Source organism: Pleurodeles waltl, chromosome 4_2, assembly GCF_031143425.1.
Source record: "Pleurodeles waltl isolate 20211129_DDA chromosome 4_2, aPleWal1.hap1.20221129, whole genome shotgun sequence".
In the NCBI taxonomy this organism is placed as follows: domain Eukaryota; kingdom Metazoa; phylum Chordata; class Amphibia; order Caudata; family Salamandridae; genus Pleurodeles; species Pleurodeles waltl.
The window spans coordinates 610,285,365-610,429,543 of record NC_090443.1 but is presented as its reverse complement, the minus strand read 5'-3'; the positions used below and the strand labels follow the sequence as shown (position 1 = coordinate 610,429,543).

General features: G+C 46.8%; 1 long non-coding RNA gene across 1 annotated transcript; it reads right to left on the bottom strand.

Moving 5' to 3' along the window:
• Positions 1-77,798: 77,798 nt before the first annotated feature.
• Positions 77,799-143,595, bottom strand: LOC138294194 (uncharacterized). Its single transcript, XR_011203258.1, has 5 exons — positions 143,482-143,595; positions 122,130-122,167; positions 119,551-119,644; positions 118,638-118,696; positions 77,799-78,067 (listed from the first exon to the last, which is right to left on the bottom strand). It is a non-coding gene; the product is annotated as an uncharacterized lncRNA (long non-coding RNA).
• Between the last annotated feature and the right edge of the window lie 584 nt (positions 143,596-144,179).

Sequence of the window (144,179 nt, the reverse complement as noted above, 5' to 3'; positions counted from 1 at the left end):
GATACTAGCCTGTTGCTGCCCCATTCCTTCCAGCAGATATCAGCCTTGTGTGATCCTTTCAAACAGTAGCATTTTGCTTCTCTCTGTTTTTTCTCTTTCTCACTCTCTCTGTTCCTCTCTCTCTCTCTCTTTCTTTCTCTCTCTCTCTCGCTCTATCCCACCCTCTCTCCAGCCAGGAAAGGGCATGGAAGCAGCTGCTGTCATCAATCTTGTAGGCAGTCAGTAGTTTTGGCTTTCCCTACCCCGCCAAGCTGCATAGTGAGATGAAGTAGAGAGAGTTTACATTAAATTCTAAGAGTGTTCCACTGGTAGTTTGAAGGCCCAAAAATCCTGGCTATACCAGAGGCCATTTTAAATATATGGTGCTTTTTCCCTGTTTGCACTGGGTGCACCTTTCAAAAGGTGCGCATGGCGCAAACAAGGAGCATGTACCATATTAAAATGAATGTGCTGCCCAAAGGCAGCTGCAAACTCGCGCTGCCCTGGAGGCAGCGCATTCGAGTTTAATCCGAGAGGCTTTGAAGCAGCTCTGTGTTTCACTATGCAGGCAGCAACCCCCCTACACTTTTAAGAGAGATGAGCATCCGCTTGCAGGCGGGTGCATTGAATGACTACACCCGCCTGCAACCAGATGTCTGGGAGGTCCATAGGACCCCGTTCACTCTCTCCAGAGGCTGCCATCAAGGGGGACAGCGGCATTGCACCACCTTTTTGTGGCGTACTGTCAGTGTGCCACCTGAGAGCTTCTTTGCCTTTGTGCCTGTGTCTATAATAAGAGATTCCCTCATTTGCATGTGGGCCATGCCCCCTTGCAGATGAGGGAACTTCCTCTGATGCCAGCACTCGCTCTATATGTGCGCCAGCGATATTCATAATACAGAATGGGCCTCACAAGTGTCTTCTGCCCCTTCTTTAAGACCAAAATGCCCCGGGGGCATGCAAAGCAGGCGCATGCCCGTTCGTGCCACCAGAGCACTTTGTGTAATACTACCCGGGATGTGGATATTTTGAAGGAACAGATGATACCCTAGCTGGAGGACACTCCCTTCATCACAAAAGGCACTCTGAGACCTCCTTTAGATCTCAGGGCAAATTTGAAAGCTGCCAGTAATATTCAATTGTTGCCTATATTTCTTTGAGAGTGTCACTTGGAACACCATTTCTTCAGTGGGTGGTTTAAATACAAACAACCTTTACTCATCGATTTCACTGGTGTCCAAATACAGTTAACAATGTGCTGGGAAATATATCCAAGAACCGGGCCTTTGGCACCACAGTCATGAGGGTGACCTTTGACTACTATTCGTTTTTCAGCTACAGTACTAAGCATGTGGTACAAAGGTCTACACCTAAAATGTGAAAAGTAAAGCTACAAATGACAGTACAGCCCTCCAGTCGTGTAGTTCCATCTTGTGCGAGATTTCCCCTTCTAGAAACCTAATCACCCTGAGGCCACCCTTGGTTTAAGTGACTGCGAGAGAAGTTGGCACTCACTTGAGGCAACATAGATGCTGCATGCTACCCCGTCCTAACCTATTTTCATTTATAAAGCTCCTGGAATAGGGTCTCCAGTGGCCAATCACGGGAAGTTTCTTCAACTGAAACATACGTTTTAGAGGTTTTTTATTTTTTTTAAACCCTGGTAACACTTAAACATCAAACTCATCAGAAAGTTTGCATCTCCACTCTACAGGTTTCTAGTGGCACCGAGGGCGTGTAGAAATAGGTTGTATTGAATTTTACGCTTTTTAATACTCTGGAGCCAATTTATTTAGGCCTTTATTGTTAGACTGTCTAGTTTAAATATATTTATTTCCTGAAGTACCACAGTATACACCTGTATCCCCTGTTTTACCTGTCTGCTCAATTCTTCCAGGATTCGCCAAATCAATCCCCACTCTGAGATAAGAAATATCACACTACAAAATGCATATATATGAACAAAATTCAAGAACTCTTGGCTTAGCAGAGTAAAATGATAATTTTCATTCATAGATACATTTGTCCATACAATGTCATGATGATCTCAAAGGCATCAAACATTGTATTCTGAATACATACAGTTAATGCTATGATAAACATGCATTAGCGTCCTTGTTGATGTTGCAGTACGGTTGTTGTTGGCAGATGCTGGTGAGATTGTAATTAATAGACAATGTAACAACAGGGTGAATGGCACATGGCAGCTGTCTGTGCTCTTAGCAGGGTGTACCTGCAGCAGTGAAACAGTTGTAAGGGGTCAGGCTTCAGAACCAGGCAGGGGTGGTGGTTAGTAAACTTCTTGGGGTTTATCTTTCAGTGAGAGGTGAAGGGGGATGAGATGTGTCCTGCTAGCCTTGTGAAGAGTGAGGAAGGAAAGGTTAGAGGAACTAATCTCTTGTAGGAAAGTGCCCCTTTATGTATGGTCACCCCCACACACTTTTTGCCTCCAATGGTGATGTGTATGACTCTGTTAGTGCACTGGAAGTCTGCTAGCCAGGATTCAGTGCCTGTACTCTCTCCCTAAACTGATTTGTCAACATGGTGATTCCGTGATAGGCAATACTTTACCCCCCTTGTAACCTCTAGTAAATGGTACCCAGTTCATAGGTGGTAAAGGGGTCCCCAGGGCTACCGCAGGAGTTTGTGCCACCCTTAGCGACCCACTCAAATTGCTGATGGCAGGCCTGCCACTGCAGATTGCTAGAATGGTGCAAACTGCTTGATTTCGACTGTGCCTTAGCCATGAGTGGCACAGTCCCATGCACTGCCTTACTTATATGTCAGACACCCCTAAGGTATATTTAACTTGCAGGCATATAAGCCAGAACTTAAATGTCTGTTTAGCGTCCTTTCGATTAATGTACACTTTAAGTGGAGGCAGATCCAAAAGATAACATGGGACCTAAACCCGGGCAGACCCAGGATGCTAGCTCTATTATGGTACTGCCTAGATATGTCGAGTTTAGTGTCAAACAACTTGCTTCCTTTTCCCCAACACAAATCTGGTGTTGAGGGGTGGCTGGCATGAAGTAAGGTGGCACACTAGAGGTTGCCCACCTGTTTGTCACCCTTCCTTGTGCTATGGCTGGCCAGCCTGTGCTTTTTAGTGTGCTTGTTGCTGCCAAGACGGGTTTCTGACCTGCTGCTAAGCAGCACGGGCACTCCCAGTAATCAGAAACAAAGGCTGAGGCAGGAAGGAGGTCACACCTCTGGCCTCTCGGTCAGGCTACTGAATAGAACCATCAGGTTGTGTGCTTCAAAGACCTCACTGCCCCTGATAGACATCTGTGCTGTCCCCCAGTGGAGGAAACAGCCCTCTACCTGCACCAGGTGCATTTGCTTGTGAACAGGTTGGAAATTAGGTATGCAGGACCTTGCACACCACCAGCAGACTGACCACACCTCTAGGGTGAGCAGCCCTGTTTGTGCACTAAAATGTGATTTCTGCCATATCAGGAGTGACAGAATAGAGGTTTCTGGGTGGCTAAAGGTGACATTTCCCACCATATGTGGTGACCTCAGGGGCAGATTAGCTGTAGGAGCTAGCTGCCCATTGGCCACCAGTCTCCGCACTTCTAACTCCCCTAGTTCCAGGATGTAAGGAGCACCCCTGACACCAGAACTTCAGATCTGATCAACCAACTTCAAAGAAGGACCAAGGGTAGCTCTGCATCACTGACAACCAGACTCTGCCCACTGTTCCAAAGCAAAAGAGGGATATTCTGTCCCTGAGGTAACAGACTAGGAACTGTATGTTCGAGAGGGACACATGTGGAAGCCAGAAGCACCTTCACTCTCCTTTTGATTGGTGGCACAAGTGTCCTTCAATCTGCAAGTAAAAACACTTGCAGGATCTGAAATTTCATCAGCCATCGGGCCCGCCATGGGATCATCGAAAGCCAAGTTATCCAGTGTCTTCTGGGAGTGGTAGTCCCACCTGCCTCCATGTTTCAGGCAATTATACCTCTCCCTTGGACCTCAGGAAGTTCTTAAAGGATTCTGCACCTTTACTGCTGCCAAGGCATGTTGGCTGCCAGTCCAGTAACTAACCCCCTCCACTTGGTGCTGCAGGTGTTGGGCACAACATGCAACTTGCATCAGACATCTGCAACCCAGCCCCAGGACTCGCACAAACGTAACCCTGCAAGGGTTCCCCGCAGCTCAGTCTCCAAGTAATCATATGTCACTAGTGGCTTCCCACCATCACGTTCAACGCAAGTCCCTTTCAGCACCAGGGACAGCCAGGACAGCACTGCCCCAGGTTCCATGCAACTCGCTTTCTAAGTGCATTTTTGCAACCAGTGATATTTCTCCCATAGACTTGAATGCAACATATGAATCCCAGTTCTGCTGTGATTTAATATTGCTTCTAAAATCTGTAACTCCAATTTACTTATTCAATTCTGATCATTTTGGTGTCTAAGTTAAGATAAAAATAAGCTCTATTTTTATAAAATGGTGTTAGATTTCTTTTCCTTTGTGTCAATTATTTATCGTCCATGTTGGTGCTCTGAAATGCTTAACACATGTTCCTCTAAGTAAAGCCTGACAGCTCTTTTCCACGATACCGAGACTAAGCTAAGGATTTACTAATATGAATACAAGGACCATCTTTGGGGTATTGTGAGAGTATAACACAGTGAGGACTAACCCCCCCCACACCATATAATAGTCCACTTTCCTACATTTCTCCACTATAGAACTATGAAATTTACTGCATAGTTAATACAATGAATTCTAGGAACTTGCCTCTGACCATAGTCATACTTAAAAGATGAGCAGGATACACATCAGTGGGCCACATGGTTTGATAACATCACTGAATGTGAGGGTGCTCAACTAGTAATAATTGAACCACATATACCACCAAATTAAGTGTCTCAACTTAGATATGGTTTTTATTCCGAAGACGTATCACACAAAGAACAAGACATTTTGACTGAGGCACCCAGATAATGCCAAATAGTTCACAGCAGCTGCATTATCCAAAGAGGCCAGAGTGAGTATCCTAATTCATAAAGCACCTAAAGACTTACTCGGAAGAGGGCAAATGGGGAATCTGATGGTGGAAACATTATGACTAATGTAGATAGGCAAGTACTAGCTTAACCTTTGCTATTGGATACACGCCTAATTGAGAACACAGCTAATTCCTGGTAGATTTTCTAGAAACATGGACTGCATTTGCAGAAGGTGATGTCTGGCTGTGTGGGGATTCCACATGATATTGGAAGGAACCCACGATGAATCCTAGAGTGATCCTTTTAATTCTTGGTTAGCTTCGATTCTGTATGAGGGGTTTAGGTCTGGTGGTTCTATGAAGAGTTCCATGAAAATGAAAAGGATTAAACATTCTTTTCACCTGGTTGCAAGAATACATGATGTATGTGTTTGGATGCCAGAAAAGTTGAGCTTAAGTAGGAGAATTTAAGACTAAAAGGAGTGAAATAATCAGGGGTGGTGGAGGGAAACAGAACCTTTCTTGAGAATTCTTTCAATGACTATGTAGTAAAGTCCGAAAACTACAGAAGGAAGTTCACAATTTCTGCAGGGAATTCCACTGCCAATATTGTCAACAGAGCAAAGTGAAAAGCCAAATCGTCCCATAGACCTAAAAGTGAAAGCGGCAATAAATGGAATGGAAGCCAAAAAAACTGTGGACCAAGACAAGTACAATAATAACTTTCATAGTAGATCTTTAGATGTACACGCCCCTCCTTTACTGAAGGTCTTCAAAGCATTCCTGACAAAAGAGGTTTGCACTCACTAACAGAGATACATCAAGGCCCTTATTATGAGTCTGGAGGTCTTGAGACCGCCAGACTCATGGTGGCAATCTCACCGCCGACGGGCCAGCTGTGTGGATCGCCAAATCACGAGTGTGGCGGTTCGGCCTGTGCCAAACTACCACTTTCCTGTGCTTACTACCAGACCAGTCAGACCGGCAGACCAGAGATAAGCATCTCTGACCCGGTGATCTACCCAATACCGCCAGCAGTATCACGAGTCCTCTTTCTGCCAGGGATTTTGTGTCGGTAGCCCCACCTCTCAGAACCCCCAGTAACTCCCCAGCCCCCTGCTCCCAGTAGTCACCCCCTGCCCCGGCACACACGTGCTTACTCCCCACCCCTGACCCTGTACTTACCTCCACCCACCGCATACATGCACGCACCCACAGACACACACACCCTGACACTCACTCACACTCACAACACCCTTACACTCACGTGCCCACGCAACCCCCAAATCCATATACACATACATGCACAACACCCCCACTTACACACACACTCACTACATTCACCCCCATCGACACACATACACACTCCATCCCCCACCCCTCCTTTCCTCAATATGCATACACACACAACCCCCACCCCTGTCTACATACATGCACACACGCACCCCAACCGAGCATTCACATTCACCCACACACATATTGCCATCACCACATTTACACATAGACACACACACACAAACACTCCCCCTCCCTCCCCCCATTCATGACACGCATACACACTCACACAAATCACCCCCTCCCCTTGCTGGGGACACTTACCTTTTCTGATGAGGTGATCCTTCCTGAGGGGGCGGGACCCGGCGCTCCCACCGCCAGCAGCACCCCGCCATCAGGACACCACCAGGCCGTATTACAGGTCATAATACGGTTGGGGGAGTCCTTTTGGTGGGGCCAGTGGTGGGATCGCCTCTGCGCGTCTCTGACCACCAGCAAGACTACTGGAGGATTTCTGCCCAAATTGTGGCAGAAAACCTTCAGTACTTGTAATATGGCGGTCGGAAGACCACCAGCACTGGCGGTCTTCTGGCGCCCGTGGCTTCAGCAGTCTTTGCCGAAGTCATAATGAGAGCACAAGTGTCTAAAACTGACAAGGACCCTACTGCACGTTCACTTTATAGCCGGATTGCACTTACAAAGTTGTATGATGAGATTTTTACAAAAATCGATGCAAACAAACTAGATATAGTGCTCACCTTTTTGACAGAGTCAAACGTATCAGGATTTTCCCCAAGCAGACAGACATACAATAGGAAGACAGCCTACCTATTAGAAAAGTGAACAACAAATACATTCCTGAAATCCTATTGGCTTTAAATGCAGAGAAAGCATTTGATTGGGTCAGCAGGTAGTTTTTGAAAAACTTTCTCAAAAGAATAGGGGTTGTTTTGAGATTTGGAGGCAGGATAGAAGAGTATGAGAAACACCCAAGTATTAGAACCCAAGGCTATGTGTGTAAACTAGCCCATATTTTCAGAAATATTATAGCCATCTATGCATTGGAAGTAAGCAGCACAGCTCGAAATAGCTCCCAAAACCAGCTCACTGTGAAATTGCATATACTCGAAAACGCATGATCCAGACAGACACATTAGATGACATGTTCAAGATACTGTGGTCTCCAACCACTGCCCATGTAAAAGTCCTGATTTTGTGGTAGGGTGGCTGAAGGGAAACTTGTATACATATGTGCAAATAATTCCCTTTTACTGATCAAATGGTCCTCAACACTACAAAGCACGTGCAGGAAACTAAAGGCATAGTAAGTCTAAAAGTTTGCCATAAAATCTGTGTTATTTCCAGCCATGGAGAGAGAAGGGCACTTTAAAGTTCACTAACTGTATTATACGGCCTCTAGTAACAGGTGACACTAAAGGGGCAGATCATGCAGTAGTGAGGACTATATTCTCCGGCAAGTAAAGGAAATCTATATACTCTGGCGGGATCTATAATGATTGTCTAATACTAGGAACTACTGATACATAAATGGAGTAGTGTCTCAATGAACAAAAGCATGTACATGCAGGAGCTATTATTAACATCTTGTGCACTGACAGTCGAAAGTTATGTATGGTATTGATTGGCAGAAATGCCATTTAATTGATAATGTACTCTCTTTTTCCAGGGTAAAATAAATTACATAAAACCTACAGAATTTTGGACCAATTAAAACACAATTCTGAGTTAGTCTGTGAACCAATGTAGCATTGGCAAAAATGTTCACACCGGGCCTGTATGTTCCTTGCTGCCTGCTTTTCTTTCTTCTCTCTCTTTCCTCTTTCGCTTTCTCTCTCTCTCCTCCTTCGCTTTCTCTCTCTCTTTACTCTTTCACTCTCCTTATGGTGCTTCTGTTTGAAGTCCCCAGGCTTTCAGAAACCGGCCTCTGATGGCTCCAGCACCCGGGGACATGCATAATGGAATAAATGGCTAATCGGGTCATTAACCTACTTGGTTAAAATGTTGTGATAAAAGACGCACCTCTCTATTTCAGCACATCGGCTATGATTTAAAAACTGTCTAACAGCACTCAGTTTGGGAGTATTCTGCTTTCACATCCTGTGGCTTATGGAAGTACAATTTCTAACAGAAAAGGGTCTTGCAAGAGCCTATGCATCTTTTCTATTTTATACTATTATCTCACTAGGAATGGTGCAAGCGCACCTGGTCCTTAGTAAACTTACAAGGGGACGCATATAGGTCGATGAACCTTTTGAATCGCATGGAGTATCCTAATCATGCAGTGACTATTGAATCAACAACTAACATCAGTAATCAAGGAAAACAGTCTATGAAACCACAATACTTAACCATATTAATCAAAAATAACCACTACTCAAGAAAAGGGTTAACAAGTTTTATTCCCTAGTGCTTCCAATTCTAAGTCATATGTTAGTTCAATCTTTATTCAAATCAATTCTTTATTAATTCATCAGTTAAAAGACATTGGCCCTCATTTCAACATTGGTAGTAAATCCCACTTACCGCCGTGCAGAAGACCGCCAACACACTGCCGCGGAAATCTGCTACAGCTATTACGACCCACAGCTCAGAATCTGCCAAAATCTAGACACCCACACAAGTCTGCCACACCAAAGGTCAGTGATAAACTGGCGAAAACCAAACCTCCACCGTACACGCCAACAGGAATACGCCCACACTATCACGACCCATGAATCCACGCGGCGGTCTTTCAACTGCGGTATTCTATTGGCGGTACACACCGCCGCGCTCAAAATACACACATTTACAAAACACTACCACATTGGACAATTCCAAATACTCACACCTGATAAACATACACACACCACTCCCACACACCCAATACAATATAAAATGCACACCCACATTACCCACAAATCTTTACAACCAAAAATTTGGAAGAAGCAGAGAGACAGCAAAGCAAAGACCACACCAGCATACAGAGGCACACAACACCATCACTCACACAACATCCATGCACAAAACACTACACACCCCTAAACATCACCCCACACGTCACAACACACACCACCCCACACATCACCCACACCACCCCTTGACACCGCAAAGACACCTCAGGTTTTCTGAGGAGGAGCTCAGGGTCATGGTGGAGGAAATCATCCGGGCAGAGCCACAGCTATTCGGATCACAGGTGCACCACACCACCATAGCTAGGTAGATGGAGCTATGGTGCAGAATCATGGACAGGGTCAATGCAGTGGGACAGCACCCAAGAACACGGGATGACATCAGGAAGAGGTTGAACGACCTACGGGGGAAGGTGCGTTCCGTGGTCTCAAGACACCACATTGCGGTTCAGAGGACTGGCGGAGGACCCCCATCTCCTCCCCCACAACTAACAACATGGGAGGAGCAGGTCTTGGCTATACTGCATCCTGAGGGCCTCGCAGGAGTAGCTGGAGGAATGGACTCTGGTAAGTCAAATCTTTCACTACATCATCCCCCACCCTAACTGCATGCTATCACATACCCCCACCCTCGCCCTCACCCCCCATCACTCCAACTCCTCACATATGTCCCACTATCACAAACCACACATCACAACACCAAGCTCTGCATGCAACAACAAAGCATGGACACCCATCACCAATGCATGTCCACTACACATACCCATACAGACCCCTAAACAATTATCACAAAAGGTCCTACACAAGAATGTAAGCACTGGGGTACAGGGTCACCCACCCATTGCACACCATGGCACACACAGATGCAATAATCATGCCTTTACACCCCTGCAGGACCCCTACCCAACGTCACCGGACAGGAGGTTCCAGACATGTCCACTCCCCCCACAGAAGAGTCCCACAGTGATGACAGCAGCTCTGTCCAACTGAATCTAGATGACCAGCCCGGCCCATCTGGGACCTCGGGACAGTCGGTTCCCCTCACACAGTCACAGGCCACCACAGAGCCTCCCCCCTCAGGAAACACCAGCACAGCACCCACCCAGCAGGCCCATACCTCTGTCCCCAGGACACGTTAAGCAGCAGTGTGTCCACCACTACAGGGAACCCAGGCTAACCCACCACCCCAAGAACAACAGGGACCTGGGGGCAGTGGCAGTGGGCACACGGTTCAGTGGAGAGAGGCCCAGGAAAACCGGGGAACTGGGAGGTCTGCTGTGTGACAGGGGGAGGACAGGCCCAGGGAACCCACTCTCCACGAGGCCCTCTACAACATCATGGGAGCGTACCATCATTCCCAGGAGACAATGGCAATGGCACTGGCCAAGTTTCAGGAGACACAGCGGCTGCAGGAGGAACTGTATTTGGGGTTCAGGGAGGAACTCAAATCCATCAATACCACCCTGGACACCATTGTAGGGGTGCTGAAGGACCTCGAGAACACCAGGATGGACACTGTGGCACAACATGTAGCCGCTGACACTAGCCTGGACGATGAACTGCCCACCACCTTCGCCAGTGCTAGTGGACAGGAGGCATGGCCACAGGACCACGACACCAGCACCCCACCCCCTGCAGATGGAGAACCACCCCGCAAGCGGTCCCTGAGATCCAGGACAAAGACAGAGAACAATGCCAAGACCCCCGCCAAGAAATGAGACCACCCTGAATGTCATCCTTCTGTCCCACTTTGTCACCCTGTCCATCCATAAACTGCCCTAGCTCTAATTCCTATGCCCCTTTGGACAATGCACCTGTGAGACCAATAGACCGGACTCTGCCATGGACATTCCTCCACCATCACCCCTGACCATTTTACAACCCCGGCCACTATTTAGCACTTAAATAAACACCCTTTAACCACAAAACAATCTGGAGTCAGTCTGTGCTTTCACAAATGTGTATTTGCAATAACTGCAGGAAACAGCAATGTCCATTCTATTGTCAACATACCTATGTCACACAGCTCTAGTCCATGAGGTAACATAGCAGAGGTCACACAGTGGGACCCACATCTGTGAAATTGAAAGGGAAAGTGACAAAGTAGGCTCCATACACTGGGTGAAAGTGACAGACAGATGAGAGGTCGAACAATTTTATCAGATGTAGGAGGCAGTGATGTCTTCTTACCTGTGTCTCACTGGAAGTATTGTTGGATCACTGTGTTTCTGTTCTCTATGTCCTCTTCTTCTGCCTCCTCTTCTTAACTGTCCACAGGCTCCACAGCTGCCACAACACCTCCTTCAGGACCATCCTTCTGCAGAAAAGGCACCTGTCGTTGCAAAGCCAAGTTGTGCAGCATACAGCAGGCCACGATGATCTGGTACACCTTCTTTGGTGAGTAGTAAAGAGAACCACCTGTCATGTGGAGGCACCGGAACCTGGCCTTCAGGAGGCCAAAGGTCCTTTCTATAACCCTCCTAGTTTGCCCATGTGCCTCATTGTAGCGTTCCTCTGCCCTTATCCTGGGATTCCTCACTGGGGTCAGTAGCCATGACACGTTGGGGTAGCCAGAGTCACCTGCATATGTTGAGGGACAACTGTTAGACACACACTAACCCTTAGGGACAACCTCAGACCCAGACAACTATTCACACTGTATAGGGTCCTTGTCCTCATCTAATAGCCACACGGTGCCTCTGGAGTTGCCCCATCACATAAGGGATGCTGCTATTCCTCAGAATGTAAGCGTCATGCACTGAGCCAGGAAACTTGGCGTTCATATGGGAGATGTACTGGTCAGCCAAATACACCATCTGGACATTCCGGTTTCTGTACACCTGTTCACTCCAGCAGGGGGGGGTACCAAGGCCACATGTGTCCCATCAATGGCACCTATGATGTTGGGGATATGTCCCAGGGCATAGAAGTCACCTTTCACTGTAGGCAAATCCTCCACCTGAGGGAAAACGATGTAGCTGCACATGTGTTTCAGCAGGGCAGACAACACTCTGGACAACACTTTTGAGAACATAGGCTGGGACATCCCTGATGCTATGGCCACTGTTGTTTGAAAAGACCCACTTGCCAGGAAATAGAGTACTGACAGGACCTGCACTAGAGGGGGGATTCCTGTGGGATGACTGATAGCTGACATCAGGTCTGGGTCCTACTGGGCACACAGTTCCTGGATTGTGGCACGATCAAGTCTATAGGTGACTATTACATGTTGCTCTTCCATTGTCGACAGGTCCACCAGCGGTCTGTACACCGAAGAATGCTGCCATCTCCTCACCTGCCCCAGCGGACGTGCTCTTTGGATGATAACAGCGATCAGAGGTTCAGCCAACACTGAGGTACAAAAAAAACAACTTTATTGCACACAATTGTCAATCCGATATGTGTATGTCTTAGTGTGTATGCAAGGCCTAGATATGTGTGACACATTTAAAATTAATGCCATGTGGCCCCCTGAAATGGCGGCTGCCTGACCTGTAAGGTGGGCAAGGGGATATGAGGTAACTGCGCTGGCGTTGTACACCGTTGCGGTAGGCGGTTGAAGACCGCGGCGCAATCCTGCATTGGTTAACATTGGACCATATGGGTCCCAGGAGCCAATGACGATGTACGCCGGCGGTGACGGTACGCACCGCCGCGGATGTGACCGCCATTTTCTCTCTGTTCACTCACTTGATACACAACAGGAGAGGACTTACACTGCAAGTGCTGCTGTGACCTCAGTCTGGAAGCGACAATGGCTCAAGTGTCTGGGGAAAGGGCCCCTGCCTTCATATCGGAGGAGTTAGAGAAACTAGTGAATGGGGTCCTTCCCCAGTACACGCTACTCTACGGTCCTCCAGACAAACAGGTGAGTACACTGTGAGCCTGCTGTATGGGCAATGCCTGTTTGGAGTGGTGTGGATGGGAGATGGGGGGGGGGGTGAGGCGTCCATGATACGACCGTGAGTGTATGTGCGTCAGGGCAAGGGTGGGAACGTGGGACAATGACTGTGACGGTCCGGACGGTTAAAGTTTTTCCTTTTCCCCTGTACTATCCCTGTAGGTCAGTGCCCACCAGAAGAAGGATATTTGGTGTGCCATCGCCAAGGACGTCCGGACCCTGGGGGTCCACCATAGACGGAGCACCCACTGCCGGACAAGATGGGAGGACATTCGCCGCTGGAGCAAGAAGATGGCGGAGGCCCAGCTGGTGATGGCTTCCCAACGTGGGAGGGGTGCCCGTCGCACCATGACCCTCCTGATGTTACGGATCCTGGCTTATCCGGAGTTGGATGGGCGCTTGAGGGCATCACAGCAGCCACAAGGGGGTGAGCACCATCACATCCATCTAACTCTGCGTGCATTGGAGCTGTCTGGGTGGGGGAGGTGGGCAGTAGGTTCCCCTAGGCTAGGGCGAGCTTTGTAGGCAAGGACCCTTTGTGAGGCAGGCTAAGTGGCACCCCAACCCCACCAGTAGTAAGAGCCATCTACACCTAGTCAGGCTCCTGTGACTTCCATGTGTGCAGCAATCGGGCATAGGCCATGTACCCCATGTCCCTGTGATAAATTAGGGAACTCAAAGTGCATGGCGTATTGCAGAGGGCTGCTGTGTCTGTAGTGTCCGCCAACGGTAGCGGTGTTGCATGCACTGAACATGTATTTCTACTTTCTTTCCCCCACCCTTTTTGTGGTCTCCCTATTCTTGTGTGCATTAGCATAATCAGGCAGAGGAGCTGTGCCACCGGAGCAGGAGGGAGCTGCATCCCACATGGCCCTGGAGGGCGAGACAACGGAGTCAGAATTCACCAGTGGGACGGAGGGCGAGGGGAGCTCCATGGTGGGGACTGGAACAGAGACCAGCAACACCAACTCCTCCTCTGATGGGAGCTCCCTTGTGGTGGCGGGCCCCTCTGTGCCCCCGCATCTACAGGTACAGCCGCCACCCCCCCCTACCAGCACCGCCCTCCCAGCAGCCCCTCAGCGTGTGCCCCGTGGCCGCTCACCGAGGAGGGTGGGCATCTCCTTCGCCCCAGGCACCTCAGGCCCTGCCCCAGTCAGCCCTGCTGCCCCCAGTGAGGAGGCCATTGACCTCCTCAGATCCCTCACTCTTGGGCAGTCTACCATTCTGAATGCCATCCAGGGTGTAGAGAGGCAGTTGCAACAGACAAATGCATACCTGGAGGGCATTCATTCTGGCCAGGCAGCCCAACAGCGAGCATTTCAGACTCTGGCCTCAGCACTGATAGCAGCCATTGTCCCTGTGTCCAGCCTCTCCCCTCCAACTTCCTCCACCCAGACCCAATCCCCAGTACCTCAGCCTATCCCAAGCACACCATCAGACCAGCTTGCACACACCTGTACACACAAGGGTAGCTCTGGCAAACATAAGCACCACACATCCCACAGGCACTTACACAAGCATCATACCCATGCACACATACCAACATCCACTGCCTCCACTGTGTCCCCCTCCTCCACGTCTCCCTCTTCCCTCCCTGTCACGTCTCCACTCACACCTGCATGCACTACATCTTCAGCCAGTACCTCCAACACCAGCACGCCCATCACCACACACCGCTCACGTGCAGTCACCACCCCCACTACCATTCACACATCCCCTGTGTCCTCTCCCAGTGTGTCTGTGAGCCCTCCTCCCAAAGTACAAAAACGCAGTCACACACCCACCCAACAGCCATCCACCTCACGACAGCCTCCAGCCCATGCATCTTCACCCAAAGTCAGCAAATGGACACTCTAACAATCACTACCTCTTCCTCCACTCCCAAACCCCCTCCATCTACCCGTCCCAGTATGTCTAAAAAACTTTTCCTGCCAAACCTTGACCTCTTCCCCTCACCTCCCCCACCCCTTCTGTCCCCTAGGGCCCGCCTTTCCAGGTCCCAACCCAGCACCTCAGCCACCACATCACCGGGCACAGTGGTGCCAGCAGTAACCGGCTTCTCAAGTGCGCCAAGCAGCAGGGCTGCCAGTGTCCCAAGGAGCGAGTCCAAGGACATTCCCCCACCTCCAAAACAGAAGAAGTTGCCCACATCCCGGAGGGAGAAGGCCAAAACACCTGCCACCAAGGGCTCAGCCAAGACAACAGTTGGGAGTGGCAAGACAGCTGCGCCACCATCCAAGGTGGGGAAGGGCCTGAAAAAGAAAGGCAAGTTGCTGCCAACCTGTACGGCGGACAAGACCGCCACCTGCACCGCCACATGAACCGCCACCACGGCCACCGCCGCCAGCACCCAAGATACTGAGCCCTTCACCAGGACCACCTACACTGAGCCCTTCAGCAGCACTGAGGTCAGTGAGCCCGCCACCAGCACCGCCACTCATGACACCGCCGGCAGCACCGAGGTCAGTGAGCCCCCCACCAGCACCGCTGCTCATGACACCGCCGCCAGCACCGAGATCAGTGAGCCCCCCACCAGCACTGCTGCCCAATGACTGCCGCAAACACCGCCACTACTGAGCCCGCCACCAGCACCGCCAGCGGCCACGCCACATCCTGAGCCAGTGGCACCACCGCAGATATGGCTGCCATCCCCAGTGGTTATTCGTACGAGGCTGGTGGTCAGTTCCAGGGGCCTGGGCAGCTTCCATGTTGCACCACCGTCAGTGGAGTATCACATCCACCATCTCAGTCCTTGGCAGGATGAAGCACTCTAGGCAGAAAGCCCCCTCCAGAACCAGTGGAGAAAGGCATCCACTACCTCAGTCCTTGGCAGGATGAAGCACTCTGGGCACAAAGCCCCCTCCAGAACCAGTGGAGTATCACATCCACTACCTCTGTCCTTGGCAGGATGAAGCACTCTGAGCACAAAGCCCCCTCCAGAACCAGTGGAGAAAGGCATCCACTACCTCTGTCCTTGGCAGGATGAAGCACTCTGGGCACAAAGCCCCCTCCAGAACCAGTGGAGACTGTTATCCACTTGAGAGACTGTGGCTTTGCACTCCCCAGGATGCAGCAGTGGGCAAACCACCCACTTGAGAGACTTGAGAGACTCTGGCTTTGCACTCCCCAGGATAAAGCAGTGGGCAAACCATCCACTTGAGAGACTTGAGAGACTGTGGCTTTGCACTCACCAGGATAAAGCAGTGGGCAAACCACCCACTGAAAAGACTTGAGAGACTGTGGCTTTGCACTCCCCAGGATACATCAATGGGCATGGAGCCCCCTTGTGGAGCTGGCGTCGTGCACTCATCCGGATGATGTGCCCCCCCCTTCCCCCTGAGGTGCCTGTTTTATTTCGATCTGATGTCCCTGCAGTGTTCTCTCTGTTTGGATCGGGTATCTTGTGTGGGCCTCGCCCATGCATTTTGGGCCCAGTGGTTCACGGACTTTATAGGTGCAGTACCTGGACTTGAATTCTTGGTGTACATATTTGTTAATAGTGTATATACATTTTTGAGTAATGGATTTTTCTTGATTACATTCGTTCAAATCATTTCCTTTTGTCCTTGCGTTCTTCCATGGGAGTTTGGGGGGAGAAATGTAACGTTTCAGCATGTATTTGTGTGTGTGTTGTTGTGGGTGAGGGTGGGGGTGTTGCGTGTGTGTGTCACTCTCTTTTCCTTCCCCCCTCCCCTGTGTCGTAGGTGCAGTACTCACCATGGTCATTGCCGCCGTCGGGCGTGCTCCTGGTAGAGGAGCAGGAAGACAATCGCAGGGAGGATTTGAAGTTCTGGCTCCATGGCATCCTGGTTCCTCGTGGAGTGTGTAGAGCTGAGAGTTTTCCCTTCCAAGTCCTGTTTCCGCCGTGTTTTTGTTCACATTGAATCCGCCCCGGAAAAGGTGGCGGATTGGCCTGTCATAATAGTGTGGGCGGTACATTGTCTTCCACCTGTCTGTTGGCGGTGACCGCCAAGCTGTTTGTTTGTACCACTGTGGCGGTTGGAGTGTTAAAGTGGCTGTCTGTGTTGGCGATTTCTGCCACGTCGTGATTCCATTTTTTTTCCGCCAGCCTGTTGGCGGTCTTAGCGCCGCTTTACCATCGACCACCAGGGTTGTAATGAAGGCCATTATCTCTTAAAGAAAACATATGCGGCAAAGCAACACCATAAGCTATGAATATCAGCATTAATAATGTAATTCAGCAAATCGGTTCATAAATCATTTGTCACCGTCAACGTCACTCCTAACAGCCTACCTAACCAAGATTAGCATTAGCATGTGGGTCTTTTTTAGAGAAAACATTAATTTGGAAAAAATGTACATAAGTGTAAATCTCTATAAACAGCGCAGTTGGTACCTAGAAGAAAAGGCACAAAATCGTCAGTCACATTTTCATAGCTACCTATCCAGGGTGGATCAGCAACAAGTCAGTCTTCGTCTTCAGGTCATCAAACGGTCAGCTATGGATCAGGCTCACAGAGTATGAGCCCAATTTACTTAATCTGCTACTTTTAATAACTTCAAATTACACAAAACAAATTGGTTCTTCTTGCGATGAGGACATCATCCAGCTCTTCAGGTATCAAAATTGTTGCATACGGTTCTCCATTAAGTGCCTCTATTGTTCAAGTCCTGGGAAAGTACATTTAGTCTACACTGCACATAATTGTATCAAATGGTCTTCATCATCTCCTGTCCGTTGGTACATTGCAGAATGTTCTAGCTAAGCAACGTGAACTCTGAGCGGTTCAAGGTCTCTGTCCCCGGTTTCCAGTCCTTTGCAAGGCGATCGACTTCTCTATGTTCAGAGTGAGCAAGGTCCAATGAAACTAGGCCTCTGGTGCAGCTAACTTAATAATACAAAAGAAAGGTTATGCATTTCATTATGATATATTACTACATTTTTCTCATATTTTTCATTATTTTCATATAGCTTTAGTCATTTTAGTACACATGGTTATCACTCCCCGAGGGCACATTTTCAAACGCGTACATTATTTTCTACAATTAAATTCTTTATGCATTTTCACATAAGTAACAATATATAAATCATTAATAATTTTCTTAATTAGCATATCTGCTTCCACAGTCCCTCCTCTGATGCCTAAATGTGTCATTACACCTTTCTTTACCATCAATTTACATTTGTGTTTCTGATGTCTCTTTACTTCTCCTAAAGTTTTCTCTATATATTCTTCTCTTAGATGGTTCTTCCCTCCTCTGATCATTCTTAGATTGCCTTACTTTTATCTTTTGCCATAATTTGCATGTGCCCCATAACCCTAATATGGAAACAATTACAATCAATATTCCCTGGACGCTTTTCCACAATACCCCATTCCAAATTTGACTAAACCAATTACCCACAGAAGCAAATCCATTTCCAACCTTTTCCCAAACTCCTGCTTCCTTCAATTCTTTCAAATCCTTACTCAAATTAGTTAAGTTAATAAGCAAGGGCCTGATTACAACTTTGGAGGAGGTGTTAATCCGTCCCAAAAGTGACGGCAAAGTGACGGATATACCACCAGCCGAGTTACGAGTTCCATAGGATATAATGGACTCGTAATACGGCTGATGGTATATCCGTCACTTTACCGTCACTTTTGGGACGGATTAACACCTCCTCCAAAGTTGTAATCAGGCCCTAAGTCTCTTATCTCCTTATCATTATTAGGAACGTAGGAACAACAATGCCTAGAATTAATAATTTTACAGACTCCGCCGTCTTTCGCTAAAATTATGTCTAAAGCAAGCCTATTTTGAAGCGTCATAGCTCTATCTGCAGCCAATTCAATATTTAACAGGTGTATTGCCCCTGTAAAGTTCATCTGCATGTTATCCACAATAGTAGACAACTTTCGTATCTTGATTGCATTCAGAATAACTCCTACAGAAGAAATTACTGCACCAAAAATATCTCCCACAATTGCAGAAGAGGTTTCCCTCCTCTGTCGCTCATGATGTAATTCAGTCACTTTCAGAAATTTCTTTATATCATCTATCTGATCAATTTTAGGGAAAACTATCCCCAAATAGCATGTCCCATACCATCCTCGAGGAAGACGGTAATAAGTATTAAGTCCACAAATATAGTAGATTCCAGGAATCGCAGGGTCCTGACCATTCAGCAAACAAAACAAAAACACATGCCTACATTCACTCGTTCCCACAAATAAAGTGTCAGTACGTGATTTCGGCCTATATATACAAAGCTTTCCTACATGTAATGCATCTAAAGCTAATTTCCCTTGCGTTTTAATAGCAGTGTAAATATAATCATTCTTATAAGTCCTTTTCTCCAATCCTTTCTCTAACTTTTCCTTCAATGCCTTCCTTCTATCATCAGTATGCCCTATAAAGCTCTTTTCTAACGGTGTTAGTAAGCAAGTTAAATTATTTTGGTGTACATAAGCAGTACCAAATGTTAGTGTTGGCTCAAAATATCCCCTAGCTAAGACTATATCATGCTCCGTAGCTATTTTACTCAAATATCTAATAATAGGAACAAAGGAAAACACAACATCATGGTTAGAATAGAAATACTGGATATACTCATGGTTACAGAATCTGGTCAGTAGCAAACTACAAGTTATGCCATATGTTAAAGGCAAGCTATGGTACATAACCCCTTTTTCCACAGAGGAAGGAATTTGCGTACACACAAGACAATTCCTTTCATCCATTGTCTCAACATACTCACTCAACAACCGATAGAACACATTAGAAGAAAGCTCTCCTTGTGCATTAGTATAGTCACGCAAATATTTTTCATCTAACTTAAACCTCTCTAAAGCTGTTAGTGTAGTAGTCCCAGGAACAGAAGCAATAGTAGTCTCCTTCATTTCATGTATTGACATACCCACAATTATTATTATAAACATTATTCTACACATAATTGCCAGTCCCACATTCAAATACCTACAATATCTAAGATTTCTAACGCGATTATTTAATTCAGCCATGATCTGTAAAGAATCAGAAAGTAGAATCAACTCTGAGATAAAGTGCAACAGAAAAAATCTAAACTGAAGAAAAAAAATATTTCTTTCTCACAGTTCAGTTTCTCACATAGGAACCCTTTTTCTCCCTTGTCAAAATCAGTTAGCAGCTTGACACATCTGAGTTTTCAAAATGTCATAACAGGTTATCAATGTCTTTTCCGAGTTTATTTTCAACAGTCTCTTTTTATTTTCTTCAAATTTAGCTCAACAATTCAGTCTATTGATCTCTCTCAGGTTGCATCAAAGTACTGATTTGGAACTTCTCTGTCAAAGCAAAAGGACATGAACCCGTTTTGCCATTCACTTGTTGCAGCATATGCCCACTCAAGACCTGTGTATCTCTGACTTGCTACTGTCTTTCTTTTCAACCTTTGTTCTCCACTTGATTCTCCTTCACTCAGTTCTTCTCTTCTCGTAGTATCCACTTCTTCCTCTATTGGTTCATTTATGACCAATTCCTTCTTCTTCCCAATTTTTGACTCAGGCCAGTTGTCTCCTTTACTCGATCCTTCAGTCAATATTCGCCTCAGAATTAGACTCTTCTCTTTTTCTTTTTCTATGGTGTTTTCTCTTGATGGACCTGCAACGGGTTCAGGAGGAGTCAGACCACTTTGATCCATCTCAACTCTTTCACCCTCCTGTTCTGGCACTTGCTTTGCTTGTTTTTCAGCGCTGTCTGCTTCTGGGAGAACCCCTGCTGTGCTCGGTTCTCCTGCTGTATCCGTTGGGTTATTAGACTCTTGCTCACCCTCCTGTAATTCTTCACTTTCATCTCTTACAGGGGTGATTGATCCATCTTCCACAAGCTCAGGATCAATCTGAGGTTAAATTTTCTCTTTTTTTGGCTCAGGTACAGCCACCTCTTTCGCTGCTGTTGGTGCTCTCAACAACACTTCTTCATGTTCTTGTGGACTCGCCACTCTCTTCGTATGGCTGGTGTGTATCCAATTCGACAGTCCTGCATACTTCACAGCTGTCGTAGTTGTCAGCACCACCTGGTATGGGGCCTTCCAACGCAGCGCTAAACAAGTCTTTCGAACATGCATTTTGATGATGACCCAATCTCCAGCTCTCAGATTGTGACCTGGGTCGTGGATGGGTGGCAGGGTAACAGCCTGCACCTGCTGAGAGAAAGATCGAACCACATCAGCCAGACCCTTGCAGTGGTCCAATACCATATCATCTGTAATATTCACAAGTTCATTGGCTGTAATTGCTGGCAATCTCATTGCTCTGCCCATGAGGATCTCATGGGGTGACAGTCCTGTCTTCCTGTCAGGGATATTTCGCATTGACATCAATACCAAAGGTAAAGCATCTGGCTGTTTCAGGTTAGTCGCGGCACTCATCTTGGCAATTCTTGATTTTAATGTACCATTCATTTGCTCCACTAATCCTGATGCTTCAGGGCGGCAACTGCAATGTAACTTCTGCTCAATGTTTAGTGCTGCACATAAGAGTTTGATCACTTCGTTACTGAAGTGAGTTCCCCTATCTGATTCTAAAGAGATCAGAAATCCGAACCGTGGTATTAACTCTCTAAGCATCAGCTTTGCTACTGTGAGACTGTCATTCCTTCGTGTGGGATATGCTTCAATCCAATGACTAAAGACGCACACAATCACCAACACGTACTTCAATTCACCACATGCAGGCATCTCAATAAAATCCAACTGCATTCTGCTGAATGGTCCTCCTGCTCTTCCAATGTGACTCAAATTCACCACTGTCCCTTTTCTCACATTTAGTTACTGACAGATTACACATCGATGACATACTGCCTCTGTTGCTTGTCTAAACTTTGGATTGAACCTTAAACAATCTAACCATGGCATATCTTCCAATATATACTTGGCCATGGTAATACCTTGCCAACTGACTCAACAAACCGTTTGGCAAATACCATCTGACCCTCCTCAGAGACCCAAATCTCATCAGGTCTTTGGACACATTTTAACTTCATCCAAAGCCTCTTTTCTTCCTTGTCTGTATTTTCCTGTAATGTTTTTAGTTCCTCCAGTGTATCAATTAATTTTAAAGCAAAACTTGCACAATTATTTTCTTCTTCAGACATTAGTTCCCACTTGTCTTTAAACGATATACAGTTCAATGCGCAAAACTTTGCGACTTGATCTGCATATCCATTTCCCAATGAAATGTAATCCTGTGTCTTTTGATAAGCACTGCATTTTACCACAGCAATCTCTTCAGGTAACTGTTTTGCATACAACAACTCTTTTATTCATCGTCATTTCTCTCTGGTGTTCCAGTAGAGGTCATAAAACCTCGTTGCAAACATAACTGGCCAAAATCATGAACAATTCCAAATCCATATTGACTGTCAGTATAGATTGTGATTCTTAATCTTGCAGAAACATAGCATGCTCTAGTAAGAGCTACCAGTTCTGCCACTTGTGCAAAGTATACACCTAGAAGCCATGAAGCTTCTAATGTGCCTGTAATTGTGCACACAGCATGTCCTGCTGTCACTGTGCCTGCTCCATCTCTGAGACACGAACCATCAGCAAAGACAATTTGGTCATTTCCTTCTAACTGCGTGTCTCTAATATCAGGCCTTGGTTTTGTACACAGCTCAGTCACCTCAAGTCTTCCTCTTTATCAATTTTGGCAATATCACTTGGAAGCAAAGTCGCTGGATTCAATACTGTACATCTTTTCAATGTTACATTTGGAGCAAACAGCATGCTCGTCTCATACCTTGTCAGTCTTGCATCTGTCAAATGTTGGGTTTTCGTCCTTGTCAGTAAAATCTCAACAGAGTGTGGTACCATTACTGTCAGAGGGTATCCCATGACTACCCCCTCGCATTGGGAAAGACTTTGACCAACTGCAGCTACTGCATGCAGACAACGTGGTAAAGCTGATGTGACCGGGTCCAAGGTAGCTGAAAAATAAGCTACTGGGCGATAAGCACCTCCATGGACCTGTGTCAAAACAGACAAAGAACAAGCATCATTGTAAACGGGTCGCTACCAACCCAGTTACTCGCGCTGACGATAGACCGGCTGAGGGGAAGACGGGAACACATACACCAGTCCCAGCCGAGAGTGGAGGGCGAGAGGAAAAACTCTTGCCCTGAAACGTTCCTTTTTTTGTTTTGTTTTTGGAGCCTTGCCTTTGGTTTCTGTTTTTTTTTCCTGGCTCATAATACTAAAACACCAGGACAACTGTGAAGCCAACAGTCCTCCTATCTGTGCCTGATTATTGTTTTTTTTGTTAGTGAACAAAAGGGGAGCACAACACTACTGGGTGAAAGCTTGTATTGTGGTAGTGGTTACCCCGACACCCCTCCCCCCACATCGCACCTCCCCCTTTCTAACCTTACGCAAAGAACCCCAATATATCCAACTTACCTTTCCTTTCTTTTTCTGTTCCCTTCCTTATCCACCTCCAACACCGTTGACATATACTTCTTCTGAGATGATGGAGACCTCATCACGGCAAAGCCACCTGAAAAGAGAACAGAAGAACGTGTGAATGATTAGAAAGAGGGAGTCTCAGGAATCACCTAATCAAGCTTGGAAAGAGACTGAGAGTTGAGCAAAATAGACTGAATGAGAAAGACATAAATAAGAGAAATAAAAGCACCAACTTTGAAAAACCCGGTATCTCGACTAGTTTAAGCTCTGTTCGCCTAGCACTATACCCACACCTCCTACAATCACGTTCATGGCAAAACAATGTAAAAGGCTTTGTGTAATCAGGCATTCCCAACGCTGGAGCTCTGCACAAACTCTCTTTCAATTCAGTGAATACTTTCATTTGATCTTCATTTAGGGTAATGGGAGCTGTAACTTCCTTATGTGCCAACTGCTGCAAAGGTTTAGCAATTTCAGCAAAATTCGGAATCCACTGTCTGCAGTACCCCACCATTCCCAGAAACATCCTGACATCTCTCTGAGAAGTCTGGAGACTTCTCTGCAGAATAATGGTAATTCTCTCACTAGAGATTCTCCTCAATCCCTTTTTAATCAGGTGTCCCAGATATTTGACTGATTTCTGACAATACTGTAGTTTCACAGGTGAAACTGTATGTCCAAATTCTCCCAAATGATTCAACAGGGCAATAGAGTCATGTTTACAATCGGCCCTTGTTCTGGATGCGATCAACAAATCATCAATGTATTGCACTAGATTCGATTGGTATGGCAATTCTAATGACTCTAGGTTATTTTTCAAGATCTGATTAAACAGTGATGGTGACTCTGTATACCCTTGTGGAAGCCTGCTCCAGCTGTAGACTCTGTCTAGGAATTTGAAACTAAAAAGAAACTGACTATCCTCATGAAGGGCACTGAAAAGAAAGCTTGTGACAAATCTACCACTGTGAACCACTCTGCATCGCAAGGATTCTGAAACAGTATCACTACTGGATTGGGCACTCCCGGAAAACATTTAACCACCATGTCATTTATTTTTCGTAAGTCCTGCACAATGCTTACTTTCCCACATTACTTTTTCAAGCCCATTATTGGTGAATTACATGGGCTGCTTAATACTTCCTTCAGAACTCCTTGTTTTAAGAAATCTCCTATTATTTGTGCCACTTTCATCAAGACATCTTGTGGCATGTTGTACTGCGGAAGCTGCGGGAACACTGCATTGGGCTTCAGAGTGATTTTAATCAGCTCTACCCCCTTAATCAGACATACTTCTTTTCCTGTCAAGTCCCAGACTTCTTCCTTCACCGTTCCCTGCAAGTCTGCATGCAATTCTTTCAAAGTAAACATTGGGAAAAATTCAATCAATGGGTATTCTCCAAAGGCATTTTTAACCATCATTTCACTTGCGTGTTCTTCCTCGTCATCACTATTTATCTGGACTTCTATCCCAGTGTCCAAACAATTAATGAAACATTTTGCCTTACACAGCAAGTCTCTTCTCAATAGGGATACAGGCCTTGAATCGCACACCTCAAATCTATGCATTCCCTGGTAATTTCCAATTTCGACCTGCATTGGTTCTGTGATTGGATTTGTCAACTGTCTGTTCTCCGCTCCCACAACTTGAACTGTTCTGCCTGAAAGAGGTAAATTCAGGACCTCTATACTTCTCACTGTAGGAAGTGAAGTTCCTGTATTCACTAAGAATGAGACCTTGTTGCCCATCACTTTTCCCTTCCCAAAAGGTCCTCTCTGATCTACTTCTAGAGAAGCAGCAAGCATACAAGCTCCTTCATCCGAACTGTCACTCATCCATTTTTTGTTTATTTCATCCTCACTGTAAAATGGAAACTGATGCACTGTGTTATTACTATTGTCTTGTCTCTGACCTGTGACCTACTGAGTAAGCATCACCTGTTGCTGTTCCATCTGGGTTTGAGGTATCTGCATTTGCTGTCTAGGTACCATGGGGACCTGCTCCTGTACTGGTTGCAACTGTGTTAATTGTGTGCGTGGCACCTGCATTTGCTGCACCGGTAAGAAATTCTGTCCTCTAGTCTGAACGTTAGGAACAAATCCTTTCATTCTTGGGACCTTCACGATTTGAAATGTACTGACATCACCTTTCTGAACAACACCATCCTGCGCTATCAATGAACACTCCCGCTTCCAGTGTCCCACGTTTCCGCACAAATGACACAGCAACGTCTTTTTCATTCCCTGCATGTCATTCTAAACAACCACAGTCCCTAAATCTAGACCACGCATCATGTCAATTCCACGTCCTCTACCTCTCATTTGAGGCTGAAACAAAACAGCTCTCTGTTCCAGTGGCATAGGTGGTACTACAGCTCCTTGCACTCCTGTTTGTGCTGCCTTTATTTGCATCACCATCGCTTTCTCCTTCAACTTTTTCTGCTTTAATTCAATCTCGTCACTGCAATATTTTGCATTCTGCAATACCTCATCAATCGGTTTTGCCTGCCAGCAAATTAAATTACTCTTAATCATCTACCCTACTTCTGGTCTCAAACCTTCTACAAATCTGAACACAAAATGCAACATATCTTTTGGCTTCCTTGCCACTGTACTTCTTGAATGCTTTTAACAATCTTTCATAATAAGTTTGTCTTGACTCTTTAGACTCTTGAACCGTTCTGTCAATCCTTTGCCAATCAATATTTTTAGGAGAGATTCTTGTCTTCAGGTATTCGATCAATTTATAATAATTTTTCATTACCTCAGGTGAAGGTGCACCTGTTATTCTGTCCCTTTCTGGTTCACTCATTGGCCAATCTACTGCTCTCTTGCACTCAACCCACAAGTCAGCTGGTACCACTATTTCCAATAGCGTGTTCAAGTCTTCCTACAGACATTTAGAAAGTTTCACAAATCTCTTGGTTTGCTGATACCACTCAACCGGCTTCTCTCTCAATTTTGGGTAATCATTTGTAAACAACAGTATATCACTCCTGTGCCATGGGACATGAATGAACTGCCCTCCTGGAATCTCTCTCCTTGGAAGCATCTTTACTGATTCCCTTTCCCTCTGAGCCGCATCAGACTCTCCTTGCGAATCCCGTTTTCGTTTATCTTTTTTCTTTGTCCATCTACCTTCCTACTTCTCTAGTGCTCCCAAAATCTGAGCACTCTGCATTAATTCTCTCAAATGTTCCTTCATTCCTGCTGATCTCATGTGCTCAAAATCGTTTACATCGAAATCTAATCTGTAACTATGTTTCAAATGCTTCGTTTTCTCAATCTCGATTTCATGCTTCTCTGCTAATTCTGCTAATTTCTAATGTATTTAACTCACTTCTCTTGTAATCTTTGGGCATAAGTACCTCAACTCTTCTTCGGTGTAAGACTCTAATCTGTTTATGCCCATTGTTCCCTCAACTAGTTTCATTGCTTCTATATTCAGCCTCACACGATTTATCTGATCTTCACCCTTGGATGCATTTTGAGGAGTAACCATTCACTCAGCTGCTGAGCTGACAATCCCTGTAGTGAAATGTTAATCGCATTTGGTACTGGTAACTGTTGCATCACTGCACCTGAAGCTTGTGGTGTCAAAAGTTTCAAACTCTGACTCACATTCAGGCCATTCACTGCATCTGGGAGCGCTACAAGTGGACTAAGGTCCGTTAAAGGTCTAGATCCATTGAAAGTCTGTCCTGCAGACGACATCATCTGCACAGGATCATTAACTCCCCTCCTCATTCTGTTCTCCCACATCTGATTTCTTCTGCGCAAATAAGGGTCCCGCCGGACCAACAGTAATTGGTAGCGATATTGCATCTGGGGCTGCACTAACACTTGCAGCTTTCGGGAACATTACCCCCATTGCCTGTTTCATGACTGGTGTAATATCTGACTGGGTCCCTGTCATTGGTGTAAACTTCGGCAAACCCTGAGCCTGTGCTGCAGGCAATAAAATTGGAGTTGGTTCTGTCTGAACTAACATCAGCTTTGGAAGCACTTGCTCCCTCGGCACCATTATGTTCGAGACTGTCTCAAGAATTGGTATATCTGGATAAATTCTCTGTACCGTAGGTGGATGTATCTGCACTTGAACCACAGTAGTAGTTCCGGCACTAGGTGTACTCTGTACTACCCCTGGTATTTGTCTACCTTCTGCCTGTACAGCTCCCCCGGGCCCCCTGGGCTTGTACCAAAGCAGCTGTAGTGGCAGTGGTACTAGTGCCTGGACCCCCTGAATAGGTAATTAAAGGTGGAGGTCGATGTCTTAACAACTGCGTAATGAGATCCTCAACATCAGAATCTTCATCATCAACATAAGACGTTTTCTTTTTCTTTCTCCCTGCACTTTCATCCTCTTTAGCACTATCTTCCTTCTCTGCCTCATCTTCCTCTGTAATTGCAGGAAATAATTTAACATCCTGTAGTGTCACTGCTCTCCATTTCTTCCTCTCCCAATCCATCTAGCTTCAGCAAAAGATTTCTCTACTCGTTTCATCCTCCTTTTGAACTTCATCTCTTGTTGCTGTCTGGCCACTAGCTCCTAAACTGCTAAAGCCTCAAACTGTGCTGGTCTCGGTAATGGCTTCATATCATACAATGACATTCATAATTGATCCAAAATTCTCAAATTAAACGTTCCATGCTCTGGAAACGCTAAAGACCCTTGATTTTTAGTTAGCTTACACCATTGCTTCAACTACGAACACAGTGCTACACCTCGCTCCTCCATCACAATGTAAGCTGGAGAATTCTCTTGTGGGGTCGGCTCTCCCACTGACTCCTTAATATAAGTATCACCCTTCATCGCACTTCTGAATGGCTTGAAAAACTTTATTTCACCTGTTTTGTTTACCTCGATTCAATAAAGAATTGACCTTTACTCCCAAGATTCCCTTCACCCGCTTACTCAACCAATTGCCTCTTACAGACGGCTGCCAATCCGCTTGCGGCTCTTCTCACTAACTGACCTATCTCAGCACGGCTCACTCTGACGTCACACTCACACACAGCAGCTGACAAAGTCTTGCGGCTTGTGCTCCTCAACTTGATTCACACAACTAATGCAAATTATTGCGAGCTCTTACCAAAAACCAATAAATAAAACAAACCTGCTGGTTTACTACAGGAAGGGACACAATCGCTTCAGAGACCTGACGGATTTTCACTAATGGCCCTTTCGCTCATATAGCTATTCCTCTTTCTCAGTCTCCCGCATTCGCAAGCAAAATTCGACCCGCAAATTTTTACTCTCAACTGATCAATGGGTCTGTCCTGGTGCACATAGTACTCGCCAAATCTCAGTCGAAACTTCTCTTACACAATTGACTCACACACCGACTTGTTGACCACGCCAGATCAACCTACTAAACTAGACAGATTACAACATATAACCAAGTGTCTCCTACACTTGTCAATATACTCCGGAGTCTTAGACCACGCAGGGTCTGTACATCACCAACAACCACATGGATAATGTTTTAGCACAAAGCGCCACACACATGTGAAGTTCGACGACTTCCCTACTCTCATACTACGGAGTATGCACACTCCTACTAACCTCAACTGAAGTACGCAGACTCCCTACTTACCTCACATTCATCACAATTCACCTGCGATTTGTTTAAGCTTGTGCAAGCACAACCTACCACTTTCTCACTATTACAAAAATGCAGAGAACATACCCATCTCTACTAGCGGGATCCAGGATCTGGGAAAGTCATTTCTGGGCTTAAGGGGACATCATCTTTGCTACAATTGCCATTTTAGAAAAAGAAAATTCTAACCTCATAAAATATAAACAACTTAATCCTAACTTAAACTACTACCATAACCAATTATCACCACATAACTAGTTCCCCAAGGAAACTAACCATCAAGCTGCTACCAAAAACTGCTAGCGCGCCTGGTTTTTAGTAAGTAAACTTACAAGGGGACACGTATAGGTCGATGAACCTTTTGAATCGCAGGGAGTATCCTAGTCATGCAGTGACTACTGAATAAACAACTAACATCAATAATCAAGGAAAACACTCTATAAAACCACAATACTAAACCATATTAATCAGAAATAACCACTACTCAAAAAAGGGTTAACAAGTTTTATTCCCTATTGCTTACAATTCTAAGACATATGTTAGTTCAACCATTATTCAAATCAATTCTTTATTAACTCATCAGTTAAAAGACATTGGCCCTCTTTACAGAGTTTCTGCCCGCCGGCCTAGCGGGGACGTCGGGCGTAACATTAGAGCCGGCTCTTAATGGAGCCGGCGGTGTTGCGGCCGTGCGATGGGTGCAGCTGCACCTGTCGCGCTTTTCACTGTCTGCTGTGCATACAGTGAAAAGCAGGGTGGAGCTGTGCCTGTGGGCCCCTGCACTGCCCATGCCAGGTGCATGGGCAGTGCAGGGGCCCCATGACTCCCCTTCCCGCCAACCTTTCCTTGGCGGTCTCTACCGCCATGGACTGGCTGGCAGGAAGGGGAGTCATAATCCCCAGGGCAGCGCTGCCCTGGCGGATTATAACCACCGGGACAACGATGGCGGGAAACCGCCGGTCCCAGCGGTGCGACCGCAGCACTCCCGCCGCGGTCATAATATGGCAAATTGTACCGCCAGCCTGTTGGCGGTACAATCGCCAAAATAACCCTGGCGGTCTTTGACCGCCAGGGTTGTAATGAGGCCCTTTATCTCTTAAAGACAACATATGTGGCAAAGCAACACCATAAGCTATGAATATCAGCATTAATAATGTAATTCAGCAATTAGGATCATCAGTCATTTGTCACCGTCAATGTCACCCCTAACAGCCTGCCTAACCAAGATTAGCATTAGCATGTGGGTCTTCATACGAAAACAATTTAGAGAAAACATTAATTTGGAAAAAATCTACTTAAGTGTAAATCTCTATGAACAGCGCAGTTGGTACCTAGAAGAAAAGGCACAAAATCGTCAGTCACATTTTCATAGCTACCTATCCAGGATGGATCAGCAACAAGTCAGTCTTCGTCTTCAGGTCATCAAATGGTCAGCTACGGATCAGGCTCACAGAGTATGAGCCCAATATCAGCACCTCGGACAGCGTCTCCTGACGTCATCAATTTTCTACTCGCAGTTCTGATTCCTCACCCCTTGTCATGACTTTTTATTATTGTCTCCCAGTCCATCCCCCTAATTGCTAATTGGTCCGTTGGTCAACAGATATGACTTTAACCTATAGTTTTTGTTTACTGAATCTGCTAATTTTAATAACTTCAAATTACACGAAACGGATTGGTTCTTCTTGCGATGAGGACATCATCCAGCTCTTCAGGTATCAAAATTGTTGCATACGGTTCTCCAGGCAATGCCTGTATTGTTCAAGTCCTGGAAAAGTAAATTTAGCCTACACTACACATAACTGTATCAAATTGTCTTCATCATCTCCTGTCCGTTGGTACACTGCACAATGTTCTAGCTAAGCAACATGAACTCTGAGCGGTTCAAGGTCTCTGTCCCTGGTTTCCAGTCCTTTGCAAGGTGTTCGACTTCTCCATGTTCAGAGTGAGCAAGGCCCAATGAAACTAGGCCTCTGGTGCAGCTAGCTTAATAATACAAAAGAAAGGTTATGCATTTCATTATGATATACTACTACATTTTTCTCACATTTTTCATTATCTTCATATAGCTTTAGTCATTTTAGTACACATGGTGATCACTCCCCGAGGGCACATTTTCAAACGCGTACATTATTTTTGACAATTAATTTCTTTATGCATTTTCACATTAGTAACAATATATAAATCATTAATATTTTTCTTAATTAGCATATCTGCTTCAAGAATGGCTTTAAGATACAGACATCAAACCACAAAAACAGAGATGAAAAATGTTTGTATATTCTAAAATATGAGCGCCTTGTTTAATGAACTGTTGGTGAGAGACCATTACTATGTAAATATTAATTTAAATTGTGGTAAATTTTACATTTACATTGTAGTAGTCAAAACACAAAGCAGTTCCCTAATATTTCAGCAGCATATTAAGAACATTATTAACGTTAGCTGGAGTTGGTTTTGCCTCTTTCTGTATGCATCAATCAACATGTGAAGATGATCAGATATGCAAGATGTCATTAGTTGCATTGGGGCCAATTCACAAACTGCATTTTGCAGTCTGTTCAGTAGTATCACAGTACTACTATTCTCCTACTGCAAATTTCTATTTACAAACCTATTTGCGAAGACCTCGGCCTCTACAATCTATTATATGTCAAGATCTCCGCACATGCAAGCCTACGTTTTAGTGGTAAATGTGGGTAGAACAGAGCTGGAAATGGGGAATACTTACTACTAAATGAAAGGCATTTAAGAAGTGCTAAGGAGTTTAAGGTGTGACAGACACCCACCCACAAAAGAGTAAGTCTATTGTTATTCACGAACTAAACTTCGAAAACTATCACAGACAAAAAGATCCCTATATATTACAAATGTACTCCTGCCCTTAGGAACTTATGTTGAAATAAATTAACTTATTTATAATTAAAAATATATATATATCTACGAGTCATGCATTGTTAAAAAATCTATTGTTTCAAAATGAATATGATATTATTATAGTTTTAAATACATGGTTCTAAAATTGAAAAATACATGTAACTTTTATTTTTTGTTAAAAAAAAAGTGAAATTAATTAACATTAATTCTATACATAACTTTTAGGAAATGTGATATAGAAATCAAAATAAAAAAATCTATAATTGTGATAATGTTATGTATCTTTCAATAAATAATTCCATGCTGATTAAATAGTCGGTTCATTCATGTTTTATTTGTTCTCGGTTTAAAACCTCTCTATACCATGTGGAGGTCTCCACCACAGTGGTGGAGGGAGCTGTGCTGCGTTATTCTAGGTGGAGAAAGCAGTGTAGAGTTACTTTTACTAAATATGGCCTGCTCCTGCTCTCAACTCTTGCACTGGCAGACAGACAGACTACATAGACTTTTCCCTGAGCTTCAGGTACAGGCTTTGTTTTGGAAGGGTACCCTTCCAGCACAAAACCCTATACCTAGACAAACTTCAAAACATATCACACTTTGGGTGTGTGCTGTATACTACAGCAATGTGTGAAATGTTAGGAGAAATAAAAAGATTTTTCCAACCTTACAGCTGCGCCAAGGAGGTACTTCATGGAAAACCCAGTCTAACAATTTTGGTGAAAGGGTTGTATGTGAAAAAAGCATGGGTGGTTGTACTGGATGTGTTAATATGCTCCACCAAGCAATTGCCAGTGGTTAGACTATTTGCAAGCACTCCTCCCATCATCTTTTGTGTGCTTGGTGTTGTAGAAAATCTGCCTTTTTGGCATAATCAGCCCAGATAGTTCTCCTTTTCTGTACTCTCTTGTTGTTAGTTTGTTAGTTTTCTTAACTCTCCGCACTGTTACCCCTGATAAACAGGAGTAAGGTGTCTGTGCTCTCCCTTTAAACATGGCTAGATGGGCCTACCTTTGATTTACATTTTAAAATAGCCTAGAAGTTCCTAGTATATGCCTAGGATACACCCGGGACTTGAAAGTTAAATGCCACCTGTGGACTGCAGCATCTATTGTGTTATTCACAGAGTGGGCCTGTAAAACATGGCTTCAGGCCTCTGCAGTGTAGCCTGACTGCAGCAGCCTAAAACCCTGCTGTCAAACCTGTCAAAATAACCCTTTTTGATAGGTGGGAAACCCTGCTGTTAAATATGAATGTCACGCATAAGTACAACATGTCAGAAACCAAGTAGGGTTCATGATATTTAAAAGTGGAACTGTTAGAAATGAGGTCTTTGGTTGACAGTCAGGTTACCCCCTGTTCAAGCAAGGACCCTCACTCTAGTCAGGGTAAAAGAGAATCACCCTCAGCTAACCCCTGTTTACCCCCTTGGTAGCTTGGCAGAGCAGTAGGCTTAACTTCAGAGTGCTAGGTGTAAAGTATTTGTGCCAACACACACAGTAACTTAATGAACACACTACAAAATAACACAACACAGGTTTAGAAAAATAGGAAATACTTATCTAAAAAAAACAAGACCAAAACAACAAAAATCCACAATACACAAGTCAAGTTAGCAATCAAATGCAAAAAGAGTCTTTAAGTAGTTTTAAACACACACTAACACTGTTAGCATGAAAAAGTACCTCGGTGTGTCAAAAATAACCCTGCATGACGAGTGTGCATCAAAAAGGGCTTGCAATGCGTCAGTTCCACTCACGAGCGGTTCCTTGCGTTGTTTCTCCTTTCGCCAGGTCAGGGCGCGTCATTTCTTCTCTCTGCAGGAGATCGGTGCGTCGATCCGGTCAGCACTCTCGGGTCCCGGCAGGCCTTGCGTTGTTTTTACACACCCAGCGGTACTTGAGTCGGAAATCCAGCCGTACAATGATCCGAAAACCACGCAGTGCGGGTCGCGATCTCCCAGCCTCTGTCAGCGATGCTGCGCCTCATTTCTCCTGCTCCGTGTGTCGATTCTTCGGTCGCGTTTCCGGCGAGTGTCTATTTTCAGCTGCGGAGCCGGCGGTGCATCGTTTCTTTAGCCGCAGATCGGAGTTGCGTCGATCTTTTCCCCGCACGCGCTTTGTGCGTGGATTTCCTTTTCTTTAGGCTGCCAGCTTCTCCTTTCAGGGTCCCACAAACTGGATGGGCAACACAGGGCAGAGTAGGAGTCTCTCCAGAGACTCCAGGTGCTGGCAGGGAGAAGTCTTTGCTGTCCCTGAGACCTCAAACAACAGGAGGCAAGCTCTAAATCAAGCCCTTGGAGAGTTCTTCTCAAGATGGAAGGCACACAAAGTCCAGTCTTTGCCCTATTACTCTGGCAGAAGCAGTAACTGCAGGATAGCTCCACAAAGCACAGTCACAGGTAGGGCAGCTCTTCTTCCTCAGCTCTTCCGCTCTTCTCCAGGCAGAGGTTCCTCTTGTTTCCAGAAGTATTTCTAAAGTCTGTGGTTTTGGGTGCCCTTCTTATACCCAATTTCTCCTTTGAAGTAGGCCTACTTCAAAGTAAAGTCTCTTTTGAATGTGAAGTCCTGCCTTGCCCAGGCCAGGTCCCAGACACTCACAGGGGATTGAAGACTGCATTGTGTGAGGGCAGGCACAGCCCTTTCAGGTGTGAGTGACCACTCCTCCCCTCTCTCCTAGCACAGATGGCTCATCAGGATATGCAGGCTACACCCCAGCTCCCTTTGTGTCACTGTCTAGTGTGAGGTGCAACCAGCCCAACTGTCAAACTGACCCAGACAGGGAATCCACAAACAGGCAGAGTCAGGGAAATGGTATAAGCAAGAAAATGCTCACTTTCTAAAAGTGGCATTTTCAAACACACAATCTCAAAATTAACTTTACTAAAAGATGTATTTTTAAATTGTGAGCTCAGAGACCCCAGACTCCACATGTCCATCCGCTCCCAAAGGGAATCTACACTTTAATCAGATTTAAAGGTAGCCCCCATATTAACCTATGAGAGGGACAGGCCTTGCAACAGTGAAAAACGAATTTAGCAATATTTCACTGTCAGGACATATAAAACACATTACTATATGTCCTACCTTAACCATACACTGCACCCTGCCATTGGGGCTACCTAGGGCCTACCTTAGGGGTGTCTGACATGTAAGAAAAGGGAAGGTTTAGTCCTGGCAAGTGGGTACACTTGCCAAGTCGAATTTACAGTTAAAACTGCACACACCGACACTGCAGTGCCAGGTCTGAGACATGATTACAGAGCTACTGTGGGTGGCACAACCAGTGCTGCAGGCCCACTAGTAGCATTTGATTTACCAGCCCTGGCGTCTCCAGTGCACTTTACTAGGGACTTACTAGTAAATCAAATATTCCAATCATGGATAAGCCAATTACATGCACATTTTGTAAAGGAGCACTTGTACTTTAGCACTGGTTAGCAGTGGTAAAGTGCCCAGAGTAACAAAAACAGTAAAATCAGAGTCCAACACACATCAACAACCTGGGGAACAGAGGCAAAAAGTTAATGGAGACCACAGCAAGGATGAAAAGTCTAACAGGAACATATGCAAAATTAAAGTTGCCATGTTATTCCAGTGACCACCCCACAAAAGCTATTTTTCACTGGCTGGGCTGTGTCTGGATCCTTGAAAATGTCAAAGTACAGACTAAGAGCTTTAATCTACAACCCATGACAGAAAATGGCTAAATAGTCATTAAAGGACTATTTTTCACATTTATTAAAAGTCCAATTCACTGTTGGGTTGCATGTGTGATAAAAATATAGAAACAAGTTATGTTTTCCTTTCCTGACACATCTGAGGCTAATTTGCATGAGCACTGCAGCAGCTGATTGACTATAATGAAGTGTGAGACCTGTTCCCAGAGAAGAACAAGGTCTTAGGTCCGGTGACAGGATGGACTGGATGCAAGGCATTTGAGCCCCCATTGGCTGAAGAAGAGCAGTTGAGGTGGACCCAGGAACTTCCTTAATTTGAAAGGGACTGAGATGAGACTTGTCCATGCACAGTTTAACCCCTTTGCTACCAGGCCTTTCCCCCCTCCTGTGCCAAGCCTTTTTTTTGGCTATTTGGGGTAGTGCACGCTTAGGCCCTCATAACGTTTTGTACATATAAGCTATCCATGCCACTTTTGCATCCTTTTTTCCAAATTTGAGGGAATCCTAAAGGTATCCAGAGTTTGTGTGTTCCCCTGGAGAAGAAATTAGCCAAAATACAGCTAAAATTTGTTTTTTGGAGGGAAAAACGTGCTGCAGAAGGAGGCATGTGTTTTTTCCTGCAAATGGCCTCAATAAAGGACTTGCAGCGCTAAAATCACCATCTTCCCAGCTTTCAGGAACAGGCAGACTTGAATCAGAAAACCAAATATTTCAACACAGTTTAGGCATTTTACTGGGACATATCCCATTTTTATTATTTTTTGTGCTTTCAGCCTCCTTCCGGTTAATGACAGACATGGGTGTGAAACCAATGGTGGATCATGAACAGCCAAACATTTCTGAAAAGTAGACAACATTCTGAATTCAGCAAGGAGTCATTTGTGTAGATCCTTCAAGATTTTCCTATAGAAAGTAACAGTTGAAATACAAAACTATTGAAATTGAGTTGAAAAGAACAGCCATTTATGTATACGTTTTCATCTGTAACTTTTCCAAGTATGGCAGATTTTTTAAAGCAATATACTGTTACATCCGCTTGACCTTTCTTGTTTGCAGGGATATATAGGGCTTGTAGGTTCATCAAGAACCAAAGATAACCAAAGCCAATGAATGAGCAGAACCTTGCAATGGGATTTCATTGTATACCGGGCATAAAGCAGTTCATTTGGTAAAATATAAAGAGTGAAAAATAGGTATCAAGGAAACCTATGTATTTCTGAAATGGGCACAAGTTATGGAGTTTAGAAGCAGTGATTATTGCACATCTCTGAATTTGGGGGTCCCATAATAGCATGTAAATTACAGGGCATTTCTCAAAATGACTTCTTTCTTACACACTGTCACCTATTCTGTGTTTCCCCAAGTCTCCCGATAAAAATGGCACCACACTTGTGTGGGTAGGCCTAGTGCCCGTGACAAGAAACACCCCAAAACGCAACATGGACACATCAGATTTTTCCACTGAAAACCAACGTGTTTTTTGCAAAGTGCCTAGCTGTGGATTTTGGGTTGTAGCTCTTCGGGCACTTAGGTAAACCTACCTGACCTGTACATTTTTAAAAACTAGACACCTAGGGGAATCCAGGATGGGCGAATTGTGGGGACCTCACTGGGTTCTGTCATCCAGAATCATTTGGAAACCTCGAAATTGAGCTAAAAACACTTTCCTCACATTTTGATGCAGCAAAGTTCTGGAATCTGAGCGTAACCACAAACTTCCACCCACCCAGTATTCCCCCAAGTCTCACGATAAAAATGGTACTTCATTTGTGTGGGTAGGCCTAGTGCCCGTGACAGGAAATGCCCCAAAACACAATGTGAACATCACATTTTTCCAATGAAAAGGGACGCATTTTTTACAAAGTGCCTAGCTGTGGACTTTGGCCTCTAGCTCAGCTGGTACCTAGGGAAACCTAGCAAACCTATACATTTTTAGAAACTAAACACCCAGGGGAATCCATGATGGGGTGACTTGTGGGGCTCTTACTGGGTTCTGCCACCCAGAATCCTTTGTAAACCATAATTGAAATAGGCCGATCTGCCCCCAAGTTGGGGCAGAAATGGCTTAAAATATAATGCCCCCTTAGGCTCCCCTTATGTAAAAAAATAATAATAATAATCCCTGGTGTCTAGTGGGCATTCCTGCAGCACGATCGCTATGTGATCGTGCTGCAGTAATGCTCAGAGACAGGAAAGGAAAAGCCTTTCCTTTCCTTTCATGCCTCTCGGACCTCCCCCTTCCCGAGGAGAAACGTGTAAGGGCAACCTCTGATGACCTTCCTGAGGAGAAACTGATCAATTTCTCCTCTGGAAGCGCTGGAAGCTATGCTTCCAGCAGGTTGGGGCGACCTATGATGACCTCAGCACGCGGTGCGCGCTGAGGTTATCAGATGTTATTAGAGAGGTTGGAGGTGCTGCCATTCCTGATGGAGTGGTGTGGGTGGGTGGCCCATGGAGAGACCGCTAGCGCTCCCCCGTGAGTCTGGGCCAGGATGTAACGGTTACATCCTTGGCACAGCATCACTGCAGCACAGGATATAACCATCACGCCCATGGCAGCCAAGGGGTTAGTATAAGGAGCGACCTGAATAAAGGAAAGCTTTTGCCTCCAAGGCCTACATGAGCCAGGATGTCTCCGAACCCAGTGGTAGGGAAGCTACCTCCAGAAATGGTTTAAGGTGGACAGAGGGGAGGGGACTACTCATTTACCTGGCCACACAAGAGCACTGCACAAGATAGACAGGGGTTCCCCATCTTGGATTTTCAGAATGGGGGCTCACTGTGGGTTTGTTTGCAGTAGGTCACACAGGGACTGCTGCAGTAGTGGGTAAGGCTGCCCCTGGGAACTTTTACCCCCATTGGAGCCAGGAGACACCCTCAGCCACAGGATATTGTCTGCATAAATATGGCATCCGTAGGCACCATCCTGAGAACACTTTCTGGACTAGCAGAAGATCAGAAGAGGACTGGACCTGCTCTCTGTGACCTGAGAGGAGCCCTGAAGGGCTACCCCTGCTCCCTCTTGTACCCAGGTAAAAGAAGTGAACTCTACGGGTCAGTGGGATGACCTCCTGTGCATCCAGGGACATAGCAGGCTGCAATAGCACTTTTTCCTGTTGTGACCAGCTAACCAATACAAACTGAACTTTAACTGGACCTTGATGGTGGCCTCTAGCGGAGGAAGCCCAGTCCCCAGAAGCCTTAGAAGTGACCCAGAGGAGCTGTTCCAGAAACCCTGAAAATTGAGACTTAGAACATTTTTGGACTTCTAGCCCTCCAGTGGACCAGGAACAGCCACCAATCAATCAATCAATCAATCAATCAAAGAATTTGTAGAGCGCGCTACTCACCCGTGAGGGTCTCAAGGCGCTGGGGGGGGGGGAGGAACCAGGATGGGGGCAGGCCAGGGAGAGTCACTGGTCGAACAGCCAAGTCTTGAGGTTCTTTCTGAAGACCAGTAGGTCTTTGGTTTTGCGAAGGGCGGTGGGGAGGGAGTTCTAGCTTTTGGGGGCGAGGTAGGAGAAAGACCTGCCTCCTGTGGTAGAGTGCTGGATGCAGGGGACTGTGGCTAGGGTGAGGTCGGCTGATCTGAGGTTGCGTGTGGGAGTGTGGAAGTTTACTCTTTCATTGAGGTAGGTTGGACCGGTGTTGTGGAGGGATTTGTGTGCGTGGATGAGGATCTTGAATGTGATTCTCTTGTCTATGGGGAGCCAGTGTAGGGATTTGAGGTGTGGTGAGATTCGTTCATGTCGGGGGAGGCCAAGGACGAGGCACACGGCTGTGTTCTGGATTCGTTGGAGTTTGCGTTTGACTGTGGTGCCGGCGTAGAGGGCGTTGCCGTAGTCCAGTCTGCTGCTGATGAGTGCGTGGGTGACTTTCTGGTCTCTGGGGGGATCCATTTGAAGGATTTTTTTAGGGTGCGGAGTGTGTGGAAGCAGGAGGAGGTTAGAGCATTGATTTGCTGTGTCATGGAGAGGGCGGGGTCGAGGATGATGCCGAGGTTGCATGCGTGGGTTGCGGGGGTGGGTGCGGGGCCTAGGGCGCTGGGCCACCAGGAGGCATGCCATGTGGTTTTGTTGGGGCCGAAGATGATGACTTCGGTTTTGTTTGAGTTGAGCTTAAGATGGTTAGTGGTCATCCAGTTGGCGGTGTCTAGGAGAGCGGCGTGTAGGTTGGTTTTGGAGGTGGTGGGGTTGCGGGTGAGGGAGAGGATGAGTTGGGTGTCATCTGCATATGAGAGGATGGTGATTCCGTGTGCTCGGAGAATGTTGGCTAGGGGGATCATGTAGATGTTGAAGAGTGTGGGCCTGAGAGAGGACCATTGGGGGACTCCGCATGTAATCTTGGTAGTGTTGGAGTGGAAGGGCGGGAGGCAGACTCTCTGGGTCCGGTCGGTGAGGAAGGAAGAGAGCCAGTCTAAGGCTTTGTGATGGATTCCTATGTTGTGGAGGCGTGTGCAGAGTGTGTGGTGCCAGACGGTGTCAAAAGCTGCAGAGAGGTCTAGGAGGATGAGTGTGACGGTCTCGCCTTTGTCGACTTTGGTCCTGATGTCGTCAGTGCATGCGATGAGGGCGGTTTCTGTGCTGTGGTTCTTGCGGAACCCAGATTGTGAGGGGTCGAGGGTGTGGGTTTCTTCGAGGAAGTGGGATAGGCGAGTGTTGACTAATTTCTCTGCAACCTTGGCGGGGAACGGGAGGAGGGAGATGGGGCAGTAGTTGGAGAGGATCTCCGGGTCAGCTTGTTTTTTTTTTAGGAGAGAGGTAGTTTCCGCATGCTTCCAGGGGTCTGGGTAGGTGGCGGAGTCAAAGGAGGAGTTGATTATGTTGTAGAGTATGGGGGCAATGGTAGGGCTAGCTTTGTTGTAGATGCGGTGTGGACAGGGGTCAGAGGGGGAACCGGAGTGGATGGAGTTCATGTTTTTTTCGGTTTCTTCGTGTGTGGTAGGGGTCCATGTGGATAGTGTAGTGGGGGGTCTTGAGTGGGGGTTGAGTTGGGTGGGAGAGTGGTATGTGTGGTGGGTGTGTGTGATGTGAAGCTGTTGTGGATGTCCAGGATTTTGTGGAGGAAGTGGTTGGAAAGGGCATCACATAGGGGCTGTGTGTGTGTGGGGTCTATGTTGCTGGCTTTGGGTTTGGCAAGTTCGTTGATGATGGTGAAGAGTTCTTTGCTGTTTTTGGAGTTGTTGTCAAGGCGTGTCTTGTAGTGAACTCTTTTAGCGGTGCGTATGAGTTGGTGATGGGTGCGAATGTTGGTTTTGAGTGTGGAGAAGTTGGTTGAGGAGGGTTCTAGTCTCCATATTTTCTCAGCTTGGCGGCATTTGCGCTTGGAGTCTTGGAGTTCAGGGGTGAACCATGGGGCGTTCTTAATGTTGCGGGTGAGGGTGCTAGTGTGTCTGCGCAGGTAGTGATCCATTTGGAGAGGTTGTGTGCTCCTGCGTTGGGTCGTTGGTGTGGGGGGGGTTATGGGCCAGTTGGGAGATTAGTCGTTCTGTGGGGATCTTGTCCCACATGCGGTAGGGTGTGGTGTGTTGATGGTAGTGTGTGGGGGGTTTGGTGAAGGAGAAGTAGACGCAACGGTGGTCTGTCCAGAGGAGTTCGGTGGTGTGGGTGTAGGCTATGTGTTGGTTTGAGGTGAAGATTGCATCCAGCGTGTGTCCTGCTGAGTGGGTGGGTGCGGTGACTAGTTGTTTGAGTCCAAGGTTGTTGAGGTTGTCTATGAGGTAGTTAATGTTGTGGTCTTGTGGGTTTTCTAAGTGAAAGTTGAAATCACAGAGGATGATGTAGTCTGTGGAGGTGAGGGCGTATGGGCTGATGCTGTCTGCGATGGTGTCGCAGAAGGTGGGGCGTGGTCCGGGTGGTCTGTAGATTAGTGTACCTCTGAGGGTGGAGTTGTTGTTGATGTGGGCGAGGAAGTGCATGTGTTCAGTGTTGCCGATAGTGTCTTGGGAGCTGGTGGTGACTTTGATGGTGTCTCTGTGTAGGATGGCAATGCCTCCGCCTGGCTTGTTTAGGCGGTCTTTGCGTTTCAGTTTGTACCCTTGGTGGTGGCTATGGCTATGTCAGGTTCTGAGGAGAGGTTGGTCCAGGTTTCCGTGAGGAAGGCGATGTCAGGTGAGTGTGTAGTGATGAGGTCCCAGAGTTCTATGGCATGTTTGTGAAGGGAGCGTATGTTGAGTAGCAGGCAGTTCAGGTGGTTGTGGTGGGTGGCGTTGGTGTGGTGCGTGAGGGTGTTGTTGAGGGGTGTGTTCTGGTTGTGGGCTGGTGTGCTGCAGGGTTGGTTGGTGGGGGCAGGGTGGGTGAGTTTTGTGTTGGTGTGTTGTGTTTGTTGAGGGTGGGGTCGCTATGGTTGGTGTGTGGTGTGAGGGATGATGAGCAGGAGAAGTGGCAGGTGTAGCAGGTGAAGAGGCCATGAGTGTGTGTGGGGCTAGATGTGGTGCATGTGGGGTGGGGGCCTGGGTTGAGGGAGTGGAGGGTGAGAGGGGAGTAGGTGTGTCTGGGAGGGCCAGGGGTTGCCATAAGAGGAGGGGAGGGTGGGAGTGGCAGCTGGGAAGCGGGAGGGCCTGTCCTATGAGAGGCCTGGGGGGTGGGGCCGCAGGGGACGCAGTGGCGGAGATTGGGAAGAAAAGATCGGTGAGAGAAGGAGGGGGGAGGCGGGAGGGGCCGCAGGGGACACAGCGGCGGGGATTGGAAAGAAAAGAAACAGTGAGAGAAGGAGGGGGGAGGTGGGAGGGGCCGCAGGGGACGCAGCGGCGGGGATTGGAAAGAAAAGAAACGGTGAGAGAAGGAGGGGGAGGTGGGAGGGGCTGCAGGGGACGCAGCGGCGGGGATTGGAAAGAAAAGAACAGTGAGAGAAGGAGGGGGGAGGCGGAAGGGGCCGCAGCGGTGGGGATTGGAAAGAAAAGAAATGGTGAGAGGAGGGGGGAGGCGGGTGGGGCCGCAGGGGAGGCAGCGGCGGGGATTGGGAAGAAAAGAATGGTGAGAGAAGGAGGGGGGAGGGGCTGCAGGGGACGCAGCGGCGGGGAATGAGGCAGAGAGAGGACGGGAGAAGGAGGTGGCGCGGATGGCAAAGCGGGGAGCGACCTGCAAGCAGGGTCAAAGGTTGCCCACCATAGTCAGTCAGTCAAACGTCTACATAAGACAAGAATAAAAATGTTTCATCACATATATACATTCATTCAACAGTAAATAATAATGCACAGTTGCAAGTTAGGAACGCTGTGTAGCGGGCACAGCACAGCCCGAGCCACTCCCTGAACATTAACCTAATAACAAAAAGCCTCAAAAAACGGTCTTCAGTGTTATAAGGAAAGGGTGGGGGCTCCATTATTTAAAAGTGAGATATAACAAATGCATTAAAATCAAGTAAATACAAAGCGTACTTCATCTTGATCTTCATAGCCCAATGAATATAACTAATCACTGAATAGCAGGTAGATTTTGTGTCCAAATGCTGTAAAAATTGAAGGCCTTTTTAATAAGATAAGATATCTTTTGATTGCAACAGAGGGCACAAGAAGCGTAGTCTCGGAATACTATACAATTTGCAAAAAAAGATGAAATGAGTGGTTGATTGTGGTGAAAAAGAGTCTCATGGGCAACAAGGTGGAGAGAAAGACCAAATAACGGGAAGGCAACTAGAAAGTGCACAGTGCATAAGCTCAGGCATGTGAGGTAGAATCTGTAGTCAGGGTGTGAGATCCATAATAATAAATATGATTCCACCAAGTCAGTGGTTGCGATCGGTAGATACCGGAGGATAGTGTCCATGGCTCATGATCTATCTATTCTGGATTTGGTTCAGGACTTGTAAAATAAAGACTTTACTACCCCCTTGGTGTTAGCATCTATATTGAGGGGTGAATTAAAGTGGTCAGGCCTATTGATGTGTAGAAAAGCTTGCTTAACATATGTAAGCCAAGGAATGGAGGCCATGTTATGTAGCCTGGTAAACTCCTCCAGGACCAGATAAGAGAAACCAGTCTCAGCAGAATACCATATTTTGGTCCACAAACGCACAACTGCAATTCTCATGTGATCCTTCAGATGGTGAAAGTCCAGTTTGGTGTGCACAATATATCTTGTAGTAGTAAATTGTATTTTCTAGGGATTGCAGACTTCTTGGATTAACAGTCCCAGACTCCTGCCCCAGGTGTCCCCATTGGAAGGCATTTGCTTTTATACAGTGAAGTCAACTCTTTAATGGGCTTGTGGACCAGCTTCCCTGCAAATCCAAAGACTGGTCCACAGGTTTCTGAAAACATCTCTGCCCTTTGGGTAAGTGAATTATCCCATTTTAGATTGGCATAAAATAATATATTTAAATAATTAAAATTGAAAACCTTGGCTATTGGAATTCTTTCTATAAGGAATTTTTAAATACTGGTGTTCTTAGGGCTGCAAGTCATTATGTAAAATTTTTGGTTATTCACCTTTAAGTCAGGGTTGCACATGAAGTTGTTAAAGGTATTGAGGGGGATCTTAAGGCCATTTGCTGTTTGTGCAATTTAAACCACGTCAACGAGGACTGAACAGGACCTGACCTAAGGTAAATCTTTACCTGCTTTTACAAGCACTGAATCAAAGGCATTGTTGTAAAATAAAAACAGAAAGGGAGCTAACATGCATCCATGCCTTACACCTCGGTTAATCCGGATAGATTGGGTGCAGTCACCAAACTGATCATAGCACACTCTGATAGTATTATTCCAATGCAACCGATTGTGCAGATCTAACATGGATGCTTCAATTCCTGCCTTCTCCATCGGATCCCAAAGATTCCTCCTGTTCACTAAGTCAAAGGCACAGGAGCGGTCCATACATGCCATATGTAAAGAACGTCTCCTGGCTCTGACATATTTACCCATTATCAAGAGTAGATTTAAAGATTGCTGCACCGTGCCCATGGCTGGTCAGAAACCGCATTGCACACCTGAGAGAAAGTTGTTAGCCTCGGCCCAATCTTCCAGGTTCTCAAGAATTACTCACCACAAAAACTTAAGAGAATATAATAATGAAATAGGGTGATCACAAGCTTGGAGGTTTCTGACCTCTTTATTGAAAATAGGCACTCTTATTGGCTCCCTCCAAGGTTTTATTGGGGCGCCCTTGATTCCATTGCGGAATATGTTTTCTTATAGAGATGCCAAGAAAGTAGGGTTCTACCTAAATAGGTCGATAGGAACTCCATCGTGGCCCGGTGCTTTCCCTGCTGAGGATCTTAAAACCGCCCTGGCGCCATAAGAAATCTCAATGGAGGTGCTTAGTTGGATCGATTTGAGTGGATTGGGGTGTGGAGGTTCTGAGGTTTTTGGGCTGACACTTGAGTGGTTATTTAGGTAAAAAATGTTTGTAAAATGAGATGCCCAGTCTTTCGTCCGAATGTGGCAAACCGGTCTCGGCTGGCAGCTTTCAGAAGAAAATCGTCGATTAACAATTTCCCAGAATAATCTGTTGTCTCTACATTGCGAGGCCAATTCCAAATCAGCCCAGGCCTTGGATCAACTTTTTTTCCTTCTTCCATCTAAGACTGTTTTACTTTCCTGTCTAACTGCTCTGATTGCTACTGCTTTGAAGGTTTTAAAGTTGGGGTACAGGCAGAATCGTGCAATTTCTGGGCAGTTGGATCCTGCCCATGAATTGGTGGTTCCTTAAAGGTCAGAATATATGATATCTTGTTACAAACCACTGTGACATCCTCTGTTACCTTATCGCGCTCTGCCTCTCTAGAAAGGCAACTCATAATATCCTCAATATTAGCCACAATTAGGTCTTTAGAGAACTGGTTTGGGCTGATACTATCCCACCCCATACTGGCTCCCTTATTAGGGTAGAAATGTAAGGCGGGCCTGCTTAGAGCTTGATTATCCATGGGAAGGAGAGTAGAAGGCCAACTGCAAAGGGGTTGTGGTCGCTCAGGTTAGTAGGACTAACTTTAGGATTTACATTTTTAGCTGCTAGATTTGGAGATAATGAGAGAAAAACAATGGTACTTTCTCTACTCCCAGTGTAAATTGGTGGACACAACAACTTCTCTGGGTGCAAAATTTGACTTTTCTTGCTCTGAGATTTCCTGCCAAAACAAACAGCTTAAGAGGGACCTCGCTCAATGTTGATGCGACTGTAGTGAATCCTAGTTCATCTTAATGGCATAACAGGAGTTAGCTCAGCCTCTGGCTTGCAGACTCATGCCCCCGTCACCTAGTGACCTTTAACCTACTTAGCTTGCTCTGTCTTAGACCACTTAATTATTTAATTCTTCTAAGATGGCTGCCTTTTTTTATAGATAGGCCACTTGTTATGATTTACATTATCAGTGTTAAGGCGTCAAGATCAAGCAACAAAGACAAACAAACAGAAGGTGTTCACACTTAGGGATTTTCCCTCTCTATACATTCGAGGGATTGTTTATATTAATTGCTGTCCCAAGCATGTCTGTTATCTATTGTTTGGGAACACACCTATGTCAGGGGTCCTTGTAGATCTTTATAAATACATCGTACTTTAGACAGATAATCAGAGGGATTCCGACGAGAGGGCATCGCTACCATCGCTGATATCGATGCTGCACGTCGTCTTGGCGCTGACCCAGTCTTCGTGCCCCTGCGGAGTCTGAGATAGAGACCTGATTCCAAGGTAACAAGGGTTGGGGGCTCCTCTCATGGACATGGCATTGTCAGATTAGGTTTAGCAAATCCAGCTCTCCTTTAGGTAGGAGGTTATGCCTCTCACATTAGGGTATTAGGGCATATTACATCTCGTATGTCTTTCCTATGCATTGCAAGATGGAGGGGGTCTTTGTAATAATGACTCTTGTCTTCACAATTCTGTTTCTTGCATTATTCATTATCCTAATCATTGCAGCCCATGAAACTTATCGCAAATTGCAAGTATGCTAAATAAAAACTATTGAAACTTTACTGCATCTTTGTCATTGTCTGTGTTTGTAAGAGACATGATATATCTGTGAGAAAGGGGTAATCTCAGTTTAACCACGACATTCCCTGAGATGTCTTATTCTCGAGTCCATGCGTAAAGGCTGCCACAAATCACCTTTTACTATTGTGTTTCAGGTGAGGTGCTGCTAGTGATCGGGTAAGGTTGGGACAACAGTTGTGATTTGTTGTGGGATAGGCATAGTCGTCTACAGACAAAAGTACTGTCATCCTTTAACCAGCAGTCTTGCCCAGAGCAAGAGTCTAAACTACAACATGGCGCCACCAACGATGGTGTTTAGGCACTAATTTACAGATACCCCGAATATTACTGTCTCAAAGACAACAGGTACCCTAACTACCATTATAAGGAGACGTCCGTGGTCTTTGGGAAAATCCTCCTCAGCTGAAAAGGTAACACCTGATTAAGCTGTAGGTTGTTCGAGCTCGAGTTTATAAAAGGACTTATACTCCCCATTTTGGTGTTCCGTTTATCTAAACAAAAATGGCTGATGCCATAGACATTCCTGAAAATGCTAGACATGCACTAACACAACATTTATTATCGCATGGCCTTACAGATGAGGGCGGGGATGTTACTCTTATAATAGAAGGTAATGAAGCATACCAAACAGAAACATTTTACTGGGTCACCTTTCCTGAGGTAGACTAAAGAACACATAAATTGCACACATATGAAACTGCAAACGTACTCTTACGGTACCGAGCATACCAGTATCATGAAATATCACATACCAAGAGCATCAAAACTAGTTTGAAGGCCCCCTACCCCATGTACTACAAAGAGTGAGGTCAGGTCCCTTAAGTAATGACGGACCTACATGGCCTATGTTTGCCACATACACACCTCACACAGGCATACAGAATATGCCAATAGCAGATCTGCGAGATTTATATAATGAGTTGGTGACATTATATAGACGATTAGTTCAGTTCGTAATGCGAGCATTGAACACAACACCAGCGCATCCAGCACCTGGTGGTTATCAATTGGCTACTGGGATTAATCCACAAACATTGTATACTATTATGGGTAAAGTGACTGCGGAACGGGAAAAAATACCGTTCTGGATTGCCCAGAAAACAAATCAGCTGGAAGCTGTGTTTCCCCATACGGGACCACAGGAAAAACATAGACTGCTCACTGTGTGCTTGCCTTTTGGAATGGTTCCCTCGGTGGATGACTGTGCCACATGGGGTACAGTCTTCCCTGCCATATATACTACCACCCACAGTACCCCGACACTAGCCAATTTACCTGAAGTGTTAAAACAAATATAAAATGAGCATGGGGCTGCACCAGCCTTGGATTTGGGGATGAAATTAATGCGTAACTTTGACGCGGTTTCCTCAATAATACTCAGTAACATTAAAGGGGAAGCGGTAGCTCCCCTTTATACTCCATACTCCAACGTCTCCCGGGAAACTCCACACCAGGAACAAGAGAGACAGCTACCGAAAATTATATCCGATACCTATACTAGTATAGGGTGGGATAGTTTGGGAGCCAACCCAAAGAAATTGGATTTACAAGGTACCACACATAAGGAAGGTACAAAGCAGGCACAGGAGGGCCCTAAGAAGCGCTGGGACAAACAAAAAGATTTCAAAGAAAGGAGAAATAAGAGAGCTGATTCTCCACACCCGGAGAACTCCGAAAGGACATACAATCTCAGAAATAGGGAGAACATTAAAACTCCAGACAGATATACTGATTCACGTCCCTCTCGTTCCTTTCAGGATGCACCGGGTAGACGTAGCAAGAGAGGGGGCCGTCCAGATCGACGTCCTGAATACGTGAAAGAAAAGAAAGACTCGCAGCAGTCTACCAGTGAAAAAGAAGAAAAGACTCCTCAGCAAAAGCCACAGTTTAAAAAGAAGAAGGTGGCAGCACTGATAGCTAAAAATGCCAGTAAACTTGAGAACACTGTTGAGGAACAAGACGTGGGCAGTGACTTTGTTAGACAGCACAGCAGAGGTCACGATATGTCACCAGAGTCTGAAAGATCATCTGGATGCAACAGCAACTAGCAATTTCATCAGAGTTGACACAGCGGATGGCCGTGTTCTCCCCCGATAGGGGTTATGATTTAAAAATTCAGATAGAGGGAGACGTGGAGCGCACTATTAGTGTGATATTTTGGGATGAACTTACTAGTTATATCCTATTGGCCGAAAGAGACTGGCCACCTGAATACGTTTGCAAGCTCCCACATGGGGAAGATGTAATTTTGTCTTCTTTCTCCGATCTTGTTCCGGAAGCAGAAAAAGAAGCCTATACTGCTGAATGGGCTCTAGCACAGGCACCTGCGTTATATCGCAATCATGTAGGTTGGGACAAGGAGTCTCCTTGTCATGTTATTCCCGTTAGGTCTACATCCCAACCGCAGCCACAATATCCTGTCAAACATGAAGCAAAAGCTCCGGTGAGGGAGATCCTTGCCCAGCTTGAGACCCAGGGAGTGATTGAGCCCTTTACATCTGCAATGAATAATCCGTTATTCCCCGTTAAAAAGCCAGACCATTCATATAGAATAGTCATTGATTATAGACATTCAAATAGTCATACACGCACATATGCTATACAAAATTCACACAGCACAGCACTAATAAACAATGTAGTGCGCAAAAAATGTAAAACAACATTAGACATATCTAACGGCTTTTTCTGCCAGAATTTAGCACATGAAAGTCGGGACCTGAGTGCATTCTCATTTGGCTCTCAGAACGCTTTTGCCGTTTACCTCAAGGCTATAAAAATAGCCCAGGGCTATTTTCAGCCCGTGTAACATCAATATTACATGATATTGACTCCGAGGCATTATCCTACGTGGATGACATATATCTCACAGACGATGTCCTTGACATTCATCTTGCAAGGGTCGATCGGATCATTTTGGGATTTGCAGACCTCGGTTACAAATTCAACTTTAAGAAAAGCAAGATCGCCTTTCTCAGTGTATTATTCCTGGGATATGAGCTATCAAATGAGGGAAAGAGCCTGGCCCCGCACTTTCTGGAGAAATTTGCTCAACTGCACCCTCCTAACACACTTAAGAAACTACAGTCATTACTAGGTTTCTTTAACTTTGGCAGAACATACATTCCAGATTATGCACAACATATCAAGCCACTTTATGACTTGGTTCAGCCCAATTTTTCTAGCAGACACTGGACGGTTGAACACACCCGCATCCTTAGGGAAATGCAACAGGACCTGCTTGAAGCTAAACACTTGCACACACGTGACAATAAAACAAATTTGGTTATCGGAATAATTGCTGATGCCATTGGATTTACTTATGTCACCTTCAATGAGGGTGACATGGTACCCATAGCGTATAAATCACATTTATACTCTAATGCAGAACAGCGTTTTGCACCTACAGAAAAGATTCTGACAGCAGTTCAGATGGCCGTCATAAAAGAGAGGCCACTTGCCCAGGGGAAACGTATTATTGTTGTCTCCCCGGTGCCGGCCTTAGAGGCTGTCACCAAAGCTAGCGTTCCCAACGCTAAAGCATTACATCCGCTTTGTATTCAATGGGCAACGTCTCTGATCGCCACTGATGTTGATTATATATTCGATCCAAAACTTCAGACACAAGTGTTTCTCCAGTACGAACAAGAGTACCCCACTCTTCTAAATAGCTTGCCCCTGGACAGATACCATACTGTCATATATACTGATGGTTCAGCACAACCCGCTGTAGGTACTAAACATCAATCCTCGCAGCTTGCGCAGCCGTGAGTGGAGTGATGGAAGATGGAGCCTTCCACCAACACAATACCTACACGCAGACCCTAGGGGACTGCACTGCCCAGTTGGCTGAACTTAAGGCTCTTATTCTAGTGCTCGAACATACTGAGCCAGGATGCCGGACTTTAATAGTCTGTGACTCATATTACTGCTTTCAGTCCTACAATGACTATCTCAATCATTGGAAACTGAATCGGTTTAGAGATTCTAAAGGGAACACCATTAAACAGAAAATATTGTGGGGGAGGGTGGCTGATCTTAAGGATAAGCTGCCGTGTGTCCATGTAGTTCATACATTGGGACACTAACGAGTAGGAGTACATGTTACCGGTAATACATTGGCTGATGAAGCGGCCAAAGCAGCAGTAGCTACGGCTTCTGTGGCTGCAGCGACTCGTTCACAGACGAGATTGAATAATGAAATATTGACTGCCGTTAAAGCTTGGGCTGCAGGGAAGCCCCTTCCGAAAGGAAACCCTACAATCTATACTTACCATATCAGTGTGCAGAATGTTGCTTACACAACAATTCCTGGGGTTGGAGATCGAGTGATCCCCAATGAAGACCAGAGATTAGACCTAATTAAAGCAGCGCATGAGGGTGTCGCTTCTGCACATGCTGGTATATCGGCCACGATAACACTCCTACAGAAACGCTTCTGGTGGCCTGGTCTATGCAGACGAACCATAAAATATGCCCTTTGCTGTGACATTTGCCAGCAGATAAAGGGCTCCAATTTCAAACGCCCACCGCAGACATCCCTCTTAGTGTCCAACAGGCCACTACAGTGTGTACCTGGACCATTGTGGTCCCCTACAGCCTGATGGTGCTTTCAAATACATTCTAGTCGCTGTAGATTCTTGTTCTAGATTCCTGTGGGTATGGCCACAGCGGTCGGATGACGCTCGGACTGTTATAAAAGACTTGCTGATCTTTATCGGTACATATGCGGTTGCAACATTCCATTCGGACCAGGGCCCTGCATTTGTCTCTAAGGCATTCAGGGACACCATGGGTACGATGGGTGTTGAACTCCATTACTCCTCACCATACCATCCCAAGGAAAATTCGGTCATGGAGAGGCAGAATCATGATCTAAAGCAGTCCTTAACAGCTCGAGTATTAGGTTCAGGCCGCAGCTGGTTACATCACCTATATGGGGTCCAGAGAGCACTGAATAATCTGCCGAGGCGGTCCTTGGGGGGACACACTCCATATGAGGTTCTCTTTGGGATACCTATGCATGTCCCAGATCTAGATGCCCCTGGTATGGTGGCAGCAGAAACACCATTTGACCTAAATGAACGTCTCACTGTTTTACAGGCGCTTCAGCAATTTTGTGATGATAAATCATCTGCAAGTGCTGCCACCCTAGGAATAAGGGATTTAGCGAAAACATCGACTGGCTGGATTCCTAAAGTTGGGGATCTGGTTTGTGAGAAGATTGTAGTGAAGAAGGAGTTTGGTCCATCATACAGAGCACCTGTACCGGTCTTGGGAATTCAAGGCACCAGGACTGTCATCTTACCACCGCTGTCTGGCTCTAGAACAAACAGATTCATCTCCATCGATGACATCAAATTACACCATGTGGCCGATCCTTCACAGTAGACCAAGAGATCCCTTGGGTGGTTCCCGATCCCCTCTCACTACCCAACAGGACATACATCTACAAAGTAGGATGAACAACCGTACTACAGACTATGCAACAATGTCTAATGCTGTTCCAGACACCTCCTCGACCATGGGAAGGGCACAAAATGAACTGTTGCTAGTTCCTGTCACTACTTCAGTGACCTCCCCGGTCCAAGATTTAGCTGTTTTTTCCACAAACACATCACAGACTAATGACACTATCTATCAAGAGCCTCCACGTGAAGTGGACCGAAGTACAGATGGTGCACCGGCTCCTGTGTTTGCAGAGACTGCCTCTGGCTATTTCAATGACATTGATGATTTTTCTTCAGACTCATCCACTACTGTGATTGACAATGTTTAAAAAAGAAGTAAGCTGTATCAATGGCTTAAAAAGAACTATTTGAAATACCCATGGAATTATTTATGGTTCTGTTTGACATTGTTTGCATTATTTTTATGGATTGGTTTTGTAACTGTTTTCTTTTTGCTTATAAATGGTCACTATATTCCTGATCGCTCCTCTGTGGAGCCTGTTGATGAAGTTTTAACTCCATATCATTCTTCACATAAGGTCCGAAGAGAGTTGTCCCCTGTAAATGTTACAGCGATACCGATTTCTGATGGGATTGTGTGGGGGACAAAGTTCCATTTGATATATACGGGCCTACAGAAATTATTCAAATACCATACGTGTTCAAAATTTCTATGACAGATGTAATTACACCTGATGTTGTCTCTGATGATTGGGATGTCCAAACAGGTGATTCCATGCTAACTGAAATGAAGGACTATTCCGCTTTTGAAAGTGATGATGTTTATGAACATATAATGAATTATGGGGAAATGTTCTGCTATAACAATTGGGGACATTACTACCTACGCCGTGCCACTAGATACAGGCCAGTATTAAACTACACACAGTGGGAACACTGTTCTACACCACCTGTGGGGATGCTATAGTGATAAATTTACATACTTTTCTGGGCATGACACAAAAAAGCAGAGTCGTATTATTTTCAAATACCTCCGGCACAAATTAGGAAAAAAATTCTAACTGATACAAAACTGATTTAATCAGATCCCTTTGTTTCCTGGCTCGCAGTTGAAGGTTACGAATACTGGAAGAGCATTATTGATTTGAAAAGTGTATGGGGAACACAAGATTGGCAGATACAGGATAGGGAGGCTTTATTTCAAGCATGCCTGATTCCTGTGCAAATGATTTTCTTAAATGACACAATTCAGCAGGCATCCTGTCAGGGGTTACCAAAAATTAAAGACTTGAACACGCCCAATATCCCTATTCCGGCAAGGTTTAAAGATTGGCAATACTTCCTTAAAATCACTGAGGATAGGCTAGACGCAATGGTTAAGGCTGGTACCTATAATTCTTCACTTTCCAGTCCCGGTGGGTGGTTAATATGGCCCACTGACACAAATGAGTGTCAAGTGCGTTTTTTTAACTCTTCAGGGGGTTTTTCAATTAACAGGCCAGACCCTCGCTTTATCTCAGGTCAACATACAGGTATAGTTACAACATACAGTGTGGGTCAGCTGTGCCAGCAATGGGTACAGACCAACACATTAGCCGCAGTTAAGCAACACCTGAACACCCTTTCCGAAGATATAGATTTGCAGGATTTTCTGCTGGGTCCTAGAAAAAAGCGTTCAAAAAGGTTTTAATATGCTATGTACAATGAAATTTGGAAACTTTCACAGATTGAGGATGCTGCGCATTTAAGGCAAATTGATAAAGAAAATTTAGAAAAGGCATTAGCAGTTGTCAACAACGGCATGAATACACTGTCCAACAGGATTTATTCACTATCAAATATAGGGGGTCATTACAACATTGGCGGTAAAAGCCGCTTACCGCCGTGCAGAAGACCGCCAATACACCGCCGCGGACGCGGAATTCCGCCACAGCTATTAGGACCCACATCTCGGAAACCGCCGAAATTCAGACACCCACACAAGTCCGCCACACCAAAGGTCAGTGATAAACTGGCGAAAACAAATCCTCCACCGTCACGCCAACAGAAACACGCCCATGCTATCACGACCCACTAATCCACGCGGTGGTCTTTCAATCGCGGTATTCCATTGGAGGTACACACCGCCGCGCTCAAAATACACACACATCTCCAAAACGCCGCCACATTGGACAATTCCAAACACACGCACCTGATACACATACACACACCACTCCCACACACCCAACACAATATAAAACACACACCCACATCACCCACAAACCCCTACGACCAGAAATTTTGAGGAAGCCGAGAGACAGAGAGCACAGCAATTGAGAACCCCACCACACAGAGGCACACAACACCATCACCCATACAACAGTCCACGCACAAAACACCACACACCACTACACAGCACCACACACATCAACGCATACACCACCCCACACATCACCCACATCACCCCATGTCACGCCAAAGACACCCCAGGTTTTCCGAGGAGGAGCTCAGGGTCATGGTGGAGGAAATCCTCCTTGTAGAGCCACAGCTATTTGGCTCACAGGTGCAGCACACCTCCATAGCCAGGAAGATGGAGCCATGGCACAGAATCGTGGACAGGGTCAACGCTGTGGGACAGCATCCAAGAAATCGGGAGGACATCAGGAAGAGGTGTAACGACTTACGGGGGAAGGTGCGTTCTGTGGTCTCCAGGCATAACATCGCGGTACAGCGGACTGGCGGCGGACCCCCACCTCCTCCCCCACAACTAACAACATGGGAGGAGCAAGTCTTGACCATCATGCATCCAGAGGGCCTCGGAGGAGTCGGTGGAGGAATGGACACTGGTAAGTCAAATCTTAACTATCATATCCCCCACCCTACCTGCATGCTATCACACACCCCCACCCTCACCCCCTCCCCTATCACTTCAGCTCCTCACTAGTGTACTAATAACACAAACCACCCATCCCAACACCAAGCCCTGCATGACACAACTAAGCATGGTCACCCAGCGCTAAAGCATGCTCACTGCACATACCTATAACAACCCCCTAACCATCATCACACAAACCCCCACACAGGAATGCTTGCACTGGGGTACACGCACACCCACCCATTGCACACCATGACACACACACATGCAATAATCATGCTCTTATACCCCTGCAGGACCACTATGGAACGTCACCACACAGGAGGGTCCAGACATCTCCACTCCACCCACAGAAGAGGCCCACAGTGACGACAGCAGCTCTGGCCAACTAGATCGAGATGACCAGCCCGGACCATCGTGGGGCTCTGGACAGTCGGTTCCCCTCGCACAGGCACAGCCCAACACTGACCTTCCACCCTCTGGTAACACCAGCACAGCACCCACCCAGCGGGCCCATACCTCCGTACCCAGGACACAGCAATCAGCTGTGTGTCCACCACTACAGGGAACCCAGGATAACCCACTACCCCAACAACAACAAGGACCTGGGGGCAGTGGTAGTGGGCACACGGTCCAGGGGACGGAGGCACAGGAACACAGGGGAACTGGGAGGGCTGCTGTGCGACAGGGGGCGGACAGGCCAAGGGAACCCACTCTCCACGAGGCCCTCTCCTCCATCATGGGAGCATACCACCACTCCCAGGAGACGATGGCTACAGTCCTGGCCAAGTTTCAGGAGACCCAGCTCATGCAGGAGGAGCAGTATTTGGGGTTCAGGGAGGAGCTCAGAACCATCAGCTCCACCCTGGGCACCATCGTAGGGGTGCTGAAGGACATACAAAAGACCATGAGGGACACCATGGCACTCCAAGGGGCCCCTGACACTAGCATGGACGATGAACTGCCCACCACCTCCGCCGGCGCTAGTGGACAGGACGCCCGCCACAGGACCACCACACCAGCACCCCACCCCCTGCAGATTGACAACCACCCCGCAAGCGGTCCCTGAGATCCAGGAACAGGACAGAGCAAGATGGCAAGACCCCCGCCAGGAAATGAGACCACCCTGATTGTCCTCACACTGTCCCACTTTGTTACCCTGTCCAGATTGGAACTGCCCCAGCTCCACTTCCTATGCCCAGATGGGCAATGCACGTGTGAGACGAATAGACTGGACTCTGCCATGGACATTCCTCCACCATCCCACATCACCATTTTACCACCCCCCTCCACTTATGAGCACTTAAATAAACACCCTTACTCCACGACAACTCACATACTAATATATATTGTGCCACTATCGACTGGACATATGTCCTTGGGGTATGAACTTTTCAGACCTCTCTTTGCACTATCTTATAATTATTTTCTCAAACTGTGGGTAACTTCATTTTTTGATCACACATCTTCTTATGATATGGACATTTGCTAATTTGTTATATATATATCTACAGAATCACTTCCCCCTTCTTTGCCTTTTCTGCATTGGTATACATTGCACATTATGATAATGCATGATCTTGCACCTGTCGTGCACGGGCTGGCTAACTTCAAACTTTTATTGGTGTACACTATTTAACCATTAGCTTGATGGATTTTTTTGCAAATCTATCTCCATCTCGGCTTCTCTCCACTGGTTGTGGTACTTTTACTTTCTTACTTCTATTCACTTATTTTGTATTGAACCATGGAATATATATGTCTTCTTTGGTTATGTTTACAGCCCTGAAGAAGCCCGATGTTGGGCGAAACGCGTTGGCTATTCATCTTGAATTTATTACTCGCTTACGCACTGGCTGTGACTGCAAGGATATAAGAACTGTTTGCTTTCTTTGTATATTGTTTTCTTTGTATATCTTTTTGTGGTTACCATCCATGTTCTCCAGTTGGGTGGTAACACCTTATCATTTTGAACTATTTACGAAACATTAAACCAAAAATACTTCTTTCTTATACATTGATACACTGGCTTTGTCCATTTTTGTATACTGTTTTCTGTGTCCCCCTCCTCGTCGTCTCCCTCCTCCCTTCTAGTGTCGTCTACACTCTCACCTGCATGCACTACATCTACAGGCACTAGGGCTCGCACCAGAACACCCAGCACCACACCCGCTCACCTGCACTCACCACCCCCACTACCATTTACACGTCCCCTGTGTCCACTCCCAGTGTGTCTGTGACACCCCCTCCCAAAGTACACAAACGCGGGCACCCACACACCCAACATCCATCCACCTCACGACAGCCTCCAGTACCTGCACCTGCACCCAAATCACCTAAAGTTACACCTCCTACAACCACCTCCTCTTCCTCCACTCCCAGACCCCCTCCAGCTACCCATCCCAGTCTTCATCAGCAACTCTTCCTCAGCAACGTTGACCTCTTTGCCACCACCCCCACCCCTCCAATTCATAGGTCCCGTAGTAGCACCCCAGCCAAAAAAAGTCCAGTACCAGTGGTGCATGTTCAAGGTGTGTGGAGTGCATTGGCCACCAGGGCAGCCAGTGTGACACAGTGTCAAAGCACTGCCAGTCCACCCCCTGTAAAGCACCTAAAGTTGGAAAGTGGCCGACGGGACAGGGTGAAGACTCCTGGTGGCAAAACTGCTCACAAGGGTCCCAGGGGGAGTGCCAAGTCAGCTGTGATTCCTCCAAAGGTGGTGAAGGGCCAGAAGAAGCCTGCACAGTCTGGGAAGAGCAGCACGGCAGACAAGGGCGCCATCCTCCCCGGCGGCCGGGATGCCACCGCCAGCACTGTCGTCACTGGTCTGGAGACCACCACAAGAGTCATTGCCCAGGAGGGCAGCACTGTTATCACTGGTCTGGAGACCACCGCCAGAGTCAGTGCCCAGGAGGGCAGCACAATCGTCACTGGTCCGGAGACCACCGCCAGAGTCAGTGCCCAGGAGGGCAGCACAGTCGTCACTGGTCCGGAGACCACCGCCAGAGGCAGTGCCCAGGAGGGCAGCACTGTCGTCACTGGTCCGGAGACCACCGCCAGAGTCATTGCCCAGGAGGGCAGCACTGTCGTCACTGGTCCGGAGACCACCGCCAGAGTCAGTGCCCAGGAGTGCCCCAGCAGCCACAGCCCTGCTGGGCAATGAGGGACCGTCATGCCACACACCAATGCACAGGTCAGAAACTGCAAAGTCAAGCACCACTGAACAGGGAAAAGACCGCCATGGTAAAGACTGCTGAACAGGGCAAAGCACCGCTGAACAGGTCAGAAACTGCAAAGTCAAGCACCTCTGAACAGGGCACAGACCGCCATGGTGAAGACTGCTGAACAGGGCAAAGCACCGCTGAACAGGTCAGAAACTGCAAAGTCAAGCACCACTGAACAGGGCACAGACCGCCATGGCAAAGCACAGCTGAACAGGGCACAGACCGCCATGGTGAAGACCGCTGAAACGGGCAAAGCACCGCTGAACAGGTCAGAAACTGCAAAGTCAAGCACCGCTGAACAGGGCACAGACCGCCATGGCAAAGCACCGCTGAACAGGGAAAAGACCGCCATGGTGAAGACCGCTGAACAGGGCAAAGCACCGCTGAACAGGTCAGAAACTGCAAAGTCAAGCACCACTGAACAGGGAAAAGACCGCCATGGTGAAGACCGCTGAACAGGGCAAAGCACTGCTGAACAGGTCAGAAACTACAAAGTCATGCACTGCTGAACAGGGCACAGACCGCCATGGAAAAGCACAGCTGAACAGGGAAAAGACCGCCAAATCAAGCATCGTTAGCCCATGTGCAGCTGGGACAGTGACGGAACAGGAACTGTCACGGGGAGCTTCATGCAGTCTGGGCACCAGTCCCCCTCCAGAACCAGTGGAGACCGTTATCCACTTGAGAGACTGTGGCTTTGCACTCCCCAGGATGGTACAGTGTGCAAACCACCCACTGTAGAGACTTGAGAGACTGTGGCTTTGCACTCCCCAGGATGGTACAGTGGGCAAACCACCCACTGGAGAGACTTGAAAGACTGTGGCTTTGCACTCCCCAGGATGGTACAGTGGGCAAACCACCCACTGTAGAGACTTGAGAGACTGTGGCTTTGCACTCCCCAGGATGTAACAGTGGGCAAACCACCCACTGGAGAGACTTGAGAGACTGTGGCTTTGCACTCCCCAGGATGGTACAGTGGGCAAACCACCCACTGTAGAGACTTGTGAGACTGTGGCTTTGCACTCCCCAGGATACATCAATGGGCATGGAGCTCCGTCGTGGATCTGGCGTGGTGCTGTAATCCGGCTGAGGTGCCTGTTGTATTTCTATCTGATGCCCCTGCAGTGTTCTCTCCGTTTGTGGACAGGTATCTATTGTGGGCCTCGCCCATGCATTTTGGGCCCAGTGGTGCACGGACATTGATATGTGCATACCTGCACTACTAATGGTAATGTATCAATTCTGGAATGTGTATATATATCTGTATATATTAGTTTACTGTATTTTGATACATTACAATGTTTGAACTGATTTCCTTTTGTCTTTCCATTCTTCCGGGGGGTTTTGGGGTTGTTACTGTGCAGTTTGGAAATGCATTGGTGTGTGTGTTGTAGTGTGTGAGGGTTGGGTTGGGGGTGGGGGTGTTGCGTGTGTGTCCCCCTGACTTTTGCCTCCCCCCCTCCCCTATGTCCTAGGTGCAGTACTCACCGTTGTCTTCGGCGCCTATGTAGATGGTGATCGTAGAGGAGCAGAAAGACAAGCGCAGGGAGTATTTGTAATTTGGGCTCCATGGTGGCCTCCTTCCTCGTGGAGTGTGTTCAGGTGAGCGTTTTCCCATTGCAAAAGCTGTTTCCGCCGTGTTATTATCCACAGTGAATCCACCCCGGAAAAGGTGGCGGATTGGTAGGTTGTGATACTGTGGGTGGTACTTTGTCTTCCGCCTGTCTGTTGGCGGTGACCGCCGCGCTGTTTGTCTGTACCGCCGTGGCGGTCGGAGTGTTAAAGTGGCTGTCTATGTTGGCGGTTTCCGCCACGGTCATAATTCCCTTTTTTTATCCGCCAGCCTGTTTGCGGTATTACCGCAGCTTTAACACCGTCCGCCAGGGTTGTAATGACCCCCATAGTGTTGTCGGCTATTGATATCACTCAGACAGACTTGTCCCGGTTACATCATGGGCAAACACAGCTGCGTTCCATCATGCAGCTGGGTTGGACTTTACAGACACTGAAAAATGGCCGCATTCCATGGAAGTATATTAATGGGAGTGAATTCTTCACTGATTTTAATTTTTCCAGAGAACAACAGACAATGGCTAAAAGGGAGACTAGTTTCACCATGCTTCGTGTAGAAAAGTTAAATAAGTTGCCCTTCACGGTAGCAGAGAGTCCTTCAACTATCTGGCTCTTACATGGCATAATTAATTTACCCATTTCGACCTTTAGCCCTCTGATTACAAATGTCTGAACGGCAAAACAGAGGTCTTTCTTAGTGGAAGCGACTGTGAGACTGCTGTTAGTCATTCTATGATATGCAAGCAGGTGTCCCTTCACGGTCTTTGCAATGCGGGGGTCGCGAATTTGGCCTGTTTGCTGAAGGGTACTCCCGTCTCTTAGATTCGCCCGGTATTTTATGTACTTTCCAATGGAAGTTATGTGGTACTGAATGATCAAAGCTGTTGTGGCATGCAACCATGAATTGCCTACGCAATCTCGGTCTCGAAGGTCGTTACGTGTTGTGGACATGTGTTGTTTCCCCCCAACACGAGAGATAAAAGTATCTGACATGTGGCCGCACATAGATACTATTAATGTGAACTATGACAAGCTGAGCAGGCTAAAGGTGCTATTGTTTCAAAAACAGGTTGCCTTGACATCCGCAAAAGAGACGTATGCTCTCCAGATTGTGAGATCATCAGCCGAGATACAATCCCTATTAAATACCAGCTTCCCCAAGCACTTTGGAGAACTGGTATCCAGAATATTCAATGCTTCGAGCACCACTGGGATTGTTCATTTCTTTAAGGCTTTCGGGTCTGGTTTCGTGTCCATCTTCCAGACTGTCTTCGGAGTCATCCCGTCAGCCATCCATTCGCTCTTTTCAAGTGTTTTTGGTGGCTTTCCAGTTATTTTGGCTTTGATTGGTGGACTACTACTGCTACTTCTTCTGATTCGCAGTGGTTGTTTCTACGCAGAGCAATGGAGCCGCTCCCACCAACTCCACTGTGCCGTGAACGCATGGTTCGGATCTTTGGTGCACCCTTGCTGGTGGAATTGGAGCATGACTGGTCGTTGTCATTTCGGCCTCTTCTCTGGTGTATACAACCAGTCTTCCGCTGCATATGGTGCCTCATTGAACATCTGCCTATGGTCTGTCTTGCTGTTGCACCAACATCTCCTGTGGACCACGAACTGCTGATGTTCCCGATGAGGGTTCATATATGGTCATGCCCCTTGAGACTGAGGTTGCTCCGCGAGGTCACCTATGAGCCTTCCCGTTTTGAAATCTACCATGGATGAGTGCACTGCAACGAATGACGTCACACCTGAAAGTACTGCTCACTACTGCTCTGTGGATCCGTTTGTCCGCCCTGCACTCGATTTAACACCAGATGATGTTGACTCATTTTTTAGGTCATTGGTTGGTGACTTCGATGACACTCTTCAAGATCATGCATACAGCAAATAACTTGATGAATTGACTTGCCATTCCCGGTTCAAAATTATGCATTTAAATTAACTTGCTTTGGCACGCTGTGCTTGTCATGGTTGACATTAACATCTCTGATTGTGTTTTAGCGGAACTGTTTTTATTATTTTTTTAACACATTTAAAAAAAAAATTTAGCTGGTTTTTATGCTTTTAGCTTTTTTAGTTCAGAGCAATTTTAGCATTTGGGTTCCTGTACCTTCGTCATACCTGTTACGGCAATGAGGGGTGTAGTGAATCCTAGTTCGTTTTAATGGGATAACAGGAGTTAGCTCAGCCTCTGGCTTGCAGACTCATGCCCCCATCACCTAGTGACTTTTAACCTACTTAGCTTGCTCTGTCTTAGCCCATTTAATTATTTAATTATTCTAAGATCGCTGCCTTGTTTATAGTTAGGCCACTTGTTATGATTTACATTATCAGTGTCACCGCGCTAAGGCGTCAAGATCAAGCAACAAAGACAAACAGTAGGTGTTCACACTTAGGGATTTTCCCTCTCTATACTTTCGAGGGATTGTTTATATTAATTGCCGTCCCAAGCATGTCTGTTATCTATTGTTTAGGAACACACCTACGTCAGGGGTCCTTGTAGATCTGTGTGAATACATCGTACTTTAGACAGATAATCAGAGGGATTCCGACGAGAGGGCATCACCACCATCGCTGATATCGATGCTGCACATCGTCTTGACGCTGACCCAGTCTTTGTGTCCCTGCGGAGTCTGAGATAGAGACCTCATTCCAAGGTAACGAGGGTTGGGGGCTCCTCTCATGGACATGGCATTGGCAGATTAGGTTTAGCAAATCCAGCTCTCCTTTAGGTAGTGGGTTAGGCCTCTCACATTAGAGTATTAGGGCATTTTACATCTTGTATGTCTTTCTTATGAATTGCAAGATGGAGGGGGTCTTCGTAATAATGACTCTCATCTTCACAATTCTGTTTATTGCATTATTCATTATCCTAATCATTGCAGCCCATGCAACTTATCGCAAATTGCAGTTATGTTAAATAAAAAACGATTGAAACTTTACTGCATCTTTGTCATTGCCTGTGTTTGTATGAGACATGATATATCTGTGAGAAAGGGGTAATCTCCGTTTAACCACGACATTCCCTGATATGACTTATTCTTGAGTCCATGTGTAAAGGCTGCCACAAATCACCTTTTACTATTGTGTTTCTGGTGAGGTGCTGCTAGTGAGCCGGTAAGGTTGGGACAACAGTTGCGATTTGTTGTAGGATAGGCATAGTCGTCTACAGACAAAAGTACTGTCATCCTTTAACCAGCAGTCTTGCCCAGAGCAAGAGTCTAAACTACGACACAACCTCGGTGAGAACCTCTCCGATGGAGTCTGCTGCCTTGCCCCGCTGACCATTTTGACCTCCCTTTAACCCCTTTGCTGCCAGGCCTTTTCCCCCTCTGGTTCCAGGCCTTTTTTTTGGCTATTAGGAGCAGTTCACGCTTAGGCCCTCATAACTTTTTGTCCACATAGGCTACCCACGCCCAATTTGTGTCCTTTTTTCCAACATGCTAGGGATTCTAGAGGTACCCAGACTTTGTGGGTTCCCCTGGAGGAGATCAAGGAATTAGCCAAAATACAGCAAATAATTCGTTTTTTTCACAAAACTGGGAAAAAAGAGCTTCAGAAGTCGGCTTGTGTTTTTTTCCCTGAAAATGCCATCAACAAAGTGTTTGTGGTGCTAAAATCACCATCTCCCCACCTTTCAGGAACAGGCAAACTTGAATCAGAAAACCACATTTTAAAATACAATTTTGGCAGTTTACTGGGACATACTCCATTTTTACTAAATTTTGTGCTCTTAGCCTCCTTCCAGTTAGTGACAGAAATGGGTGTGAAACCAATGCTGGAACCCAGAAAGCAAAACATTTTGAAGAAGTAGATAAAATTCTGAATTCAGCAAGGGGTCATTTTTATCGATCCTACAAGGTTTTCCTGCAGAAAATAACAGCTGAAATAAAAAAAAAATTGAAATTTATGTAAAAAAACTGCAATTTTTTCTCATGCTTTACTCTGTAACTTTTTCCTGCGATCTCAGATTTTTAAAATCAATATACCGTTATGTCTGCTGAACTCTTCTGGTTGCGGGAATATATAGGGCTTGTAGGTTCATCAAGAACCCTAGGTACCCAGAGCCAATAAATAAGCTGCACCATGCAATGGGTTTTCATTGCATACCGTGTATACAGCAACTCATTTCCTGAAATATAAAGAGTGAAAAATAGGTATCAAGGAAACCTTTGTATTTCCAAAATGGGCACAAGATAAGGTGTTGAGAAGCAGTGGTTATTTGCACATCTCTGAATTCCAGGGTGCCCATACTAGCATGTGAATTACAGGGCATTTCTCAAATAGATGTATTTTTTTACACACTGTCTTACGTTTGAAAGGAAAAAATGTAGAGAAAGACAAGGGGCAATAAAACTTGTTTTGCTATTCTGTGTTTCCCCAAGTCTCCCGATAAAAATGGTACCTCACTTGCGTGGGTAGGCCTAATGTCCGTGACAGGAAACGCAACATGAACACATCACATTTTTAAATTGAAAACTGACGTATTTTTTGGAAAGTGCCTAGCTGTGGATTTTGATCTCTAGCTCATCCGGTACCTAGGAAAGCCTACCAAACCTGTGCATTTTTCAAAACTAGACACCAAAGGGAAACCAGGATGGGGGGACTTGTGGGGTTCTCACCAGGTTTTGTAATCTAGAATCCTTTTCAAACCTCAAAATTTGGCCAAAAAATGTTTTTTCCTCACATTTCGGTGACAGAAAGTTCTGGAATCTGAGAGGAGCCACCCAGCGTTCCCCCGAGTCCCCCGACAAAAATGGTACCTCACTTGTGTGGGTAAGTCTAGGGCCCGCAAAAGGAAATGCCCCAAAACACTATCTGGAAACATCAAAATGATCAAATACAAAACAACCTGTTTTTGTGGGGGGGGTCATCTGGGTTTTTGGTCCTGGGCTCAGCAGCCATATAGGGAAACCTACCAAACCCAAACATTTCTGAAAACTAGACAACCAAGGGAGTCCAGGGAGGTGTGACTTGCATGGATCCCCCAGTGTTTTCTTACCCAGTATCCTCAGCAAACCTCAAATTTAGGTAAAAAATCCAATTTTTCCCACATTTCTGTGTGGGATCACCGCACCAGGACAAATTTCATACCACCCAACGTTTCCTCAGTCTCCCGGTAAAAATGATACCTCACTTGTGTGGGTGGGCCGAGTGCCTGTGGCAGGGAAGAGCCAAAAACATGTCGAAATTGAGGGGGAACCAAAGCGGATTCAAAAGGGCAGTTTGAAAAAAAACATTTTTAGGCTGAGAAGTGGGCAGAAGTTTTCTCGGTATAGATCCAACAATGCTGAGTGGTAGGAATTTTGTTGATTCCTGCAGATTCCAGAAGGTTCCAATCACACAAATGTGGGGGATTTCCAGCAAAATTGGAGGTTTGCAGGGTATTCTGGGTAACAAAATGGTGCGGGTGCATGTGAAGCACACCACCCTGGACTCACCCAGATTTTTAGTTTTCAGATGTATCTATGTCTTGTGGATTGTTCTACATGGCAGCATCCCAAAGTTGAAAAAGTGCAGCCCTCACCATTCCAAGTGGGTCAATTTTGAGGGTTAGACAAGCTCTCATGGCCCAAATGTAAAACCAAAACCCGAAAAATTCAAATGTCATCTTGCTTGCTGTGGGATAGCATGTTTAGTGTGCAGGGGAAAGCTGAAAGACTCTTACTCCCTTCAGTTGGGGTGGGGGCATACCCATGCCCACACTGGTTGGTAGCCACCAGCCAACTATTTTTTTTAAAATTCCCTGGCATGTAGTAGGCTTTCTGCCCCCCAGGGAGTGGTTCGTGGATTATTGCCCCATCTGCCCACCGGTGCGCAGAACTACTTTGTCCCCATTTATTTGGTGTGGGGGTATGGCCATACCCCCACACTCTTTTTTGAAAAAAAATCTTCTCTGGTGTCTGGTGGGTGTTTCTGCCCCCATCGGGGGAGATGAGCCTTATAAAAATAGGCCGATATGGCCTAAAATGAATTTACCCCCCAGGGGAGTGACCCTTGCCCAAGGGGTTGATCCCCTTGCATGAAATCGGCAAAAAAAAACTTCCTGGTGTCTAGTGGCTTCTGCCTCCCTTGGGGGCAGACTGGCCTAAGAAAAATAGGTTGATCTGCCCCCAAGGTGGGCAGAAATGGCCTAAAATAAATTTGCCCCCCCGGGGGAACGACCCTTGCCAAAGGGGTCGCTCCCCATCTGTAAAACAAAAAAACAAAAAATCCCTGGTGCCTAGTAGTTTCTGCCCCCCTCGGGGGAAGATCGGGGTAATTGAAAAATAGGCAGAAATGGCCTAGAATAAATTTGCCCCCCAGGGGAGTGACCTTTTCCCTCGGGGGGGGCAGAAAAGGACTAATAAAAAAACTGCCCCCCTGGGGAGTGACCATTGCCAAAGGGGTCACTCCCCTTCTGCCAATTTCATTAAAAAAAAAATCCCTGGTGTCTAGTGGCTTCTGCCCCCCCCCTTGGGGCAGATCGGCCTAATCAGTATAGGCTGATCTGTCCCCAGGGGGAGCAGAAAAGGTCCAATAAAATTATTGCTCCCTGGGGAGCGACCCTTGCCTAACGGGTCGCTCCCCTATAAAACAAAACAAAACAAAAAAACAATCCCTGGTGTCTAGTGACTTCTGCCCCTCCCCCCCCTCGGGGGCAGATCGGGGGCCTAATCAATATAGGCCGACCTGCCCCAGGGGGGGCAGAAAAAGCCTGATAATTAAATGCCCCCCAGGGGAGTGACGTTGCCCAAGGAGTTGCTCCCCTTCATTATAAACAAAAAAACTCCCTGGTGTCTAGTGGGCATTTCTGCAGCCCGATCGCTTTACGATCGGGGTGCAGAAATGCTCAGAATGACATAAGAAGAAAGGAAAAGCCTTTCTTTCTTTTGATGTCTCTGCCTTCCCCGTACTCCCGAGCAGAAGAGAAATGCTTAGCGATTGCGTGCTGACATCATTAGATGTAACTAGGGGATTCGGGGGCGGCCTAGAAGAGGAAGCGATTCCCCTTCCATCCCTGACCTGGCGCGGCCCTCAGAGGGAGCGCTAGCGCTTCCCCCGAGGGCCAGTACAAGGATGTAATGGTTACGTCCGTGGCACCTCAGCGCTGTGACATCGGACATAACCATTACGTCCTTGGCACCCAAGCGGTTAACAGACTAGGTCATATGGTAGAATCCTTGATCAGGCCATTCTGTTGGTATAGCCAAGGTCAGGATCCATCACTGCCGGCCTTAATGTGTGCCTAAGTCCCATTGTAACGTAACTGTAGACTATCATCGGCACTTAGCACTTTTTGGCGCTATTTTAAAACATTACAAACTCATATCTCCAGGTCCCCTCATTGGATTTTCGATGTTTTGGTGCCATTTCATTTATTATATTTTCTCTAGTTTTCTAAATATATTTTTTTATTTGATGTTTTCACTGTATTACTGTTTTGCTACCGCATAAATACTTTATACATTGCCCTACGTTAAGACTGTCTGCTCTGTGCTATAGCCATATTGCATAGGGGTTGAGCTCAGGTAAATTTGTTGACTTTGGCATTCACCCTGACGGATTAGTGTTATTATTCCTTGCGGTGGATGGCTGCCCATCCCACATAATACTCCACTTTCTTACAGATGTTAGTCCTCAAGCGGCCAAAAGGTATGCTCAGACATGGGTCCATTGCTTGTTGTTTCACGGTATCCAAGCTATACCTCCATGATGAGACCTAAAAAGGATTTAAATGGTCTGGGGGTTTGCCTGTTGTGAGAAAGTAGCCTCTTTCTAGCCTTGTTACCCCCACTTTTGGCCTGTTTGTGAGTGTATGTCAGGATGTTTGTCACTGTTTTCACTGTCTCACTGGGATCCTGATGGCTAGGCCCCAGTGCTCATAGTGAAAACACTATGTTTTCAGTATGTTTGTTATGTGTCACTGGGACCCTGCTAGTCAGGGCCCCAGTGCTCATAAGGTTGTGGCCTATATGTATGTGTCACTGGGACCCTGTCACACAGGGCCCCAGTGCTCATAGGTGTGCATGTATATGTTCCCTGTGTGGTGCCTAACTGTCTCACTGAGGCTCTGCTAACCAGAACCTCAGTGGTTATGCTCTCTCATTACTTTCAAATTGTCACTAACAGGCTAGTGACCAATTTTACCAATTTACATTGGCTTACTGGAACACCCTTATAATTCCCTAGTATATGGTACTGAGGTACCCAGGGTATTGGGGTTTCAGGAGATCCCTATGGGCTGCAGCATTTCTTTTGCCACCCATAGGGAGCTCTGACAATTCTTACACAGGCCTGCCACTGCAGCCTGAGTGAAATAACGTCCACGTTATTTCACAGCCATTTTACACTGCACTTAAGTAACTTATAAGTCACCTATATGTCTAACCTTTACCTGGTAAAGGTTAGGTGCAAAGTTACTTAGTGTGTGGGCACCCTGGCACTAGCCAAGGTGCCCCCACATTGTTCAGAGCCAATTCACTGAACTTTGTGAGTGCGGGGACACCATTACACGCGTGCACTACATATAGGTCACTACCTATATGTAGCTTCACCATGGTAACTCCGAATATGGCCATGTAACATGTCTATGATCATGGAATTGCCCCCTCTATGCCATCCTGGCATAGTTGGCACAATCCCATGATCCCAGTGGTCTGTAGCACAGACCCTGGTACTGCCAAACTGCCCTTCCTGGGGTTTCACTGCAGCTGCTGCTGCTGCCAACCCCTCAGACAGGCATCTGCCCTCCTGGGGTCCAGCCAGGCCTGGCCCAGGATGGCAGAACAAAGAACTTCCTCTGAGAGAGGGTGTGACACCCTCTCCCTTTGGAAAATGGTGTGAAGGTAGCCTCCCCCAGCCTCTGGAAATGCTTTCTTGGGCACAGATGTGCCCAATTCTGCATAAGCCAGTCTACACCGGTTCAGGGACCCCTTAGCCCCTGCTCTGGCGCGAAACTGGACAAAGGAAAGGGGAGTGACCACTCCCCTGACCTGCACCTCCCCTGGGAGGTGTCCAGAGCTCCTCCAGTGTGCTCCAGACCTCTGCCATCTTGGAAACAGAGGTGCTGCTGGCACACTGGACTGCTCTGAGTGGCCAGTGCCACCAGGTGACGTCAGAGACTCCTGCTGATAGGCTCCTTCAGGTGTTAGTAGCCTATCCTCTCTCCTAGGTAGCCAAACCCTCTTTTCTGGCTATTTAGGGTCTCTGTCTCTGGGGAAACTTCAGATAACGAATGCATGAGCTCAGCCGAGTTCCTCTGCATCTCCCTCTTCACCTTCTGATAAGGAATCGACTGCTGACCGCGCTGGAAGCCTGCAAACCTGCAACATAGTAGCAAAGACGACTACTGCAACTCTGTAACGCTGATCCTGCCGCCTTCTCGACTGTTTTCCTGCTTGTGCATGCTGTGGGGGTAGCCTGCCTCCTCTCTGCACCAGAAGCTCCGAAGAAATCTCCCGTGGGTCGACGGAATCTTCCCCCTGCAACCGCAGGCACCAAAAAACTGCATTACCGGTCCCTTGGGTCTCCTCTCAGCACGACGAGCGAGGTCCCTCGAATCCAGTGACTCTGTCCAAGTGACCCCCACAGTCCAGTGACTCTTCAGCCCAAGTTTGGTGGAGGTAAGTCCTTGCCTCACCTCGCTGGGCTGCATTGCTGGGAACCGCGACTTTGCAGCTACTCCGGCCCCCGTGCACTTCCGGCGGAAATCCTTTGTGCACAGCCAAGCCTGGGTCCACGGCACTCTAACCTGCATTGCACGACTTTCTAAGTTGGTCTCCGGCGACGTGGGACTCCTTTGTGCAACTTCGGCGAGCACCGTTTCACGCATCCTCGTAGTGCCTGTTTCTGGCACTTCTCCGGGTGCTACCTGCTTCAGTGAGGGCTCTTTGTCTTGCTCGACGTCCCCTCTCTCTTCAGGTCCAATTTGCGACCTCCTGGTCCCTCCTGGGCCCCAGCAGCGTCCAAAAACGCCAAACGCATGATTTGCAAGTAGCAAGGCTTGTTGGCGTCCTTCCGGCGGGAAAACACTTCTGCACGACTCTTCAAGGCGAGAGGGATCCGTCCACCAAAGGGGAAGTCTCTAGCCTTTTTCGTTCCTGCAGAAACCTCAGCTTCTTCTGTCCAGTCGAAGCTTCTTTGCACCCGCAGCTGGCATTTCCTGGGCATCTGCCCATCTCCGACTTGCTTGTGACTTTTGGACTTGGTCCCCTTGTTCCACAGGTACCCTAGATTGGAAATCCACAGTTGTTGCATTGCTGGTTTGTGTCTTTCCTGCATTATTCCTCTAACACGACTACTTTGTCCTTAGGGGAACTTTAGTGCACTTTGCACTCACTTTTCAGGGTCTTGGGGAGGGTTATTTTTCTAACTCTCACTATTTTCTAATAGTCCCAGCGACCCTCTACAAGGTCACATAGGTTTGGGGTCCATTCGTGGTTCGCATTCCACTTCTGGAGTATATGGTTTGTGTTGCCCCTATCCCTATTTTTCCCCATTGCATCCTATTGTAACTATACATTGTTTGCACTGTTTTCTAAGACTATACTGCATATTTTTGCTATTGTGTATATATATCTTGTGTATATTTCCTATCCTCTCACTGAGGGTACACTCTAAGATACTTTGGCATATTGTCATAAAAATAAAGTACCTTTATTTTTAGTATAACTGTGTATTGTGTTTTCTTATGATATTGTGCATATGACACTAAGTGGTACTGTAGTAGCTTCACACGTCTCCTAGTTCAGCCTAAGCTGCTCTGCTAAGCTACCATTATCTATCAGCCTAAGCTGCTAGACACCCTATACACTAATAAGGGATAACTGGGCCTGGTGCAAGGTGCAAGTACCCCTTGGTACTCACTACAAGCCAGTCCAGCCTCCTACATTGGTTGTGCAGTGGTGGGATAAGTGCTTGAGACTACTTACCACTCTTGTCATTGTACTTTTCATAAGAGAAAAATATACAAAACAAGGTCAGTGTATATACACATAGCCAAAAAGTTTTGCATTTCCTCTTTTCACTCTTTTCTAAGTGCTGAAAAGTACTCCTAAACTTTCAAAAAGTTTAAAAGGTTTTTTTCTGTCTTTCCAAAAAGTTCTGAAAACTTTTTTCTCTTTTTCTATCACTTTAACTCTCTCTAAAAAATGTCTGGCACAGGCCAAAGTGTTGATCTGTCCAAACTTGCATATGACAACCTTAGCTGGAAAAGAGCAAGGAGTCTCTGTATAGAGAGAGGTTTGAGTGTAGGGAAGAATCCTTCCTTGGAACTGTTACTAAACATGCTTAGAGAACAGGATAAGGCCATAGGTGCCCCATCTGTTGAAAAAGTACCTAATAGTTCCCAATCTGATTCAGGGACTCCCCCAGGAAAAGATTCAGGAACGAAACTTCCTAGCCTGCCCATTACTAGACAATCTAGCATAGATGGTAATGATGATGAGCCACACCAAATAAATAGTGTTGTCTCACATCATAGCAAAAGCATTTATTCTCACCATACTGGTAGTAATGTTTCTGTAAACCAAGCTGTTAAGTTGGCTTCTGTAAGGGACAGGTCTCCTTCTGTTCATTCCCATCATAGCTCTGTTTCTAGAAATGTCCCTCCCACCAACCCTGATGACAGAATGTTAGAGAGGGAACTCAATAAGTTGAGGGTGGAACAAACCAGACTGAAGCTTAAAAAGCAACAGCTGGATTTGGATAGACAGTCTTTTGAATTAGAGAAGGAAAGACAGAAGTTGGGTTTAGATACCCATGGTGGCAGCAGCAGTATTCCCCATAGTCATCCTGCAAAAGAGCATGATTCCAGGAATCTGCACAAGATAGTTCCCCCTTATAAGGAGGGGGATGACATTAACAAGTGGTTTGCTGCACTTGAGAGGGCCTGTGTTGTACAGGATGTCCCTCAAAGGCAGTGGGCTGCTATCCTATGGCTATCATTTAGTGGAAAAGGTAGGGATAGGCTCCTTACTGTGAAAGAAAATGATGCCAATAATTTCCAAGTTCTTAAGAATGCACTCCTGGATGGTTATGGCTTAACCACTGAACAGTACAGGATAAAGTTCAGAGAGACCAAAAAGGAGTCTTCACAAGACTGGGTTGATTTCATTGACCATTCAGTGAAGGCCTTGGAGGGGTGGTTACATGGCAGTAAAGTTACTGATTATGACAGCCTGTATAACTTGATCCTGAGAGAGCATATTCTGAATAATTGTGTGTCTGATTTGTTGCACCAGTACTTGGTGGACTCTGATCTGACCTCTCCCCAAAAATTGGGAAAGAAGGCAGACAAATGGGTCAGAACAAGGGTGAACAGAAAAGTTCATACAGGGGGTGACAAAGATGGCAATAAGAAGAAAGATGGTGAAAAATCTCAAGATAAGCATGGGGATAAGGGTAAAACCAAAGATCCCACTTCAAATCTTAAACACTCTTCAGAGGGTGGGGATAAAACAAATTCTTCCTCTTCTTCCCAACCTGCACACATTAAAAAGCCTTGGTGCTTTGTGTGTAAAAATAGAGGCCATAGGCCAGGGGATAAGTCCTGTCCAGGTAAACCCCCTGAGCCTACCACCACTAATACATCAAGCTCTAGTGCCCCTAGCAGTAGTGGTACTAGTGGTGGGACTGCTGGCAACAGTCAAGCAAAGGGTGTAGTTGGGTTCACTTATGGGTCCATAGTGGAAACTGATGTAATCAGTCCCAAGACAGTTTCTGTCACACCTAGTGGCACTGGCCTTGCCACACTGGCTGCTTGTCCCCTTACAATGGATAAGTACAGGCAGACAGTTTCAATAAATGGTGTTGAGGCCTTGGCCTACAGGGACACAGGTGCCAGTTTCACTTTGGTGACTGAAAACCTAGTGCCTCCTGAACAACACATCATTGGACAACAGTATAAGATTATTGATGTCCATAACTCCACTAAGTTTCTTCCCTTAGCTATAATTCAGTTTAGTTGGGGTGGAGTTACTGGCCCTAAGCAGGTGGTGGTATCACCTAGCTTACCTGTAGACTGTCTCTTAGGTAATGACCTAGAGGCCTCAGGTTGGGCTGATGTAGAGTTTTATGCCCATGCAGCCATGCTGGGCATCCCTGAGGAATTGTTCCCTCTCATTTCAAGTGAAATGAAAAAGCAAATGAGAGAAGGCCTGAAAACTCAGGATCCCTCTCCATCAACAGGTAAAAAGGGTATCACAGTATCCCCTAACCACCCTACCATTCAGGATACTATTCCTGTGGTGGGAGAAACCTCTCCTGGGGTGGCACCTGTTACAAGGGAATCATCAGCTGGCAAAGCTGGACTCCCTGAGGTGGAAGTACCTCTCTGTGGGATAACTAACATTGGTGAGAAAAAGAGCACCATTTTAGTTAACATGGAGCATCCCTCCAACCCTCCCAGAGAAACTTTAGTGCAGAAACCCTGCACTACCTCACAACACTTAGGACAGCATCCCTGCCCTAGTGTGGAGCTCATAGGACAGCATCCCTGCCCTGCTCCAACTCAAGAGAAACAGCATCCCTGTTCTCTCTTCCAGCCAGATGGACAAAGTTTTTGCCCAGCTATGGCTTTTCTGAGACAGCATCCCTGTCTGGCATTTCCATCACTACAAATAGGTTCAGTGGACAATTCCCACTGCTCTAAACTAAAACTTACTGATAGAAACTCTGAAAATACATCTTCACATTGTTGCTTAGCTAAAAAACTTCAAACAGGGTGGTTTACATCCCCACAGGGAAGTAACCATATAGTGGATGATAAAGGGAGTAACCAGTCTATTGCAGAGCTACTCTCTACTTATCACCACTTAGACAATAAAGTCTCAACTGGCCAAGGTTAGCCTTATTGTCCTTCGTTTGGGGGGGGGTTGTGTGAGAAAGTAGCCTCTTTCTAGCCTTGTTACCCCCACTTTTGGCCTGTTTGTGAGTGTATGTCAGGATGTTTGTCACTGTTTTCACTGTCTCACTGGGATCCTGATGGCTAGGCCCCAGTGCTCATAGTGAAAACACTATGTTTTCAGTATGTTTGTTATGTGTCACTGGGACCCTGCTAGTCAGGGCCCCAGTGCTCATAAGGTTGTGGCCTATATGTATGTGTCACTGGGACCCTGTCACACAGGGCCCCAGTGCTCATAGGTGTGCATGTATATGTTCCCTGTGTGGTGCCTAACTGTCTCACTGAGGCTCTGCTAACCAGAACCTCAGTGGTTATGCTCTCTCATTACTTTCAAATTGTCACTAACAGGCTAGTGACCAATTTTACCAATTTACATTGGCTTACTGGAACACCCTTATAATTCCCTAGTATATGGTACTGAGGTACCCAGGGTATTGGGGTTCCAGGAGATCCCTATGGGCTGCAGCATTTCTTTTGCCACCCATAGGGAGCTCTGACAATTCTTACACAGGCCTGCCACTGCAGCCTGAGTGAAATAACGTCCACGTTATTTCACAGCCATTTTACACTGCACTTAAGTAACTTATAAGTCACCTATATGTCTAACCTTTACCTGGTAAAGGTTAGGTGCAAAGTTACTTAGTGTGTGGGCACCCTGGCACTAGCCAAGGTGCCCCCACATTGTTCAGAGCCAATTCACTGAACTTTGTGAGTGCGGGGACACCATTACACACGTGCACTACATATAGGTCACTACCTATATGTAGCTTCACCACGGTAACTCCGAATATGGCCATGTAACATGTCTATGATCATGGAATTGCCCCCTCTATGCCATCCTGGCATAGTTGGCACAATCCCATGATCCCAGTGGTCTGTAGCACAGACCCTGGTACTGCCAAACTGCCCTTCCTGGGGTTTCACTGCAGCTGCTGCTGCTGCCAACCCCTCAGACAGGCATCTGCCCTCCTGGGGTCCAGCCAGGCCTGGCCCAGGATGGCAGAACAAAGAACTTCCTCTGAGAGAGGGTGTGACACCCTCTCCCTTTGGAAAATGGTGTGAAGGCAGGGGAGGAGTAGCCTCCCCCAGCCTCTAGAAATGCTTTCTTGGGCACAGATGTGCCCAATTCTGCATAAGCCAGTCTACACCGGTTCAGGGACCCCTTAGCCCCTGCTCTGGCGCGAAACTGGACAAAGGAAAGGGGAGTGACCACTCCCCTGACCTGCACCTCCCCTGGGAGGTGTCCAGAGCTCCTCCAGTGTGCTCCAGACCTCTGCCATCTTGGAAACAGAGGTGCTGCTGGCACACTGGACTGCTCTGAGTGGCCAGTGCCACCAGGTGACGTCAGAGACTCCTGCTGATAGGCTCCTTCAGGTGTTAGTAGCCTATCCTCTCTCCTAGGTAGCCAAACCCTCTTTTCTGGCTATTTAGGGTCTCTGTCTCTGGGGAAACATCAGATAACGAATGCATGAGCTCAGCCGAGTTCCTCTGCATCTCCCTCTTCACCTTCTGATAAGGAATCGACTGCTGACCGCGCTGGAAGCCTGCAAACCTGCAACATAGTAGCAAAGACGACTACTGCAACTCTGTAACGCTGATCCTGCCGCCTTCTCGACTGTTTTCCTGCTTGTGCATGCTGTGGGGGTAGCCTGCCTCCTCTCTGCACCAGAAGCTCCGAAGAAATCTCCCGTGGGTCGAGGGAATCTTCCCCCTGCAACCGCAGGCACCAAAAAACTGCATTACCGGTCCCTTGGGTCTCCTCTCAGCACGACGAGCGAGGTCCCTCGAATCCAGCGACTCTGTCCAAGTGACCCCCACAGTCCAGTGACTCTTCAGCCCAAGTTTGGTGGAGGTAAGTCCTTGCCTCACCTCGCTGGGCTGCATTGCTGGGAACCGCGACTTTGCAGCTACTCCGGCCCCTGTGCACTTCCGGCGGAAATCCTTTGTGCACAGCCAAGCCTGGGTCCACGGCACTCTAACCTGCATTGCACGACTTTCTAAGTTGGTCTCCGGCGACGTGGGACTCCTTTGTGCAACTTCGGCGAGCACCGTTTCACGCATCCTCGTAGTGCCTGTTTCTGGCACTTCTCCGGGTGCTACCTGCTTCAGTGAGGGCTCTTTGTCTTGCTCGACGTCCCCTCTCTCTTCAGGTCCAATTTGCAACCTCCTGGTCCCTCCTGGGCCCCGGCAGCGTCCACAAACGCCAAACGCACGATTTGCGACTAGCAAGGCTTGTTGGCGTCCTTCCGGCGGGAAAATACTTCTGCACAACTCTCCAAGGCGAGAGGGATCCGTCCACCAAAGGGGAAGTCTCTAGCCCTTTTCTTTCCTGCAGAAACCTCAGCTTCTTCTGTCCAGTCGAAGCTTCTTTGCACCCGCAGCTGGCATTTCCTGGGCATCTGCCCATCTCCGACTTGCTTGTGACTTTTGGACTTGGTCCCCTTGTTCCACAGGTACCCTAGATTGGAAATCCACAGTTGTTGCATTGCTGGTTTGTGTCTTTCCTGCATTATTCCTCTAACACGACTACTTTGTCCTTAGGGGAACTTTAGTGCACTTTGCACTCACTTTTCAGGGTCTTGGGGAGGGTTATTTTTCTAACTCTCACTATTTTCTAATAGTCCCAGCGACCCTCTACAAGGTCACATAGGTTTGGGGTCCATTCGTGGTTCGCATTCCACTTCTGGAGTATATGGTTTGTGTTGCCCCTATCCCTATGTTTCCCCATTGCATCCTATTGTAACTATACATTGTTTGCACTGTTTTCTAAGACTATACTGCATATTTTTGCTATTGTGTATATATATCTTGTGTATATTTCCTATCCTCTCACTGAGGGTACACTCTAAGATACTTTGGCATATTGTCATAAAAATAAAGTACCTTTATTTTTAGTATAACTGTGTATTGTGTTTTCTTATGATATTGTGCATATGACACTAAGTGGTACTGTAGTAGCTTCACACGTCTCCTAGTTCAGCCTAAGCTGCTCTGCTAAGCTACCATTATCTATCAGCCTAAGCTGCTAGACACCCTATACACTAATAAGGGATAACTGGGCCTGGTGCAAGGTGCAAGTACCCCTTGGTACTCACTACAAGCCAGTCCAGCCTCCTACACCTGTGGTCCCTCCTGTGGTCCAGACTGACAATTCGTGGTGGCCTATTCTCATAAGGAGCAGGGTCAGTAATGATTTCCATAAGGTGAGCCTCTGTCTAGAGTGACATACTGGGTGAAAAAGATGGGATGGAATGATCCCTCAAGCAATTGGCAGAGGTTAGATTGTTTACAAGTATTCCTCTCATCACCTTTCATGTGTTATTATGCCTTAAGTCGCGAGGGTCATGATCAGATTTTGGGGTTCATTCTTCTGATCACCTTTTGTGTGTTTTTATGCCCTCAGTGGCCAGGGGTATGACCAGATTTTGGGGTTCACTCTGAAAAGTTAGGGTTCTTATTCCTTAAGGTGGGCGACTTCCCATTGCAAATAATAATCCACTTTCTTACAGATGTTATGCCCTAAGTGGCAAAGGGTATGTCTAGGCCTGGATCCCTTGCTCTCTACCCAAAATTGAAGCTACACCTCACTGGCAAAGTTTAATGAGGCTGAAAACAGGCTTGGGCTGCCTATGATCCCTTCTGGATGGGACCTAGTCTCGCAAATTGGGATGAGAAACAAGGTTCCCATGAGAAACAAGGTGAGTACTGATTTGCATAAGGTGGGCCTCAGTTTAAAGTGGCACAGTGGGCACAAAATGATGGTACAGAATACTCCCCAGAGTGATTGCCAGTGGTTAGACTATTTGCAGGCATTCCTTCCGTCACTGTTTGTGTATTTAATACCAATGTACGACCCATGGGGTGCACCCTTGATGCAAAGTAATGCAAAGCACTGTTTGTACTAAAAAGGGGCACTTCTGTAGCACAAAAAACGTTTGCACTTGAGAATAAATACCCAATTAAGTCTTTATGACTCTTTGCAGCAGCACAAAGTTTTGATCAATCTTCCCTCTGGTGCCTGAGGAAGAAGTGACCTTAAATAAAGCGTTAAATCCATGTCCTAGTTCAAGGGAAGTGTGAAGACGCAAACCTATCATATCCAGTTTCTTGGATAGATAGATATTTTCTTGCTATACAAGTATTAGGGTATTTGCTCTTAGTGATAAATTGTTTGCTTAAATTCTACTGGTAAACTGGACTGGAATGCTGGATGATCAATAGGCATCGTACCAATAAGCTAACATAACTCAATTAAGATTTATTTAAAAAAAATGCAAACCATGCAGATCGGATGACACACAGAATTTGAATGCATCAATTTTTATTTCTAGTGTATAATTTCCTTAAATTGTACCCACTGTTAATATCTGGTTAACTTAAATAAAAATCTAAAAATATAACATTAAAAAATATACTTTTTTCCAAAGTCTGAAACAAATGTTGCTCCCACATTCGAGTATTTCTCCTCTCATTCCGAAGTATGGGTTTCACGCTTGAAAAATGTTTCTTTTCAGTACCACTCTAATGTCTGCTTCCAGGCAGTACAGGAGCTCCTTTGCCCTTTACAGCATGTCTCATTGCGGCCCGGAAAGTGGAATAACATTCATAATGAAGGGCCTAAGGGACAAAGAGATATACATTTACCACTGATGGTTTATTTACACTTTTGGAGTACATTCTGGTTATTTCGATATTCATAAAGGATTCATATAACAGTTGAAGTTTCATTCAAAGACGCTTTTGTATATCTAAGTGTCACAGGAGGCACGTGTAATCACCCCACAAATACTGTAATTGCATTTATTAGAGTATTTTTCTCCAGAGCGAAAATTTCTCCACCAATTTTGAGGGTGTACCACACCAGAGAGGCAAATGTGCTCATGCCCTTGACTGGAGAAAATCTCCTACTGTACCCTTGGGGGACATGTGCCTTGCAAATATTTGTCAATACTCACAAAATCACAAGTTTGTTTGTTTTCAGCTACTTTCCAGGATATACCTATCCTTGAAAGCACAATCCCTGGCCCTACGCACAGGGATGTAATATTATATGTGAACAAACGGCTTTGCAATTGTAAATTTACATTTATAAACTAAGCTGTCCGACCTAGCTACTCAAAGTGTTTTGCTAAATGGCCACTAGTATGTAGGTTTTATATGCAGTCTACACGCATCTTCATAAAGTGCCTAGAACCAGAGCCTGGTCGGCATGAAGCTTGATTTCTAAGCTCCATTTGTTCTTAAAGGCTGTGACCTTTCTGCTGGAGAACTTCCCTACAACAAAGGCTGCAGAAGTCCCCTTCAGCTTTATCTAGTATCTAAACAGGATCAGCATATTGCTCTTGGCAGAGTTTCTGCTCTAATCTCTAGAAATTCCAAATTTTAGTTAGAGAAATAGGAAGCTTGACTTAGGTCAAAGTTTCGATTTATAAAATTGATGTTGCTTGTGGTGGATATCCTGTTTTTTAATCTCATCTGCCAGTTGCCAACTCAAATTTGCAACTAAAATGCAATGTTTTTGGAAAATGTAAAATAAATGCCTGATATCTTCAGCAGAAAACTCAGAAAGGTGATTTTATGCTCAACAGCATTTGTGCTACAAAACGTGTGCCGTATTCATCAATGTATTTTTTAGTCTGTGAAGTAGTTCTCCTGTAGTAATACTTCAAGTACACATAGATATGATTCACAAAGGTACTGAAAGATATCACAGTCTACGCAGTGCTTAATTTGTAAATAACAACGTGCCGGTGCCCAAGGCTCTCCTCTTAAAGACTGGCGGCTGTAATTAACTGTGGTAACATGGAATACTGAGGCGGCGTAATCCTGAAGCCTCTTCAATCCATTTAAAGCTACTACTTTCGCTTTCAGCTCACTCTTGCAGCTTTCTACTTTCTCCCTTTATGACGCTTTTTCGTTTTTCCCTTCCTCCGTATTTCCCATATGTGTTTTTGCTCGCAGCAAATTCTTGAGGCAAAAATAAGTGCCGGTGCTCAGCACCGGAAACAACAAGAACAAATTAAGCACTGAGTATACGGTTCTCCTACCATTTATGGGCAGAGCTTTCTGCCAGGAATGTGAACGTATAGTTATAATTGTTTTTTTGTGCTAACTGTGGGAATGTCAATGGGGAGAGGCAGAAATATGGGAAGATCTATTACAGATTACAGATAAAGGGAAGATGAAGGACGGGCACAGGGAGTTACAACTAAATATAAAACTCACATAAAAATATTGTATTTTGCTATTCAGTAAAGTGACAAATACCATCTACGCCAGTAGAACTGCAGCCCAATTTACCTAAAATCTAATCTAGCCAAGCTATGCAGAAAGTCACATAGCCACTCGCACTTACTGCGAAGGTATCTCACACACACACACACGCGCGTGCGCAAGGAGTAACCCATTCAGCACTCCAGTCTGTGGCGGCCCATCAGCAGCTGCACAGTGTTTAGTCAGTGCATCTCGAAAGATTACAACTTCATCCGTGGATTGCAAGTATTGTTGTGCCACGGCTACTGTATTCATTCTAGGTCTTGTGGTTCCATTCTCTGTACGACATTATTTGCTGTACAATATATTCAACATGTAGTTGACAGGATATGGTCAATGCAACTATTGTCTCAATTTGTCGCATTTACAGAAATACTTGTATTATGTGTTGTTTTATCACATGTTGAAACACAGGAGCTTGGCATTGATAGATTATGCGTACACTGCAAAGGACTCCCCACGCGTCATGCACATTTACCCCACTGTTTAGCCTCTGGGACTTTAGGTCTTCCTGATTCACATCAGACGTCCGGCGTGAGCAAGATGTCTTTGCCACTGTGGCAATTTAACACTCACAAAAAGTTCAGTGTTAAACCAGCCACAATGTGTATTTGGAAGCAGCCCCATTACATGTACACCAACAGCCACGGAGGCTGCACCGACCAGTAATCACCTGTTGCCCTCTCCATCATTCTTGTGAGCCATCATGAGTGAATTTGAGGGTAACATAGCTTCAGTAAGGAAAGTAATTCCGTGTGCAAGGGTGAAGTTTGTTTATATGGATATCTGACAAAGGTTGAAAGGGGAAGTTCCCTGTGCTACAGCTTTGTTGTCCATAGCCACCTGCTGGACAAAGGGCATGTGGGAATATCAACCTGTATGGGACAGAGGATTCGGGTATTGGACTAAGTGTGTCTTTAACACAACTACCACAGCAATAATAATATCATGTCCTGGTATGAACATGAACTAGAGGGCATATACACTCACGAATCATCTGTTTTCTCACCATTCCTTTTAAGAAAGCAGCAAAGATGAAAGCTGGGACTATTGGGACCAGCAGTGAAGAAGGCATAGAGCTTTAGTCTCTCAGCAAGAACAAGAATCCAATACCATCAACGAGGGGGAGGACGAGGACACAAACACGGAGAATGCACCCGTTCAAAGAGAGGCATAGGCACAGATCAAGAGATTCTGGGAAGAAGCCAATGACACAACAGAGGAGGCAGTAGATGTGAACACTGCATGGCAGAAGTAATCAGAGTAGATCTCCCCATTGCCAGGAGGAAATATCTAGAGTGATGTGTCAAAATTGGGCCCTTGGTCAACAGGGCCTAAACCCACCCTCTTCCCCAGTAAGCAGGCTTTCTCCACAGCAGAGCCTACGGACATCTCTTGTCACTCATACTGAGAGAACATGCCAGGAAGATTAGGAGCCGAGGATGAGATGCACACTGAACACCCCTGAGCCCTCTCATGTCAACCCAATTGTGCCCCGCAGTATGTCACCTTTGCTGATTTCTGTGAGGCCACGAGGCAGCTTCTGGCTGATCAACACGAGCTCTGCAGGGGGGATGAAAATGTCGTGGCAGCAGTCAGGCCCCATTACACAAAAACGAGGTACTGTTCCTCAATAATGATAAAGACTGCATGATGGGCAAGGAGCCTACACTCAAGAGGTGAACTCTATAGGTTATTTCAAGGTGCCTTCACACACCCCATTGGGATGTCACATGCTTCATCATAAGGCATGCTCCTCATACGACCAGCACTGCAATGTCTACGGGCCCCTGAAGGATCATTTTGTCAGAGATCTGATGCCGTATGATGAGTGGTCAGTGTGTGGGTCTCATACTAGGGCAGGGTTAAATCAGGTGTAAAGCATCATGCAAAAGCAAAAAAATGTGTGATTAAGACCAACTAAGGGAGCCAAATCTTTTTAAAGTAATGATTCTCTTGATGGAGTTAAAAAAACACAAGGGTTCAGGGGTCCACTGTAGGGAAGTAATGTACCCACATGGCCTCAAACACTTATTTTGTATTACAAGGTCAACATATGTTGTGCCTATTGGCCCAAAAACAAGGATCCATGTTGCTTCTTCAGCATCAAATTGACATAAGAACATCCTACAACTAAAAAGCTCTGGACCTGACAGGTGTGTCCCTAGAGGTGATACCTGTAGTTAACAAAATAGGACATATATATGAATGTCTCACCTGCAAATGGAAAGAATAAAGAAAAATAATAAGGAAGGAAAAGCAACAAAAGTAATCTTGCTGTATTTTGTACATTCAGTCGAGGCATATATCAAGTGAACTTCATGATAACAACATGCACATGCTGAAAAAGATGGCATGCAGTTGTTTGCCATGTGGTAGATATAGTGACCAAGTGAACACGGCACATAATACAAATAAGACAGGACTTAACAGGCAGAACAAAATGACCATGTGCAAGCATCATCAAGTGTCAAGCGCAAATATGTGCAAGTGTCACACTGGGGATTGGCACTGCCTATAGTTTTTTAGGCGTCATAAACCTTATCCAAAATATTGTCAGGAAATGCCCCTTAGGTAAAAACGAGGCTAGCGTGCTGCTGCTAGCTGTAAGGGAAGTGAAAATGCAGACACAATTGGTAAGGATGGGCTCTAGAGACTCAAAAGTGCGACCCAAAAACCAACAATAGTACTCACAGGTCCGGAGCACACCGAGCGCTGGCGACCTACCCTTCTTGTCTCACCTGAAGAGGTCAGAGTGAGGTGGGAGGTTGCATTTTAAAGGAGGTAACTTTGCACCGAATGTCTAGCAGGTGTGTAACATGGCGCATCAGTGCTGCTGATGGCCGTGCTAGAGCGGGATTAATGGCAGCCACTATAGACTAGAAGAGACCACTAATCAAAGTGGAAGGGGCACCAGCGCCCGTTGATCAATGACCCTCTCAGTAAAAATTAGAAAATGTACCTGAGAAGGTCAGAGTGGAGAGAGTGGATATATATAGAAATTGTAGCTCTGCACAAAATAAATGGTAAATGTTAGAGGCAGTGTTTGAAGCCTCCTGGGGGAAGTTTATTGCAGGAACTCATGGCGGCCATCTTGAACTAGTGGGGGGAGCGCCACTAATAAAAGACAAAATAGGTACAAAAATCCCATGCACATATTGGTATCAATATAATTTGTGTAACATGTTGAAAATAGCATCCACCTAAATGCAGGTGAACACATGAAGAACTCAGCATGTAATCTATGTAGAGAGTGTGGAGCAGTGCTGCAGAGTCATTAATGGTGATGTTGGGCAAAGGCTTGTGAAGGCCGTCTCAAGCTGATGAAAAGAACCTCGGTGACCAGAGTCAAAAAGGCACAGATGCAGATACACATCACTGACCCAGGTAAAGTAGGCACAGATGCACCATTGATGTATTAGTCTTATTGTGATTACGTAGCTATATAAGGACAGGGCGTAGAGCAACCAAACATAGATGGGTTAAAAACGTAAACCTGTGGATGACCCAAAGCTGGAACTTCCCAAATTACGTAGATCCTATGTGGGAATTATAATTCAATAATACACAGAACTGTTAGGCAGAGATTAACACAGGGGCTAAGTGGGCTCTAGTATTGGGGAGAGTTGAGGTAAAGTAAAGGTGACTCCGTCTGTCTCTAGTGTAGCGTGATCAAGCTCAGGCATAAGGGAACACCCAAACATGGAAAGACAGGATACAGTCACTATAATGATGGCACTTTGAGAAGGAGTTCTGCATAGTACCACAAGGTGCTGGACATTATACTTCAGTCCAAGGGATTTCATCATTAAGCCCAAATTTGTTCAAAGATAGTCAAAAGATCCAACGGTGTTCCATCTTAAAGAGGGTAGTATCACTCCAGCTCTGGCTTGCTTGAATAACTGTTCATATAAGATCATCAGGAGAATGTTGAGCAGTAGAGACATTTTTGCATGTCTTGTTTCTCCCACATCGTGTGGTACTCCAGTGCTCCAACATCCTTATTTTAACTGCTCGGGTGGTCATCCCCACATAGTGAAGGCCACAGGGACAAGTGATAACATAAATGCAGTTCTTCCTGTTACAGTTAGTGTGATGCATGTGTTTCCAAACAAAATAGGAGTTGAGTGTAATTGTTTAGAATGTTGTGTGAGACAGCAAACGCGACAGGAGCCACAAGGATAGTGTCCCTTAACAGGGGGAAGAAACCACAACGTTTTCTGGAGCATTATCTCTGCTTCTTCGGGGTCTGGTATGAACAAGGAGATCCTGTAAATTCTGGGTTCATTTGAAAGCAAAGCAGGGGGGGCGTGTTCAGTGAATCTGTGTTCAGTATTGTCCAATGTTTGTTGATGATATTCTTAATCTTGTTAGAATTAGGTGTGACTGTAGTAACACAGGTAAGTATATCATCAGTTGGTTTAACAGTTGTCTCTAGGATGGCCTCCCTGTGATTAATCCAAGCTTGCTTCTCAGCCTGTTGAATAATCTTGGTCAAATAGTTTCTGAAGGACAGGTTTTTGCTCAACTCTCCTGCTTGGGTATCATAATCTAATAAAGAGCTGCAGTTTCTGTAGAGGCAAAGAAACTTACTGTAGGGTAAATTTTCTCCTAAGGCCCTCAGGTGATGACTGTCAAATAGCAGAAGACTTTTGCAGTCCATGCTTTTCTTGTATGTCTTGGTCTGAATTGTACCCCCTTCAATCCTGATCAAAAGGTCCAAAAAAGGGTATCTCTCTGTCAGAAGATGTTAAAGTAAATCTGAGGTAAGGATCCAATGTATTAATCCACCCATTGAAAGCCTGACATGTAGTAGTATCTCCTTTCCAAAAGACAAGAATGTCATCAATGTATCTTCGCCAGGAGATAATATTGTCACTGTATGGATTGTTATTTGAGAAGATAAATATTTCTTCAAATGGGCCACATACAGGCACGTCAGGCTTGGGGCGAAGGTACTGCCCATAGATGTGCCCTGTACTTAATTATATAATTGGTTGTTGTATCTGAACAAAATTGCTCTTCGAGGTCAAATTAGCACATTCCATAATGAAATTAACAGGTATAGTAGATGTCCAAGTTCCTGTTCTTGGCAGGGTCTCTATAACGTCCCGGGTGGCATCTTGAGGAATGTTAGTATATAATGCTTCCACATCTAGAGATACCAGTAGGCTGATTTCCTGGGGTTGGTGTTGTTCATGATCAAATTCAAGACATCCCTGGTACCCATTAAAAAGGAAAGGGTCTTGTGGACCAATGGTTGGAGATAACGATCAGAGAATTTGCTCAGTGGTGCAAGAAGGGATCCAATGCACAAAACAATAGTACCTATGGGTGTAGGGTACTTGGCTTTATGTATTTTGTGCAAGATGTAAAAGTATGGGATGACAGGGCAGGTATTGACTAGGAATTTGGCTTTGTGGTTAGAAATCTATTTTTGAGTTTCAGCTGCCATGACCATGGATTGAATACTCTTGGTCAAGTATGTGGTTGGATCATCCCGTAGAGGATAATTGTTCCTTTCATCAGCCAATTGGCAGTGAAGTTCATCACCACAATTGCTCCACCTTTATCAGCTGGTTTGATGATAATGGAGGTATTATTAGTCAAAGTAGTGAGTGCTCTGTGTAGTTCAGTGAACAAGTTGTTGTAACGTTTGGATCTGTTCAGACGTGTTATGTCTTTTAGTACTGCTTTCTGAAATGTGAGAACTTCACTAGGTGTCATGGCAGCATTAGGTGTAAACTTGGATGGCGATCTTAATTCAGAATCTTAATCCAGAATCTTCTGGGTCAGGACTCGTCTTTATCTGAAAGAAGGCTCGTAGGCACATTTTCCCAAAAAACTTCTGGAGTTCGCTTGTGAGACAGAAGGGATCCTCCTGTGGAGTAGGTACAAACCCTAAGCCTTTCTTCAGGACTCTGGTCTCGGCCTCAGACAAAGTAGTGTCAGATGGATTGACCATTATTTTCTCTTGTTCATCTGACTCTGGGTTTCCAGTGGTTGCCAGTGCACCTGTTGATAGCCTCCTCTTCTTCTGCCTCTGCCTCTGCTCCAGCCTCTGCCTAAAAAAGGTTGTGGAGCTAGTTGAAAATAGGGTTGCAAAAGTTGAGAGGGTAATTGGAAAGCCGGGTGCTACATAGATGTTGGTCCAGAGAAGGCATGTATAGGATACCCACATAGAGGTGGATTTTGGGTTTGTCCCATCTGGCGATTGTTGCTGCCTCATTTTTTATTGCTTGATGTAATGCTTGCAGAGTGAGCTGACCTCAGTGAAGTGTTCAAGCCATCGTCCAATGACTTATCACCCCCTTGTGAATGATACTCCTCAGAGCTGTATGGGAATACTTTCTCCTTGTCAAAACCTTTTTATATCTTTCTGCAATTTTGATATTTTCTGTTGCATCATGTAGTCTTTGTGTTCATTCATCTGGATGTTTATTTCAGCGAGTCATGAATTAAATGCAGTTATGCTAATGCTTATTTTGAGTGCATTTTCCACAATATTAATCTTGATCATTAAGGCATCCGAGCACCATTTTGCTGTGTTGATGATCAAAATAAGCCAGTTGAGCGTACATTTCCACACAACCTGGGACCATTCACATCTGAACATGATGTTTTCCAGAAATAGACGTGGCGCTGTTGTAACTATCAAAACATTGGGTCCAATATTGGCCCTAAGATATTCATCATAGTGGCCCTGTGCATGGCAATTTTGATCTGTTGTTTCCGCAAGGCAGTCAAGGCTCACAAATAGGAGTGGGTTGACAATGCTTCTTCAACCCAGGACAGCAGTTAACAAAGCTTTGTCTGAATTGGGGGTGGTATTTCAATTATTTTTCAAAAATGTTGGTATTTTTTTGTAATTCTAAAATTTCTCTGGCACTTTAGGACATTTGTTTGCTTAATTTCCCCAATTGGACAGTGTAAATATAAACCTTTCATATGACATTCACAAATGTTTTTTTTTCTTTTGCTGAACCCTCAATAAGGTGTCACTCCCTCCTTGGACTGGGGCTCTATTTTAGTTTATCCTCCCCTTCCCAAGGGCAATTTACAGTCTATCTTTTCACACCATCTCAGAACCAATGCCCCATTTTCTTCATTTAGATAAATATTTAATATTGGAGACTTGGATCTGGTTTGACTCCCTTAAGAATGAGTGGAAATTCCTGGAGATGGATGTGTTTGTGAGATGATGCTCAGTTGAATGCCACATGTTCAAGACTTGAACATATTTCACGACCTTTCTCATGTGCACCCATCTTCAGTCCAAGGCACACATGAGATGTCACACAAGCGGAAGGTAGATGCAGTTTTTTGTTTTTAAATTGTTAACAAAATAAGTATTTACATCCATATTCTGTGGCAGGAGGGTGAACTCAAAAGCAGAGATGTGTTGTGTGAGGATGGGGCAGTGACTGGTGGGTGAAGTCTTCATGAGGGCTTCTGCTCAGACCTATGGAAAGGTTATCTGTGCACCATGCCAAGTAACACGGGTCCCGCAATAGGTTGAGGATCAGGTTGTGCATTGGAACCCGGTGGGTTGGTGGGATCTAAAGGTGGTCGTTTTCCTTCAGTTGTCTGAGTTGCCTAACAGCCCTACATCTTGAGAAGAGGCCCGGTGAGAGAAAGCCTGAACAATCTGCATGACCATCACACTTGCATCCTTCTTCTCTGTCACCCAGAGATGTTCCTGGTGTAACTTAATAATGTCCTGGAATCACTTATATACATTTTCCAAGACCGTTTGGGAGGTCTTTCAGGAGGGTGGAAATGTGCATGATGCCAACCTATTTCATGGATCTCACAAAGGACTGTTGTTTAAAGAACTGATCCGCACACTCCCATTACAGCTCTTGCCCATTCCAACCCCCTCCTTTCATGCATGGCCAGGTATCTGAGATGGCCAACTTGAAGGTAAATACCTGGGAAGCTGTTGTTCAATGGGTGGGAGGTTTGCTTCATTTGGAGTTTTATTTCTTTGAAAGAATGGAGAGAAGACTAGCGTTCCACCTGGGGAGGCAGCTCAAGTACCTGCTGGCTGAGGGATGAATGTAGGTGAGGGCTGTGTAGTCAGTACTATTATCCATGGCTTTTTGCTGGTGCCTGAGGGAGTGCAATCAGCAAGACTGCCCTATGAGGGAGACTGCTGGCTGGCAATGAGGTGATCTTTGAGGAGAATACCTTCTTGGGGCCAACAATCATTTTTTTCCTCTGCAGTGTTGATGGCTAGAGAGATGGCCGTTTGCAGGAGCAATTGGTTTTCTCTGGTGATTGCATGCCGTCCTTTTATTGAGGATGGAATAACATCCTCATCAGGTTGAATGTTCTCAGGTGCTGCAAGGAAGGTGAAATTACAGGTTCAACTTTCACATTTGAGAGGGTGGCAAGACAGTGTACAGGACAAACAGAATATAGAAATATCACAACTCAAATAGTCTGAAACCACAGGAATATATTCGTCTTATGCTCTGATTAACTATTTACAGAGTTATGTCCTGGATGACAGCTACTGGGAAGGATGGTGTTAGGACGAGGCATTGATGTGAAGTGAGAGAGTAGATACTGTGAGAAAGGACACATCAGTCTATGATTGGCTACATAGGTGACATGGGTGTATTGAGTGGGTGACCGGAGACATAAATGTACTTAGCAAGACTATTATGAATTGACATGGATGTTGACTTACTAGGCAGACATCAGTCATCCATATGGTGTTTGAGGTGAGACAATAGGACCACGAAGGCAATGAAGCAGCAGGGAGGTAGTGCAAAATAGAACATCCCATATTGGTAATGAGAATATTTTAACCCAGGACACCTATAATATGACTATGTAATGAGGATAATATCTTGGCTGACAAATTAAATTGATGGCAGTGCTAAGCTACTAAAATCAAAGATGGACACTTCTCAAGAGTGTCGTCATGACAGTGAGGCATGTCTGACTTGGTGCTAGGGATGCTTTGGCGTGTTGGTCCTGGCTGTGGCTCTGCCTTTGGAGGGGCTGTTGCTGCTGCAGCTGTTACCTGTAATGTAGCGGGCACAGAACAGCAGAATGGAAAGTTAGAAGGTGTGACTATTCATATTTCTGGGGAGCAGGCTGTGTGTGAGTGACGTCTGCTTGTATGTGAAAGGGGAGGGGTTATTTGATATTTGTGGACAGTGTGATAAGAATTGTGAATCAGAATCTAGTTATTGCATAGAGGTGTACTGGTTTTACCAGGCCGGAAATTGAGATTCCTTTGAGCAGACAGACCATACAGCACATCAGCGTGCGTGGCGAACAGGAAACGCTTATTTAGGCATTTACACTACCTGTGATCAGCTCCCACCGGGCCATCTTCTCTCCTGCACTGAGGTTATGTAGAAGCAGACCATTTAGTTTCTGGAGTGATTCACAACAAAATTAACTACACTTCTTTTCCCCGTGTCAGTGAAGTTCCCTTTTCTCGAGTGGGGTGCTCTGCAAGCTGGTGCCTCTTGGTTGCTCTTTGTAATCTGTAAGCACAAGGGGAAGAGGGCACAGTCCAGGGAGTGGGCTGTATTTATGTGCATTCTGTGTTAATGTTTTTCAAGTGTGCATGACTTTCTTCAGGTGATTGCTGTTTTCTTATTTTTCAGTTCACAGTTCTACACACTGTAGGTGGAAATCTCTGCCTATGCAACGTATACCTATGTTTATCAAAGTAAACATGAAATACGCATATAAAGTTACTAGTAGTAACTTTAGTGTCATATTTTCAGTGATACCTTTCCCCACCTCTCATATAACGGGGTGGAGACATTTACTCACTACTGGGTGTAAATTGTCTCCTGGAGTTGCTACATTAGAGCAAGGTGAAGATTTTTGCTCTTGTGAATACAGAAATCTACATGTGCGGATATCTAATGTTCATCTGCCTTTGTGCATTGGGTGCTTAAGCCAAAAATTTGAGGTGAAGGATTTTTTTTTCTTTATGATGAAAATTGACCTCTCACTTCGTGGGAAGTTTGCCCATTATCCTCCCCTCTCATTGGCAATAATGTAGGCTTTTTATGTTTATTTTCAATACAGATTAATTGTTTTAATGACGGATACCCAGACAGACAACCATTCCTATTAACGTATAGGCAACTATGGCTCCAGAGGTATGACTGCATACTTCTGGAATCACCTGATTCCTAGCCCATGTAGAATAATTCTCAATTTTTACCTGAACATTTATTATAATGTAAGGGGTGGGCAGAACCTGAACAATCAAGATATGCCAACACACAGCTGGAAGAACCATTATAGAAAGAATAGCTTGCTAGTGGGGTTTTTCCCCCAATGCACATATCTATTGGCATAGTCAGTGTATCATGGATCCTAGTGGAAGGAAGTAAGGGCCAGATGCAGAAAGCGTTTTGCATGGTGCAAACAGCAAATTTAGCTGTTTGCGCCATGCAAAACGCACATCGCAATGCTCATTCCCATTTTGCGAGTTGGTAACCTGGTTACCGACTCGCAAAATGGGAATGCAACTCGGAAATAGGAAGGGTTGCTCCTCTTCCTATTTGTGATTCGCATTGCGATGTAGAATTGCTTTGTGACCGTGAACGCGTCCGCAAAGCAATTCGCAGTTAGCACCCATTTCAAATGGGTGCTAACCCATTCGCAAAAGGGAAGGGGTCCCTATGGGACCCCTTCCCCTTTGTGAATGGCTCTGAAAAAATGAAACAAAAACGTTTTATTTTTTCGAGTGTATTGCAACTCGTTTTCCTTTAAGGAAAACGGGCTGCAATAAAAAAAAAAAAACGGCTTTATTAACAAACAGTCACAGACATGGTGGTCTGCTGTCTCCAGCAGGCCACCATCCCTGTGAGTGCTGCGAATTAATATTAATGAGGTGGGTCTTTGCGACCCCCTTCCGATTCGCACATGGTGTCAGGGACACCCTCCAGCATTCGGGTTTGCGACTCGCAAATTGCGAGTCGCAAACCCATTTTTTCGTACATCTAGCCCTAAATGGGCCCCTGGTCACTGGGAAATACAGCAGTAATCATTCTTGAGCGGGCCTTTAGGCACTCTGGGCCCCCATTACACTGCACATGCTGCACAATGGGAGCCACACTCTGCAAATAGTCCTTATACGGTGGCCTAGAAAAAAGGACTTTGAAGTGATAGCTAGAGGAGTGTTTAATGCGACCAGGAGTATCATGTGTTGGGCACTGGCACTGATTGCTAGGAGACAGGGCTCATTTTTAGGTTTCACCAGCCCAGCATACGCTGGGTGTGCAAAATCTTTTGTGGTAAAAAAAAATCTTATAAGAGGCTTAGAACTCACCCCTTACTTACCTACACGTACTATTGGTTTAGTCCAACAGTGCTCTAATCAACATGCTTCTCATTAGTCAGTGGTCCTCTGCAAGTCGTCCGCTTGTACTTCCGGTCTTGCTTTGCCGTCTTGCTTGACATGGATTTTGGACCAAGTACAACTTCCGGGCACTGCACAGTGATTACTAACCAGTGTCCCTCCACTGCCTACACTACCTGAAGATACAATTTCGTTTTATTTACTATTGAGCGCTCTATGTGAGTGGATCTGTAGATCGTGTTCTGTCCCCCTCAGTGCTCTTCCCACATCGTTCCTGCCAGACCTGAGGTCCTTGTCAACGCTTCTTTCAATTTGTGCCTAGAAATGTGTGTATATCAGAGCGTGATCTACCCGCACTGTGACCTGATGGACTGCGCTTCTCAGTGTGCCTTAAAGCGAACTCCGCATATTGGCTGTAAATGCTCCATCTGCCGGAGGGGGAGTGACTACTGCATGTGAGGAAGGAGCTCTTATGTAATAGTTACGATTTTTGCATTTCACTGCAGGCAGAGGCAACAGCTGTCTGGGGGTGATAATAAACAAAGTGAAAGCCTTTGAAGTATTAAATACTGCACTCACCTGTCACAAAACACACTGGTGGTTACCGAGTCCCCATCTTCCCTTCATCTCTTGTAATATTACTGTTGTGCCAGTCAGGGCCGGCTTTAGCATTGGTGGCACCCTGTGCGACAGTCTTTTTTGGCACCCCATGACCACCTCCCCGGATTCCCTCACTACCACCCGGCAAATGTGCCCCTCGTATCTCCATAGCCCCCCTTTCACATATTCATTTGTTTTAAAGCGCTGGTAAATGCTGGCTTTACTAATCCACTCAGATAGCCACACAAAATATAGTCCTGCTCTTTGCAGCAGGCACATTAACCCTCTATGCTACTTTATGGTGAGTCAAAGCTGCTGCTAGACAAAACTCCCATCTCTCTCCCTAGCCGGAACATTAATCACAAGAGGTAGCTTGACATTTTAATTGCTTCCTGAAGGCTGGACACACAAGAAATATTTCAGCGGGTGCTTTTAAATGGCAAGTTTCCTAAATTATTGTTAAACACAGCACCCCCCTGAGGTCAGCGTCCCCTAATCCAGGTCATCACCCAGAGTGGCCGCACTGCTCGCACCGCCCTAAAGCCGGCCCTGGTAGTGAACACGGTGCACAACATGAGACCACACTCCTTACACTTTCCAGGACATGATCACCAACTTGTGTGAGCAGTAGTGAGCAGGGTGCACAACACAAGACCACACTCCTTACACTTTCAATGCTGTGATCACTAACCCATGTGAGCAGTAGTGAGCAGGGTGCACAACACGAGACCACACTCCTTACACTTTCAATGCTGTGATCACCAACCCATGAGAGCAGTAGTGAGCACGGTGCACAACACGAGACCACATAACTTGCACTTTCCAGGCCGTGATCACCAACTCGTGTGAGCAGTAGTGAGCACGGTGCACGTGCACGGCATGAGACACCACTTCTTACACTTTCAAGGACATGATCACCAACCCGCGTGAGCAGTAGTGAGCATGGTGCATGGCACAAGACCACCTTTCTTACACTTTCAAGGCCCTGATCACGAACCTGTGTGAGCATTAGGGAGCACGGTGCACAACACGAGATCACGCTTCTTACACTTTCAAGGCTGTGATCATCAACCCGTGTGAGCAGTAGTGAGTGTGGTGCACAGCACAGACCACATGTCTTACATTTTCAAGGCCATGATCACCAACCCGTGTGAGCAGTAGTGAGCAAGGTGCACGACAGGAGATCACGCTTCTTACACTTTCAAGGTTGTGATCACCATCCTGTGTGAGCAGTAGTGAGTGTGGTGCACAGCACCAGACCACACTTCTTACATTTTCAAGGCCATGATCACCAACCTGTGTGAGCAGTAGTGAGCAAGGTGCATGACACAAGATCACACTTCGTACACTTTCAAGGCTGTCATCACCAACTTGTGTGAGCAGTAGTGAGCACGGTGCACGACACAAGATCATGCTTCTTACACTTTCAAGGCTGTGATCACCAACCCGTGTGTGTAGTAGTGAGCACTGTGCGTGGCACGAGACCACACTTCTCACACTTTCAAGGCTGTGATCACTAACCCGTATGAGCAGTAGTGAGCGTGGTGCAGAGCACCAGACCACACATTCCTGAGTTAACTAACATTCCTGAGGGCTGGAGAAGGCAATGGATAACAGAGCACATATCCAAACTAACCCTCCTATTAGGGTAAGCTCCCACCTCTCCCTTTTCGTATTGCTGAGCTTCCTGGAGTGTAAATGGGACTAAGGCCAGTAGATATTTTTATTTGAAAGCATCCATTGAAAGACAGGAATATATATTTCCTGCGCTTCCTCATAAACATAATAATGTGTTCATTATGCGCTTAGTGTTTTCAAATGACACTAGCTCGTTTGCTTTATTTTTTATTTGTTTTTTGTTATATTGTCACCGTGCGGGAGAGGACTTTGAAGGTGAGCTTGTGCTCAGGGTCTGTTTAAAGCTCCTCACACTTTAGAGAAGGGGGAAGACATCTTTTGTGAGTGAATTTCCTTGGCTGGGTCCTGTTAGCTTGGTCCTGTTTCTGTCTGAGCAATGCATGTGAATAGGGTGACCACCTGGCATTGAGGCAAATTCTGGACAGGACTGTAAAAGATTCAGCACAAAGGGTCAAAATTCAGGACAAAAATTCAAGAACAAATGTCAGTTTTACAGACACACTCAAGATAGGCTATGCCTCATTATGCAGTCAGTGCATTTATTACTCTTTTTTAACATAGCACTATTTATTCACTGTGGTCTTTTTCTGATTGCCTCCTGGTATTCTGCATTTAGATGTCACATTACATCCCTGTTGAGTAGTAAATTAATGCCCTTCAGCACTGTGTCAAAGCCACCCCCCCACCCAAATCTAGCCAATCTTTCTTGAAGAGAAAGTAACAGCAACATTTTGATTATGTTTCTGAAAAATTTAAAACCCCTGGCAAACTGGGAAACATTAAGGTAACTAACATTATGCTAGTTGAAACAAATTCAACAAAAACATCTGGCGCACCCCAACCGCCCATGGACTTTCAACCTATAAAAATAATAATGAGGCAGGGCAGATGGTCTCACACCTAATGTCAGGATGTGAGGTACCCACAACTTATCTGTACTCTCACAGCACTAAAGTGTATGTCTGGGACTCTACATTTATCTCAGAAATGTGAGCCCAGACTACCAATCAAAGATAATAAAAAAGGAGGATGAAATCAAGATCAAATGGGAGATCCACGGCATGTTATTCAAAGTGTTGATGCTAAGAACTGGATACATAAGGAAGAGGATAACAAGGTGGGACAATTCCTAAAATCAGACAAGATGGGTCCACCAAGACTATCAGAAGGTATTGGGTACCTGGGGTGTTGCCTCTGCACACAGGAGAGAAACAGAAGAGGCACTGTCAAGTGGTAGAAAAAGCAATACCCATCCACCTTGGCAAACTCTTCCGGTGCAATGGTCCGTTGTTCGTGCTTGTGAAGGGTGAGCAGTGGCCAGACCCCTTGCAAGGCTGTGCAAGGCAATTGTCCGCTTTGTCCATGTCTTTTAATGGTTTTTAAATAGAGCAAAAGTCAAACTAGTGATCTGGGTTATTCCTAAGTGTCAAGTACACATAGAATCTTCAAAATATATGGGATGTAAATTGCACAAACAAAATGTAAAATTGTTAAAATGTAATTAGTGTTTCTTTAACATATGACACTGTTTCCCCTTTATATACAATTAGATCTCGGATTGACCTTGTAACCAGATACCTTTTCATACATAGTGATTCATATCTACCATTCTCCCACTGATTTGTAGGATGGAAATCTCTGTAGAGCATCACAGTCCCTCCAAGCCCAGTTTGCTTTTTGGTCTTCTCTTCTGCTTTCTGTAGTGGGCCATGTGGCACTAGTGAAGATGGTGTGCTACCCCAATGATCGTATTATTTTGCAAACCTTCCTCTGCTCGTCCTTCATTCCTTCTTCAGACATGCCAGACATCTGATTTGATTGCTGCAGCACCGTCGGGTGGCTCTTTCCACTCTAAAGCTGCCCATGACTATGGGTGGATTAGGGCTTCTGTACTCAGAATGCTATTATTCAGCTGCACAGATCCAATGGGTGGCTTGCTGGATTTCTGCTCACCTCTCTGCATGAGATGGGGTTTATCAGTAAAGACTTTTAAGGAAGGCTTAATGCATTGCTCATTATTTCCTATTGACCATTCTACAGATCACCATCCAGGGTTTCATGCACAGCTTTCTCTTGCCTTGCTAGCAACTCACTGACACAAAGAAACCATGTGCTCCTTCACTACCTTTTCTAAGCTTTCCCACTCTCACAGAATGGCTGTGCTCAGAGCAACTCCATCAGTGGCATGCTGCAGGGGGATTTGTTTCTGGACGGCGAGCTACTAAATTTCCAAACCTTTGTGGCAGACTACCATCTTCACCCCGGTCAACTCCTTACTCACAACCACCTTAAATAATCATTAAATGCCCTCTTTCATGTCTGTCACCTAGCACTAACCCTGCAAGAGGTGTTCCAGAAGCTCTACATCATAGGAACTTTTGGCAAACTGATAGAATGGGTGTACAGACCTTTCCTGCAACATGGAAACCACTCCAGGTCTTCTCGTCATACTACCTGGGTGACTGATGTTGCCAAACTTGCAAGATACAGACTGGGCTAAAATACTGGACTTTCCCCACAAAGTATCTCACGGTTGTCACTTTAAGTACATTCAAGGTGCTTCCTTGGGAATGCATTCGGCCCATTGCTTCCCATTGGCCTTGTGGTTTGTAACTCACATTTTGTTGCTTTCAATTTGCTGGCTTTATTTGTTTTAGGCTATGCAGCTTGAGTTTGTCCTTTCCCTTGCCCAAACCTTATTTACAGTATACTTCTGAATGTTCCTTTCTGTAAACAGGCCTGTACATTTTGTTCTTATCTCATCACATTTACTGTGCATTCATAGAACAAAGTCAAATGTCAGGATCTGTCTTTGGTGGGAATTCAGTGTTTACTTTTCTTTCTCTGACTTCAAAGTGAGAGGATTTATACGACAATCTTGTTGGATACTAGGTTAGGAACTGCACACCTCAGAGCTCACCTAGGAATACCCTTACAGTATCTCTCTAAAAGAAAATATCTTTGTCATCAGAAAGCTTCAAATGACTCCTGGGCAGGGGGCGCGCACCAAGGCATAGCGTGCCCCTAATACAGGTGCGGGCTGGATCAGACCGGTTTTGGCCGGCAGCCCAACGGTGGCCGCCATGAAAAAATTTCAAAAATCGCGTTTACCCCGAGGGGTGAGCCGATTGGCTGAAGGGGGTGTGGTGGGGGCTCCTAGGTGATTGGCAGGGGCAGCCCGAGTTTGTTTAAAAGGGGGACTCAAGTCCCTCGAGGGTCAGGTTGTTTTTCTTGACCCTGGGCTGCCCCTGATGATCGACACACACCTCCAGAGGACTGGAGGAATTCCTTCCCGCCCACCCATCCCCAAAGAATGGCAGGATTAGGAAGACCTTAGGAGGGAAGGAGTCATGTTTGGGCACAAAACAGGTGGATAACCTTGGCATCAAGAATACTAGTGCAGGCAAACTCAAGACGGTATCAGAAGCTTTTTGGCTCAAACCAGGGTGGCGGTGCTGTGGGTGTAGGAAAGGGGCTCGGGACGACCGCTACCGCGAATGTCCATAGCTCCCTCCACGGTACTCCATTACATGACCCTGGAATTTTTGAATTCGGGGGGATGAGAATGCGCCAGGGGACCAAGGTTTGGCCCAGTTGCCCAGTATCATCCCCATTGGGTGCCAGGGGGGATCCCTTGCTTAGGGTTGGCTCTGGCATGGTTGGATTGGAGGACAGTTTTCATGCTGGCCCGCGCCCCCACTATCTTGAGGGGGCAGGTGAGTCTCGCCTTGTGAATTGTAATTGGTTTTGGGGGGGAACACGGCCCCCAGTTTACAGACGATGCCACAGGTGCCTGGTGGGTGGACAACCATGACTCCTTTTAAAGAACATGAACTATTTGAGATGCATATTGTAAATAAATATGGTAATTTAAGGATGAAAAGAAATACTGTAAATATGATGATGTTTTTTATGTCGTGTTTATGTGGTTGTGAATAAATACGGCCTGAGAATTGTTATATTCTCTATTGCAGGAAGGTTTCAGTCTGCTTTGTTTACTGTGAACATTAAGTATGCTCCTCCAAGCAGTGGATCATAGAGGGAAACCAGTGTGAACTATTTGGGCTATTTGTTTGTAGGTATCGATGCGGTCCCCCACCTGTTTGATTAAAGTCAATACAGGTTTCCAAGCCACTTTGCATTTGCAGATTTACCAATTGCACACATTTACATTTATTTAGGGCAGGAGACACCCTGGCAAGAAGGTATTTTCCTATTAGTCTGCCCCTCCTCCCTCAGAGCACAGGAGACTCCCTGCCTTTCAATCCAGCTGGGGAAACTGATCTGCCCGTAATTTTGCCCTGCTGTCCGTTGTCCTTTTGGTGAAAGGCTAAAATTATGGACAAATGCTGTCTGTTAAGGTTTTCATCACGGACAACGGATGGCAGGGCGAAATTACAGGCGAAATTTACATAAGGGTGGTCACCCATGTGTGAAAGTCTGTATACACTAGGTGACGGTGCGGAAGCAACGCTGGTGCTCCAGAAATTGCTGGGGCCGGGACCACTTTTGTGAGCAGTGTTTCAACACAGTGATGGCTTTTGGTGGTGAGGTAGAGAGACCTGTTAGCCTGGCATTATCTCTGGGTGACTACTGCATGCAGGCTATCCTGCTTTTAAAACGCGTTAGGTGGCTCAGTGAGCTGAACTTCGCTGCTAATAAGGTCAGGTTGATGTCCTAAATCACAATCCCAGCAGGGCTTGCACAGTTTATCATCCTCTGAAGATTGGGAAACGGAACAGCATGCAGGGCATCCCACTTTCAAAACACCTTGGGTGGCTCAGTGACCTGAACTTCGCTGCTGATGAATAGAGTTAAATTAAGGTCACAAATCACAGTCCCGGCAGCGCATGCTCAGCTCTCTATATTCTGGAGATTGGTAAACTGAGTAGCATAGATTGGGCAACAGTGGTATGTATTATTTACGGCTCTAAGAAATGCTTCAGCCTCCTCACTTGTGTCCCTGAAGGGATAAGGGGGCTTTACATTAGCACAATTTACATTACATTGACACTTTCATTTTTTTTTGTATTCTATTACACTGCAGGAGATTAAGTGATATGCCCAGGATCACAGGGCGTTGAGCTGACGCCAAGACTCGAACCTGGTTCCCCAATTCCAAATCTGGCAGTTCCACCTTCACATTGGTTGCGTTACCCACCACCCTCTGACTGAAGCCATTGGTTTTAACAACTCTTCCAGGATTCTAAACCACCACCTCCTCCCGCTCTCTTTTGGTTTACCCACCCCCATGTACTAGAAAAAACATTGAAATCTCAAAATGCACAGTGCATTTCAATGCACTGTTCTACTGAATACTCCAAAACAATATTAATACAAGCATTGACAAAATCAATAGATCTCGCCTAGGCAAAACCTATTGGCTTTGCCAATGCTTGTTCATTATCAGACTTTGGGCCACATCAAGAGAGATAAATCTATCCAATAGAGAAAGAAGAAGGAAGATACAGATAGGAAAAAGTGACAAACGGAAAGCAGCGAAGAAAAATACCCTGCAAGACTGACAAAAGGAGAAAGGAAGTGTAAATGGCGGAAGAAAAATGCTTAATGAAAATTAAGCAGCATGGATATTCAGCAAGGCTGACATTCAGCACTTCCAGGAGTACGCTCGCATAAAAACTCTGGGCCCCAGGCCTTTTTTGGTGGGGGTGAGGAGAGAGGCTTGAAGGGATGGTATACTTGGCCCATCAAGATGCAAGCTGAGTCTTGAGTTGAGATATTAAATAATTACCGCTAATACAGAAATACAGATTTGTTGATTATAGATTTTGTTATTTATAGCTATATACAACTATTGTTCAAGACCTTCTGAACGTTTGCCTTTCACACACAAACAGTTCTAAAATATAAACAATGTCAAAGAAACAGGTTGTTTCACTTTAATGAAATAGAAACAATATTTGTCAAATGTGATGGTTTAAAATGGGCTAATGTCCCACAAGAAAACATGTTTCTGTTGTCCCACGCCTCACCTCCAGCTGTAAGATTTCTTAACTTCCATTTTAATTTGTCTCCAAATAATACTAAGAAGGCCTTTGCTAATGGGATTTCTTTGAATGTGCTAAGCACATTCTGTGACTCCCACAGCCCACTGTCCTGGACTCCTTCTCTTAACGCATAAGAACACACAAGGTCACATAAATATATTCTGCACATTGGTGCTGGGTTATACAGTTGGAACACCATTAACATTCTTTCAGTCTTTATACGAAATAAAAACGTCAAATCTGTTCTTGGGCAACACCACTTACTTTGTTCTCTGTACGGCTTCTGTTATGAGTGTTGCAGTATATTTCACAATTAATCTAATCTAGTCTATGCAAATTTCTAAAGCGCGTAGCTACCCGAAAGCTTCCTAGTGGGAGCCGAACCACAGTATTGTGAAATTTTCAAGATTTAAGCCGTTTCCTAAAAACTGTCTCCTTATTTATGCTTCTTCGTTCTAAGGGCAGTGAGTTCCATAGCTGTGGGATTAGAGAAGTGAAGGATCATCCACCCCAGCGAGCCCTTTGTACTTGAGGCACCTTCAGGAATCAGGCAGTGGAGGATCTCAGAGCCCTGCTAGGGTTATATGGTGTCAACAAGCCTGTAAACAAGGTGGGTCCTTTAGAGTGAAGTGCTCTATGTCCTAGACATAGTGCCTTGAACTTCACCCATTGAGCAGGAAGCCAATGGAGGGAGGCCAAGGCATTTTTAGTTGAGGTATGTTTTGGGCCATGGGTAGCGTCCGTGATGCCACATTTTGAATGACCTGGGCCCATATTAGGGATGGGGCACATTTTCCACTTTCCATTAAAGCAGGTACGCCGCGTGCAAACATGGAAAGTGCGCCCTCTTAGTCACAAATGCGCTGCCCTCAGAGCAGTCATGAACTCGCGCTGCCCCCGGTCAGCGCATTCAAGAGAAATACAGAGCAGCTGTTCAAAAACTCCTCTGTGTTTCTCTGTGCAGGTGGTAACCCGCAGGCACTTTTCAGAGGGATAAGTGATCCCTTTGCAGGTGGCTGTGAGGGGGATGTCTGGGGGCCCCAGGACCCCTTTTCATCCCCTTAGAGGGCTGCCTTTAAAAGGCACACTCAAAGTGCACCACATTTTTGTGGTGCGCTTTCAGTGGCCTTCTAAAGCCATGTTTGCCTCTGCACACACATCAGTAATACAGCACAGGGGCAGAGGTAAAGAGAAAGAGATTCCAACCTTTGGATAGAGCCACACCCCCGTGCAAATAAGGGAATTCCCTATAGTGATAGCGCTGGCACTATAAGTGCACCAGTACTATCTCTATTACAGTAGGGGCCACACAAGCATTTGCAGCCCCTTCTGTAATACCAAAGTGCCCTGGGGGTGCACAACGTGGGCACAAACACCTATTGCGCCACCGGGGCACTTGTGTAATATGGCCCCTGGAGTCTTTTGGGATCACCCTTCTCTACTCCGCAATGTATGTATTGTATTGTCATGTGTTGGTATTTGTGCATTTTTCCACAAATGATAAACAAGTATAATGCACATGGATAAAAATCAATAGCAATGTCAATGCAATGCAGAAGTCAGGCACAATACTCCAACAGTGTAACATATTTGCAACCAAACAGATAATACAAGATGAAAATAGACAACTGCGCCAGGTCTCCGTCCCTACCACCAAAAATAACTTGAATGGATGACATTTTTGTCCAAAGATCTAACTGTACTTTGGCCTATGTCCATGCTCACTCTGGTTCTTCAAACGGACAGCTGTAAGTAAAGGAAAGTAGTTGGCGCTCGTATCAGGGATCTAGCCTGTCATCAACTCTAGCTAAAGGATATAAACATGATGTGGCTTCAGGCTGTGATAAAAAGGAATGTCGGCTTTTACTCTGTGGAATTTCACATCGCAGTACTTTACTATGCATTTTTTACTTTGGATGCCATTACATCAAGTTATAATGTACCAGTATGTAAATTACAACCACAGCACATACCATTACATTGCATTACATTTATAATATACTTGTTTCTAAAGAGGAAGTTGTTAAAACATATAGGTGGTCATTCCAACCCTGGCGGTCGGTGTTAAAGCGGCGGCAAAACCACTAACAGGCTGGCGGTAAAAAAAATGCAATTCCGACCCTGGCGGAAACCGCCAACAGAGACCGCCACTTCAACACACCGCCCGCCACGGCGGGACAAACAAACAGTGCGGCGGTCACCGCCAACAGACAGGCGGGAGACAATGTACCGCCCACCCTATCACAACCCACCAATCCGCCACCTTTTCCGGGGCGGTAGCCCCACCGATAAAAACACGGCGGAAACAGCCATTTCAAATGGAAAATGCTCACCTCCTTACACCCCACGAGGAATCTGGACAGCATGGAACCCGAACTCCACATCCTCACAGCGATTGTCTTCCTGCTCCTCTACCAGGAGCACGAACGCCGGCGCAGAAGACAACGGTGAGTACTGCACCTACGACACAGGGGAGGGGGTAGGCAAAAAATTACGGGAACACACATATGCGACACACCCACCCTCACCCTCACCCACTACAACACACACATCAATGCATAGCAACACATCACAGTTACCCCCCCGAAGCCCCCCGGAAGAATGCAAACACAAAAGGAAATGATTATAAACATTGGAATATATTGTATTACTGGCTTTAAAATATATCACACATCTAAAACTTTATATACATAAATTGTCCAGTCCGATATGTGTATCAGGCATTGTCCGTGGACCACTGGGCCCAAATCACATGGGCAAAGCCCACACAGGATACCTGACTCCAACGGAGAGAACACTGCAGGGGCATCAGATCCCAAAACTACAGGCACCTCAGGGGGAAGGGAAGGGGGGGCACCTCAGCCAGATGAGTCCACGACGCCAGATCCACAAGGGGCCTCCATGGCTACTGTTCCATCCTGGGGAGTGCAAAGCCACAGTCTCTCAAGTGTACACAGTGGGTGGTTTGCCCACTGTTCCATCCTGGGGAGTGCAAAGCCACAGTCTCTCAAGTCTCTACAGTGGGTGGCTTGCCCACTGTTACATCCTGGGGAGTGCAAAGCCACAGTCTCTCAAGTCTCTACAGTGGGTGGCTTGCCCACTGTTACATCCTGGGGAGTGCAAAGCCACAGTCTCTCAAGTCAATATCAGTCTCCACTGGTACTGGAGGGGGACTAGTGCCCAGAGTGCTTCGTGCAGCCCTGCCCGACACAGATGCGGGCCTGCCCCTTCCGCCAATGGGCCAGCGGTGCTTGAGATGAAGGGCCCAGTTCAGCGGTGCTTGAGACGGCGGTGCCCAGCGGAGCGGTGCTTGAGATGAAGGGCCCAGCGGAGCAGTGCTTGAGATGAAGGGCCCAGCGCAGCGGTGCTTGAGACGGCGGTGCACAGCGGAGCGGTGCTTGAGATGAAGGGCCCAGCGGAACAGTGCTTGAGATGAAGGGCCCAGCGCAGCGGTGCTTGAGACGGCGGTGCCCAGCGGAGCGGTGCTTGAGATGAAGGGCCCAGCGCAGCGGTGCTTGAGACGGCGGTGCCCAGCGGAGCGGTGCTTGAGATGAAGGGCCCAGCGGAGCGGTGCTTGAGACGGCGGTGCCCAGCGGAGCGGTGCTTGAGATGAAGGGCCCAGCGGAGCAGTGCTTGAGATGAAGGGCCCAGCGCAGCGGAGCTTGAGACGGCGGTGCCCAGCGGAGCGGTGCTTGAGATGAAGGGCCCAGCGGAGCGGTGCTTGAGACGGCGGTGCCCAGCGGAGCGGTGCTTGAGATGAAGGGCCCAGGGGAGCGGTGCTTGAGACGGCGGTGCCCAGCGGAGCGGTGCTTGAGATGAAGGGCCCAGTTCAGCGGTGCTTGAGACGGCGGTGCCCAGCGGAGCGGTGCTTGAGATGAAGGGCCCAGCAGAGCGGTGCTTGAGACGGCGGTGCCCAGCGGAGCGGTGCTTGAGATGAAGGGCCCAGCGGAGCGGTGCTTGAGACGGCGGTGCCCAGCGGAGCGGTGCTTGAGATGAAGGGCCCAGCGGAGCAGTGCTTGAGATGAAGGGCCCAGCGCTGTGGTGCTTGAGACGGCGGTGCCCAGCGGAGCGGTGCTTGAGATGAAGGGCCCAGCGGAGCGGTGCTTGAGACGTCGGTGCCCAGCGGAGCGGTGCTTGAGATGAAGGGCCCAGGGGAGCGGTGCTTGAGACGGCGGTGCCCAGCGGAGCGGTGCTTGAGATGAAGGGCCCAGTTCAGCCGTGCTTGAGACGGCGGTGCCCAGCGGAGCGGTGCTTGAGATGAAGGGCCCAGCAGAGCGGTGCTTGAGACGGCGGTGCCCAGCGGAGCGGTGCTTGAGATGAAGGGCCCAGCGGAGCGGTGCTTGAGATGAAGGGCCCAGCGAAGCAGTGCTTGAGATGAAGGGCCCAGTTCATCGGTGCTTGAGACCGCGGAGCCCAGCAGAGCGGTGCTTGAGATGAAGGGCCCAGCGGAGCAGTGCTTGAGATGAAGGGCCCAGTTCAGCGGTGCTTGAGATGAAGGGCCCAGCGGAGCGGTGCTTGAGATGAAGGGCCCAGTTCAGCGGTGCTTGAGATGAAGTGCCCAGTTCAGTGGTGCTTCGGATGAGTGCCCAGTTCAGCGGATCAGCCCATGGCGTGGAGGTCATTCGCCACCTGACCTGTGGCTGGCTGCGCCTTCCTGCCCACCTGGGATGGGCCTGGTGGGGCCCTCCTGGGCTGCAGTACCGGGCCTGTTGGTGTCCTCCTGCCCACCTGGGATGGGGCATGCGGGGCCCTCCTGCACAGCTGGGCTGCTGGCGGTCTTGTCGGGTGTGCTGCCCTTCCCAGCCTTCCCTGGTCGCCTGTGGCCCTTCCCCACCTTTGGCGGTGTGCCAGGTGGCACCACACTCCCTGCCGGAGCCATGGTAGGGATTTTGGTCCCAGGTGTTTTAGGCCTCTCGCGCCGGGCACTGACAATCTTCGCATGTTTTTGCGGCGGTGGGCTGCCCGTTCCTTGGCTCCCTACTGAGCTGGCTGCCCTTGAGGGTGGGGGACTCCACAGTCCATGGCAGACTGTCTTCACAGGGCCCGCTGATGTGGTGGCTGAGGTGCTGACTGGAGTCTTTTTAGATGGACGGGGTGGGGGAGTTGTTGGGAAGAGGTCAAGTTTGGAAAGGAAAATAAGTTTAGGAAGAGAGGGACAGGTAGGTGTAGTAGGTATGGGAGTGGAGGAAGAGGTTGTGGTTGTAGGAGTTTGAAGTCTGGTGTCTTTGGGTGCAGGTGCTTGGGCTGGAGGCTGTCGTGAGGTGGATGGCTGTTGGGTGGGTGGTTGCCTGCGTTTGTGTAGCTTGGAAGAGGGGGTGACAGACACACTGGGAGAGGACACAGGGGACGTGTGAATGGTAGTGGGGGTGGTGACTGCACGTGTGCGGGGGTTCTGGTGGGTGTGCTGGTGATGGACGTAGTGGCTGAAGATGTTCTGCATGCAGGTGTGAGTGGAGACGTGACAGGGAGGGAGGAGGGAGACGAGGAGGAGGGGGACACAGTGGAGGCAGTGGGTGTTGGTATGTCTGCATGTGGATGTTGCTTGTGTGAATGCCTGTGTGATGTGTGGGGCTTATGTCTGGATGAGCTTCCCTTGGGTGTTGAGGTGTGTGCAGGCTGGTCTGATGGTGTGTCTGGGATAGGCAGAGGTACAGGGAATTGGGTATGGGTGGAGGAAGTTGGAGGGGGGAGGCTAGAGACAGGGACAATTGCTGCCATCAGTGCTGAGGCCAGAGTGTTGAACGATCGCTGATGGGCAGCCTGACCCGAATGAATGCCCTCCAGGTGTGCATTACTCTGGTGCACCTCCCTTTCTACACCCTGGATGGCATTCAAAAGGGTAGACAGCCCGACAATGAGCGTTCTCAGGAGGTCAATGACCTCCTCACTGAGGGCAGCAGGGGTGACAGGGGCAGGGCCTGAGGTGCCTGGGGCGAAGGAGATGCCCACCTTCCTGGGTGAGCGGGTACGGGGCAAACGCTGAGGGGCTGCTGGGAGGGCGGTGCTGGTGCGCTGGGTGGCGGCTGTACCTGTTGTAGCGGGGGGCACGGATGTTGCCGCCACCACAAGGGAGCTCCCTTCAGAGGACGAGTCGCTGTCACTGACATCCGCACGAGTCCCCGCTGTGGAGCTCCCCTCGCCCTCCGTCTCACTGGTGAAATCCGAGTCAGTTGCATGGCCTGCCATGGCCATGTGAGATGCAGCTCCCTCGTGCTCCGATGCCACTTCTCCTCCGCCTGATGATGCTAATGCACAAATGAACAGGAAGACAAAAAAAGGGGGGGTGGGGAAAAATAAAGAAATGTTGAGTGCATGCATTGGCGACACCGTTGGCGGACAGGACAGACACAGAAGCCCCCTGCACTACGCCGCGCACTTGGGGTCGACTATGCAATCCGTGGGACATGGCCTACAAGCCTATGGGCGACCTCTGCTCACATACATGACACAGGGCAATGAATAGCTGTACTTGGCACCCTACAGAGGTGGGGGGCGGGGGCACAGGGCCATGCCTTACGGAGGGGCCTAGCCTACAGATATCGCCCTGGCCTAGGGATACCCACAGCCCTCCTCCCCCACCCAGACACCTCCACTGCGCGCAAAGTCACCAGTATTTGAGTGTACTCACCCCTTTGTGTCTGCTGTGATGTCCTCACGCGCCCATCCAAATCGGGGTAGGCCACCGCCAGGATCCGGGACATCAGGGGGGTCAAAGTACGACTGGCACCCCTCCCACGTTGGGAGGCCATCCCCAGCTGAGCCTCCGCTGTCTTCCTGTTCCAGCGTCGGTTGTCCTCCCATCTCTTCCTGCAGTGGGTGCCCCGTCTCTGGTGGACCCCCAGGGTCCGGACGTCCTTGGCGATGGCACGCCAAATACCGATTTTCTGGTGGGTGCTGACCTATGTGACATGTACAGGGAGAGAAGAATAATCATCACCTTCTGCATGCTCGATGTGAGTGGCCCCCCCATCCCCACCCTTGCCATGTGGCACATGCTCTCATCTGTCGTTTGATGCATGCCTCAATCGCTCCCCTCACCACCATCTTTCATCCACCCGACTCAACACAGGCATTGGCCACAAAGCATGGTCCCAGTGTACTTACCTGTTGGTCTGGAGGACCGTAGAGTAGCGCATACTGGGGGAGGACCCCATCCACAAGTTTCTCCAACTCCTGAGCAGTGAAGGCAGGGGCCCTTTCCCCAGTCGCATGAGCCATTGTCTCTTCCAGACCGTGGTCACAGCAGCACTTGCAGTGTAGGTCCTCTCCTGTGGAAGATCAGGTATTGAGTGATTAAGCAGATAGAAAATGGCAGTCACGCCGCGTGGCGGTGCGTACCGCGGCGGTGCGTACTGCGACCGCCGGCGCACATCGTCATTGGCTCCTGAGACCCATAGGGTTCAATGTTAACCAATGCAGCTTTGCGCCGCGGTCTTCGACCGCCTACCGCCATGGTGTGCCACGCCAGCGCATTGACCTCACATCCCATTGTCGCACTTCACAGGTCAGGCAGCCGCCATTTCAAGGGCCCACATGCCTTATTTTCTACTGCGTCACACATACCTAGGCCTTGCATCAACACTCATACAAGCCATTCAATGCATTGGGAATCGTGTTATGTGCAAGCTGTGGTTACGTACCTGTGGGTTGATTGACTCTGTGCTCGCTGTTGTCCTTCATAGGCACCTTCCGCTGGGACATGCGAGGAGATGGAGAAATCTTCCCGTGTACAGACCGCTGGTGGACCTGTCGACAATGGAGGAAAGACATGTCATACTGACATACAGGCTTGACCGAGCCACTATGCAGGAACTGTGTGCCCAGCTGGAGCCAGACCTGATGTCACCAATCCGCCAACCCACAGGGATCCCCCCTCTAGTGCAGGTGCTGTCAGTACTCCATTTCCTAGCAAGTGGGTCATTTCAAACAACAGTGGCCATATCATCAGGGATGTCCCAGCCCATGTTTTCCAAGGTGTTGTCCAGAGTGTTGTCTGCCCTGCTCAAACACATGCGGAGCTACATCGTCTTTCCTGAGGTGGGGGATTTGGCTACAGTGAAGGCTGATTTCTATGCCCTTGGACATATACCCAACATCATTGGTGCCATTGATGGGACACATGTTGCTTTGGTCCCCCCCAGCAGGAGTGAACAGGTGTACAGGAACAGGAAGAGTTATCATTCCATGAATGTCCAGATGGTGTGTTTGGCTGACCAGTACATCTCCCATGTTAATGCCAAGTTCCCTGGCTCAGTGCATGACGCGTACATCATGCGGAATAGCAGCATCCCTTATGTGATGGGTCAACTCCAGAGGCACCGTGTGTGGCTATTAGGAGACTCTGGTTACCCCAACCTGTCCTGGCTACTGACCCCAGTGAGGAATCCCAGGACAAGGGCAGAGGAACGGTACAATGAGGCCCATGGGAGAACTAGGAGGGTGATCGAGCGGACCTTCGGCCTCCTGAAGGCCAGGTTTAGGTGCCTCCATATGACTGGTGGATCCCTAACGTACTCACCAAAGAAGGTGTGCCAGATCATCGTGGCCTGCTGTATGCTTCACAACCTGGCTTTGCGCCGCCAGGTGCCTTTTCTGCAGGAGGATGGTCCAGATGGTGGTGTTGTAGCAGCTGTGGAGCCTGTGGAGAGTGAAGAGGAGGAAGGCGAAGAGGACGACATAGAGAACAGGAACACAGTAATACAGCAGTATTTTCAATGACACACAGGTAAGAATCCACACCAACATATTACATATACTTAACCCCTACTACCTCTACTGTCTGACCTTTTCCCCCAGTGTATGGTAACTGAGTTGTGACTTTCCCTTCCGATTTCAGAGATGTGGGCCCCACTGCGTGACATCTGTTTTATTTCCCCATGCCCCCGGTCAGCGCATTCAAGAGAAATACAGAGCAGCTGTTCAAAAACTCCTCTGTGTTTCTCTGTGCAGGTGGTAACCCGCAGGCACTTTTCAGAGGGATAAGTGATCCCTTTGCAGGTGGCTGTGAGGGGGATGTCTGGGGGCCCCAGGACCCCTTTTCATCCCCTTAGAGGGCTGCCTTTAAAAGGCACACTCAAAGTGCACCACATTTTTGTGGTGCGCTTTCAGTGGCCTTCTAAAGCCATGTTTGCCTCTGCACACACATCAGTAATACAGCACAGGGGCAGAGGTAAAGAGAAAGAGATTCCAACCTTTGGATAGAGCCACACCCCCGTGCAAATAAGGGAATTCCCTATAGTGATAGCGCTGGCACTATAAGTGCACCAGTACTATCTCTATTACAGTAGGGGCCACACAAGCATTTGCAGCCCCTTCTGTAATACCAAAGTGCCCTGGGGGTGCACAACGTGGGCACAAACACCTATTGCGCCACCGGGGCACTTGTGTAATATGGCCCCTGGAGTCTTTTGGGATCACCCTTCTCTACTCCGCAATGTATGTATTGTATTGTCATGTGTTGGTATTTGTGCATTTTTCCACAAATGATAAACAAGTATAATGCACATGGATAAAAATCAATAGCAATGTCAATGCAATGCAGAAGTCAGGCACAATACTCCAACAGTGTAACATATTTGCAACCAAACAGATAATACAAGATGAAAATAGACAACTGCGCCAGGTCTCCGTCCCTACCACCAAAAATAACTTGAATGGATGACATTTTTGTCCAAAGATCTAACTGTACTTTGGCCTATGTCCATGCTCACTCTGGTTCTTCAAACGGACAGCTGTAAGTAAAGGAAAGTAGTTGGCGCTCGTATCAGGGATCTAGCCTGTCATCAACTCTAGCTAAAGGATGTAAACATGATGTGGCTTCAGGCTGTGATAAAAAGGAATGTCGGCTTTTACTCTGTGGAATTTCACATCGCAGTACTTTACTATGCATTTTTTACTTTGGATGCCATTACATCAAGTTATAATGTACCAGTATGTAAATTACAACCACAGCACATACCATTACATTGCATTACATTTATAATATACTTGTTTCTAAAGAGGAAGTTGTTAAAACATATAGGTGGTCATTCCAACCCTGGCGGTCGGTGTTAAAGCGGCGGCAAAACCACTAACAGGCTGGCGGTAAAAAAAATGCAATTCCGACCCTGGCGGAAACCGCCAACAGAGACCGCCACTTCAACACACCGCCCGCCACGGCGGGACAAACAAACAGTGCGGCGGTCACCGCCAACAGACAGGCGGGAGACAATGTACCGCCCACCCTATCACAACCCACCAATCCGCCACCTTTTCCGGGGCGGTAGCCCCACCGATAAAAACACGGCGGAAACAGCCATTTCAAATGGAAAATGCTCACCTCCTTACACCCCACGAGGAATCTGGACAGCATGGAACCCGAACTCCACATCCTCACAGCGATTGTCTTCCTGCTCCTCTACCAGGAGCACGAACGCCGGCGCAGAAGACAACGGTGAGTACTGCACCTACGACACAGGGGAGGGGGTAGGCAAAAAATTACGGGAACACACATATGCGACACACCCACCCTCACCCTCACCCACTACAACACACACATCAATGCATAGCAACACATCACAGTTACCCCCCCCAAGCCCCCCGGAAGAATGCAAACACAAAAGGAAATGATTATAAACATTGGAATATATTGTATTACTGGCTTTAAAATATATCACACATCTAAAACTTTATATACATAAATTGTCCAGTCCGATATGTGTATCAGGCATTGTCCGTGGACCACTGGGCCCAAATCACATGGGCAAAGCCCACACAGGATACCTGACTCCAACGGAGAGAACACTGCAGGGGCATCAGATCCCAAAACTACAGGCACCTCAGGGGGAAGGGAAGGGGGGGCACCTCAGCCAGATGAGTCCACGACGCCAGATCCACAAGGGGCCTCCATGGCTACTGTTCCATCCTGGGGAGTGCAAAGCCACAGTCTCTCAAGTGTACACAGTGGGTGGTTTGCCCACTGTTCCATCCTGGGGAGTGCAAAGCCACAGTCTCTCAAGTCTCTACAGTGGGTGGCTTGCCCACTGTTACATCCTGGGGAGTGCAAAGCCACAGTCTCTCAAGTCTCTACAGTGGGTGGCTTGCCCACTGTTACATCCTGGGGAGTGCAAAGCCACAGTCTCTCAAGTCAATATCAGTCTCCACTGGTACTGGAGGGGGACTAGTGCCCAGAGTGCTTCGTGCAGCCCTGCCCGACACAGATGCGGGCCTGCCCCTTCCGCCAATGGGCCAGCGGTGCTTGAGATGAAGGGCCCAGTTCAGCGGTGCTTGAGACGGCGGTGCCCAGCGGAGCGGTGCTTGAGATGAAGGGCCCAGCGGAGCAGTGCTTGAGATGAAGGGCCCAGCGCAGCGGTGCTTGAGACGGCGGTGCACAGCGGAGCGGTGCTTGAGATGAAGGGCCCAGCGGAACAGTGCTTGAGATGAAGGGCCCAGCGCAGCGGTGCTTGAGACGGCAGTGCCCAGCGGAGCGGTGCTTGAGATGAAGGGCCCAGCGCAGCGGTGCTTGAGACGGCGGTGCCCAGCGGAGCGGTGCTTGAGATGAAGGGCCCAGCGGAGCGGTGCTTGAGACGGCGGTGCCCAGCGGAGCGGTGCTTGAGATGAAGGGCCCAGGGGAGCGGTGCTTGAGACGGCGGTGCCCAGCGGAGCGGTGCTTGAGATGAAGGGCCCAGTTCAGCGGTGCTTGAGACGGCGGTGCCCAGCGGAGCGGTGCTTGAGATGAAGGGCCCAGCAGAGCGGTGCTTGAGACGGCGGTGCCCAGCGGAGCGGTGCTTGAGATGAAGGGCCCAGCGGAGCGGTGCTTGAGACGGCGGTGCCCAGCGGAGCGGTGCTTGAGATGAAGGGCCCAGCGGAGCAGTGCTTGAGATGAAGGGCCCAGCGCTGTGGTGCTTGAGACAGCGGTGCCCAGCGGAGCGGTGCTTGAGATGAAGGGCCCAGCGGAGCGGTGCTTGAGACGTCGGTGCCCAGCGGAGCGGTGCTTGAGATGAAGGGCCCAGGGGAGCGGTGCTTGAGACGGCGGTGCCCAGCGGAGCGGTGCTTGAGATGAAGGGCCCAGTTCAGCCGTGCTTGAGACGGCGGTGCCCAGCGGAGCGGTGCTTGAGATGAAGGGCCCAGCAGAGCGGTGCTTGAGACGGCGGTGCCCAGCGGAGCGGTGCTTGAGATGAAGGGCCCAGCGGAGCGGTGCTTGAGATGAAGGGCCCAGCGAAGCAGTGCTTGAGATGAAGGGCCCAGTTCATCGGTGCTTGAGACCGCGGAGCCCAGCAGAGCGGTGCTTGAGATGAAGGGCCCAGCGGAGCAGTGCTTGAGATGAAGGGCCCAGTTCAGCGGTGCTTGAGATGAAGGGCCCAGCGGAGCGGTGCTTGAGATGAAGGGCCCAGTTCAGCGGTGCTTGAGATGAAGTGCCCAGTTCAGTGGTGCTTCGGATGAGTGCCCAGTTCAGCGGATCAGCCCATGGCGTGGAGGTCATTCGCCACCTGACCTGTGGCTGGCTGCGCCTTCCTGCCCACCTGGGATGGGCCTGGTGGGGCCCTCCTGGGCTGCAGTACCTGGCCTGTTGGTGTCCTCCTGCCCACCTGGGATGGGGCATGCGGGGCCCTCCTGCACAGCTGGGCTGCTGGCGGTCTTGTCGGGTGTGCTGCCCTTCCCAGCCTTCCCTGGTCGCCTGTGGCCCTCCCCCACCTTTGGCGGTGTGCCAGGTGGCACCACACTCCCTGCCGGAGCCATGGTAGGGATTTTGGTCCCAGGTGTTTTAGGCCTCTCGCGCCGGGCACTGACAATCTTCGCATGTTTTTGCGGCGGTGGGCTGCCCGTTCCTTGGCTCCCTACTGAGCTGGCTGCCCTTGAGGGTGGGGGACTCCACAGTCCATGGCAGACTGTCTTCACAGGGCCCGCTGATGTGGTGGCTGAGGTTCTGACTGGAGTCTTTTTAGATGGACGGGGTGGGGGAGTTGTTGGGAAGAGGTCAAGTTTGGAAAGGAAAATAAGTTTAGGAAGAGAGGGACAGGTAGGTGTAGTAGGTATGGGAGTGGAGGAAGAGGTTGTGGTTGTAGGAGTTTGAAGTCTGGTGTCTTTGGGTGCAGGTGCTTGGGCTGGAGGCTGTCGTGAGGTGGATGGCTGTTGGGTGGGTGGTTGCCTGCGTTTGTGTAGCTTGGAAGAGGGGGTGACAGACACACTGGGAGAGGACACAGGGGACGTGTGAATGGTAGTGGGGGTGGTGACTGCACGTGTGCGGGGGTTCTGGTGGGTGTGCTGGTGATGGACGTAGTGGCTGAAGATGTTGTGCATGCAGGTGTGAGTGGAGACGTGACAGGGAGGGAGGAGGGAGACGAGGAGGAGGGGGACACAGTGGAGGCAGTGGGTGTTGGTATGTCTGCATGTGGATGTTGCTTGTGTGAATGCCTGTGTGATGTGTGGGGCTTATGTCTGGATGAGCTTCCCTTGGGTGTTGAGGTGTGTGCAGGCTGGTCTGATGGTGTGTCTGGGATAGGCAGAGGTACAGGGAATTGGGTATGGGTGGAGGAAGTTGGAGGGGGGAGGCTAGAGACAGGGACAATTGCTGCCATCAGTGCTGAGGCCAGAGTGTTGAACGATCGCTGATGGGCAGCCTGACCCGAATGAATGCCCTCCAGGTGTGCATTACTCTGGTGCACCTCCCTTTCTACACCCTGGATGGCATTCAAAAGGGTAGACAGCCCGACAATGAGCGTTCTCAGGAGGTCAATGACCTCCTCACTGAGGGCAGCAGGGGTGACAGGGGCAGGGCCTGAGGTGCCTGGGCCGAAGGAGATGCCCACCTTCCTGGGTGAGCGGGTACGGGGCAAACGCTGAGGGGCTGCTGGGAGGGCGGTGCTGGTGCGCTGGGTGGCGGCTGTACCTGTTGTAGCGGGGGGCACGGATGTTGCCGCCACCACAAGGGAGCTCCCTTCAGAGGACGAGTCGCTGTCACTGACATCCGCACGAGTCCCCGCTGTGGAGCTCCCCTCGCCCTCCATCTCACTGGTGAAATCCGAGTCAGTTGCATGGCCTGCCATGGCCATGTGAGATGCAGCTCCCTCGTGCTCCGATGCCACTTCTCCTCCGCCTGATGATGCTAATGCACAAATGAACAGGAAGACAAAAAAAGGGGGGGTGGGGAAAAATAAAGAAATGTTGAGTGCATGCATTGGCGACACCGTTGGCGGACAGGACAGACACAGAAGCCCCCTGCACTACGCCGCGCACTTGGGGTCGACTATGCAATCCGTGGGACATGGCCTACAAGCCTATGGGCGACCTCTGCTCACATACATGACACAGGGCAATGAATAGCTGTACTTGGCACCCTACAGAGGTGGGGGGCGGGGGCACAGGGCCATGCCTTACGGAGGGGCCTAGCCTACAGATATCGCCCTGGCCTAGGGATACCCACAGCCCTCCTCCCCCACCCAGACACCTCCACTGCGCGCAAAGTCACCAGTATTTGAGTGTACTCACCCCTTTGTGTCTGCTGTGATGTCCTCACGCGCCCATCCAAATCGGGGTAGGCCACCGCCAGGATCCGGGACATCAGGGGGGTCAAAGTACAACTGGCACCCCTCCCACGTTGGGAGGCCATCCCCAGCTGAGCCTCCGCTGTCTTCCTGTTCCAGCGTCGGTTGTCCTCCCATCTCTTCCTGCAGTGGGTGCCCCGTCTCTGGTGGACCCCCAGGGTCCGGACGTCCTTGGCGATGGCACGCCAAATACCGATTTTCTGGTGGGTGCTGACCTATGTGACATGTACAGGGAGAGAAGAATAATCATCACCTTCTGCATGCTCGATGTGAGTGGCCCCCCCATCCCCACCCTTGCCATGTGGCACATGCTCTCATCTGTCGTTTGATGCATGCCTCAATCGCTCCCCTCACCACAATCTTTCATCCACCCGACTCAACACAGGCATTGGCCACAAAGCATGGTCCCAGTGTACTTACCTGTTGGTCTGGAGGACCGTAGAGTAGCGCATACTGGGGGAGGACCCCATCCACAAGTTTCTCCAACTCCTGAGCAGTGAAGGCAGGGGCCCTTTCCCCAGTCGCATGAGCCATTGTCTCTTCCAGACCGTGGTCACAGCAGCACTTGCAGTGTAGGTCCTCTCCTGTGGAAGATCAGGTATTGAGTGATTAAGCAGATAGAAAATGGCAGTCACGCCGCGCGGCGGTGCGTACCGCGGCGGTGCGTACTGCGACCGCCGGCGCACATCGTCATTGGCTCCTGAGACCCATAGGGTTCAATGTTAACCAATGCAGCTTTGCGCCGCGGTCTTCGACCGCCTACCGCCATGGTGTGCCACGCCAGCGCATTGACCTCACATCCCATTGTCGCACTTCACAGGTCAGGCAGCCGCCATTTCAAGGGCCCACATGCCTTATTTTCTACTGCGTCACACATACCTAGGCCTTGCATCAACACTCATACAAGCCATTCAATGCATTGGGAATCGTGTTATGTGCAAGCTGTGGTTACGTACCTGTGGGTTGATTGACTCTGTGCTCGCTGTTGTCCTTCATAGGCACCTTCCGCTGGGACATGCGAGGAGATGGAGAAATCTTCCCGTGTACAGACCGCTGGTGGACCTGTCGACAATGGAGGAAAGACATGTCATACTGACATACAGGCTTGACCGAGCCACTATGCAGGAACTGTGTGCCCAGCTGGAGCCAGACCTGATGTCACCAATCCGCCAACCCACAGGGATCCCCCCTCTAGCGCAGGTGCTGTCAGTACTCCATTTCCTAGCAAGTGGGTCATTTCAAACAACAGTGGCCATATCATCAGGGATGTCCCAGCCCATGTTTTCCAAGGTGTTGTCCAGAGTGTTGTCTGCCCTGCTCAAACACATGCGGAGCTACATCGTCTTTCCTGAGGTGGGGGATTTGGCTACAGTGAAGGCTGATTTCTATGCCCTTGGACATATACCCAACATCATTGGTGCCATTGATGGGACACATGTTGCTTTGGTCCCCCCCAGCAGGAGTGAACAGGTGTACAGGAACAGGAAGAGTTATCATTCCATGAATGTCCAGATGGTGTGTTTGGCTGACCAGTACATCTCCCATGTTAATGCCAAGTTCCCTGGCTCAGTGCATGACGCGTACATCATGCGGAATAGCAGCATCCCTTATGTGATGGGTCAACTCCAGAGGCACCGTGTGTGGCTATTAGGAGACTCTGGTTACCCCAACCTGTCCTGGCTACTGACCCCAGTGAGGAATCCCAGGACAAGGGCAGAGGAACGGTACAATGAGGCCCATGGGAGAACTAGGAGGGTGATCGAGCGGACCTTCGGCCTCCTGAAGGCCAGGTTTAGGTGCCTCCATATGACTGGTGGATCCCTAACGTACTCACCAAAGAAGGTGTGCCAGATCATCGTGGCCTGCTGTATGCTTCACAACCTGGCTTTGCGCCGCCAGGTGCCTTTTCTGCAGGAGGATGGTCCAGATGGTGGTGTTGTAGCAGCTGTGGAGCCTGTGGAGAGTGAAGAGGAGGAAGGCGAAGAGGACGACATAGAGAACAGGAACACAGTAATACAGCAGTATTTTCAATGACACACAGGTAAGAATCCACACCAACATATTACATATACTTAACCCCTACTACCTCTACTGTCTGACCTTTTCCCCCAGTGTATGGTAACTGAGTTGTGACTTTCCCTTCCGATTTCAGAGATGTGGGCCCCACTGCGTGACATCTGTTTTATTTCCCCATGGACTACAGCTGTGTGACATTGGTATGTTGGCATCACAATGTGAATATGCCATATAGCACGGTAATGTCTAATACATTTGTACAAAATCACAGCCAGACTCCAGATTGGTTTATGCAATAAGTGTGTTTATTACAGTGCTCTAAATTGGTGGGTGGTTGCAAATCGTTGAGGTGTGGTGGTGGAGGATTGTCCATGGCAGAGTCCAGACTATCAGTATCACAGGTGCATTGTCCAGATGCCTGTGGAAAGTGGAGCAGGGGCAGTGTAAGGTTGGACAGGGTGTCAATGTGGGACAGTGGGATGACAATCAGGGGTTGTATCCTTTGCTGGCGGGGGTCTTGGCATCTTACTCTGTCTTCTTCCTGGATCTCAGCCTCCTTCTGCAGGGGTTGGGGTTCTGGTGGCCTGTTGGTCTTGTGTCGGGGCCTCCTGTCCACTAGCGCCGGCGGTGGTGGTAGGCAGCTCTTGGTCCATGCTAGTGTCAGGGGCCCTTTGTGGTGCAACAGTGTCCTGCAATGTGGTGACTACCTGATTCAGAGCCACTACGATGGTGCCCATGGCGGTACTGATGTTTCTTAGTTCTTCCCTGAACCCCATATACTGTTGCTCCTGCAGAAGCTGGATCCCCTGAAACCTGGCCAGGACCGTCGCCATCGTCTCCTGGGAGTGGTGGTATGCTCCCATGATGGAGGAGAGGGCCTCGTGGAGAGTGGGTTCCCTAGGCCTGTCCCCCCCCCTGTCGCACAGCAGCCCTCACAGTTCCCCTGTTTCCCTGTGCCTCTGTCCCCTGGACCGTGTGCCCACTACCACTGCCCCCAGGTCCCTGTTGTTGTTGGGGTGGTGGGTTAACCTGGGTGCCCTGTAGTGGTGGACACAACGCTGATTGACGTGTACTGGGGACTGAGATATGGGCCCGCTGTGTGGGTGCTGTGCTGGTGTTCCCAGAGGGGGGAAGGTCTGCTGTGGCCTGTGGCTGTCTGAGGGAAACTGACTGTCCAGAGGTCCCCGATGGGCCGGGCTGGTCATCTAGATCCAGGGAGACAGAGGTGCTGTCATCACTGTGGGCCTCTTCTGGGGGTGGAGTGGACATTTGTGGACCCTCCTGCGCGGTGACGTGGCGTTCGGGTCCTGCAGGGGTATAAAAGTATGATTATTGCTTCTGTGTGTGCCATAGCGTGCAATGGGTGGGTGCCCGTGTACCCCTGTGCTTGCATTCCTGTGTGGGGGCTTTTGTGACGGTGGTTTGGGGGGGGGATGGGTATGTGCAGTGGGCATGCTTAGGTGATGGGTGTCCATGCTTTGTGGTCACATGCAGGGCTTGGTGTTGGGATGGGTGGGTTGTGAGGGTGAGACATTTGCAAGGAGTAGGTGTGATGGGGGTGGGGTGAGGGTGGGGGTATGAGTTGGCATGCTGGTGGGGTGGGGAGGATGAAGTAGTTAAGATTTGACTTACCAGAGTCCATTCCTCCGCCTACTCCTGCGAGGCCCTCAGGATGCAGGATCGCCAAGACCTGCTCCTCCCATGTTGTAAATTCTGGGGGAGGAGGTGGGGGTCCGCCGCCAGTCCGCTGCACCGCGATGTTGTGCCTGGATACCATGGAACGCACCTTCCCCCGTAGGTCGTTCCACCGCTTCCTGATGTCGTCCCGATTTCTTGGGTGCTGTCCCACAGCGTTGACCCTGTCCACTATTCTGCTTCATAGCTCCATCTTCCTGGCAATGGTGGTGTGCTGCACCTGTGTCCCGAAGAGCTGTGGCTCTACCCGTACAATTTCCTCCACCATGACCCTGAGTTCAGCCTCAGAAAACCTGGGGTGTCTTTGCGGTGCCATGGGGTGGTTTGGGTGATGTGTGGGGTGGATTGTGTGGTGCTAAGTGTGGTGATGTGTATTGGTGTGTAGTTTGAAGTGCGTGGTAATATTCCTGGGTGAATTGCGCATCTGGGTGCTCGGATCTCTTACCTCTGTGCGTGTTCACGAATCTCTAGGAGTGGGGGTTTGTGGGTGATGTGGGTGTGTGTTTTATATTGTGTTGGGTGTGTGGGAGTATTGTTTGTATGTGTCTCAAGTGTGTGTATTTTGAATTGTCCAACGTGGCTGTGTTTTGTAAGTGTGTGTGTATTTTGAGCGCGTCGGTGTGTACCGCCAATGGAATACCGCGGTTGAAAGACCGCCGCGTGGATTCGTGTGTCGTGATAGTGTGGGCGTATTTCTGTTGGCATGACGGTGGAGGTCTAGTCATCGCCAGTTTCTAGCTGGCCTTTGGTGTGGCGGACTTTTGTGGATGTCTGTATTTTGGAGGTTTGCCTGTTGTGGATCAGAATGACCGTGGCGGTTTACTGCGGCCGCGGCGGTGTTATGGCGGTCTTCTGCACGGCGGTAAGCGCCTTTTACCGCCGAGGTTGGAATGACCCGCATAATACCTCAAAACAATTTATTTCCATACACTTCCATAGGTCACATTAACATGAATGCTATAAAAATGTTTTTATTAATGTTGAAAATAAGTGCAATTTACTAAATATGATGAATCCCTCACCAAAGTAGAGGAACAAACACACCCAAATATGTGGATGTTAAGGTGCTCCCGCCCCAGCCCACTCCTTACCTGGCGTGCTGCTAAGTCCGGAGACGGATCGCTTCCCCTTCACTCAATCCACGCAGCTCCTGGAACAAGAAGTGAAGGAAAACAGAAGTCGGGAGGGCAGGGATATGAAAACAACAAGAGTGACAATCGACTTAAGCTTGCAGGAATGGAGACCCGGAAGTGACTCCCCAACCAACGAATTCCATTGGATGCACCCGAGGGATCAACCGGAAGGAGGGCGGAACAGGGAAGAAAAAGGGCGAGAGAAAATAGGGCATGGGGAGGCAGAGGAGCACAGAGAATGTGAAGAAGAAAAGAAACAAAGAGACAGCAGATATATCAAGAAGCAAGAACAACAAAGGAGAGGTGTGTCAAATACAGGCTTCAAACCAGACGCAACAAAACCCGACGGAGGAAGGCGACTGGGAAGACGCTGATCCGAGAAAGGAGGAGGAGGATGAGACCTGGACAAAAGAATGGTGGTGTCCATCGCCCTCTCACTACGCGCTGACACTAACACAACTCAGGAAGAGTTGTGGCCCTCGTGGCGAGTTAACCGGAGCTGGCACTGAATATTGCGGGGAGAGTTTATTTTATGTTATACTTTCAGTTTCACTTATTTCTGTTCTGGCATGATTTTTTTTTTCTTTTCCCATTCCTTCTGAATTTTTATCTTTTTTTTGGCTTGCTTCTGAGACCACTTCTTTCTTCTCTACTCCACGCAGATTGGGGAGAGGGGAGTGTTCTGCTGAAGGCATGCAGCATCTACTCCAGTCACCGTAGTGTTCTTGTGCATAAATACTATACCATTCCCCAGTGTCTGAGAGCTTTTCCACCCCTCCCATGGCCATAATCCTAACACTCTGTTGCCCAGATGAGTGACGCCACATAGGTGTATCGGTGGTGGTGTATATTATGACAGATAACAACTTACCGCAGTGTCTCTTCTTTCCCCGAGGATGACAGCAGGAGATCAGCAAGAATTCGAAGAGAAGGAAAGATATGATGGTGGGAGATCGGCAAGGATTCTAAGAGAAGGAAAGAGAACAAGAGAAAACCGTCACTCCCTGGTCACAGTTGACCCACATACACAGGACGTTCCCTTAGGAAGAAAAAAAACAAAGGAAGCATTTTTATTGTTGCAGTGAACACATATGTACTTGTAATAAACGCCAACATACAACCATGACCTAAGCCTCCTAAGCCTTATTTCTGATCCACCCTTCGACAGTGGATTAAACAGCAAATTTACGACAAATGATTGAAAATAGGTTTCTTGCAGAAATTAAGATTCACAAAATAAACAGATGCGGGTAAAGTTTTCTAACTAAAGAAACAGTGAAACACACGAAAAATACAAATCATCAACCATTTTGTGGTCACTCATCCAAAGATCTCTCTCAGAGGCGAGACTGTGTCACAGAAAAGTGCAACATGTCTACCTCTTAAGGTAAGATTAGAAAGCTTAAAAAGGAACATCATTCGAAATTACTGTGAATTAAAATACCTATCAGCAGTTCATCATATTTTTTTTGCATGTGTCCATTTTTTCAGTGGGAAGATACTTCAACTATGGAAAAATTACACGAGCAACTAATAAAAACCAGTAACGTCAGAAGAGGAAAACTGAACGACAAATAGCTACATACATCTTGTCACAAAGACACCATCTAAAGGAGAAATTCCAGTGAATAAATACAATCAGGTGGAATTTGGATGATGGCTGGGACATTTAAACAATACCCCATCTGTACACTCATACTTACACTGTGCAGGCTAAAATAAACAACACTAACATGGCACTTATACAGAGATTACTGTCAGGCAATCACTCTTCCACATATAATTAATTTTTAACAGTGAAATAAACTGGCTTTAAAAGAGCTGGGAAACATATAATGTTTTTAAACCTTTGTTTATGCATTTTTATATATCAACATAACTTAGAGTGCATGGTAATAGGGCCCAGTCTTATAATACAAAACTTAGGGACTCAATCACCAGTCTGTCAGATGGGAAGAGTCAAGACAGGTGCCAAGATAGTAAGCAAATTATAGACACCACAAATCCAAACAAACCTCACTCTGCAGTATCACCTCTCTTACATAAAGTGAGGCTGCATTTCCTCACTACTCCAGGTCCTCCTGGTCTGAGTCTGCATCCATATCACTGTGCTCACTGAAAGATTCCAACATCGCCCCAGGCCACCAAATCCTCTGTGACTTTATTATCAGTCCGAGAGACCCTCATATGTTGTTCTTCAGTAACTCCCCATTCCAGCACATTGTTAACCCATAAGACCTCGCTTGGAACCCATGGCCCCACCCATCCCATCGCTACTCTACTCTGTGAGAAGTAATGCCAATTGTAGGAGCTTGTGTGAGATCTTGCATCCCTTTGGCTGCCACACCCCTCCTCACAGGTATGCACCAGACGTGATGAGGACAGCTATGCCTACTGCTTCAGAGATTTGGGGTACTACAGTTTGCCAGAACCTATGGACCTAGACACAGTGCTAAGCTAGATGAAGGAAGGTGGCCCCCTCTTCTCCACAACAGGCACAGCTTGCCCTCCTATTAGGATCAATACAGTTGAGTTGGTTGGTGTTATGTATATGATGTGCAAATAACTGAAGTAGAGTAGCTTAAATCGATTATTGCTGGATACTGCTTTCACTGGGCTGCACACATGATTTCAGTCTGAGCCCTAAATAGGTTTTCCTAGATCTGCCTCTCACGCATCCCTCACCTTGTATCCCTGTTTGTTTGATTCCCCTCGAAAAGCTCTATAGAATAGTCCGCTGGGTGTGTGTACCAAAGTTCTTTTATAGTATCTTCCAATTTAGCAAATTGCAGGAAGTGCCCTTGTCCTACCTCAAATGCAGCCTGTGCTTCCTGAAATGTAATGAACATTTTTCCCAGCTATAGGTCCCCGCCCAGAATACACCTTTCCAAGGATATATCCCGGTCAATAGAGCGGAATGCCTCCAAATCCCATAAGGGTAACTCCCTGTCGAAGTGGGCTCTATGCAGCACCTTTTTCACCACTGTTTCCCATTTGGAAAACTTAACTGACTTTGAATTGGCAATGATAGCGATTTGAATATGCTACCCCAAATGCAGGTTTATTTCCTCTTTACCCAGACTAGCTGGAGTAAAATACATGAGCATACCTTCAGGAGACTAAATGACTGATAGTAAAATGCAGTTTGAAATTAAAAAACTATCAGCTTTAGCTTTTGTACCTCCTGAACAGGTAGGTGATTTCTACATTGCAGTTATACAGTCTGATTACTTTTCAAACAATTAAGAAATATTGGCACCAGTACTAAATTATTTTGAGGAAAGATGGATTGGCCAGCTAAACAGGTCAGATGATATGAGCACTACACGTTTTCATATTGAGTGAAGCCATTGCTATTCGACCTACTTACAGGGAGGTGTAAAAGCTAATAATGCCATTGAGGATTAGCATAATTATTTTTTCCTTTTCTACATGAAAAGCAGATCCCACCTTCCATCATTTCCTGGAAATTTTCTTCATCAGGAAATCTACAAGACAAAATTTGTAAAAAGAAAAAACTGAGTGAATGACTCCTTTAAAAGGTTCAACAATTTTCTATGTTTGGGGGTATAGAAACCTGGAAAATACTTCATATATGTTACATTATTAACATGCCATTACTCATCTGTGTTCAACTTTTAAAATGCAAATTGGCTGGAACAATACCCTTAAGTCTTCCCCTTTCCGACTTAATAAGGCATACTGTAAAAGAAAATCAGATTTAAATAGAATCTATATTTTGGTTTTAATAACCCTCAATCATATCATACATCTAATATGATTTATGAAAACAACTCCACTCCTTCACAATGCAATCCATGTATGATGCCCTTAAAAAACAGGAATATAAATTTAGTCACAAAAGACTTTATTAAAAAAACAAATAAATGGAGAAAAGAAAGTGGGGAGAGAAAAAATAGGCTTATTACAGACACCCCCTACAAGCCAATCCAAAGTGCCAAGGAATCAGTCCAAGTCTATGATAAACTTTGGGAGAAAATAAAAACAAATAATACATGAAAACTGATACACAGTATAGTAAAAGGCTAAGGAGTAACAACCCCGCCCTTCTAATTGCACAAAAAAACACACCCAAAAAATGTGTACAGACAAGATCTCTGGCAACCTGGATAAGAAAGAACAGTTATAAAAACATTAAAAAACAATAGCAAAACTGCAGTTACTAACAAACGACCTCTCTTATCTTTACTCTACAATAAAGGTATCCCTATTACTACTAATAGTTTGAAAAAAAAAATCTTATCTGACCACTGCAACTGTATCCCTCTGTCCCCGATTGCAACACTCCATTGACTGCAGAAACAATTGCAGCATCCAGAAAACACAAACAAGCACTGGCAGAGCCCATAGGTCACGGCAATGGGAGAGCTATTGGCGTTGTCAATGTCTTTTAACCATGTGATATAGCAGTGCGGCTGCTGTTCAGCAAGGCTGAAGATTGTGAAAAATTACCAGATGAAGAGTAAGTCATAGCAAAATCTTGGAATCAGGCCTCACGTGCATGCTGTAGACATCAAAGGTATTCAGGGAAATGGGCGCACCTGATGAGTGTAGTGAAATCCCTCATGTCAACGCTAACCTGCAGTTTTCCTGTCATCAACCAAGTTGCAAGGGTTGGTGTGCAGCTGTACAGAAAGCCTGCAGAAGAATCTTAGAAAGCTCTCCATGAGGCAATTGCACAAAATGTGTATCACTGTTGGAAATAGCGTTTTTTGTGGGGTTATCACCAAACATATTGCCTCTGACCTCCTGTTTTGACTGTGTGCTGCAATTCATTTTTGCTTGCTTTAGGACTCTGGGCACTTTACCACTGCTGACCAGCGCTAAAGTGCAAGTCCTCCCTGTCTAAATTGTATTGGTAGTTGATGTATCCATGATTGGCATATTCGATTTACCAGCAAGTCCCTGTGAGATGCACTTTGTGTGCCCAGCACCTGTAAATCAAATGCTACTAGTAGGCCTGCAGCACTGGTTGTGCCACCCAAATGAGTAGCCCTGTAAACATATCTCAGACCTGCAAAACAGAAAATGGTGGTCAATGCCTAGTGTTCGCAAATCTGCATTTAGATGTATGACAAATGAATTAAAGTTGCAGTAGAATTGTTGCGGGTGCCAACCCGGTAAGAACACCCGACCACCACGGGTGTTGGAGCACTGATCACTAACAAATGAACTGTGCTAGAACAAATATCTAAGAGTACGAGGGCACACCAAAGGTAGTCTGGAAATCAATTCCAAAGTGGAAAGATAAGTCCAAATCCAAACACAATGTGGAGGTTGAAGAGATTTTATTCTTCGTGGAACAAATATATTCTGCGATCAGCCAACATGTGTTTTGTCACAAGGACTTTTTCAAGGCGAGATTATGGATGTAGGTAGTTCTACTTAGAAAAATTGGATAGTTTTCAAAAGTCCAAAAACGTGTATGCACCAGGTCTGGTAAAAGATGTACCATGTACCGAAATAATGCTGCTAATTAAATTCCTAGTAGGCAGTCTTTAAGTCATGGATATGAGTTCAAATGAAGAGAAAGGCCATGATAAGCCAAAAGGTAAGCTCACGAAAATTCAGTGGACGCGACAGGGAAGTGAAAGTATAGGTATTACGTGAAACTCAGAAAGGCCTGCCACTGCTGTGTCTGTGTGTGCAGTTTTAAACTGCCATTTCAACCGGGGAATGGCACCCACTTGCCAGCTTCACACCCTCTCTTTTACTACTTGTACGACACCCCTAAAGTATGCCCAAGGCAGTCCCATAGGCAGGATGCAATGTATTTAAAAGGTAGGATGTGTACTGGTGTGTTTGACATGTTGTGGTAGTGAAATACTGCCAAGTGTCTTTTTCACTATTGCAAGGCATATCTCTCCCTTAGGATAACACAGGGATTACCTTAAAATATATTTTAAGTGTAATTTCCCATTGGGAGAAGATGGACATGTGGAGTTTGGGGTCTGTGAACTCACAATTTAAAAATACATGTTTTGGTGAAGTTGGTTTTTTAATTGTAAGTTTAAAAATGCCACTTTTAGAAAGTGGGCATTTTCTTGCTTAACCATTCTGTGCCTCTACCTATCTGCTGAATACACATCTGGGTCAGGTTGACAGTTAAACTGTCTGTGCATTCACTTTAGACAGTCGCACAAAAGGAGATGAGGTGTGCCCCGCACCAGGCAGATGGGTCTTCCTGAGCTAGAGTGGAGGGAGAAGCTGACACTTGCACCTGAATAAGGCTGTCCCTCACACCACACAAAGGAATCTACAACCTCCCAGAGTGTGTCTGGGGCCAGGGCAAGGAAAGGCAGGGCCTTGTGCACTACAAAAACTTATTTTTGAAGCTTGCCTACTTCAAAGACAGGAATGGGTGTAAGTACTGGACCTCTGACACCACAGAGTGAGAATCCTTCTGGATTGAGGACATTCTGCAGGGAAGAAGAGCTGGATCCTGTAGTAGTGACTGCCACTGTGCCTCTTGCTTTGTTGTGCTGGCCTGCTGCTTGCTGCTTCTGTCCTGGTAGTGAAAGGACTGGACTTTGCCTTTCTAGATCATGCTTCCAAAGGTATTTTAAGGGCTCGGATTTAGCTTGCCTCATGTTAAGAAGTCTCAGGGGCATCAAAGATTTCATCTGCAGGTGCCTGGGCTCTTCTTCTGAGAGTTCCAACTTGCCAAGTGGTGCCAACCCCAGTCTCTGGGCCCTTGGAAGTGCAAGCTGGTGATCTGAAGGATAAAATTCACACATCAACGCGCCACGCCAGAAGAATCAACGCAGCACTTGTCTCATGGCTGAAAAATCGATGTAGCCCTTGTCTTCCAGCTGCAGAATCAACACAGTACCTGTTTCACTGTGGTCCCATCAACACAGCGTGTCTGGATTTTCTACACATCGTCCCTGGGTGCCAATTTTTCATTGGCCCCACAATGCAGCAAGGAACCGAGGCTGCATGTCCAAAAATCAACGCATCTCCTTTCCTGCGGTTAAAGAATCAACAAATCGCTCCCCTGCCTGTACGGAGCCAACTCACCTCACCACCTTACATGCGAGGAAACAATCAAGGCATCAGCTCCCCATTAAGGAACCAAAGCATTGCTTTGCTTTTCCACTGCCTCACCTCCCCTGTGGTCCGCATTGTCTTTGTTTTTGATGCATCCTAGGAACCTTGTGCTAAAGAGATACATCCATTGATTCCTATGGCTTGAGGCTTGCTTAAACTTTTTTAAAGAGATATTTTTACTTGTTTATGTTGGATTTTTGTCATTTTGGTCATGTTTTACTAGACTAGAGTGAGGGTCCCTACTTGGACAGGGTGCAAACCACTGCCAACTAGAAACCCCATTTCTAACAATCACTATAATTTAAAAGGACTGCTTACATCATACTGACATTGATGGAAAATCCTTTTGAACGAACAACTTCTTTAAAAAATATAGTTTAACATTTGCCTTTGAACATACATGTATTAAGCTTCACGTCTACACATCATATGGTTGTTTTAGATGTTTATTCTAGTGTAGCAGTTGAGAGGCCATGCTGCATGCGGAATTGTAAGCCTTTAATCTGCTTTGCATACGCTTACCTTCTCCCCATCCCCACGCACTGTCCTCACTTTTTATAAAGATCACTTGAGTTTATTAACAAACTTTGCTCTACCTAGTGATTATACTTCAGGTACAAGAAAGACTGAGAGAAAGACGGGTGTGGAAAGCAATACAGAGAAACTTGGACAACATGCAGAAAGAGACTACGCAATACAAAACAATAAAGCCATACTGAGCAAGGTGGGGGGAAAGGAGATAGAAAGATGCACAGGCAGGCAGACATAGATATGCGGATAACAAGAAAGATGGGAGAAAGTGTGTGCATGGGGGTAGTGATGAAGTGAGAGACTCAGACAGCAAAAGACAGGCAGAGATAGAGAAAGAGATAAACAACAAGAGGAAAAGGATAGAAAAGACAGCATAGAGATAGAAGAATCAAAGACAGCTAGAGATTCTAGTGGGTTAGACCGATAGAAGAATCAAAGACAGCTAGAGATTCTAGTGGGTTAGACCGAAGACATATTCTATGATGCAAAGAAAGAGAGACATATGTTTTGCACTTTACTGTAGATGTGAATAAATATCTTCCAGAATTAAAAAGAATTAAAAAGTGTATTTCTTTATTAAACACTACCAGGCACGCACACAGAGGTCCAGTACAGCACAATCACAGAATCATAAACTACTTTCAGATGTGCACATGTGAGAGGCAGGTGAGTCAGTGTTCAGTGCTGCCACACAGACAGGCTCTGAGCGTGATGGGTGCAGCCACTTGCCTGCTTTGCAGGGTTCTTTGTAGTCTATTGTTTCTGCCTTCTCCTTGTCAGCAGCATCAAATCAGTAATGGAAATCAAGTCCATGACAGGAGAGCTTCCCCCAAAGAGTCAAGTCTGCAAGGAACAGTGTGATCCAGGCAAACATTGTCATCAGAGGGCTGGGTTGAACAATGATGGATGGAGGGGCAAGCAAGCAAGGAGGGGGCAAGCAACAATGAGGGAGGGGGTGGGGGAACGGCTCAAGCAGCAAAGCGGGAAAAGGTTAAGGGATGGGCAAGCATCACCGGGAAATCCTGTCACTTTGAAGTCAGAGGACAAAAAGTAAAGAGGCACCCTCAAAAACAGCGCCTGACATTTGACCTTGGTCTTTAAATGCACAGCAAATGTGACAAGATAAGAACAAGATTTACAGGCCTGTTTACAGAAACTGAGCTTAGAGCGAGAGAAAACATGAGCGCTTGTGTGAAGGGCTCTTTAACAAAGAAAAACGTAATTCCTAAAACAGTTCCTAAAACAGGAGCATTGGATGGATAGTAGTAATTGGTCCATTCTCTCAGGGAGGTCCTAACACAGGAAGAGGCATGACGCAAGCATGCGATGGACAAATGTGGAGAAAGAATATGACAGCGACGATGGAGCCAGCAAATGGGAAGCCTATGAGCAGGCTGCAGACCATATATAGAATACAACAGGCTCTCTGACTAGCCAATAACTAAAAATGAAGGCATTACAACAGAAAAAGGTTGTTTTATACAGTAGAAATCAATGATAAACTGTTGAAAAAAGGAAAAATAGACATTAGAAAGGGTTTATTGTTTTAAACAAATAAATAATTAAATTTGACATTTTTGAAAATTTGATGTTATAAGAAAAATGGCTGTCGAAAAAATGTAATACTTAGAAAGGTATTTGATAACATCAATGTTAATAAAATGAATTAAAGAGAATATAAAGACCATGTGTGGTTATTAAACCTAACTCAATAATTACCACATTAAAATTCAAATTTATAATACAAAATGTATGATGCATTATGTATTGTATGCTTATAAATAACTCATCCACTAACCTTAAAATGAAAAAATAAATAACATTTTAAGAAATAAACCTCTCTCCTCCATTGATTAAAAATGCAAATTAAAGTCAGACCCCACCAAAAATACCCACCCTGAGCCCTAAAAGTAAACATAATTACCCCAATACTTAATAGTAACCCTCTCTCAAAACAGCTACACAAAATTAATACACATCCCACCAAGGATCCCTGTCACCATTGCAACTAATCTCTAACACTTAACACATTAACCCCAAATTACATAAAATAAATACCCATTCCCAAAAAGATAACCACCACCGAACCCTAAAAATAAATAACCCAATCCTCATATTATAACCCTCTCTGTCAAACAGCTACATAACATTAAGACTATCAATACAAGGACCCTATCACCCTTAAACTTATCCCTAAAACCTAAGCTATTAACAGAAATATAAAACACACACACACCTCAGCAAAGTAAATACTCACCCTGTACACTAAAACGCCCCAACAATCCCCTCAGTACCCCTAAAATCTTAACACCCGTTCTTGAGCACTAAAACTCCCTTAATACCTCATAACCATTAATCCCTTGAACCCTATAAACCCCTTCCTACACTTATTTGCCACCCACTCCTCAGCCCTAAAAACGTACTATGCCTACACACGACCCATCCATGAGCCCTAAAAGCTCCTTACTACCTCTTTGCTCAACCCATCCCTGAGCCTTAAAAATCCCTAACTACCCCTATGCGCAACCCATTCCTAAGCCCTATAACAACCTAACTACCAAGGTACCTACCCTATTCCTGAACCCCAAAAAAGTAATAATATGCTTGCCTTCATGAAGTAAAGACTCCTGATGTAAAGTAATGCAATCCCCAAAGTACAAGTTACTTTGATGTAAAACATCTAGTTAACGGTACCAATGACTGCAGAGTAAGGAAGGCACACCAGTAAAAAGAGAGGCTTTGTGACTGCAGAGAATGCCAAGAAGGACATTCTGATCATGCAGCTGATATCATCCTGGATTAGACCCGCTGTAATCTGCTGACATGGGACTCTTCCTTGTGGATCATGTATGCAGAGGGTAGACACTGCCTACAGTAGGCAGACTGATGTGTGAGATTAAAGGAGCACTAGTCTGCACACTGATGATGAACATGCCTAGAATGCAATACTGTAGCTTTAGGCCTGCTTCTAAGGGAATGGACACAACATGATAAAGGCCAGAACTGAGTCTAGGAGATAGAGAATTACCATGATCTTCTTTCATGTCTGATATAGAAACTCTAATCTAGAAACACCACTCCGGTCTTAGTCCACACAAGGGGAAAGGGGAAGTACACTTTGTCTTTAAATGAGGAATCCCCCTTTTCCTGGGCTGACTGCTCTTCATGGCACAGCCCTGCTGGACTTCTGTTCTGCTGTTCTGTTTTGAGTCTACGCCTATTGAGGTTTTGAGACTGAATTCTATAAACAACCTTTCCTATTTATTAAAGTTTGAGTTTGTAATTAAGTGGTTGCACCACTTTGTAAACCCTTGTGCTACATTATGCCTGCGCCAGGCATAATGTATGCAAGGGGGGGCGTTCTGGCCCTGGGAGACCCTAGAAAATAGCGCAATTAAAAATGCAAGATTTCACTGCACCATTTTTTGCGTCCATTTTAATGCCTGCCCAAGGCAGGTGTTAAAATGACACACCCATATTAGTCTATGGCCCTCCCTTTACTTTGCAGGATTATCGCCATAATTTTTGGGGCTAATCCTGCAAAGGGCCACAATAACCTCATAATTTGTGACACAATTATTCTAATGTGCGCCATGGTGAGCCATATTGTAAATGCGGCGCACACATGGTGTTGTTAGGGTGTCAGGGTGACGCAAGAAAAGTGGCGCATCAGGATTGATTTCCCACTTTCTTATAAATGTACCCCTCTACTGATTTGTATTGTGCTTGTGTGGCTTCAGTCCAAGTTAGTGATCATTGGTTTCACACCAAGTGGCAAGTCAGATCGAGAGGATCTAACTGATAAAACATCAAGGCTGTGACTGCCAATCCTGCATGATCTGGTGGCCCATCTTACCCTTTGCCTTCCTTGACATGCAGACGGCACACAGTTTAATTGAACAAAAAAACGCTCTTCATAGGCTAACACTCTAAGTCTGACATGTGGATGACTAGATGGTGTCTCTATAGCACTCAAAAACCCCACCTTCAGATACTGTTATCCTAACTAGATTATATTAATTTCCATTTAATGACCAGCTTTCCGATTTAATCTTCCAAATTATGTTCTTTCTTATAAACAAGTGGACTTGTAAAGCACAGAATCACCCAGAGAAGCACGTTTGAAGTGAATACACATTATCTATTGTCATAGTCCTCAGTGGTAGTCTTTTTCTTGACCTCAGGGGGACGAAAAGTTGAATTTACCTCTAGGATTTGAGCTGATAACAATGAGGTAAAAACACATTTTTGCAGTAGATGTATTAGTCCACAAGGCCAATAGACCTTGCTAATCATGATGATGAAAGTATCGAATTGGGATAGCATTTCAATGTCAGAATACCCTCAAATCACTTTTGAAAAGATGCAAGCATTGTAAATGAACATTGTAAATGAAACTACAAAAAAACAGGAGGAATTATAGATCATAGCCAGACTCCACAAACTAGGACCCAAAATGAATCACAGAGGGACTAAGCTATTTTCCCAAAGCTACGTCTTTAAGGGCCTTCGAGGATTTGGAGGCTGGGAAGAGCATGGACTTTCACATTAATATTACAGATAAAAATAGCACATACCAACAATCCTTTTAGTGATCTGAAACCATACTCTTGAGTGCAGTGTCATGGTCTGTAAAACAACATGTGTTCGTGACTCAACCCTTGAGACATTAGCATTAACTGAGAACCATATGTGACATATATACTGCAAGTGTGAGCAAGAGAGACAGGAAGCAGGGTCAAAAGGTCAGCTCCCAGCGGCAACAGAGATGTTGGCAACTGCAAGGCCTGGACTGGGAGAGTGAATGAGAAAGTACAAGAACTAGACGCTGCACAGTCAGATGTGCCCAGCCTGAAGTTGGCTGCTGTGTTCAGCAAACTAAGAGGCGCACACAATTTACCTCCCTATTTCTCTGCCACATAAACTATTATCCAGTACTGGTTTATCAAATGTAGGTCACGAAGGGCAGGATCCGCGCTAGATTTGCACGATAACCATTGTGTAAATAAAGGACTTCCATTTAGAATCCTGTATTTTATTGTGTTTTAGATTGACTGTATAATATCGTTTCTTAGAGTCACCGCATGTAATTGTAGCTTATAGTACTTCGGGGTGATTGGAAAATCTAGCTTGGATCCCATCTCCTGGACATGGGCTTTGCGCTGGACATCCCTGGTCTAGTGCCAGTGCTCAGATGACCCAAATTAGGACACACACGCTTTGAATTTTTTAAATATAAGTTGTTTTACAGTACCTTAAAGAACATTTTCAAAGAGTCTGCAGTATAATCCATTTACGAAACATTTACACGTTTTTCTTCATATACTGTGAACCCCTGTCCACTAACCTACGTTTCAATCTATCACCTGAAAAGGACTGAAAGTTCATGTCTGTTTAAAGGGCTGTTCCAACCCATTGAGAAATGTGTCCAAATGCCTGATGGCAAAACTGCATGGATGTGCCTCTGAAGGAGTACAGTTTGGCTTATGTATGTGCAAATGACTAGGAAAACAAAGTCCAACTACCCTTTGTTAAGGTTGAGCATACCAGCGCGCAAGCGCTGCTTTTCTGACATGTTAGAATGTATCTGGGTTTTTAACAACCACGCCGACCGCAAGCCCATCGCTATCACTCGTTTATGGGCTTGCCCTTCGAAAATCCTTTATTTTCGTTTGTAAATGCTTTTTGTTTGTTCCTCCTTGGGGCTGTTTAGTTACCGCCTTGGACATCGCCCGTGTTACACGGCTAATTGCACTTTTGCCGAAATGTTAAACTGTGAGCGAACGTCTTTATCTTTTTATGTGCTCCTTCACGCTGATGCCAGGGCGCTTTGATTTGGCTGGCTTATGTGAAACTGTTTTACTTTTCATTTTCAATTTAAGTGGCAAGAAAAGTCCGGTTGGGAGTTTACAACGCTAATAGCTCTAACTCGAGCAAATTCGAGACCCATTGCATTGCAAATGCTTGCTACATCCAGTAACCTAAATATGTGGGTCCTATCAGGAGAAAGAATTATACAAGCAGTGCGAACTCCTCAGAGGAAACAAGGGTAGGCTGGGAAAATGTCACTTTGCCCAATACAGTAACCCTAACCTTCTGTGTCAAAATGATTTTAAAGCAGGAGGTTGGGTCCTTTGAAATATCTCCTATAAATCAATTATTTAACCACCTCGAGAGTTACATTCTTAAACCAAATCAAAGCTTGATGTAAATTTAATTACCCAATGTGCTAAAAGTATTATTTGGCTCATCTCATTTCACTGCTCTGCCTACCTATTCACCTCTAGGTTGTAGACTTCACAACGGGGAACCACTTTCTAATTGATGGGCAATCAGTCAGTCCATTAAGTCGAAAGCAGAGTGACCCTCGTGGTCCTCTGCTAGCCCTTCTGCAAGAAATGCACTTAACACAGTGTGCATCCTCAATTCTGAACCTTGTGTTTATTGGTTAGCATACAGAAGTGCAAGAGCAAACTTTTTTGGATCCCATGTCTAAGTTCCTTAAGCACAATTACCAAATCGCATCTCCATTATAGCACAACTAATACAGGTGATCGTGGGTAGTGTGGTTGAGTGTAAATATCATATTACAGTACACAGTTCCAATAATACAATAAGTGTTGTCTGGTAGGGGGCATTTAGGGGACTATGGTATCACTTGCTTAGCTCTGGACGCCCCACAATAGTTTTAGTAGACTGTGTTAAGGGAGCAAATGGCACGTCACAATTACTACATACAATATGTATTAATGCAAACCTTTCAAACCTTGTCTCTAAAACGATTAATCAGGTCAACCTCTCATGTTTATGTTTAGCAAAAAATGCCTTCAGCACATCATCTTTCAAGGAAGCTATTTTCATCTTCCTCAACCCTTTCTTTTGAGGCCCCTGCAGCCAAGATCATTGCATCAGCCATTCGCCTCACAGGGCTGGGGCCTCCTGAAGATTCACACACCATGTTGGTCCATCTGTTACCCAAACAAGGTGACATATATATATTTTATTTCCACGGCCAGTTGAATCAAAGCACACTGGTTACCGGTGCCGATTTCCAGATATATATATATATACTGCTTGTTACCATTATCTTACATTGCAAAGTTAGTCCATGCAAAACAAGAAGTGGATCTAACTTATAAGGTTTTGAGTGACTGTAATCCAGTATTGTGAAATTACTAAGCACTCCTAGACTATGTAGAAGGAACTCTCATCTACGATTTCACTTCTGGGGTAAGAGCAGTCATACATATTATACTAATTTTTCTAGGAGTGACTAACTGGGTGAGTTATGTCATGTGACCTCCCCTCTATTTGCAGAATCTCATGTGTAGGATGTTCCAGGCCACTCTCTTGCTAGCTATTGTTCCATAACATAAGTTATCTGAAATATGTTTTGTAATTGACCGCAAAGCTATGGAGTGGCCTAAGTATTCCCAATTTATAAAAACCGTCCAACTTCTGCATTCCTGCACCTATTGAGACGGCCAATCGTAATGAGTCAATATTCTCCCATGAACCAACCAATCTTAAAGGCAGGCAGCTATTAGCATATACTCTTTGTGCACGATCATTTCAAACATTACTCTTGGCAATACCTAGCTACTCTCGCTAGTCTCAAGAGTTTCAAGTGTTTGCAGCATGGTGTGGCAAACACTACAATTAGTTTATCTTCACTAAGGGTCATGTTTATGACCCAGTTTGCATCACTCTTGCACCACACATTGTTGGGCATGAGCGACGCAAACTTTAGGTCAGATTTTTGGAGCCAGTCAAAGCCACTTTGCATGGCCCTGAATAGCTCAGAAAATCTGGAGTAAAGCAATGCAGCGCAAATCAATGCGTTGCATTACTCTGCCCTGGGAAGACGTTCCATGGACATTGCACAGGTGTTCCCACACAACTCCCATGGTTTTTGACGTATTCCCAGATTTACAGGAACTTGTAAACCTGGGAATGCGCCAAAATCTTATGCCTTCCCAGGGGAGTTGTAACAAGGAGAAATCGCTCAATTTCTCCTCATTTGTTCCTCTTTCTATGTGTGCTGCATCCTGTAGCACACATTAAAAGAGAAATATGCCTCCAGAATTGTTTTGTGCAGGAAGGTACCTCTTCCTGCACAAAAACAATCCTGCATGCAACACAGGCAACCATGCACCATGGTGCAATGGTGACTGCGTTTGTGCTAGGCACCCCATTGTGCGCTAGCGCAGGGGGAAAAAGTCAGGAATGCTCCATATACTTTAAATACAGCGCATTCCTGCCTTTTCCCGGTGACGCAGTGCAGCACAGTAAGGTGACTTGCTGTGCTGCATTGCGCTACTTTCCCATAAATATGCCCCTAAGTTTATTGTACAGTGTTTTGACCTCAGTGTTATAGGCTTCTGAAAGCTGTCTTACTGCCCACTGAAGTTGTGCTTTCAGGTAGTATATTTCGAAGCCTGGGTTGCTCAAACTTCTTTGTTCAATGGGAAGCTGTAATTTACACAGCATCCACCATATCTGTCTAAGCTCCAGATTAGATACAGACAGTGCTTAATTTGTAAATGAAAACGTGCCATTGCCCAAAGCCCTTCTCTGAAACTAACAGCTGCTGCAATTAAATGTGCGAACATGCAATACTGAGGCAGCGTAATCCTGAAGCCATCTCGGGCCTCTTCAATTCATAAAAGCCACTCCCTGCCCCTTCAGTTCACTCTTGCATCTTTCTGCTTTCTCCCATTGTGACGCTTTCTCTTCCTCCATCATCCCATATGTGTCTTTTGCTCTCAGTAAATGCTTGAGGCAGAAAAATAAGTGCTGGCCCTCAAAAATAAGTGCGGGTGCTCCGCACTGGAAACAACAAGCACAAATTAAGCACTGAATACAGAAGAATCAAGCCCAACTCTTTCTATGTCTTCCCAGGTGGTTGAAAAGGTAAATTGTCCAAGCGGTATAGTAGGAAGAGTAGCATTATCATTTTGCCCAAGGTTATTCTTACCCTACCTAAAATTAGCAGTGTGTTCAAGAAAGGGACAGCATTAGATATAACATCAGACTCTGTGAAACATGTGGCCTCCGAGCTATCGTAACACAGTTGGCACCCAACTAAGGGCCTGGCATGATGAGGGAACATATTCCACATTCAACATGGGGTGGATTGGAAAAAACACAATTTGTTCCAGTTGAGTTTGAGGCCAAAGTCCTCCAATGCTCTTATTGTCAAATGTGAGCCACTGTTAATGGCTCACAAGAGCAGTAGCCTGTCATCAGCCTTCTTTGTTCCCTGTCTATCCCTTCATGTCAGGATAAATTTGCAAATGGCTCCATTGCCAGTGCAAAGATCAAGGAGAACGGATAGTATCCCTGTCTTGTCTCCCTCAAATAGTGAAGGAGTTTGAGATTACTTATCCTCTGCAAACTCACACTGTTTGCTGGGACTATCTGACAGACATCCATTTCAGTACTCTGAATACTAGACCTGTACATGAAATACCTCAAAATAAACTAAACTACTGAAACGTGATAGGTCCTATTGAACACCTCCTTCAATAGCATATGGTCACTTTTGAATGTGCTACTCCTTTCTTTGAAAAACATATATTTGAACCAGTACTTCCATAGCAAATACTGAAACAGCATGCAGAGAGAGTTAATAAGATCAACCATCAGAGGTGCAGCATAGAGATACATTCTTACTGCTGGTCGTCTATAGGTGATTACAGAAAATATTAGGTAGCCAGTTTGCAGTGGATGTATACATTTCTGAGAATGAAGGGACTTGCGATTAAGAAAATCTTTCTGACACCATTTATTTTCGACCTCCCCAAATAATTTTTCTGATACCTTCATATATTTAGCTGTCATTTTGGCAAAAACACACTTTTTACAAACAACTACCAATAACTCTTGTTAACATTAATGTATACGTCCCACATTTAGTTCAAATTCAACTATAAATTCAACTCTGGTTCCTTGTAGTCAAACAAGCAGGATTAGTACCACGAGCAAGCTCTCACACTAACTGCAGGTGGACCTGATACACATCCACATATAGGTTGAATGGGTTCAATCACAGTCAAAGCCACCAAACAACCGGAGTTAGGGCACCAAACATGGGAATAACCTCCCTGAGCTACGTAAAGTGGGCTACCGCATATTAGCCGCTAGAAAAAGTCTGAATGTCAGAATTCAGCCAGGTACCTCTGCTACAGTGATTTTATTCTTTTTTATTTGGGCTTGCTACCACGCACTGGCACCAATCAAATATCTAAGTATTCAGACTAAGACATCTCCTCTAGAATGGATCTATGGCTAGAGAGTGTTATATGAGCATGATACTTTGAGCCCACAATTATTTTCTTCTTTTTGTCTTACCAGCTGTTAGTTTTGAAATATATTTGGGCACATCAGGCATTTTTGTCTCTGTAGGTATAAGGTTGCCATCGGCAAATAGTAATATTGCCATTGGAGTGTGGTTCATCACAGCTGGTCTGCTTTCACCTGGCTTAAAAGTAGCCACTGAAAAATAAGATGAAAATGAATAGGCAAGAATATCTACTTGATAAATACCTGTCTCAGGTTCTCGGGGTTTCAGCCATTTACCTCTGGGCCCGTACCTTTTCTGGGGCAAGATTTCCTTGAGGAGAGTGCCAAGCAGATGTACCTATGGGGGACCAGCCCGTTTCATGAAAGGGTTTTCCTAGGAGAATCCTCTAGACAGAATCAAATGTCATGTTGCAGGCAACACAGCTCTTTCCTGAGGAACGTGACAACTCCTGCGTCCATTTCTTATGATAATGGCATTACTCCTAGTCCTACTCCCTCGCCTTCCTTTTAACCAATGAGGCTTCCTGCCTCCCTCTAGACCCTCCCTTCCCCTTTTAAACTCCCCCCCCACCCCTACCACCTCCTGTACAAAAACAAGCCCAAGCAGCAACTCAGACAGTCCGTACCGGGGGGCGGGAGGGAACGGAAAGGAAGGCGAGGGAGTAGGACTAGGAGTAATGCCATTATCGTAAGAAATGGACGCATTACCTCCCGTCCCTCCCTCGCCTTCCTTTTAACCAATGAGATATAGCAAGAAAAACGCAGGAGACGGACACTGAGTTGCAAGAAGTTTATTATAATGCACACAGACCACCGAGACCCTACCCCTATTACCTCATAGAGGATAAGACCCGGTGACCCAACACCGACTCCAAACTACCCAAGTCCGTCAGCCTAAAATGGCGAACAAACGTTGAAGGAGAGGCCCAAGTGGCGGCCCTGCAAATCTCCACCACTGAAGTCCCCTGAAGCTCAGCCACAGTAGCCGCCATACCCCTGGTAGAACGGCCCTGAATCCCCTGGGGAGGAACCACCCCTTTCAATGAATATGCCAACAGAATCAAAGATCTCACCCACCGACTCAATGAAGCCGTGGAAGGCTTCTCACCCTTCCGGGCCGGACCGAAATTCACAAAAAGCGAATCACCTTTACGGAAAGGAGCCACCACACGCAGATACTCTAACAACGCCCTTCGCACATCCAAAGAATGTAACCGAACCTCCTCATCCGACGAGGGATCCGGACAAAATGAAGGAAGGATAACCTCCTGGCGAGCATGGAAAGAAGAATTAACTTTAGTAATAAAAGAAGGAACCGGAACAAGAACCACCCGTTCCTGAAAAACTTTACAAAAAGGAAAAGAACAGGCCAAGGCCCCCAATTCCCCTAAACGGCGGGCCGAAGTAATGGCCACCAAAAAGAGCGTCTTCAAAGGAAGATGGCGCAAGTCACAGTCCCCCAGAGGTTCAAAAGGGGCAGCAGTCAACGCATCCAAAACCAAAGAAAGATCCCCGGAAGGAAAAGAACGTACAGAGCGAGGAAACAAATTAAGAAGCCCCTGAAAAAATCTAGGCATCAGATGACCCTCATCTGGCAGATTTCGCCAAGGACCCCTAAATGCCTGAATAGCCGCCCACTGCACCCGCAGAGAAGCCACCGACAACCCCAATTGTGCACCATCCTGTAAAAATTGCATCAACTAAAATGTAGAAGTGAAGGTAGGATCCAACTTATGCCGGAAGCACCAAGAAGAAAAAACTTTCCATTGTCTACCATACAAAATCAAAGTGGGACGCCGCCTTGAAGCCAGTAAAATAGAACTCAAAGCCACTGGTACCCCTCGGACCCGTCAAACCCCGGCGTTTAACTTCTAGGCCGTCAAGTCTAACCTCCTCAACGACCCCATCGAGAGGCAAGGAAACTCCAGGGGAGACGGACAAAGAGGAAGAGGCCACATCCGACCGGATGCCATCAGCTGCAGCAATGGAAACCAATTCGCCCTCGGCTAATGGGGCGCAACCAAGATAACCCTGGCACCCAGATGCCTCACCCTCAACAGAAAGGACCGGATCAGCTGAAACGGCGGGAAAGCGTATAAAAGACCCCGAGGCCAAGGACACGACATCCTGTCCACCTCCCAAGCCTGAGGACACCGAAACCGGGAGCAGAAGTGACTGAGTTTCGCATTCTCCGGGGACGCACACACATCCAACACCGGAAGACCCCAGAGACGAACAAGATGAAGAAACAGCGACCTCCGGAGGGAGAAAAGTTGTGAGGAAGGAATCACCCTGCTTACCAGATCCACCCGAACATTGACCACCCCCCGAATGTAGGTAGACCGGAGAGAAGGAACCCATTCCTGAGCCCACAAAAAAATCTTCCTGGCCAGACTTAACAAAGCTCTCGACCTGGTCCCCCCCTGTCGGTTGACATAAGCCTTGGCTACTAAGTTGTCTGTCCGAACAAGAACCGCAACTCCCTTCAGGGACACCTGGAAATGAATCAGAGCCAACAACACTGCCTTCAACTCGCGCCAATTCGACGATCGATTGGCCTTCAGGGGACCTCCAGGGGACCAAAATCCCTGAATCTGTGCCAACCCCATCCAAGCACTCCAACCTGAGAGGCTGGGATCCGTTGTTACCACCACTGGGCTCAGAGGAGACAAAGACACCCCCACCCGAAGATGATTGGACCCCAACCACCATCTCAACTCCCTGCGAATCAACCCTGACCCCGGAATCCGGGTCGTCAGAGAACCAGACCCTGGTATCCACCTTCTCAGGAACCAGTTCATCAAGCAAAGAAGATGGAATCGCGCCCAAGCAACCAGAAATATTACGGACGCCAAATGACCTTGCAGACGTAACTATAGAAGCGCACGGGGCTGACTGCAACATGACCTCCCTCACCATGGACTGGAGTACACCTAACCTCTTTTCTGACACCGTCACCAAACCGAGAAGAGTCCGAAACCGAGCCCCTAGAAAAACCAGATCTTGGGAAGGGACCAAATCTGACTTCCCCCAGTTGATCAAAAACCCGTGGTTTTGCAGGACCACCAGAACCCGGGCCACCTGCCTCCGCAACAGGCCCTGTGAGGGTGCATGTATTAGGATGTCGTCCAGATACGGATGAATAAACACCCCTTCTGAATGCAGCAAAGCCACCAGGGGGGCCAGCACCTTTGTAGAAATCCGGGGAGAAGACTTGAGGCCAAAAGGCAGCACACAAAACTGATAATGTTCCAGACCTATAGCAAACCGTAGGAACCGCTGAGAAGTCTTTGCCACAGGTACATGTAGGTATGCATCCTGCAGATCCAGCGACACCAGAAAATCCCCCTCACTGACCATCAGAAAAATTGTCTGGATTGACAGCATGCGGAAATGCACCGTCCTGATCCAAGCATTCACTCCTTTCAGATTGAGCACAGGCCGAAAACTCCGAGACCTTCTGAACTAGAAACAAGACAGAATAAGTGCCCCGACCCCTTTCTTCTACAGGAACACGGGAAATGGCCCCTTTTAAGAGTAAGTCCCGGACTCCGTCCAACAACGCCTCTCTCCGTGCCCCGACCGCAGGCAGAGGAGTTGAACGCACACCCGAATCAGGAGGCACCACATCGAAATCTATGACGTAACCATTGGCCACAATGTCCAGCACCCAATGATCGCTGACAATCTCCTGCCAAGCGGAAAGAAAGTGCCTCAGCCTTCCCCCAACCTGCCCTATGCCAGGCCCACAGTGATTGTCAGGACCCCTTCTTGAACCCACCCCGGTTCGAAGGAGCAGCTTTCTTAGGGGAAAACCGGGGCTGAAAACAACGTTTCCTGAAAGAAAAAGATTTTGCGTCTATCTTGGGAGAAGAACGAGAATGCTTCTTCCACCCTTTGCTAGAAGCAGATCCCCCTTTATAAGGTAAGGTATGCTTCCTTTCCTTAAACGCCTTGGAAAGCATTGAAGGCAATTGATCTCCAAACAAGCTACGACCCTCAAAGGGCAGTCTCAGGTGAGCAGACTTCTCCCCAGGATCCGACTTCCATGACCGCAACCAGAGGGACCTACGGGCCCCAATCCAAGCCCCAGATGCCAGAGCCGATGTACGGACCACATCCGATGATACGTCCGCCAGCACTCCGCACCTTCCTGAACAGCAACTGCCAGTTTATCAAAGTCCTGTACCAACGACTGGGCCGCATAAGCAGAATATATACCTGCTCTCAGGGCCAGATTCTCAGCCGCAAAAGCCCTCTTTCGCCCAGAATCCACCTTACGGTCTGTGGCATCAGTAGGCACACAATCCTCTGGATTGACAGCTGTCTTGCCAATCAGGGTTGCCAAAATTGAATCCAGGCGAACAGAGGAAGGCAGTACATCCTCCCCCTCTAGCAAATAAAGTTTCTGAAGGAATCGTGGAACTTGAGCTTTATCCACATCCTTCCATTCCCGAAACACCATATCCTTCACAGGGCCCTGAAAAGGCATGGCAAACTTAGAAGGCGTCTGATACTGCGGGAACAAGTGGGAGTCAGAGCTCGTAGGCTGAAACACTGGAAAACCTAAATTGTCCCGTACATGTGCCATTACCTCCCACATCTCTTCCCTGGAGACATATTTCCCCCCAGAGGAAGTAGATGGAGCCTCCCCCTCCTCATCATCTGAAGAGGACCTCTCCGCAGTAGTAGGTGGATGTGAAGCTTTAGACTGAGTAGGCCTGGCCATCCCTGCCTGGAGAGCCCTAGAAACAGCCACCTATATCATGTCCTGCACCTCCTCCCTGGACATGAGTGGCGCAGCACCACCACCAGGAACCCGGTGACCCCCAGGGGTTGATATGCCAGCAGCACCCACCTCCCCTGAAGAGGAGGAAGAAATAATCCTGCTTCGTTTTGCAGGAACCTTCGGCATGGTAGACTCAAACAGCACTACCACCTTACTGAACTCAATCCCCAAACATACAGGGCACAGGACCTCCCACAAAAAATCCATTAACCAATCCAAACAAAGACCACAATTAAAGAATTTAGTTAAAATTGCGGGCAGAACGCCCGTCCTACCAGTCCTGAAGCCCAAAAATGCCCACCGGCACCTCTGCACGGCTTCGCGGGCCGAGAAACCGGAAATGGACGCCCCAGCCGCAAAGAGCCGACTGACCTCGTCAGCCGACTCTCAGGACGCGTCTCACAAGCAGCCCCGCCTGCTCGTAACAGACGCGACCGGCAGAGCACACCTCGAGGAGCCCCGCGCCCCGAGGAGTGCAGGAATCGACGCCCCCCAGGCCCTGCCGTGGAGGAAAAGAGAAAGGTAAGTCTAGCGTGGGCTAGACAGAAAAAAACAGGAGGTGGTAGGGGTGGGAGGGGGGCTTAAAAGGGGAAGGGAGGCAGGAAGCCTCATTGGTTAAAAGGAAGGCGAGGGAGGGACGGGAGGTAATGTCGAGTTCTAGTGTTTCCTAGTGGCCACAAGGGCTTTAGAATGAACCATCTGTAGTAGTTTTTATGGTTGGGCGAAATGTTCATTACACTAGAACCAAGGACATTAGTTTTGCAGTTCACAACATTTATAACAAATTTACTTTTTGTCCAATTATCCCTCAGGCAAGGTTGTCGCAAAAATATTTTGTGGGAAAATTCTACTGCAGAAGGTCACTTTGGGAGCTTTCTTTTCAGCGGAAAAATTTTTATTTGCCGTTTTTTTCTCCCACAATTCACGTTTTGCAGGCTTTTTGCTCACACTTGTTTAGTAGAAATGCCCTGCAAACATGAAGGAGTTTTAAAATTTTGTAATCTCGACTTCACACGGTGATAGGAAGCGAAGTTCTGCAAACCACAAGCATTCTGTGGTACTTCTCCACCACTGAGGAAGAACTCTTTGGTAGTTTCCAAGTAGTGTTTTTCAAACGGTCAGGTTTTGACGGAGTTACTGGACCAACGTACTTCCCCAACGATCTTACGTAAATCTTGATTAGACATGCATCACTAATATTCAAGAAACATATTGTATTATCACTAATATTCAAGAAAAAATAGTATTTATTAAACTACCTGTTTTAAAAACTGTCACCTTTATTTTTTTCTGTATGAGGAAAAGGTTGCCCATTCAGATGTACGATTCCTCAGTATGTTGAATGCTCACCTCTGAAATATCCAGTGATCTTCAGGGTAACAGTTCAAATGCTGGCAGTTTTGACTCAGCCTATCATCCTTTTGAGGTCGATAAATTGAGCACCAATATAATTTATAACAGTAACACCTGTTATTTATAGCGCTTAGAAACAGCAGAAGCGTGGTATGGAGTGTCATATTAAACAGGTTAATATTATCATTATTACGTTTGTGGCTGGACAAGAGTGTTAGACGTGCTAGCAATTTCAGGTTCCTTTCTGTCACGTTTGCAGGAGGTCGTTATAATTTGCCTTATGTCTCTGGCCTGCTGTCTTTCATTTCTCCTATTAGGCTATTAGAACAGTTGCTTGCCATAAACATGTATACGAATTCCCATATTTTGCTTCATGCATGGCACGTTGTTGCAACTGAAATAGCATGCGCCATCTTGCTCTGAATAATGACTGATGGTGCATTGTGTCAAAGCACGTCGAAAAGCAGGTTAGCTGTAGCCTGGCCTCATTCTGTTTTGTAATTCTGTCAGTTTTGGGGAAGTGTGGAGAGAAAAAGTTGGGACAAACCAGTTTGTCAAAAAAAATACTGTGCACAAAATTCAAAGAAAGATATTAACGCCCATAAAGCAGAGCCGTGTCTAAGAACGTCTCCACTCTTAAGGCCTCAGCACGGCTGCCCTGGGAGTGGGGTGTGATAATTACCAGAGAATCAGTAAGGAAACAAAATGTGAATGATAAACCAGACCCACCCTCCAGCACATACTGCGGATTACCTTTAACGTAACCTTGGCCTCAAGTCCCTTCCTGAGCCCGTCCAGCGGAAGCCCTGACCCATTTGGTAGCGAAGGGAGGCCTGGAGGCCAGCTCTGTCCTTTGGCTTCCGTGTGCTGTGGCAATGCATTCTGGGGAGTCTGCTGTCTGCTTGCTGGACTGAGGCGAGAGAAAAACAAGCATTGTCAAAGATAAAAGCTCTCCCGTGATCAGCAGTAATACACTTTTTTAACTTAAAAAAGCAAATAAGGAATAGTTTGGGGGAGAGGCAACACGAAGGGATGGGGGACGACATGCAAGAGACAATGGGGAAGCACAAGGACAACAGAGAGTGGGCTAGTACGTCAAATGGACAGTGGAGGGTGGGAGAGAGGAAGGACATGTTGGGGAGACAAATGGACAATGGAGGGCCTTTGGGAGAGGTGGGGATGCAAAAGAAAAATGGTGGTTGCACAGGACGGATTAGAGCACCAAGCTGACCATGGAGAGCTGGCGGGTGTGCCTGGGGAAGCAAACTGACAAAGCAGGGTGGGCTGCAGAAGCAAGCTAACAATGGGGGGCTGGAGGGACTAAGGCAGCAAGCTTGCGGCGGAAGGTTGGTGGGAGGTGCAGGGGCAGGAAGCTGAAAATGGAGGATGAGCAGGAGGTGCTGGGGCAGCAAGCTGAAAATGGAGAGTGGACGTGCGAAGCCGCAATGACA